We start from the raw sequence: 122,014 nt of genomic DNA on the forward strand, positions 1-122,014 counted from the left end.
GTGATCAGTAAATTTCATTGCAATTTGCCCATCAGATTTGGATGTTTCTAGTGTACAAAAACATTTTTTTTCCTGGTGGCGGTAGAGCTCAGAACAGAGGGTCACTAAATGGATTCCTCCTGTCAAGATCAAGAATATCCATTGCAACTTTACAAAGGTCTGGCAATTAGTACCAGCTGACAAAAACGCCAGATTAGGAGTCATCCACTGGGGACCATGAGGCAGCCTGGCCAGCAGTCACTGAGATAACTTGCTCTGGACCAGAGCCTTGGATGGACTAACATAACAGTCCTTTGGTCCTTGTAGTAGTGGAGTAAAAACAGACAAAAATAGAAACAGATATCCATACAAGAATATGGTATACAGTATATGATACATATTACAAAACTATAATATCTGTTTTGTATAGGCCTATTTGACTTCAATGTAATCATTACTCATATTAATGAATAATATATAGACATAGAAGATTGAGAATTGAGTACCGCGGGAACTGCGGAAGATTTAAATAATAGAAACTATCACATGGTGCCGCTATGTGATAAAATCACACCACAAAACACAAAAACATAGGAGAGGAATCTGAATGACACAGCACTTAAATTCTTCCAAATTTAACAAAAGAAATAATCACTGCACTGAAACTGCACTACAACTTTTCTATTCTCTCTGACAACTTTTCTACTATATTCCTTTTCTATTGTTTCTTCTAATATTTTTTCGGTGTATTTTAGTTTCATTTTGTTCTAGGCCTACTTTAATTGATATCACTTCCCTCTTTATTGAGTTTTCAAATGTTCTGATTAAATTGTTGCCACATGTACTTCAAACTGCCTCTGTGTTCGAAAAGTGTCCTTCCTTTCCCTTACTGTAAGATCAATTTAACCTCACTGCTCAGCACCACAGACACATTAGATCTTTAAGACTATGTCTGTAATGTCCGTCTAAACTCATCACTAAGTTCTTATTACAGTCATTTTTCCTTAGGGGATCTGTGCGTGAGGGGCAGAGCTCGTCCAGCTAGTGACACCTCTGCCGGCCAATCAGTGACGGGCTTCAGGACCGTGCTGGCCAATGGCAGCATCCTGTGGGCGTGTCTGTCCACTGCGAGGTGCGTTTTTTGGAGTTTGCTAAATGACTGCAGCAAGAAAATACAGTGTCGGAGCGCACCGAGGCTGGCCGTGCTGTTTATACTGGACCGCCGAGTGTGTGTGTGTGTGTGCGCGTGCGTGTGTGTGCGCCGGGCAGGGGCTAGTGTTGCTGCCGCTCTCCTGCCATAGAAGAGGGTCCACATCAGTCCGACACGCAGGTCTCTACGTTAGTATAACACTCTCACTTCTCCTGAGGGAATTGATTTTTTTTTTCTCCGACGGAAGCGGTGCCCGGATGGGAGCGGATGCGGAGCGCAGCAGCGGCTGCCGGTGCGTCTCCAACTTGACCACCACCAGACAATGGGAGTAGCTGAGCCGTGCTGCTTCAGCGCCAAGTACTACTACTACTACTACTCGCCCCTGGGAGACAACTACGAGAGAAAGAGGGAGAAGCAGCACCAGGAGGCGGAGGTAAAGAAGAAGGAGAGGGAGAAGAAGAAAAGAAGGCAGACTTGTTCTACCTGCAGACCTCCTTCTCTGAGCAGCAGCGGCAGCAGCAACGCCGGGACTCCCGCAACAGCCGATACGCACGGATCCGGAGCGACGCTCCGGCTGCCTCTGGGATGCATACATAAACCTGCAGACCTGAGAAGAGGACTCCCCTGTGTGGTTCTTTTCTGCGAGTGGAATTGGGGAATATAACACACATGCACAGTTTGCCAGACCTCTGGAGACAGTGAGACGCAGCTTCCCGCCGCCAAAACAGCCAGTGATTCTTTTTTCCACCGCTGAAGGAATATGTCTTACTTCCCTTTAACCGCTGTGGATCGCACAGACTGGACTTAAGAGTAATTGGGTGTAATTGTGTGTCAATTAACAGGAGCCTGTGAGCAGCTAACCTCTTCTCGAGACCCCCACCCCCTCCACCCCCACCCTCCCCTCTCTGTCCCCCACCCCCCCCCCTTCAGCCAAAACCTGGACCAGCGTCTTCCCCGCAGCCCCGCTGGTGTATCTGCCTGCCTCTGTCCGTGGTCCTGAACACAATTTCGGGGTGGATTTTGTGGATTTTCCCCGGCTCCACGGTGGCGGCGCTGGAGGCGTGAGAGCGGACACAAGCATGATTTCATGGCCGGTGAGGTCATGAGCATCCCGCGGCTCAGCACCGGCGACTCCGGGATCTGAAACACGCACAAACAAGCGGAACATTTTCGGCTCACCTTGGAGGTCATAAACCATAAACATAACCCCCCCTCCCCTCTCCTCCTCTTCCTCCTCCTTTTCCACCACTAAAGGAGTTTTTTTTTTTTTTTTTTCTGGAGGGGAATTCATCCTCTCAAGAGTGTGCCCCCCCTTCAGCAACACCTTCACTCCCCCTTCCCCCTCCAAACAAAATGAGACTGGCAAAAATGTGCCGACTAAACGCGCTGGGGATCTATTTGTGGGAAACGGTAGTGTTTATCAGGTAAGCAGAGGCATGACATGGACTTCATGAGTGAAAATAATGGTGTGTGTAATTTTTATGGGGTTTGAGAAATTTGCATTGGTGTTGCTTTGCTGCCATTTGGGACATACATGAAAATTCCCTTCCGAAGTCTTGAAGGGAATCCAGGTGAAATCTTGTGAAAGTTACCTTTGGGGTTGTGTGTGTAATTGCTCAGGTGCCCGTCAGCCTGCACTAGTTAGTTGAATTAAGTCACGTTGAATCTAGGCAGGATTGTATGGGGAGCAAACAGCGACCACTAGCGGGCGGTCTGCGTTCATGACGTGCTTCTCCAGAATGTCAACAGGCATGTGAAGAGAAAAGTAGACTCTCAGGGCACCACATGTTTTTGGCATTTACATGATGCTGTTATTTATGACTCCTAACGCTGTTAATAGCAATAAGAAATGCACACACACTGATGTCTACGCTTGTGGAGGTCATGTCAGTCAGTGTGTAGAGGGTAGATGGGTTTCTGTCGACTTGAAAGTGACTTTTTCATCAAAAAACAGTGAAATTGTGAATCATTTCAATAATTTATTTTACTTATTTGTTCCCTGGAAAACCTCAACTAATTTGTCTCACCAGTTCAATAAGACATTGTCAGTTGTTATGAGGTTTGGGTTGTAATTTCTTCTTTCATTACAAGCAATCCATTAATCGATTAACAGCAATTAATTCTGCTGCTGCTGCTGCTGCTGCGCTGGTTGTTCATCAAGCTAAATCCACAAAAACACCAAAGAGAAGGAAAAAAACAGAATAGTCAAACATACATTTCTTTACTTTCAGTTATGTGTTGTTTTTCTTTTGCCAGATACGTCATATTTTGAGCTAGTTCTTTTTCCAGCAGCTACAGCCAGCCATATTTTTCCATATTTTCTTTTTTTGATTTTGAGGTCATCTCCAGTCCCCCTCCCTGCTGGAAGCAACATTTACTCATCCCTGCTGCCTCCAAAGTTGCCTATTCATCAAGGCCCTCTTACATGCTGTATGCAGAACCCCATAGCAACCAAATCCTGTGTTAATGATGCAGCAGTAGGTGGGGCATATGGTAACGCTGCTGTGCCATTGGATGCTCAAGGGGGATGTTGCCTGAAACACGAAGTTGCAGCCATCGTTTTGTCGTTGACAAACGAGGAAAACGTGGCTGTTGGTGCTTTTGAAAGGACTCGCGTTGAGCAGATTTGGTAGTTGCTAGTTTTGTATTAATGGTGGAATTCCTGTAAACAGAATGAATAGACGAGTCCCATGGTTGTTGATTGTGGTGCTTGTTAACATTGTCATTGGTCTCATCCAGTATTCAAGCTCAACCAAAAGGGGCTGATGGGTACATTTTTTAACATCAACAACATGTTGAAATAAAGACACTACACTCATATCAGAATTGTCAATGACAAATGTGAAACTGTCGCAAGACCTGATCAAACCACAAAGAGAGGACGACAAAATGATTTCTCTAAGGTTGTTCTGAAGACATTTCTGCATCATTAGAGGACTGTGTGGTATGAGACGGACAGTAGAGGGGATGGACAGTAGACGGGAAGTTGGATTCAGGAGGTATTTGGCTTTAAGCCACTATGGGATGCCTAATGCATCATCAACAAGGTGAAAGCATTTAATAAACAGGGAAAAAGTATCAGATGTCACTGCCCTTCACAGGCTTTAAATTGCTCTCCTGGGACCATGAATAATAGCAGCAGGTTTGGGATTGTTGAGCTGACTGGGTTCAGGCAACAAGTGAATTATTCATTTATAAAGACCCTGGTTGCAACATGTGTGTCAACTTTTTTTTATACTAACTTCTATTTTTATGTGATGGTTGCCATGGAGTCAGAGAAATATTCAGAAGTGTTTAAGTAAAAGTTGCAAAAACACAATGTTAAGGTACTCAAACTAGTAAAAGTCCTAAAAGTACAAGTACTCGTGCAGAATGGCCCTTTCAGAGTGTTACATTAGAATATATATTTTATTACTGGATAATTATTACTGATGCATTAATACGTCAGAAGCATTTTAATGCTGTAGCTGGTTGAGGTGAAGCTCAAGGAGGGGCACCTGAGGTACCCTGATGATGTCATCAGGGTTTTTACAGAAATTCTGTGTTAAAAACTGGTGGTGCAGAATTAGAAAGACGTACGTGTTTACCAGGCAGGCCACATCGAATGAAAGACGCTATTGTAGGATCCGGAGTACTTGGAGTTTAACAAAGTTGCTTTAAAATACTCAGGTTCACATTGGTTTCACAGACAGTACCCAAATTAATAACTACAGAAAATAAAGCAATAAATACAATGAAAACAAATTACACTTTGTTTAAAAAGTTAATAGTTGATGGGAATGATTGAAAGATCTTTTATACTGTACTTGTACAGTACACCAGGTAGAGCCTACCCTGATGATGAAAATAGGGTGCTGGAGTCCAATGAAATAACCAGTAGACTATTATAAGTTGATCATATGTTTTGTATGGAAAAAATGTATATACAAAGTAACCACGAACTATAGCCCTACATGTAGTGGAGTAAAAAGTACAATATTTCCATGTAGTGGAGGAATAAAGAAGCCTGAAAACAGAAATACTTATGGAAAAGTACTTTAAACTTATACTTGCTGTTCACCACTGTTAATAAGAAGAAAATAAAACAAATAAGTCATTTTTTATATATAGGATTTAACTTTATAACCATTGTTGGTGAAAAGTTGCACTGCCACAAATCCTCCAGATTTTCGAAAAACTAAATTATTATTTTTTGCTTGTTTTCCATATTGGGAACAAACTGCGAGCTGGGAATGAGTCTACTTACTTTTAGCCACTGTTTCTCTCAGTTTACACTGAATGCATATTGTATGCAAATATCTTACAATATAATTTGGTAATGTGTTTGGGTCCAGCTTTGCAATTCCAACCCTGCACATTTCCCTTTATTGCATCACGTGTGGATATCGTTTCCCTGCACGGCCTCCGAGATATTTCATTATGAGAGCTATCAAAAGGCATTGTTCTACCTGCTGCAGCCACTCCCTCGTTTCCATTGAATAAGGCAGCCATTTACTGTCGGGATGGGTGGGTTGGGTTGTGGTGCTGGAGGTGGGTGGCTCAGGAGTTTTGCATTCAGCACACACTGTTTAGTTAATGAACCAGAGTCGGGATATTGCCGTCTCAGCTCCTCAGGCCTGGACTCAGGCAGTTCCCTGCTTAATTGATATCTCTTTCCCCTCCGTCCCGACCCAGACCCCCCACACCTCATTCCACATTCAGCCTTATTACTAAACATTGATTAGCCTGTCAATGGCCAGGGCCAGACGTGATGAATACACATTTAATGCTCGCACATATCTCTCCCCTCTCACTCTCTGTCCCGCTCCTATTATTCATCAAAGAAGCAGGAGAGGAGAGCTGAGAATTTAGATTGAAATTGGACCTGCAGGAAATGTTCATCTCAACAAAACCTTTAATCTTGTATTCAGGTTTAAATCTCTGAATTCTGTCAAGAAAGGTGAAAGAAAGTGCCAAGAAGGTGAGATAATTTTCCCTTGTTGCCAGCACATCTCAACTTCTATTTACTAAAGTTTTCTGAATCAAGTGCTCGACATTTTTGAACAAAAGAACCATATTTTAAAACACTGGCAGTAATTTGAAGAACACCAGTGGAACAAGTGAAACTGACCCTTGACCTCTTTACTATAGTGGTCGCTTTGTATGAGCTGAGAAACAATCTTATGAGAGCACCAGCTACTTCAGATGTGTACAATATAAATGAAAATACAAGATAAAATGGAAATCACCCACCAAGAACAACAGAGAGAGACACTCCTAAAGGATTGTCATGCTGCGAGAGTGTGTTCACACTGCAAAATAAACACATCCATTATGAGCAGTGGTTAAACAGGGCCGGGGTTGAGCCTACGCTCTTCTGTGTCATCAGGCCGAGTGCGCAAAATTACGCAAGGGCCGCGCCTCCCCCTCGCGTCAAAGCAGGTGTCACTGTTTACAACTTCAACGAGTGAAGCGGAACTATCCGAAAAGATAAGCACCATGAGAGTGAATTGCGGGAACAGCAATCAGGTAAACTTGTGTCCTCTGCTCTCCAAGTTTGATGTCAGCAAATAACACTTTAAGTTGATGATCTAACGTTAGCTCGCAGTGCATCTCTTGGTCTGTCTGTGTCTTGCTCGCTTGGCAGCCACTTCCAGGCCTGTGTTCTGTGACTTTGCGCCTGACAAAAGTGAGAGTGAAATACAACTATTTATTACGTTTGATAAACGCCAACGGAAAAGATAACCGCATCGAGCACAAAGTGAAACTTGAGCAGCAGCCACTGCAGGGACCAGTCCAGACAATATATGGGCGTGATGACACTCCAGGCGCACATCATTTTAAAACAAGACATTGATTATCTAGTCTCTCAGTCAAGGTTTGGTTACAACTCTGGAGTAATAGATAATAATAAAGATGGATTGACATTGACTATTGATTACAGTAAATATTGAATTTAAATGTTGATTAGCTGCATACTGGGCAAGATGGATGCACATCTCTCAGTACAATACAACCATCAAGTATTCAGCCATGACATAGTATAAATAGTAATTTATATTTGAAAATGTATAAAAAGGGAATCTGGGGGAGCCACACAGCTGTATAGGTATTATTTTACTATTTTGAGACATGAAGCTGCAGCCATAGCCCTCAGGCCTATGTTTACACTGCATGGCCGAAGCTAATTGTATAATATGGCGAGGACTGGACTAATTGCCAGGCAGCAGAGCCAGAAGCTCAGTGATATATTTTATTATTTTCTACGTTTTATATTTTCTACCCTTACTCTTATTTATGTTAATGTTAATATTCACTTATCTTAAGATTCTATAGAACATTTTCTATTCAATAAATGTTGTTTGTTTATACCTCATTCTGTTCTGTATAGATTTACTTATTCTTAGACCGACAGATGGAGCAAACTGTTTAAAAGGAGGTTCATAGTGGGAGCACTGGGGTGTCAGGTGGGACTGTGTGGCAATGGCAAATGGTTTACATGGCTCACGGGTCAGGTAGGAGGGCCCCTTAGCAGGATTTTGCTTAGGGCGGATGGCAAGGTAGGGAGAAAAATAGGTCAAAAACTGTTTGTTTAATAACAAAATGTAAATTGCTCTGATATTCTGCTTAGACAATGTTTTGATAGTTTCAATATTTGATACAGATACACAGGAGCGTGCACTCACAGAAAGGTTTTATTGTCATCCGCTGTAGTTTTGCGCACTGCCAACAGTATCTAGAATGACTTTGATTAGCGTTTTAGTGTTCAGAGCAGAGGGTTGTCTTTCCTTGTTATATTTTATTTACAGTTTGTCAAATGATATCAATCAGATTTTGTAGTCTATTCGCACACACATGTGCACCCGTGGCACCCCTGAAACCACAGAGCACCCCACACCCCCCTCCCCACATAACAAGTCCCAATTTAACCCCTAATTATGAGTCATTTAGTGTCAAATTCAGCCTTTGAATCTAATCAGACAGAGAAATGGCAGTCAAGCTGGCGAAGTGATTCCCTGTTGTGTGTGTTTTGGGAAGTTTTTAGAAATGAGCTGTCAACATCTAAGACAGAATTGTGCACCAACATGCTTGATTATACAAAGTTAGTTTCAGTTTAGCAGGTTTGTTGTATCAGTGTTAGGAAAATTGTGATTTAAGATTAATGACTGGCTCATTTATTTATTTATTGCAGTACAGTAATGATTTATGTAAAGTAAATAATCTGAATGGATAATGTCTTCAGTGTCTACACCAATAGTCTGAGTTGGAGCTTGAGGATATTCATTTCTGTTAACCTGAACTGTCAGCACACCAGCTAGCCAGCTCATTTAGCAAAAACACTTGGAAAAGGTTGGTGACCACTGGTCCATAGCTTGTGTGCTACTTTTTGCTAACAATCGTATATACTTAATGCATGCTTTGCCTTTGATAGATGTGTAAATTACAGTACACTAAACTGCACCTTTAAAGGACAGCGAACAAGGAAGTTATTTTGGACACAGCACTAGACAGTGATGGTAACCTAAACAGGTACTGCAGCTAGATGGCTAACAAGCTGACTAAACACAAAACAAGTCAGTGATGATACAGTCAGCTTTTGCTGCTGATGAGCTCAGAACCTCCAGTATGGATGACTTAGGCAATGCTACTGTATATGACCATAATTCTCGACTATTTCAGAGTCCATATCTGAGCCAGAATCACAGCAGAGGAACAGACTTGTGTGAAGGTGAGCACAAGTCCTCCGCAGGCCTCCAGCACGTCGTCCGCTTATATCGACCACTCAGGCAGTAATGACTGATCAAACCAGTCAGCGTTGCATTTAGAGAATGCCAACGCACAAACCATGACCATCAGGGAATACCAATCAGTCAGTCACAATGATTGACAGGCCTTTGAGCAGCCATTGACATCTCTGCCTTATTGCTTTTCCACCAGGCAGGAGGTTGTTGTTGGAACAGCAGAATTTTTGAGGTTAGCGCAGGAAGCTTTGGGGAAGGCTCTCCTAAGCAACGTGATGTTTGTGCGTGTTTGCCTGAATATTTCTAGATGCTTGTGTTCATGTATGCATGTATTTGAGCCTTCAGCTTTGTGTGTGTTTCAGTTTCAGGAAAAGAGGTTTATGCTAAAAGTGGAGCATATGTTCAGTTTGCCACAAATTCCTCTCGAGGGAAATTTGTATTCACTGATTTAGATACAATTACGGATGGAATTTATTATCTCACGGTTGTGCAGGAGTGGAAAAAGACAAGTAGAAGGCTTTTCTGTTCACACTTTGTTTTTTTCGTTTTTAAATCAGGTGTTGCAGGTGATTTGTGGTGAGGCTCTGTGTTTGTTCGCAGTGCAACCGCAACAAATAAAGCATCTCCAGGTTTCGAGAACTCAGCTTCTCCGGAGAAACAAACAGCGGTCCTCTTTTGATCAGGTGCTTCGCTCATTTCACATCAGACTCCCTGTGATTACGCAGATTGCTCGCCTCTCTCATTTCTTGCACAGATCGTTACTATGCACACAAGCAACAGCCCTCAGCATGCAAACTATTCATCTTCACCTGAACGAAATGTGCAGAGTGACCTTTTCCTCTGTGGATTTCTATATTCAATAAAACTCTTTAATCTCTCAAGTGGAAACAGTGAGCAGTCCATATAAACACGTAATCTAAACATTTCACCTCTGGGCTGAAATATGGGCGCTGCTTTCACCGTCAAGTAGCTGTTCAAGGGGAAAACGTATGTAGAATCTATAAGGATAATGAAATCTATAATTTCTATTAGCAGGGCCAATATTCAGTTGTGCCTGCAGCCATTTACCTGCTGCTGGAAGGTAACCTTGAACTGGCCTTGAAAACGCAGCTGCATGTGGAGATCTCCACACACCGCCATTCAGGAGACACACACATGGATACACCTTCATCACATCACAGGGTAAATTAAATCCGACTCTACCAGTTCATGAAATAAATTGATGTTGAAATTTGGCGATTTAGAGAAGGTCATTCGTCTGCTTTCCTGAATTATTTTAAGTAAAGAAGCCCTGGATGTCAGACGCTGTTGAGTGTTGATATTAAATAAAAGTCCTTATCCTGAACTGGCAGGATTGAAATTGGGACAGACCTGACTTTTTACAGAGAACAGAGTGACTAAGAGAAGACTGAATGTCCTGGCGGTGTGTTCATTAAATAAAAGGTTAGCCTCCACGTAGACAGTCAGAAAAAACAGAGCTGTGACAGAATGACTTAATGGAATGTCATGTTACCTTGAGTGATATTTCACTTCGGTGCAACATTTCTAGTTGTGGCATTCATTAGCTGTACAAGTGTTGTGACTCAGTGTTGGCTGTCATCAGTATTTACAGTCACGTCGCAGGCTTGCCTCTGTTTTCCTACAATCAAAATGTAAGTTCGACCTAGAACTTAGAACACAGGGAACAGAAAAGAGTCTCTTTCCTGGGTTGTTTTTGTGAAGTGCAAGGTCAAACTTGAAAAAAAGCTTTTTTCACTGGGGAAAATAGAGCACTGTTGCTTTTGTATCATATCAGAGTTATTGTAAATACTAAAGCTGCACACTTGAGACTTGAGTCACAAAACTGAGACCTGACCTGAGACTTGACCTAAACCTTACTGTTGTGATATTTTTTTCTTTTTGTGATCAAAAGTTTTTTTTTTATTAAACAGTAAAAACACATATAACAACACAAACAGAAGGGCAACAGACAATCCAACAGTCCATGCTACTCAGTTCCTCTGCGATATAAAACTTGAAATGTTCCTCAATAAGGAATGCAAAGCCACAACTGTAGAGAGTTCTTCAGTCTTGCTGTTGTACAGTCTGCTGTTGAATATTATTTACCCAGAATGATTGCATACTGATATCAAGTTTAAGTTTTGAACAGGTAAATTCAAGTCACCATACAAATATGAGAGTGACAGGCAGGCTTAGCCACACACCTGGAGTTTTATATTACACTTCTGCATTGAAGGGACTCAGTTTCAGCTGTGTAAAAAACCAACACACTGACCTCCACTTCCTTACTTACATTCTGCAGTGTTTGACCAGGTGAGCACAGGTGTGTGTGTGTGTGTGTGTGTGTGTGTGTGTGTGTGTGTGTGTGTGTGTGTGTGTGTGTGTGTGTGTGTGTGTGTGTGTGTGAAGGTGGACGGAGCTCCAAGTATGCAGCAAACTTTGTTGTACATGTTCAATATTCCTGCTTCCTTCACTGCCCATGTTCACTGCAGAAACACAGCAATGGATCATACTAAATGAGATATGGTAGAAATCCACATCCTGATGGAAGAATATATATATTTACAATATCAATATATTATATATATATATAGCAAATATATGCAAAATCGCATATAAAATTGTGAAATTACTGTATACTGTGATGCATCACACCATACATTACAGACAAAACTCTTCACATGTGTACAACAAAAAAGTAATGTTTAATTAAAAAATGATCCTGAAAACAGGATTTTGTACAATATACCACAATAATTAAATATGTTGGTATCATCATGATATGGTTTAAACATTTTAGTACAGTCAGCAGCCCCTAATAGACCAGAATGCAATGCAACGCAAGACATGCAACATGTTGAGTGGCATGCGTGACAACATGTTGCTGAATTTAATGCCTCAAATTCTCTGTTGTTGTTAAATGGCATTCTGGGAAACTTAAAAAATAATGAATGTAAGTAGAAGCCGATGTGGCAAAGTGAGGGAAAGTCGGTCAAACAAAACAGTAACTTCTAATGTTTCAGTAGATAATAACTTTTAGAGTGTATTGAGCATCACAGATTGATGATAACAGGATCATAAAAAGGATCTGAGAGGGGGTTTTACTTTGTGGGCAGTGAACAAAAAGCATTAGAAGACTTTAAATTGTTGCACTTAATTCAAACTTCAGTAATCCTCTTTTGATCCCCCCGAGGGACAAATCTGTCTTTTTTCTTGCTGTGGTAAACATAAACGTCAAGGGTCAGAGTTCAGAGATTATGGTCAGCAATGGAACAGAACCTCTGGAGCTGGCAGGGATTTATTGTGTTGCTCAAGGACACTATAGAAAGATGGAGAGCTCAGCACACACCCCTGCCAGATGCCCCTCTCAGAAATCATCCGGTGTCAGTAAGCATACACTCCTGGTTCAGCCAAATTAAAGCGACTGTGTTATTTATGAACCTGCCCTCAGGCTGTTTCATTTATTCTGCAGGTAGCTGGCTGATATTTATCACGCACATCTCCCATCATAACAAATCATAACACATATATATATTTTCTTTGATCAATTTCCCAAGTCCTCTAATGAAAAACAATCGACTGCTCTGGTGGAGTTCGCTACCATCTCTACAATAATTAACTTCTGGGCAGGTTCATTTCCAAAGCTTGATGTATGATAATACATTATTGATTAGCAGACAGAGACAGATTTGCACCATAAATAACAGAGTATATTATCAATGCCCTCTCAGCACTGTAACTCAGTTATAGTGAAGGTGAATTCCTGGAAATGTTTGGAGCCACAGTACATTTCTGTAGTTAAAGTGGAGTTGGACAGCAACAGAAGACAGATGTGTGAATTTTGTTTTGTTGTGTAACAGAAGCTGTTTAGAAAGAGAGCGGGAAGCGTTTTCAAGTTGTTTTCTAACTACAGTTAAAGTGTTTTCTTACAGACCACCCAGCTTTGTTCACGTCATCCAGCAAGATTTTAGCATTGTTAAAATTTTTATTTGTATTGAGTGAAGCTTAATTTGGGACATTTCCTTTTCTTGTCGACTTTGCATTTGGTAGCAAGTATATGAAAATCATGTTTTCATAGTTTAATCTTGATACCTGTCACATCTTAAATTTACTTTTTAATTGTTTAAAACCTATACAATAAATGTATCAAATATATTTCAGCACAGAAATGGCTTTAATTCTTCATTTAATGTCATTATTCACAGTTTAGGATGAAAGAATATCAATTTTAATAATAAAGAGTTCAGTATAACTTTAAAGATACAAAACCAGTGATCTGATCTTTTGAGGGAGTAGTACAAGGGTTACAGGAAGTAGCAGTTTCACCTGCCTTAGTCACTGCTTTGTGGTGTACTTCAAATAAAAGAAAAGAAAAACAGTATAATATTATAAAAGAAAAACAGTGTAATATTATTGGTTAAGATGCAAAAAGTCTTTGAATTTAAAAATAATCAAACTCTGAAAAAGGAAACGTAACATGCAGTAAACACAAAATGTTAAATCAAATAAACAATTCATAGTCATAACAAGAAGTAATAAAGAGAATATGGGAAAGAAATAATTTCCTGACATTATGTATATGTGTTGTTTGCAGATATTATTAAATGGTTTAATTAGCTTAAAATATGGAAAACTAAATATTAAACATGCTGAGGAATCATCTCTGTGTGAGCTGCAGCCCTCTGGGACTGAAACTGTGCAAATTTCTGCTGTTTGGGAATTTAAATATAGACTTCAAGTTTCATTTCCAACTTGCCCTCAAAGCCTTTTAATTTTAGAAGCTTTAATATCACATAAAACTTGGTGGACTCAAAAGTATCCAGAGTGCCTCACAGCACCATGACTACATACATTTTTAACACAGCAGGTCCCAATGGGAATCCATCCCCAAACCCCTGCAGTGTTTTTGTGCCTTGTGCTTTGCTTAACCCGGACTACACCTACCTGCACAGCAGCTCACATATGTGTATGAAGTGTATGTTGATTGATTAACATAATTTCAAAGTTATTATTCAGCCGCCATTGTCTACTTGTGTACTTGTGTAACTGATTCTTAATGTATGCATCTTTTATCAAAGTGTGTATCAGTGTAGTCACACAAAGGTTATTATCGGGCTCAGAGATTTTGCCAAATGCCAAAAAGGTTTCAATAGTATAAAAGAGGAAAAAGATTGTTTAACCATTGGAGATAACCACAGGGCTCAGTGATTTAATAAACTGGAAGGTCCCTTGTTCAGTTCCTGCAACAAGAACTAATACTGCATCCATCAACAGCTGTGCTCTGTCAAGTGATACATGTCCTCCCATTCTCACTGTAATTCAAATGTGCTATAACTATTTCTTGGCGAACAACCGGATGCAGTGACTTCCTGAAGATTTGTTGTAAGCAGTTTCTGTTATGCTGAACGATCTTAGGACCCAAAAGCAGCACACAGAGTAGGTTTACAGTTTTCAACACAGGGAGATTTTTAGTGAATAGTTCAAAGCAAAAAACAGAAATCCAGATCCAGGTGTCCAGGTGAGTGAAGCAGGCTCCTCTCAGGCTGAGAGGATCCGAGCGTGTTTTTCGAGGGCTGGCAGAGTTTTCTGGAATGGTGGAGGGTGCAGACTGTGTGGGCACAACGTAGTCGGCTTGGCAAGGGAAGCCGGAGACTGAAGACCAATAGTAAACCGGTGCAAGAAGCTGTCTGAGATCACAGGCGAGTGATAATCTGTAAAACATGGAAACAGTACACACGAAGCACAGAATAAGAACTAGAGACTCTTTTGGCTGTAGCTTAGCACTGCTGAAGAGCACTGAACAATCTGGCATAGAGTGGAGAGGAGAGCCTGGTTGATATACTGTGTGTCTTGATTGCAGATTCGTAGCAGGTGTGCCGTGATCTCAGCAGCACCACAATCTCAAAGCCACATTATATTGAAAAAAATGCAGACATCTCTACGGCCGATATCTCCAAAACTCAGTAACTCACACCAAAACAATCCAGACGGATAAATAGCACTACAGGTAAGAGGAAAAATATGTATTTTTAATTTTGGGGTGAACTGTCCCTTTTAAGTCCCCCACAGGACACTGTGATTCATGTGAGTGTATATGAACATTTTCCCAGTGCATTCTGGGTGAGAAAGCAAATTTTGAACAGCATGGGACACCAACAAGTGAGTTGGCAGCATGTAGGAAATGTTGGCACCATACAGCCAGCAGGAGCAGAAAATACAGGCCAACACGAACCTCTGCAGCAACCGCAAACATAAAGCCGAAGTGGTGTTTACCTGATAATCTGCTCTGCACATAGTTCAGTAAAATCACTACTGAATGGACCAAACGGAGTTTGACTTTTTGCCCCTGTGAATCTGAAAACGTGACCTTTTTGCTGTGGTTCCTGGTGTCATTGGAGCTGTGGAGTGTGTGACGCAGCTCAGCCATCCGAGTATCAGGCCTTCATTTGTATTGATGAGCGAGTGTTTGCTGGGCGAGCTAGGCAGCCTATCTGTTAGTGCCAGGGAAGTGAGCAGTCCTTTGCTTTCCTGAGTGTTACTAAATGCCAGGATGAGATCAATTAGGGATTCAGGTCTTCAGAGGCTTTAGGAACATAATGAGGAACACTTAGGGCTAATGATTGGAGCCTTGCATTAGCCCACACCTCGCTCTCGCTTTTCCTTCTCTCGCTGTGTGCATATTAGACACTGGCACAGGACGACTCAGCTGTTTTTTGTTCTTCTTTGCTGTCTCAGCATTGGACACAGGTCTCCAAAGTAGCCACGGCCAGCATTGATCTGAAATAATTAAAGCAAATCCGATCTTTGATCATGGAAACCCAGAGAACAGGATGCTCAGGGGGAAGATTATCAACAAAAGCAGATGGAAAGGCCTTGGACGGCTTTCGACCATGTCGACGGTTGTGTGCTGTCGATTGTGAAACACTTCAATCCACAGTGGCTCCTTTCCAGTCTAATAAAGTGTGTGTTTACATATTGAAAAGCAATGAAAGTACTGTGAATTTCACGAGTTGAAAAGCATGTTTGAGACTAACAATACAATACAGTGAGTACAGAAATGAAAATGTGCTTATATTGCAGGTACGTAATGTATTAGGGGAATTTTCCCTATGTAGTTTTATATAATAAGGTACAATAAAATAATAAACAAATTACTTGCAATAATAAAGGCCACATTATTACATGTTATTTTTATTACTTATTTTATTATTTATCTTACAAATAACGTAGTTCTTAATTGGGTTACTAACCAGTTTTTTGTAAATTACTTAAATGATTAATCAATAATCAAAATCATCGCAGACTAGTCATTGCAGCTCTAAAGTGTGGGTTTCTGGAACGTAACACAAACTAAGGACTACAAGTTCACATATCTCTGCTGCCATTTTCCCCAGTTTTATAGAAGTCTAAATCCCTAGCACACCCCTTTTAAGATGTCTGGAAGTCTTCCAAATTAAATTGCTCACTGTGGCATAGAAACATCTTATTGCTTTCACATTCTGTCTTCATCATCTCTTGCAAACTAAAACACAAACTAACTAAAACACACATATAAAAATGATAATGTCTTCTTGTATTTTCAGGCGTTGACAACAGCATATATTCCAAAAGCATCTTTTTTGTTTTATATATTATTTGCTTCTTCAGCAGACCTTTGACCTCATGACAGAGATTTCAGCTTGTCAAACACGAGTGCAACAAATAACAGGAATAGTGGCTTTATTGTATTTAGTTATAGAACCAGGATCCTACTGTTGTGCACGGTGGATCATAGGACAATACAAAGTGTGCCATAAAAAAGGTCTATTGGATCATTCCAGCTACTGTACCTTTGTTGACGGTAGCTGCTGGGGTGCTGAAGCTGTCACACTGTATTTGGACCTCTACAAGCCGCAGTCTCAGCATTATGACGATAATATTGGAAAAGACATTTCCTGGGGAGCCACAGCTGGAGAGATTTTCCCTTTAGGTGAGAAATCAAATGAAAGCGTCATGCTATCCAGTAGTTGTTTGTGGCCGGTGTGTTTTGGACTTAAAGCGTCCACAGATATTAGTACTTGCTGCACGAGCTTTTGTTTCTTTCTTTCTCCTGTATCAGAAATGATCTACAGTCAGTCGGAGTGGAAGGTGGAATATTCTCTTAACTGGTTAATTCATGGAAAATGAGTCAGCCACATTTACAGTGTGAACTGTTTGCAATAACGTTAAAGCAGGTGGGCTTTTGAAAGTACCAATCTGAATAAGCCAAGCATTTATGCAAATGGAATAGACACCTGGCACACGTTTGGCTCTGTGACCCAGTAAATATGTATTTTGTGGAGTAGCAGATAAAACAGAGGTGGGCTGATTAATAGACAGAGATTATTATCAGAGTTTTTCTGACCTGGGACCTGTGCCGAGAAGCAGAAAGAGTAAGTTATCCAGTCGTCCATGACCTCTCAGGCTGTGTACTGCCCTCAACAGGCTCTATAATCCGAATGAACTTTGACTTGTGAAACTGCTCCAGTTTTAGAGCGAGAGTGGTATTGACCTCTTGTTTGGGATGTATTGATTTCTTATATTCTTGTTGACATAACAGCGTCCCGAAAGAATACACATGGCAGGGAGGTATGCTGCATGGCTTTAGCTAGATCAAACACAGGAATAGAGGATAAGGTGCTTGATGAAAAGCTGCATCAGAGGGTTTCAGCTGTACAACGTCCGAATGTAACATGATGAATTTAATTTAACTTTGATAGATTAACATAGATTGTAGATGCTATTTTTAAGAATTATAAGTGCTCTCTGTTATTCATTTTGACACCTGAGTGACTGTGGTTGCACTGAGCAGCTTGAGAAAACCAGGTTTAGGTGGCTAGTTAAGGGGCTTGTCAACAGTAGTTCTACAAGGGAACGTTTTCTTGATTAGCTTTCAACACGCTGATTTTCAGCAGCATGGGATTCAAACTACCAACCTCCAGTTTTTTGTTTTGTTCAAAAAATGAAAAAAAGTCTTAGCTCTAGGTCCACTTACTAGCTTTTTCTGTAGCTTTCAATCATATTTCTCAGTGTTCAGTTTGCTGAGTTGTCATGGAGATGGCTCAGTTGTCATCTTGTAACCTCAATATGGAACTTCAGTCATGTGATGATTTTATAAGTTTAATAAGCTTTGTTTAATAAACTAATTGAGACAGAAAATCTGGGGCCAGGTATTTCTAGTGTGTTAATCGGTTAATTAGAAACTTTATCATCGACCTAAACCTTAAAAAAACCTAAAAAAGACATTATGAAAGATCATAGAATTGTTCCTGTGTCTGTGGGAGAAATATGATGAAGCTGTAATGTTTAGTCTGCTGAGTGCACTGTACTTGATGCAAACTTGGAGGCAACATGCACAAAACACAGAGGCCAAGGTCAGGGGGTCAAAAATGGGTTCAGCAGCAAGCCCCAGGTCCTGGAACAGTTAGAGGTTCAAAGGCTACAAGTAGGAGTCCAACACCCCCTTCTTAATTTCACAGTGTCAGTGTAATTCAGCCCGAAGTGTCCCATGCTACATGTCCGGGGGAAATTATCTTAACTATCTGGTGTAATCCCAGTCTGTGACTAATCTGATTGCACCGTCATCAACCGAGCAGTGTGTTTGTTCAATGCTAATTTGAAAGCCATTTCACATGGGTCTTATGCTTTATTGTATCATGTCGGTGGTGAGCGATGTGCTCAAACAACAGAAATTTGTTTTTTTTTGTGAGAGCTTGATCCTATCACACTCCCACTTGTCGTCGTAAAGAGGATTAAGCTCAGATTCGTCACGTCGCGGAGGGAATTATTGGTGCCGAGATAATCTCTGATTCACCTAATTTGCTTTCACAGAGTAGAGAATTGGATGAAGTGTGATGGGCCTCAATAACCTGATTTCTTCTCATTGATCGCCGACAACTCTGAGCGTGTGAGCCCTGCACTTTTGGGAGACGCCATCAGAGGTCCATTATCTGATTATTGATGGTTTAGAGATGCCGTGTTTCTCCAGGTTGTCTACACTGATTCTTCAGTGACACCTGAGGTTATTAGGCTCTGATAAGCTACTGACAACTATCGTCATCATCAATTGACATCCCGTCACTCGCTCTCATCAGTCACTCGTGTGACCTCTGGAGCACATCAACAAGAGAGCGGTTAGTGTGAAATGTTTAAACAGACGATAATCACAACAGTGTAATCACTTATGCAAATGTGCTTGAATCAATCTCAGTGGTCACAGTAATCTTAGATCATTTTCACAATTAACACAATCAGGCTCAGCATGATTTTAATAAATGTAATTTAGTTAAAGGGTAATTCAGAGCTGCTTTATGTTTCATACAAGGATAGATGGAATGATTAGTGTTTAAAATTTCAGGTGGTGCACAACATCGTACGTCTCTAGTCCCTGCGCATTTTAGATGTAAATATAATGTCTCAAAATACATCACAATGTTTTTTTTTCCCAGTATTGAGCATAAATAATATTGTGGAATCAAACCAGTGAGCACATTTGCCACTGGTGAAAAGACTTCAACACAAGCCTTCTCCAAACTGCTGCTCATATTTGAATTCAGAGTGTACATGTAATGGAGGGATGCCGAAAGTGGAGCCTGCTGGCCAATTTGGCCCCTAAATCCTTGAATTTGGCTCCAAAGATGGTAACAGAGCTTTCAGCAGTTTTTACATCTGTTATCAGTTTCCTGCATGTATGGGAAATATTGTCTATCCATGTAAGCAACCAATAACAGATAGATACACTTATTTTACAAAATACAAAGCTTCCCGGTCAGCACTGATTAGTTCCTTTGCATGTCAAAAGGTATCTAGACATTTTAAAACCAAGATAGCCTTTGGTTATTTATAACCACTGGCTGTTACTGTGTTGTTACTGTACAATCCAGTCATGTATAATACAGTAAATTGTGCTTATTGAGTGTAAATTCTGGTCACTCATGATGTAAAACATGGACAGTGATTACACCAGATTTTTACATACCTCCAGTGCATTTAATATACTGTATATGAGACGCTGTTGGAAAAAAGAACAGTTTTAGACTTTTTGTTAATAAAGCTATAGAGTTCAAAATCTGTGCAGATTTCGCATTTATTCAGAGTCTCAAAGATCAGATTGTGTCATATGTAGGGCAAAAAAAAAAAAATGTTAAGTTTTTATTTTAGAGGAGTGACAACATAAATGTGACATCTCAGGCACCTCTGGCATGGCTTGATAAAACGTTGAGGTGTGACAAATGTTGGCTCTGTGCACTGGCATTTACAGAATTACCCACTTCCCAAATGGGAGGTCTGCAACTAAAGGTCAAAATTTCAGACTTTGAAAGGCCACAAATGTTACAACACCTTGATGTATCTTGGTCCTGAAAGGCCTAAAGCTTGCCTCTATCAAATGTTTACTTGATCCAGATTTGTCCATTTTCAACTCATAACCCCTCATACACTACAAGACTATTTGTCATTTAGTCCCTCAAACTGTGTCTGTCTCTTCTCCATGACTTACTGCATGCCAAGCCTGGATTCAGATCTGGATTCATTCACTAGAGCTGATGAGTTATTTCAGTGTAGGAAACATGTTTAAAACATCTTGCACAGAAATAATGAGTTAAATGTTGTAAATACACACTATGATGGATGCATCTTTGTTCCTCCAAAGCTTTTCAGTGTTAAATAAAACAAAGAATAGGTGAATGCTTTTCTGTATAGCTGATTTTTTCTTACCCATTTATTAGCACCATTAGCATCTCGGTGATTACATAATGACCACAAACACACACAAAAAAACTTTTTCCTAAAGATGAGATGTTTCATGACTTTACAAAAAAGTCTTATTTCTTATTTACTTTTCAAGATAAGAAATAAGTTAGAAAAAAAGAGCAAAAAATGTATAAATAAATAAAAAGAAATTTAGCATTTAGCATGCTACAAGCAATCAAAAGTTAAAGGTTAACAAAACAACATGCAACCATCACTGAAACATGAATCTAAATCATAACCACTATGGCATTATGATCTGATTTATGAACTTATGCTCTATGATCAGTTCACTTAAATGTTTCAGTCTGATCATCAACATCATCAGTCATGATGGTTATAATATAATTATGTGTGTTATGATTTATGATCATTACGACCTCATCAGCATCACCATCATCATTTTACAACAGAGAGAGAGAGAGAGAGCAAGGCCTCATCTGTCACAGTGTGAGACATTTATTCTCAACACAAAATATAATAACATCAATTACAGACAGGAGTTTTAAACAGTGAGAAATTATTGCTCATTGGATTTATTCTTTTGTTTTTCTTTAATTGCAATAGCAAATTGGAAATGTTGATGTTTTTTTAATTTTTTCATTCCCCTTTTTGATTCAAAAAGACCCTTCAAATAATTGTCAATTTTACTTAAACAATAATTAAACACAAAACAGTTTTTTTGAGCTACTCACACATTGATGTATGTGTATATTGTATATCTATACTGTATACAGATAATTCTACTAATAGTATAAATGTCACCAATGTTGTTTAGGGATTAAAGCTGAACTTAGTTGCCCACTCCTGTAACCACTCCTGCAAAACTCATTCTACGTGTTTCATCACGTCTTATTAAAGATTTCGAGGTAGACTGACCTAAGTAAGTAAGTAAAACAATGAGCTAAAAGCAGCTGAAAAGCTCAGTAGAGAAGTAGAGTTGGTGATAATTATCTGCAGGTTTGCGTCCGCGAGTGACCTTTTTCACATCACATATGCATACATCATACATCATGTGATCCATTGTTAAAATACTGTAAAAATATCGATTAGTGCAGCTTTAACTTAAATTGTGTTTTATGCTATGAACTATGCTGCATCATCAGGTTAGGTGACTGTATTCTATCGTAGCCAAAAAAATGTTTTTTCAAGACGTTCTAAAGCATTTAGCTTGTTATTTTTCCTCATCATTATCATTCACGAGACATAGAACCACGAAGGCATTATTTATGTTATTTATGTAATGTTAACTTATTTTCAGCACTGTCATCAATATCCTCACTTATGATCATTATAATGTCATTATCAGTGTGATGATTTATGGTCGCTTATAACATCATCAGCTTCGTCACCGTTTAACGCCGCAGACAGATGGAGACTGCATGGCTGGGTCCGTCATTGTAGCTGCCCCCGGTGTGTGTGTGTGTGTGTGTGTGTGTGTGTTGAGGAAGTCATGTGACTCTGCAGGCAGCTTGGCCGGTGACCTGACAGGCAGGGTGACCCGAGCGGATGGTAGCAGCGTGGATGGAGACAGCAGCCAAACTTCATTTATTGCTCTCCTCCTCCTCTTCCTCGTCTTCTTCCCCCTCACACATACACAAACACACATAAACACACACAAACACACACACACACACACACACGCATACCCACATCATCCTCCTCCACCCTCCTTCCACTGTCTCCTTGGTGCCCTGCATGATTTGTTTTCCGATGTTTTTCACTGATGAGGGCGAGTTGCTTGGAAGGTCGGTGTGTATGTGTGTGTGTGTGTGTGTGTTTGTGTGCATATAGTATTCGCGCGTTGTCTTGTGTGTATGTGGAAGTTTTGCAGTTTTCTACACAAGTTTGTGTGTACCTACTCGTGTGTGTGCTTTTTCATTCAGTGTTGTGCTTGTGTACATGAATACATCATGAGACAAGAACTAACAAGGCATTTGTCCCGCTTTAGTTTGTTTTCCGATCACGGCCACGCCATAATTCCCATTTTCACCCAGCGGACTGTGATTCTGATCAGCAGTTTCCTGATAAAGCGACAGTGCTGACTGCATTACGTGTTTATGAATTGCTAATGGCGCTATTTATCATGCCGCACGTCACGATTTACCATATTGAAAGTCACGGTTAGCGGTTTTACATTTGGAAGGTGAAGATTTAAGTGCGATTGACTGTATCATCTGTCATTTTAATTTATGAGAGATTAATGCGGCGATGCTCTCCTCCCCCGCACTCATCAGGAGTTACAACTAATGGCTGAATAATTGTCATCCTCACTTTTACCACTTCAAACTCTTACAGGCGTTTATTGAAAAGGTTTTAGTCTTTAAGTGGGGGTCAAGAAAGGTCAGATGCTGGTTTTGGTCCCTCCACGGACTTTCTGAGGCTCAAAAAGTCTAAAAACTTCAGCAGACAAAAACAAAAAGTCAGATCCAGTTCATGTTGTTCCACTCTGATTCAACTTTCTCAGGAAATAATTTTGTCTGTTTTCAATCATTGATACCATGAGCTGAGAGCTGAGTCCTGATGGCTGAGGCTGACTGCTGCTTCACTGGACGTCTGAGTGCTGCAAAGTGAAAATGTTCCAGCACCAAAATGAATTATTCCTCATAAACACAGTCCATAACTTCTCTTCACTCTGTGAAAGTTTGGCTCAGGCAGAACCAAAATAAAACATGCATGTCAGGAAAAGTTCCCATTGGGCTTTGAATCAATTTTTCATACATATTTATACATTTTTACATGTTGGCATTAGGCTCAAATGTTCAAAGAGGATGTTCATCAGCAAAGTGAATGACTATCACTTCTTTGCCAGCCGAATTTAAAATAAGTAATACATTGTTTCCATCCTTTTAATATGATAATTTACTGTTATATGAATTGAATTTTTAATTTTCCTAAATTTCTTCTCAGGCTTCTTTACATTTGCACAAAAAAAAAAAATCAAAAAAACAATTTGCTAGTATCAAATTCTCTGGCTATATGCTCCAATGCTGAAGCTATGATATTTTAATTAAATAAAATATTCATACTGGAGATTATTGTGGCCGAGCCATCACATAAAACTGTATAAATTATGCACAAGACATCTTGAATATTTCAAATTTCCCAAAAATTCAGATATAGTTGGAAATTTGACATCAATCAAGTTGGTCCAGCAGAGTTTAAAGAAGTGGAACAAAGTGGAATTCTGCAGCATCTGATGCAGACAAGATGCTATAAATTGAAGAAACTGGTTTGTCTTTTAAAAATGTGCTTCAGTTTACACAATAATGGACTTTAAGTTGTTACAGCATGTTTCTGAAATGTGGTCAAACTTTGCAACTAGTTTGTTTTTAATGTAAATAATAATTAAATCAACTTAAAATCAACTTAAATCAACCCAACAGTTCTAATATAATGTTAATACAATTGATAACTCCACTACCGACCACCATAATTAATTCTAGACTAAAACTGACACTGTAAAAAGGCTAAAAAGTTCCTCCTGTGTCTGGTTGGTTAAAAAGCTCATTGCGAAGCTGTAGTCGAATGAAATGGGTCAGTACAGCAACTTATTTATAGCCCAGATCACACTGCTGTCCGTGCTCTTTCTCCAGGCACAGTGAGAAATGATGCAATCAAATACAAAATGCACTACAAGTGGCTGCTAATGCAGTTCCACTGTAAGGCCACGGGTCAGTTCAGTCCTCACTCAGACTGAAGTCACTGTCAGTTCACTTTCAATCTAACTCAAACAGCAAAGCGTTTCATTTCAAATCCCAAAACGTGTCTCTTTAAAATGTTCGTACAGCTTGTAACACAAGAACTAAAAGCTACATCAATAACTGATAATCACACTGTTTCACCTGAATGAATGGGTGAGTCATAGTGAGACATAACAATGGAACAAAAAGACATAAAACCTTTGAGTTTTGACTCACACAAACTGAATGTTATAAAAGAAGCTAAATTACATAAAAATGTATATTTTTTATCAAATAAAAATCCAGTGGGATGAATTTGAGGGGAAGTAAGCATGATAGTGAGAATGAAGACCCTTTTTTGAAAATCAGGAATCAATTAGTCTAATTAGCTAATTAGTGAGTTTTCATCTTTCTTTTATTCATTCTTATGTATGTATATGGTCTATTATTTAAAATAATAGTAGATAAAAATAAGTATTATTTGGCAATCATGTTCAGGTACACAGGCTGTTTGTTTGCTTTGGCTTGATTCATCATCTGTGTGTGTGTGTGTGTGTGTGTGTGTGTGTGTGTGTGTGTGGAGTTTTATTGACTGTTGGCACTGGGGTCATTGCATGTCTGTGGGCTAAAGGCCGTACTGGGGATTTGACATTATGCAGAGAGCATTTAATGAGCATGATGGGCTCAATAAGGTAAAGAAGTCAACTGTGCAAATACAACGACCTTATTGTAAAATCAATGTGGCACTCAGCAGGACACGGAGCCGGTTAAGTGAATTAGAGCATTAGTTTGAATAACTACTTTAAGGAAAGAAGTGTGTGTAATAACTAATAATGCATTAAACTCCAGTCAACATAAACTGTAAAAGTTGACTTTTAATTATTCACTTTTTAATTAAATTACATAAAACTAAATTAAATTAAATGATGATAATCTTATTTGAAGCCCTGGTGTGGACAGGTCCATGAATAACCTCCAGGAATAAAGAGATATAAACAATAAATGAATGGCATTTTAAGGATTGATACATATACAAAATACTAATCTCTCAGTTCTTCCATCTTAGTTAAGATTAATCGAAAAATTCCTATGATCAGCAGAACATACATAACGTTGACTTGCATTTAAATCTTTCATTTTATGACATACAACTTGTCTTTAGTATATAGCTGACATAAAACAAAACATTTCTAAAATCCATTCATTCAGAATTGTAAAAGTTTGAAAAACATCCTCTTTTTTTTTTTTACTACAGTCAGGTTTTAGACACAAAAAAATAAAACATATTTAGTCACCTTACTGGTTTGTTCTATGGCATAATATACACGTTTTCCACAACTATCCCCTGCATTTTTATGATCCTCCCAGTATAGTATGAATTCAATGTAAATTACATCAAATTAAGGCAGAAATACATTTAATTAATTCTGACTTCAGCACAAAGTAGATACTGGGAGTCGCAGACATAAAATTAGAAGTAAAGTAGACAGCATTTTACAGTGTCTTGGTAGTCCGACACTTTTCTCCTCCATGGGTGAAAAAAACAATCGTATTCAAGAGTGACCTAAAGGCTCACTCACTTTCTGGCTTCACCAGTTCCACTTAGTTTGCAACATCGATAGGATGTGCGTGCCATCGATAGTGGTACTTTTTTTGATTGTTACAGTTCATGTAACAATCAAAGATCATGTTTAGGTAAAAGTGCACTGACTCTTATAGACGATGGGACACAAACCTTCTCTCTGGTGTCAAAGTCTCGGTCCACCCTGACCTTTCTCTGTAACCTTTTCCTGTGTTACAAAAATGTCATTATTTTTGTTCTTCATCACTATGCTATTTAATGGGTCCCATAAAATAGTATCATTATTTTCATGATGTGATATATTTCTGTGATGTATTTCCATGTGGGGGTAGGACATTAAACATTAAGGGATCAGTGTTAAGTGTGAAGCAAGAGAAAGGCAGTTTGATTTTTAAAGATGGGTACTGTTGGAAGACAGGATTGTTGAAACAAACTGGGATGAATTTATTAGTTGGGCTTTTTAGTTACACCTAGTAGTGCAGCATCAGGTCACCAGTCGCCAGAAATGCTGGTTTCCTGGAGTTCAGGTGCACATTTCATGGTAAATCAAGGTTGTTTTCAGCCGTTTAAACAAAAGACCAATGCAGTAGTTTTGTCCTGTTTATATGATTAGTCTATTGTCAGGCTACTGTGACCTTTAACCCTTGGCCCTTTTTACTCTTGGGTGCTTGTAACACAGCCATGCTACTGTTGTAGATGACAAATTGCTTTGGATGTGAAACTCAACAACGCACACAAAGAATGTTGATGTATTATGACTACAAACCAAGCTCACGTTCATCTTTCCGCCTGTAAAAAGGTCTCTTTCTCATTACAATCCGACCACAGCATTGAATACTGTACATCACTCTCCCCTTTTCTATCTTTCTCTAACCAAATTTATTCTGTCTTTCAGCCTGGCAGCATCGAAAGAAGCTGCAGCGAGGAAAGCTGCCTCCCCGATGCCGCCCTCCGAGTTCCTGGACAAACTCATGGGCAAAGTATCGGGCTACGACGCCAGAATTCGACCGAATTTTAAAGGTAGGCGTTGCCACCAAGACTCAGTCGGATAAGACGGGAATGTAGCCAAACAATATTCTGAAAAGACCTGGTAATGTGTTGTTTCTGCATTTCATTACCTTCTCTAAAAGCCTTTTTAAAGGTTTAGCCAAGGTTATCACCAAGAAAGGTTTGTATTCATTTGTTTTATTAAAAGAAGAAGTTTATATATATATATATATAAATATATGTTACTAAAATTCTGTTGCTTTGTGTTTAATCATCTCACTGTTTTTGGTTGTCTCAATCTGTTGATCTCTTTTTATTTGCCCTTTGCAGTGATGAACAAAGGTAATTCTGCCCATTGTTGAACGTGCTAAAGACAGAATTAGGCTCTTTCAGCCCCCGAAACCCCATTTTCTCTTTTTATTTTACAAAACCCTGTCCCTGCACTTTTAGCCCCAATCAGACTGTAAAACAACATTCCCATTAAGATATTTTAGGATCTCTAGTTATCATGGTGCTAGTTGGCTACATTCCTTGGTATCCACACAGTATCCTGAGTGCTTGTTTTGGTGGTCAAGGTAATGTGCCTCTCTCCCACAAGCGTGCTGCTAAATATGATTTCATGATGATGATGATGATGTTGGTTGATGATGATGATAATATAATATTTAGTAACCTCTCCCTGAATGGAAGCCCCCATAAAGACACATGTCAGAGGTTTCTATATTAAACATTCTAACATTAGGAACACAGTCTGGACATTAATAAGTTTGCATGACATTAGAAAACTGGGGCGACCCTCCATATTCATTAATGTGTATGAATAATACAACAAGTTTTTGTTTGTTTTTTTTAAATCACACAGCATCTTACCAAATATGATTTTATAGTAATTGGAGCAGACAGAAATTTTGGTGCACAATCCCAAAAACAAAACTTGAATTGGCCTGAGTTTCACCTTGTGTTTTTCAACATGAACTGATATATGTGATTAATAGCGTAAAATGTTACATTTGAGCCTTGTTGCATGTTAAACACTGATATATATTAGTTTCCAGAATGGATGTGAGTAATTTCTATTTCCGTATATTTAGTTCGTCAGGTCATTTGTGTATTCTGAGTGTACAAAATATTAGTACCCTTGTGATATTCCACCTTCCTGTGTGTACAACTCAACTTTAATCCAGAGTATATGCTCTGTTCTTCAAGTATCAAAATCCCTTTTACCTTTTTTATTAGCTATCATATCATGTACCTGCATTTCTTTTTATACATAATGTCTTATAGGCAGGTATACTGTCAAGGCACTGTGAGCATTGACATCTTCCTTGACACCTTGCAATCGGGAGAGCAAAGCTTATTCTACTGTTGTAGTAATTTAAAATTTCTCTGGAACTGAACATCAGTTCATTCAGTAGGAAGAGGTACATTTTCCCTCCAAATGTTATTAAAATCAGAGCAGTGGTATCTGCGAGATAACATTTAAGAATAAATTTCGATCTTCAGTTGTTCAAGTATAGTTTTTAGGTAGAATTGTAGATGAGATTGGTGTTGGTTGGACATAATTAACAACACAGCATCTAATGAGTGCAAAATATGTTAGTTGCAGGATTCCTCAAAAAGCACATCAGAGATGTGGCAATTACAGAGTTTCACATGTTCAAATTGTGACCTTTGGTTTGGCTAATTTGATTTAGTGTTGATGATCCTCCATGCACTCTTTCTTGTGTTTACTTATTCAAACGTAATACTTTCATACACTGCTGATCTGATTTTGGCAAAACCAAATAGCCAACAGAGAGGGTTAGAAGTCAGAGGCCTGACAACATCCCTGTGAACCTCGACCATTGGAACTGCTAAAACCTGGAGGGATGATGTACTGTGTCTTGTTACTGATTGGCTGGCGCCATACTTGTCTGCATCTCCTCTTCATCTCTCCAGCAGATTTAACAGGTGAAATGAATAGGTGTCCTAATATTTTGTACACTGAACACACAGGGAAACAGACTGCTAGAATGTGCAGCAGTGAAATACAGCTTATGTTTATGAATGCTGCCATGGAGCTTTTTTCTTCTTTTTTTGCTGAGCCCATAATGGCATAACCCATTATATGGTGATCTTTGTAAGTGGGATATCTCAGCTCATGCGAGATAGAACTGGGAGGGGTGGAGGGGTTTTACCGTGACTAAGTGTGCATTATTGAACCTGCCGTGGCTGCAAAACAGCTGAAACTGCTCGTCCTTCCTGACCTGCCATGAATTTGTTCGGGTGTTTTGTGAGGCATCATTGTGAGTCAGTTTTGGAGACCATTTCTATTTTTTTAATTTGATTTCTCCTCAGCTCTCGTTGGCAGCGATCCAGTGTGATTTATTGCGACTGGTGCTATATTGACCTTTACAAATCAGGATTTAAACAGGCCGAAGTGACAGTTATTTGAATTTATGGCTTATATGTTTTTTTCCGTTCTTCTAATTTGATTTAATAAAAAAAAGTTATATGCAGATGAAAGTACTCCCTGGCAGTGTGTTAGACATGCAAATAATAATAACAATCCTCCAGATGACATCAGTGAGCTTTCAAAATTTCAACCCCAACACAAAAAAATGTACCTAAAAATTAGTGTTCTTAAAGGTATGATACTTTCTTTTACTTTTCTTCTTTGGCTTAATGTGTACCAAAGCAATCTGTGATGAATATGTACATACTCAGGAGGATGAGCACATCTTTTATGTAATCTGCTAAGCTAATTGTGTCAGGGGCCATTGTTAGCAGACAGAACCCGATGTGAATTTCCAGACTCTGTCATGGCTGTCAGGTCGACAGAGTGGCATAGCGTGAGCTCTCCGACTTGCTCATTCATGCAGTTTCTCTTTTTTTTGTGTGTGTGTGTGTGTGTGTGTCCTACCAGCTAACTACACCACTGCATTATTCACATTCATGAAATAAACAGCTTGACAGCTCTGCTCCTTAATAAACTTTGGGGGGGAAAGGAACAACAAAGTGTACTTGCACAGCATGAGAGGTAGTCAGTGTGTGTGTGTGTGTGTGTGTGTGTGTAGGGGTTCTCAAGTGCAACAGTTCTCAAATGTTTCAACCACAATAATGATAATAATGCAATTAAAATTAATAATTTTATATGCTGTGTAAGATAACACAGTGAATGAAATCATACAATTAAATGAATCCTCATTTTGTGTTGGACCCACAAAGACACCTCTTAACCATGGGTGCCCTGGAACCCTAGTTTGAGAGACCTAGTTTAATAGTAATACAATCTGACAATAACACTGATGATAATAAATATTGGGATATTGGACAAGTGAAAATGGAATACTGTGCATGTTAGCACTGTTAGCACTGTTCTAGAACACTGAAATGCCTGGAAATGTGTCTGAACTGTGGGATTCTAGAACTCCTTCTGGAATGCAACGATAGGAGAGATTCACAAAGACAGTTTGATGTTACAGGTTTTGCTTAGAATCATCTTAATTCAGAGATTGACACATCAGAAATAATGGTGGTGCCTATGCTAGTTAGCTTGCAATCTAGCTAGCCAGTAAGCAAGCTAACTACGCAGCAGTTGAACTATCTCACAAACTAACTAGCTAATGAGCTGAACTTTACATCCTTCAAGCTAATTCACATGCATATAAGGCACAGCTTCGGTCACGAAAAGATGCTTGTTGACTATGACCAACTATGACCTGCTTTCTAGCAACTTTCTAGCAAAGTTGTGATGTAGGCTAGTCTGCCAAACGTAATGTACACAGTGAAAAAAGACGTCTCACTTTGAAAAACTGAAAACTGCTTGCCAGTTAGCTCCCCATTTTAAACACTAGACATTAAGCTTGCTTGCTAGTGAGCTCACTAACTAACTCAGTTAGTTCTCTAGCTATTTAGTTCACCAGCAAGTTATTAGCTTGATAGCAAATTTTTTTAGGTGCCACCAATCTTTCTGAATTTCCAAGAGAGGGAAATGATGTGTCCGTTAGGTACACTGCAGCACTTCAGAACAAATCATGTGACGTCAAACTGTCTTTATGAACCTCCACCATTACCTAACAGATAATAATAAGGAGCAAACGGAATGCCATGTCGGCTAGAACGCGTAAAACTTAATTCTATGCCTCCCTTTGGAATGTTGGAATGTTTAGACCTGTAGACAGCAAAGGGTACCGGAATATGGCCGAATGTTATAGCTACTAAATGGTAGGTCTAACAGCATAATAGTGCAGCTAGTTTTGCTAAATGCGAGATGATTGCTCTTCTCTTCCGCCTACACAGTATACACACACACCTCATCAAATCAGCACCACCACACTAATTTTGCCATGCAGCAACAGTGGATGGAGGGCGGGGAGGGAAGAGATGCCGGAAGCTACAAATGTGCCAGCATGAGAGGAAATTACACTGATCATGACCGGGGGTCCACTGTGTGTGCAAAAAGCATCCGATTGATTTAGCAGGTTCTTCCATCGGAGAGAGAGGAGAGCAAACACTCCTGACACATTCGGGACAAGCCATTTATAATCCATGAGTTCATCCATTCTTTCATTCTCTCTTCCTGCTTTCTCGTTCTTTTATTGCCATTTTTGCTCCCATTTTCTCTTTCCCTCTTTGACTCCTTTCTTCCATCCTTCATTCATTGACTCATTCATGTTTTATACCTTTCTTGATTCCTTCCCTGCTCCTTTTTTTAATTTTACTATTGTTTTTTTGTTCTTTATTCCTTTTTTCACACCTTTCTTCCCTTCTTCTTTATTCGTGTCTACATTGTTATGTAATCCATCTTTCATTCTCTTTCTGTGTGTGTACCTGCTTTTTACCTTCCTTTACTTTCCCACAAAACTCTCTTCCATAATTTACCAATTTATTCCTTTTATTTCTTGCTGGATTGTAATCTGTCATTTTTATTGTTTGTCCTTCACGTAAATGTAATCTATGTAGTCTTTCATTCTGTAATTATTTGTTCCTGCCTTCTGCCTTTATTTTCAATTTTCATTTACCACACACATTTCTTCTTTTTCCCCTGCATAAGTGTTTTTTATTGTCTAGTCTTTTCTTTAAACGTCTTTTTCCTCTTGCATGGATGAAAGAGTATGAAAGGTCATTAGTGAAGTCTTTGCATCTTCTCCCCTCCACTCTCCTTTGACCTCCCCCCCCTCCCCTCCTTGGGCCTTCTCTGTATTCAAGCCTTGTTTACCGATCCCACTGATTCGTGAAACAAATTGGACTCCTTTGACCCAGTTGATCAGCTAGGCAGGCAGCAGTCGAACTCACAGAGCAGGAAGAGGCTGTACAGTTCCTTAACAGTGAGGACAGGGAGATGTAGTAGAATGGCAACACCAAGCCTTTCTGTTCTACTAGCCCCTAGTAATGAATGGCCACATGGTGCTGTTCAGATAAATGAGTGTGTATGAGCGTGAGAGAGAGATAGGGACTTGCAGAGAGAACTAGCGAGGGAAAGGTGTGTTTGTGTGATTCCTCTTGTGTCTGAGTGTGTGTGTGTGTGTGTGCACTTGATGAATGGTACAAACTACAGCTGCGACTCCCCTCTCCCTCTCCGTCATAACCTTGTCCTTCTTCATCACTCAAGCCGAGCAGCAACAAGGACGACGACCGCTTCTGGTTTTAAACTCAACCAGAATGGGCTGCGAGTGAGCCGGCTATCTTAACCCCCTCCCTTTCTACCTCCATTCCCCCCCTGCAAGACAGGAATCAGTGCCTGAAAAGACCCTGAACGCGTCGGCAACCTTAAATTCAGTGTGCATCAGGGTTGTGCAGGTCTACTTCAGCAGGGTTTCATCATCAGCTCTCTTGAACAGCCACTGTAGCTGCCTTAGCTCGGGTTTGCTTCTTTGGATACAATCATTTTATTTCATGCTGCTCCCACGGTTGGCTTGGCAAAGCTCCCTCCTTCTCTCTGCTCTTTAATCCCAGTGATGATCAGTGTAAAAAAAAAACTCTGTTGAGAATCCACCACTGTGTCACTTTGCTTCTGAGCTGAACGACGCCCTCTTTCTCGTTTGAACAAGTGGACATGAGTAAATATACAAAGTACGGCAGTATATTTACATGTTTGGCTTCCTCCCCTCCTCCTCCTCTCTTTCCTCTTTCTCTACAGCTGGAGTACTTCTTACTACACAATGCTATACCACTCTATACTACACTTGTGTTGTACTACACCCTCCCTGTTCCTCTCTGCATCTCCTTTTCTCCTTGCCAGGGTTGAACGTGTCGAGGTGGGACTGTAGTTATTAGCTGTCGGAGCTTGACGTTCATTTGGTGTTATCAGCACTTGTTTAATGGCTACTTAATGGGATTAATGGGCATAAGGTAATGAGCGTGGGATGGAGCAATGGCTGCAGGGGGAAAAAACGGATGGGTCAGGGAGGGGGAGAGAGAGAAAGAGGTGAAGGAAGGTAGCATTGTAAATGGCTCACCAACTTGGAGGGATTTGCTTACGACAGGAGATTGGAAAGAACTGCAGATGGCAAAAGTGCAATCCAGCGTCTCACGCTGCAAACACAGAATATGTTTCCACTAGCTTAGCACCAGAATATTGATGCTAACACAGTTCCCAGTGGGCTTCAGTATTGCTCAGTTATGAATAACACTTGCAGCAGACATGAATAAGCAGCTCTGAGATACAAACTGTAATATCTACTCCCTGCTCTTCCTCTTATTTTAATTTTTTCCGAGAGCTACTTGCTACAAGGATGCAAACACAGAAATCTGCTGGAGTCAAGGGACATCCTTGCCCAGAGGAAGGTCTCGTGGTTCTTTTAGTATTCTAGGTAATGGCCCTATCCTTTCCAAGCCAGGAAATTTCGATGAGGACTATATTGCACTGAGCGAGGAATTTTAATGTCGTCGCAGAGGTGACTCTCCCCTGAGTTATGACAAAAATATTGATCACGCTTCAACGTCTAGCGGGAGGAGGCGGAACGGCAAGGGCAGCAAAGAGAGGAATATTGAATAGGGTAATGGGTAAAGGCAGCCAAACGTACGAGGGCACTCAAGACGGCCTGAAAGAGAGACTGACAGGAGGGTGGAGGAGAGGAGCAGGCAAATGAAAAGAAGCATGGATGTTTGCACTGATTGTGCTGCCAAAAGTAGATATCCAAACATCAAGAAGTATATCCTTGATAATTAGAGCACTGTCAAATGAGCCGTGTTGTCTATATGAATGAACTCCATATCTCTTCAGTCACACAGTTTGCTATAAATACCTCACATCGTTATTGTTTCTTCTTGATCTAAAGATAGTAAAAACGTGGAACCGCTTTAGCTCGAGGCAATGCAAAGCTAATCTGGGATGTGTAAGAACAGTTGACAGCTACATTACTCTGTCTTCCTCCCTCCGCAGTCCACTGGTCCATGGCTAATAAGTTTATAAGGAGGGGAATAATGCTTTATAAAAAGCCATTCAGCCCTCCTGTGGAATCCCATCACATCTCTAATTACCAGCTTGAGGAAAAAAGGTTTAAGCCCACCATATCAGTCTAAAAGGCTTGATGGAGAGGTTGGAGCATAATTGTTTACCGTTGTGACACAATCATGAAGGCGGTAAGCTGCTGTTTTCAGGCTCTACATGGCAGACGTGTCTAATCGTCCACTGATGCAGGCAGCCAGGGAGTACACAGAAGAGAGAATCATTTTTTAGGGAAAATCCCTGTACTCATTTAACAAAACATACCTTTGTTTTCCAACACAAAGGCAAGTTTTTCTGGTTTTTTTTAAACTCCCCCAACTCCCCCACCCCCCACCCCCCCAGTGATGCCAGGAGAATTGATTCTGCACAGCACTAGTAATTAGCTTGCATTATGAGATCCCTGTTGCCAGGAAAGCAAAGCTCAAAAACCAAAGCTGCTGTGGTTTTAATGCCAAGATCAGGTGCTCAGATGTTCGACAGGCTGCCTGGCCGTGGGGCTAAGCCCGGGCTTAGCCCTGACACAGAGAGATTGCCGTGCGCAGAGGAGGGAGGAAAAATTGCCTTTCATGGATTCAGGCAGATTATAGAGTTTAAGTCACCTGTCTACAACAGTTCATGGTCACGACGAATACTTTCCATCTATCTTAGGAGCCATTTCCCTTTTTTTGGAGGCTGACAATGACAGATTACAATATCGCTCCCAGACTTCTACTTGGCGTAGTCGCAATCCCTCACAATGGCAGTTGTCAAGTACAGCAAAGCAGGCCAGGCCCGGTTTACTCAGTTCAATGCGGTTCGGAGGCAAAATAGGACATCAATCAACAAATCTGAGCTATGAAAGGAAAAAAACCTCCTCTGTATGTAGTGGGAGGACATTGTTTGGCCTCTGTTCATAGAGTCATTGAAAGCGAATGAAGCTGTTCATTTTGATGAAAATCAAAGACTGTGTGGTGACATTTCTAACTTCTGTTGAAAAGTAACTGCAAAGAAATAAATTTGCTGTCAAACACACAGACATGATCATTATTTGCTCAAAAACCATTAAATGTTTGAAGGTCACAATGAGCTGTACACTGGTTCACCTTTACATAAGAATGTTTCTGGATTCTATAAAGGATTTTTAATTCAAAATCTATGAGACACTTGGGTATGTACAGTAATCATGTGAGTGTATTTTTCACAACCATAAAGGTGGAGGGGGAAATGTTGTGGGGTTGGTTGAGTATCTACTGATCAAAGGACAGTAAAACTTGTCTTTGTTTCTTCTACTTAGTTGAACTTTCTAGACAAACCTGAAAAAACACTGATCTTCAATGATACATCGGACACAGTCTTTTATAGAACAGACAGTAACTTTCCTAGAGTGAACAGGGGAAAAGGCCTTGTCACTGCAAAACAATTAATCATTTGGCTTTAACTTTCAGTTGCTTGACATTAGCAGGTCGGCACTTTTCCATTATATATCAACCTCTCTGGAGACCAAAAGTTCCCTTTCTGTGGTATGACTGAAATTATGTGGCCCATTTGGAAGAGGTTGAAGATTTACATATTTGGGGGTGGAAGTAGAACCCTTTGTCATTCCAATGGGCTCCATTTCAGCCAAATGACTTAAAATTAATGCCGCCCATTTGAAGAAAGAAGTAGAATTTTGTTTCAGATTTGGAGATCATTTATCCATCCCTGTGGGGCTACAGCTCCATTTCTGTAGCCAGAGTCAAATTATTACGAGGGACAAAGAATCCATTTTGAGAACTTTGTTACTAGACCGGTTCATTTCGTTTGGAAGTCAGTCAAGTCATTCTGGAATATGCGACTCACCACCAACCTGTTGCTATAAATAATAATAAAAAATAATAAAAACAAAAGTGTAATTTCCTCGAAGGCCGACTGTGGCAAAAATCTAAACGAAGCCAGTTTGACATGTAGTCTTTGCATTCTCCCTGCTCTCCTCCTCTTCCTCCTCTTTCTCTCTGGCCTCTTGCATCTCCTGTAGTGCATTTTGCTAGCCTTACTTCAGCTCCTCTTGACAGAACTGCATTGCAACCCTCCTCCTCCTTCATCTCAGTGCATCGCCTCTCCTCTCCTGCCCGCTGCAGTATGGCAGTAGACTGTTCCTCTACAGACTCGTGCATCCCCCTTTCCTGCTATTGCCTTCACAGTATGTTGCCCCTCCTCCTCCCTGCCCCTCCTAAGTCTCCCCCACTGCCATACACTCACCCCCGCTGAGTGTTGGCAGCAGTGCGACACCTTAGATAATTGAGCCTTGCTGTCTTGTTCGCTCCTTGATAGACAAAGCGGTTGTTTTCCTTAAGGAGGACAAACAACGCATAGTTGGTAACGTGTTGTTAGAATATGCTGTGTTTAATTCTGATCTTTTTTTTATTAGACCCCAAAGGCTCCAAAAATGAAGCTACTCACAAGAAAGGTACTTTCCTTTTCTTTTTTCCCTTTTTTCTTTTTTTTCTTCTTCTTTTCTTCCCTGACCATGGTTTTGTTGTTTGTCTCATGCGATGATGAGGCATTTTCCAAGTGTTGAGAAAACTGAGAGTGTTAAATAAATGCCTTCTTGGTTTAAATATGTAGAGATTGCCATGTATTGTTGTAGGTTTTGTCAATCAAAATTTTCCAAATTTTACTGTGTAGACATCACTGTAGAACATCTGGTGACAGGAACAATTAAGCAAAAAAGTATTTGTCAAACATCAGCAATATATTTCAAGCTTTATTCATTATGTTGCCACAGACACTTTTCTCCCTTAATGCCACGCATAATTGTTTCATTAGTGGCAAAACATGTTAGAAAAAATTGCTCAGTAGATAATAGTTAATTCCTCCACAACAGCAGATATTAAGCTTTTTATCCCAGGCTCAAGTGTGCCTGTTTCCTTACCATAAAACTGTCAGTTCCCTCATAAAGGCAAATCTAGACACACAGCTCTTTTTAACTTGGCTTGTGTGTAACCTCACCCCACCTCCAAATCATTCTGCTGGTCAGAAAACTTCCAAAACTGCTTTAATCTTTAGCTTAACAACAAGCCTGTTTGCACTTGATTATGGTTGTTATGAAAGTCTGTTGTACTGTAGATATACATATATGATACTGGTCAACTCCTGTACATCGTATAGCAGCTATAGCATAGGTCAACTCCCTTCATTGTCAAGTTGAACAAAACCCTTATGGGTGCCACATAACGGTGCACTGATAGTGAGTCACAGGTCAGAGTAACAACTGAAAAAAAAACTAGCAGAACAAAAAACTATAAATGGCAGAAGTATAAAAACATATATACATCTGCCTGAGACACGACCAGACTATCAGTGTCGATGAAATGCAAGCTGTTCTTTTGTACAGCTTTTGAATCACCATTATGTTTTAGAAGGAGTAAACATAGTGCTATAGTAGATATAGTTCTATTGATGTTGGAATTGCAACATAAAAAATGCCACAGAAGTTTCACACACAACACCTTCTGGGCATCTTTCCAAACTTTGCAAGCATCTTCAGAGCATGTCACACATAGGAGTGACTTAAGCCTTTGTTTTCATAAATTGTGATACATCTTATGGTATAGTATATAGTAGGATGGTATAGTATCGTATAGTGTAGTAGTAGTAGTAGTAGTAGTAGTAGTAATTGTGTAGTATAGTACAGTTCAGTATGTATAGAATAGTACAGTGAAGTATAGTACTGTATGTATAGTATAGTGTAGTTAATTATTGTAGTATATTGTGTAATATAGTATGGTATAGTATACTATGGCGTAGTATAGTGTAGAGTACAATAGTGCAAAACAGTGCAGTAAAGTGTAAAGTGTAAAGAGTAGTATGGAAGTATAGAATATTATAGTACAGAAGTGCTGTGCTGTATATAGTGTATTTATATCGCATATAGGATAGAATACTGCAGTGGTATAGTAGAAAACAAAAAAAAGTGAGAGAGAAAAAAGAGAAAGTGCAGTGCAGTGCAGAGTACTGTATAGTACAGAACAGTATAGTATAGTATAGTACAGTATAGTGCGGTAATGAATAAAAGTGCACTACAGTACAGTACAATACAGTACAGTACAGAATAGCTTTGTAACACTTCTCTCCATTTGTTCCGTGTTGAAGAATCTCTTTCAGCCCATTTGGCTTGTTAGCTTAACATGCTAACGCTTGTAGCACAGCAAGCCCTTTACACAGTGGCTCCTGTCAGTTTTAACTAATGTGTATGTGACCCTGATTTACATGCACAGAGAGGAAGCCATGGTAAAAAAAAAAAAACCCATACACACTCCACACACATGGATACACACAGTGGTCCATCCTGCATTCAGTGCTGCAGGACTTTCTAGACAATTACTGTTGGTGATGGAGCAAACAGCAGAGGTGATGCACTGGGCAATGTTTTTAGGCATTGCTGCCAGACACAGTTAATGCAGGTTAAGAGAGCTTATTTCAATGTTTCCTGGCAACTGAATATTCCTTAGTGATTATAGCAACAGTGCTGAGGAAACATTGGAGGTTCCAATGCTCAAAAAGTTGACTTGGGCCACGCCGTCCTAAGATGATTAAAACAAAAATTCAACTTCAGCAGCGTCTTTATCCGCAGTACTGCAGATATGATCCTTTTGTGTCTGATTACTTTGGGTGACTAATGCTATTGAGAGAGACTCTGTTGGTTTGCAGACTAAAGACCCCAATTACCTCCTGAGCTTATTCTGCTGGCCAATACTGTCAGCTTCACAGGAGACAATGTTTTATATTAGCAGGCAGCAGCCCGTCTGCCTCCAGGTTGCTGCGATGCATAACTTACCCAATTGCAGAGCTAATGAAAAATAATTTCTCATTTTAATGTTCAAATAGCAGGAGGAGAATTATAGCTTAAGAAGTTCAGCGGTGTTAGAGCGGAATGTCAATCTTCATCTCATAATACAATATTTGTAGCAGTGACTTGAGGCATTATCAGGAAATGGCAGCAAAAATACAAAAGTTTGTAATTACTACTAATCAATTTTTTATAGTGATATGTCTTGGTTAAAATAATAAATAAAAATAAATACTAAAAATAGTACTAAAAATACTAATACTAAAAAATAAATACTATGGCTGGATTTTGAAGTGATCTAACACCACTGTGTATTAACTAATGGAAAACTAGTCGACATGAACAACAATACTATAAAGTCTATTTAGGATGAGAATGTAAATGCCAATTTAGGGTTTGGCCTACAGTGATGATATATCCTGATAAAAATGTATCTTTTGTCATCATTTATAAGGAGATGGCTAGTCCTTTAATATTTGGGTTTACAGGTTAAATTACAGACATCTATCATTTTACATACCGACATTTTATAACTGACAAAACAGTCTGACCTCAAGGTCCATTTAAGGCGGGATTATTTTGTCAATAACTGTTTCATGACATAAAGAATGAACTTTGAACCTCCATCATATCTGCACATTGTATATTTGATGCTCCCCTCTATTTCTTCTTTAAAAAAATTAAAAAGTCTGCCATATAGTGATCTAAGCAATTCTCTAGTCTTAAAAGGATTTAAAACAGAGTCACAGGCCAGAAAAGGTTGATAAATTATTTTATAAAGAAATAGGCAGTGCTGGTTTTATGTAAAGGTTTTCCCTAACTGGTTGCTTAAACATTTGACATCTTTAAATTGTCTTCCATTGTCTTGCGCAGTTGCTTACACTCTTGAAAACAGAGTGCTCCAGATTTGGAGCAAAATGAGAATCATCTCAGCCAGCCTATTGACAACTGTAGGTAACAATTCAGGAGGCTAATTTAGCAAAGAGAGAAAACGGATATTAATGTTAACATGCTAGTGCTGGTTTACATCCTTTAGTGAGTATGCTAATCATATACTGAGTGATTTAAAAAAAATAGTTAAGTATGAATCTGACATTACAAATCAACTGGATGGACAGTGATAAAATGATACGCTCTTTATCAGAAACAAAAAATCAGTCAGATGCGGTGCTAACTCCTAACTGAAAGCACTCTATTGACAACTGACAACTTATCAGAAAGGATGTGGCATTCTGGAGATTAAAGCTCATTGATTTGTTCTGATCATGCCTCTCACTTTGCACAGCAAGCGATAACGAGTATTTTATTTCCTTTCTGTGCTTTGTCTTGATCTGCCTTAAGTATCCTCAGTGGGACCCTCGAACCTTTTACTTGTAATGATGGTTATTAACGTGCACACTCGCTCTTTATCATCGCATCTGGTGACGCAAATCTTTACTAGAAAGTAGCGTGCAGGCTCATCTCTGATCTACAGAGCCAGTCAGCTTTAGACATCTTTGGTGGAAATGTCAGTTTTAGGAGAGGGGAGGACAGCAGAGGAGACATGGCAGGAAAAATATTGTGTTAATGTTAAAGGAAGAGAGGAAAGATGCGAGAGGAGAAAAGGGGGATGGGAGACTACAAAAGCAAAGGAAAGGCAAATACGAGGAAAGGACAATCTACCAAAGAAAAGAGTAATGAAGAAAAAGAACAGAGAAATGAAAGAAAATGAAATTATCTAGGGTTGTTGTAAAACAAACTCAATTAAAGGACAGTGAAGGGGAGGAGAGGACATCAAAAGAAAGACAGTAAGAAAAGAAAGTAGTACACCAAAGGAATTAACAAGGTGAAGGAAAGGTAACAAGAACAAGGAAGGAACTGTAATACGAAAAAAGAAAAGGTAAAAATGAGAAAGGAAAGAAAGGAGAGAAAAAATGAAAACAGGAAACAAAACAAAGAGAGCCACAGCAGAGGAAAGAATGAATGAATGAGTCAAACAAACCAATGTAGAGACTGGAAGCAGAGCTGCTCGACAGGAAGAGAAAGCCATCATTGAAGAGGAGACGTAGGAGGAAGGGGAGAGGAGAGGAGAGAAAAAACAGGAACGAGGACACACGGGGGGGGGGATTTCTCTTCCAGCGTGTTCAGCAGAATCCAGTCAGCAGGTCAGGGCCCGATGCCTCGCCACGGCCGCCGTCGGCAGCAGCCGTTCTTCCTGATTAGAGGCTCTGCTCTGCTCCTTCTGTTGTGGGATGTTCAGCACATATTACACACAGCTCACCTCCTCGCACCGGCACTTTATGCAGATTAATGTTAGGCCAAGGGATATTTGTCTGCTAACAGATTCTGGGCTCTCCTTCCCCCTCGGTGCCATGCAAGAGGCCCGAGGATTCAATCTGTCTCTGTAGATTTATGCTTATCCGAGTGCCCGGTTTCATGGAGGACGGCTTTGTAATATGATTGCATAGAGCTTTTGAGAGGTGACACTTTAATGTGACGACTGCAGGTTGGAGCATATTGCGGTTATTTTACTTTTTTATTGAGAGCAAAAAAAAATCTGCTGCTATGTAGATTTATGCTTATCCAAGTGGCCTGTCTCATTGGGAACACCTTTATAATGTGATTGCACAGTGCTGCAGAAAGCCAGCACTGCAAAATGATTACTGCAGGCTGGAGCACATAGTGTGGTTTTAGTGAATGTAAAGTAGAATATACCCCTATACAGATTAATGCCCATCCAAGTGGCCTATTTTAAAAAGTATAATCTGGCTGCACAGTGCTTTAGAAAAGGAAACACTCGGGTGTGATTGCAGGGCTTCCCTCGACTGAAGAAATTCCATCAAATCCTCATTCCTACACGACAAAACAAGTCATTTGTCTGTGCCCTCCAGAAACGCATGTAAATGTTGTCTGATCTTTCACCTCTATAGTTAATGTGGTTAATTAATATCAAATAGTGAAAAGATGGCTTTGAATAATGTATGAATGGATGGATTTATTTTCATTAAAGAAAAAAAAAATCTCATTTCAAAGTGTAAATACCGCATGGACACAGGAAGTGCTTGTTAAAGAAGAAACTGCTCCCTGTGTCGATTTATCATTGTCTCGCTTTCCTATAATTTCCAGAATAAAAGAGCAGAGCAGAGACTCTAATTAAGTTTGCTGTATTGCAGGAAGTGCATGTTACACCTTTTAATCCCAATTTTGTTTCAATATAAAGATGTAGAACTATGTCAGTCCATATACTTTGTCAGATGTCGAATGCACTTAAAGAAAGTATTGACTAAAATAAAAAAAATGAAAATCCATTCATCCGTTTATTAAACCCTCTCATCCCAGGCAGAGTCGACACAACACACATAGTCTAAATGAAAATAAAAGATAAAATAAGAGTTTGGTATTCTGTGCGCTACAGTAGTAACATAGTAATTGAATTATACAACCTTTGATTTTTACTTGAATTATCTAAAACATGAAAAAGGGTATGATAATATGAATCAACGTTTTATCTGTGAGGTTGAGAGAAGGACTGCATGCGAGTGTTTGAGGGATAAGGTGAGGGGGCGGAATGTGTGTGTGTGTGTGTGTGTGTGTGTGTGTGTGTGTGTGTGTGTGTGTGTGTGTGTTTCTCCACTAATCTCACATGACTATCTACCTTCCTCTCAAGATGATTAAAAGCTTGAAACTAAGAGCGGAGCATCACGACACACTGTTAAATCACACACTGATTTATTGAGCAGATGACCATCTCACACACACACACACACACACGACAAACATTCCATCTGCACACACGGTCAGGCAAACAAACATGCAAACAACAAATAAGAACGATCAAGCATATGCTCATGTTCACACACGCAAGAACACACACACACACACATGCAATTAGTCGAACACACAATAACACACACATATACACACACACGTGTACAGTGCAAATACAAACACTACACTGCTCACATTTTTTGCTTTCTTGTTTTTTACTTTTTTCAAATCTCTCTCTCTCACACACACACACACACATTCTCACACACAAACACACACACTTTGCAGCATCACTGCCTTTCAGTAATCCAGTGGAATAAAGCTCCAGTCACCTCGTCTCCGTCGCAGTGTCGCCGCGTCGCTGTGTCGCCGCGTCGCTGTGTCGCCGCCCTAGACCTGCTATTGATTTCTGTCCCTCTGCAGTCAGGAAGCTGCCAGCCTGTCATGTCCGCCCGTCAGTCAAAGCCTGGCCTGGAAAGCCCTGGAAGGTCCTGGAACGCTGCTTACTAATTCACTTCAGGCTTAGTTCACTATTATGTATTTGAGACAGGCAATGTGTTTTCTTGAGTAAAGTGACCTGTTATATTTTTGGATGGCAGAAAATATTCTAGCGATCAAAAACATAAATGTCCAAATATCCAGTGGTCATGCCCGCTTCTTGGAGTGACTGGCCAGGTGTGCCAGGTGTGTGCCAGGTATAAAAGTTACTCCACTGTCCATGTTGACCGCTGGGTCCCATTGATCACCAGTGTTGATGTAATGCAGGCTTTCAGAGAAGAGACTACAGGAGTGTGACTAAAATTTGCATAAGCTTGTGAACAACAGCTGCAACAGATATGACCTGATACTCTGACTCTCCCTACACCTTCGCTCTCCATTTTTAAGTTAAAATCTCTCTCACCAAATGAGGCAACCTGTGTGCAAGCAAGATTCAAATCCGAGGTGCAATTTATTGGCTGCACCACTACGTAAAAAGGGGAAAATTCTAGATGTCCTCTGAATTATTTCATACAAACGTTCCCCACAGTTCAGCCCGACTTGGTATCTATGGAAACCTCGAGAATCCAATGGAATTTATTTCACTGGGTTTTAAAGGATGAGGCTGATAAGGAAGATATTTTTCTTATAGTCAACAAATCTGAAGAAAAGACCAAAACCAACAATGTGTTAGTCCTTCTCTCAGGTTTCCCTACCCTGTCTGTGACTCTCTGCCCCAAGATGTCAATCTTTAAAAGCAGCTCACAAATATATAGGTTTCAGTTTTTTAAAGGCTCAGTAACATTTGCCATGTGTTGCTCTAGTGAGTATTTGGGGCAGCAGGACGGTGTATGGGGGATTTAAGCAAAATAAACTACAGTGTGTGTGTTCATGGTAATGATCCGCCATTGTCACACGTCACCCAGTGCAGCAGTGTGGCTCATTGATGTCTTTTTAATAGTTTTGGGACAACAATGAAGCTCTATGGCAGAGAGGAATAAGATATATCAGGCCTAGATACACACACATTACTTGTTAATAGGATCAATTCATTGGTGGTTTTGGTGGTTTCATATTTATTTAATAAAACAAAAAATCATAATATTTATTATTTTTATATATTTGATGACATTAGAAACATCAAAAATAGGAATACCCTTATCCTTTATTTTTATAGATAGCTAGATATATAGATGTTTGTTTTTCAGGGCGCTCTGGCCCATGATTAATGCCTAGATGAGACTGTGTGTGTGTGTGTTAGAATAATATGAATAAACAAAGGGAATATGAGGGAGAGGAAGTGCACACATGCAAGCACATGCTGACAGGCAAACACTCACACACACACACACATTCTCACTGCAAACATACAGGGCACACACACACCGTCACATGGAGAAACTGAAAATGCTCGCAGGCATGAATGCCAATTTTGAGTAAATATGCATAGACAAACACACACACACAAACACACACACACACACACAGCCTCAGGTGATTTCTGACCAGGCTGCCATCCATCTCTCCATCCTCTCGTCTCTGCCTGCCTCCCACTTTGAATACATTTCATCTCATAATGACACTTGAACACCCTGTGGCTGAAAGAGAGAATATGAATGAGAGAGGAAGTAAGAGACAGAGTGACAATGAGACAGGGAAGAAAGGGGAAAAAGCAAAAGAGAAAGAAATAGATTCATGGAGAGAGAGGAGAGATGAGGGAAGAGGAGGATGAGGAGTAAAACATATTTCTCCTCCCTTGCTGGGAAGGAAAATTAAGTTTTTCCCTAAAGTTCACTCAATGGAAGAGGCGATGATGGATGGTTGAATATGTCGGCAGGAGAAACCATCATTCCTCATCTCGCCACTCCAATTAAAATGTGACAGGAAGTGTTTTTATTCCCCCGCTGCTGATCAACCGCACTATTTACTTCCTTGCTTAAAGCCAAAACAGTTTACTGTTCTATAGGAGAAGCCAGGTATACAATTTTATATGTGGGAGAATAATGAGAGCTGTCTGTGTAAATGAAGAGGGATGTGGCACGGAAGAAGAGCTTCGGCATCTGCATGGGAATAAAGGCAGAAATAAACAAGAATGCGATGCAGACAGGTTCTTTTTTCAGGTGTTGGATATGGCTTTAGAGAAAGCACAAGGAAGAGAAGAGGGGAAAAAACAAGTCTTGTTTCAATAGTGTTTCATTGTTGAGTCAGGAGACGGACGACACTTTAATGTTTCGCCGCCTTCGAGCATTTTCTTTTCTTTTCTCCCCGGCGTTTCACAGCCTTGATGTTTATCTCCTCCTCCGCTGTCGTGTCTGGATGTAATAGAGGAAAAAAATTTAATAAAACAGCAGCAGCAGTAGTACGACAAAGTTATTCTCCCTCTTTTTATAATTTTTTTCTGCCTCTAGTGCTGCTTGTAGGCGTGTACAGAAAGTCAGGGAAAATCCTTGAAAGGTTGTTCATTTTGAGAATAAAATAAGTCTGTAAAGTTGCTGTATTTTTTTAATCAACGTGCAGCAGCCAAATGAATCAGTATGGTATGGAAATTGTCCTATCCTAGATTTGACTAAGATTTACAGACTTAAAGGGGCTCTTCAGCAATTTAGGATTGCTCTTCCATAAAGTTTGGGGACTTGCAAGAGACAGATTTTACTAAATGAATGGTCAAAATGTATGCAACAGAGGGCAAGATATCCTGACTTTTAGTCCCTAATATGGGTCCTACATTTCCCATAATGCAACTCAGTAGCATTTTTGTTAGTCCCTACCAGCCTATCAGATATCTAATGTTCCAGTTCAAGTAGTAAAAACGTAAAGGTCTATATACCATGAAAAAAGTTGTCAAAATTTACCTGCAACACATACACTCTTCGGGCATCCTCTGCATTTGTGGCCAAAGAGCCTTTGAAGGCTTTTTTCTTCTGAGTACAGAATCTGTTTTATGGCTTTTAGAAAACTTTTTTATAAGTTGAGCTGAGTAACTTCCAGGAATATAAAGCTCTCAGCGTTTGATAAAATGTTCATTATTTCACTGTTTCACTATCGAGTCAGGAGATTTATGATGCTTTAAAGTTCCCAGGGACATGCTTTTTTCTTTTGCTGGCATTTCAGCTCTGATGTTTATGCATGGAGCATAAGAACAAAATGATCACCTCCTCAGCTGTCGTGTCTGGACATAATGGAGGAAAAACAGCAATAGGAAAAGAAAAACAACCCTCTACTTCCCGCTCTCTTTTCTTTCTTTCTCTGTCAGACTGTCTCACTCTCAGTCCTGCTTGTAAAATGAGCTGTGTTCCTCAACTCCCATGAGCATGTGTGGGGAATATATATTAGTTCAATAAAAAGCAAAACTCCTTTCGCCGGACCATATAGCCTACAGACGACGCCCTATAAATATTTAATGTCTCACAGCCATTGTAGTGTTTTTTGCTGAAGGCAGCTCAATTGCAAAAGAGGCAATCCTGCGTAATGCAGAGTATTATTCATATAATTTGTAGCCGGTGACTTTTCTTCTCCCTTTGCTTTGTTTAGCTCTATGCCATTTGTTGCTTTGAATAAATCCGGCCTCACCGCTGCAGCGCTGAGGTGTCACTTAGAGGAGTGTAAATTGGGCATCAGGAGAGGAGAGAGTTAACTAAAGCATAGGAGAGCAGGACCGAGACAATCCTCTAGATATCTGTGTTTTACAACCCTCCTAAGGCCTGACAATGGCACATAACCCTCTGTACCGCCTATTCCCTCTTATAAAAGCGCAAGCTGTGCGGGTGGGCTTTACCTGAAGCTCATTTTAGAATAGACCCGCTGTCTTGATGTTCTGCAACCAATCAATAGGGCAATGACAGCCATGTGTCCATGACAGTATCTCTTTTTGAGAAAGTCATGGACAATTTTATTCTGCAAAGTCAAGGACTCTGGCCTGTTTACAGATTATAAAACAAGACGGTAGAAAATATGTGCATCTTTACTGTTGTTCCAATGTGTGGTACGTTTGCTACATGCTTTGCTCAGCTGTTGCAACTGTTCATCACCGTTGACAAGACACGACGGTGGAGTGACCGTCCATATGGGCCACAAACAAGTAAAAAGTGGAAGCTCATTGTCTTTTACCCTCCCAGGAGAAAAAATGTCATCAAGGTGAACTTGAATGTTATTCTCTGCTCATCCAGATGCATACGTAAGGGGATTTATCTGCAAGCTGTCTCATAACTCCCCGTTTAGGTTCAGGATTCTTGGTCCGACTCTGGGTCCAGAAAACTACTGGATTTGAAATTGCAAGTGTGAAAACATAATTCTGCTGTGGGGTGACAATTGTATCTTCAAATTGTAAACATGTAAGCGCCATAGATAGATAACAATGAAGATGAACAGCCTTGGTTTTCGATTGCCCTCCATGTGTTTTATGATTTTTTAAAGGCATTTTAAAATTTCTTTCATTAGCCCAAAGTTTTATGATTTTTTCGTTGCCATTTCGCAACAAAACTTAATTCTTCAAAACATAAAATAAAATAAAATTGAGATACACTAATATTTGTTTGAAAGAATTAAGCAATGTGCTCATAAATCTTTATTCTTGTTCAAAACGTCAACGTATTCGGAGTTCAAATTCAAAGTTCAGCACTGCTGATTCTTTCTGAATGAGTCCAAAATACACTCGTCTGAAGGAATTTCAGGATTCAACTTCCCCTTCCGCCAACAACATGTGGCAGTTTGACTTCCTGAGGTCATCAAAACTTAAATCTGCTCCTCAGACACGCACAGCTCAGCCGCCTCTGTCCTCAACATGAAGTGAGCTGTGACTGCTTTCAGCGCTGCAGTGTTTCAGACTAGTTTTGTTTGTGAGGAAGTCCGGCTGTTGGCTGAGTCATTGTTGGCAGATGGGGATCAAGCCACCACCAGAGGCTTGAGGATGGCTGCAGTGAGTCCTGGATTAATGCTGATGAGACCTCTAAACCTCACTGGAGGTTGATGAAGAGGCAAGAAGAGTATGTTTGTAAGCCAACGTCTATTCTGCCATCTTGAAGCAAGTTGTGCTAAGTTGCAGGGACTAAATTGAAAACCAAACAGAAATGATGGCTCTTTTTGTTGCTTTGCATTCAAGTGACATGTTAAATAATATATGTAGTATCAAGTAAAACTCGAAAGTGAGGGCAAAGACAGAGGATGTTGACAGAAGCATTCAATTGTGCAACAAATCACATGCCTATATAACAAAATGTCGTTTGTCAGTCGATTCCAAAATGACACATGAGCTTTTCATGATCACATTAAGGTCTGGTTAAGTTTAGGCAACTAAAACGATATCAGTAACCTGATTGTCTTCATTGTTAAAAGGAAACAAACACTGACGTTAAAGCCCAAAGCTTTGTACAACAAGACATGATGTCCTCCCATAAACCTTGTGAAGCACAATAAGACCGGTCACACTGCCTCCTGCTAATGTGCTGTCTTTCTTTCTGAAGAACAGAGTCTTGGATGTTGCTTTGGTCAGTTGACATGAATGGGCAAGAATGATGCGTCATGTCTTGTTTTTACATTCGTTATAATGGAAACAGCGTGTTTGTTAGCAGAGATGTTGGCTGAATCCTACTTGTTGTTGTGACTGGTCTGTTACTTCCTTGTTTGTCCTAATGACAAATTGATACTGCAAACATTATAGCAAGCTTGTTGCCGAGCTAGTTCAAATAGATGGAAACATTAACAGATGTAGGTCATAATTTCATTATATAAAACTGTAAAGACGTTTCTCAGTTCTTACCTTTTATGAAAAGGAAACACATAGACTGCATCAATTCTTATTGGGTTAAAGATACTAGACATGGTGGCTGTAAGTATCAATTTGGCATTACTGGATTGCAGATTCTACACTACATTGACAACAGTAATGCTCCCTGCAGTCTTTATGCACCTGCTATATCATCCTAACATATGGCATTTGGTGTACGTGGCATAACCTGCTGATTAGTGGATGCTTTAATCCAAAACGCCTTCCAATGTCATGAGTGGACACATTTGTAATAAGAGTGGCTCCAGTGGGAATGGAAAGCTTTACCTTGAAACAGTGATGAGATACAGAACCAAAAATATGCCAAGTTGCCATGTTTTCAGTAATGATGAAACTCAATTCGAGGTAGTGTTGACACAAACACAGTAAAACAGTCCCACAGGCTCATGTCTGGAATTCACATCCTCAGTCGGCAGCTTGGCGCTGGTTCCAGTGTCAGTTTTAAAATCACAACAAGGACGAGATGTTAAGTTGACACTGAAAAAAGCTCTAAGTCTGTTGATGGAGGAGTACAAAACCCGGCAAACTATTAATCATTAAAAAAGCAATTACAGGCACTTCCCAGCAGGTTTATCAGGCTGTCATCTTGATACCATCTGTATTTAGACCTATCTACTTCCTGGATAACCACCAAACACTCTTTTCTCTTTGTCAGTTCTGCTCTGAGGTGAAAAATTAGTAGATGATGATGACCAGCAAACGTGACGCTAAAAACTAAAAGGTTCTACGAATAACCAATATTCCACCAAATATACTTCACTATATGTTGTACATCCACTACATGTTTTGTGCAAGTTAGACAGCAGTATGCACTCTCACATTCATTGTTTCTGTTTCATATTGCAGTGATGCATACAGTCAATGTCCCGTCTCATTCTTTTATTCTTTATTATTCCTGCAAGAAATGTCAGTCCTTTGTGATCTTGCTGATGGCTACAGTAGTAGTGGACTGCTAGTCTATAAGCAAAATGCCTTGTTGGATTTTGTTTTTTAAACTTTTTATTGTACTCACAAAGGGTGACATGAAACATAAAAGGTGCCTTTTACACAAATGAGGACACATTTTTTCTTTGCATTGATTTGCAAAATTGGCAAGAATATATTTTTGCAGAAAAAGTGTCGAGATCTGATGAAATTGCAAGATATTGCAAATATTACAGATATTGGCAGAATCTGCATCAGTCATTTTGATCATAAGATTGTGAATTCCTGGGCGGTCAGTGTACTCCTCCAAAATGGCAATCTGAAACCACTGGTGATCATCACTTTTTGAAGGTTATCTTTATTTCTCATAGTGTACAAAAGAGCTGTTGACAGGAAATGTGACACGGGGGTGGGGCGGGTGTTTACATGCTACCTAAAAAACTGAATGGAAAGTTTAATCATTTTAATTTTCTCTGTGATGAAATTCACAGAGAGTCCTCCCTGTTAAAACAAAGTTCAGATGTTTTCCAACAAGCTGATGAAACCTGGAAACTTCCAGAAGCTTAACAGAAAGGAAGTCTGATTTTGGAGACCAAATGCAGCCAGGAAGGCGCCCCCACAATGTTTTTTAATGGCACCGGTTTGTACAAATTGTTCTAGAGCTTTTGTTTTGTGCGTGGCATACAGAGAAATTATACACATAGAGCCAGAGAGCTCAGGGACTGTTTAGAGCATTTCTTCAGTAAGAGGCTGCAGTGGCTGCAGTTAGCAGAAGTGCTGAGAGGCCGAGCTGTTTGTTTCATCCTGCTTTATTGCTGTTGTCACTTCTTTTTAATGAAAGTGGAGTTCAGCTGAAGAAGGGAGGGATTTATTTGTGCCGACACACCTCAGCAGGACTACAGCACAGTCGCTGGCCTTGATTGGCCTCCTCAGCGTGTGTGTGTGTGTGTGTGTCTGATTATGTGTGTGTTATATTGAGTGAAATTAACTTTTTAGTTCACATGCCAAGGGCTGGTAGAGTGGAAATTTATCTCACAAAAACATTCACAGAATAGTGTAAATAATTCATATTCATATAATATTTGTTTTTCAAAACAAATATTAAACCCTCATCATTTTCAGTGCAGTTTTATGAAATATAGTCAATACTGTGTTAATAGTTTAGTGAGTTAAAAGTGAATTTACTCATTTAAGTTACTTAGTTATATAACTGTCCAATCTACATTTGAATACTTAATAATTCAATGGATTTGCTTTGTTGATTCGATGTTGATTCAATGAACGGTGGCCAGCAGGGACAAACTTCCAATACATGCAGAGGACAAGGACTGTGTGTAACATATTTAAAAGTTATCAGCTGCAAAAGATTAAAAACCAATGAGGCGTGTAGACAGTATGTATCCGTGCTAAACTGTATGTTAATGAGTGTTAATGTGTGTTTTGTGTGTGTGTGGTGCAGCCTTTAAGCTCCATGCATACTGTATATGTCCTTCAGTTTAACATGCGTGTGTGTCTGTGTGTTCCATATATGCCCAAATGCACCTGCATATGTGTTCATATGCATATTTCTGTTTATGTGTGTGCTTGTCTTTTGGTTCAGTGTCTATTTGTAATTGTGTGTATGTTTGTGTGTGTAAACATGTAATTTGGTGTGTTTGTTTATCGAGCATGTTTGCTCTTTTGCACATACTGTATATGTGTTTGTCCTTTGTACACTGTGTGTAGAATTAGTGCATGTACTGTTTGTGTGTGTTTGTCACTTTATCATTTGTGTAGATGTGTGTATACAGTACATGTATGTCTGTGCATTTAGGGTATATGTTCATCTGCGTGCATGTGTGTGTGCATGTGTACTATCTTTATGATGACCAGTTTAAGTTTCCAACCTTGTAGTGGTTTTAGGGTTCAGGTTAGAATTAGGTTTAGATCAAGGCCCCTGACACTGTCAACTGCTCTCATTAAAATTCCTATCTCAAAGAAAAGTTCCAACATTTCGTACCTAAATTGGCTCTTCATCAGGTGCACAGAAATCAAAAAGATTCAGGTGTGTATCGTTGGAAAAATAGTCTTAGTCCCACCCATACGTACAGTCACAGCACACGGGATAATACATCCAAGCCTGTATCAGGACACTAAGAACTACCATTTGCTACACCCTCCCACAGACAGAGATTGTCCAATCGTAGCTTAGCAACCATAACTAGGCATGGCAGGCCTGTCAAGATTTGGATTTCTCCACATCCCAAAGTGGTGTGCACTGGGCTCTATCAAGAACTATAATCTGTATCTAAAGAGTTCGGATGGTCGAGCCTTTTTCATTGCCTTTCCAAAACCAAAATGGATGGATTAAAGAGCGTGTTGAAATGTCAGCCAGAGACAGAGTTTCCAACTAACAAAGTGTTAATTACCAGGCTAGCTGATAAAATCTGACAGTGACAGTTCTCACTTCAGCCAGCAAAATCAACTGTTGCCTAAATGAGAAGCCTACTCTTGTCTTTTATCTGAAATCAAGGACCCATTGTTTTGAAAATGACTATGGATTTTGGTTGGTAAATCTGGCACAGTTATTAGACACTGCATACGTAGGAGTAGCAACAATAACCAAGGGGTGCGGGGTTAAGCGAAGGGTCAATATCACAACACAAATGAGTTTAACATTGTACACTCATGAGAAATTCTCAAACGTCAAAAAATAAAGGAATCAGGGGCGCCCCAGTAGCTCACCTGGTAGAGTCCTTACCGCAGCGGCCTGGGTTCGAATCCAGCCCGTGGCCCTTTGCTGCATGTCGCCCCTATCTCTCCCCCTTTCCTGTCGATATTCAACTGCACCATCAAAATAAAGGCAACCCCCTCTCTCCCCAAATAAATTATGAAGAATAAAGGAATCAAATACAGAAACAAACAAAATAAAATTTTCAGACAGCACAGGATAAGAATTTTGAATACATTTTGAATACTGATGCCGCCTGAACCTCCTTCATTATAAAAAGGGTTTAATTGAAAATTCTTCATTTCATACAAGAGGCTAGGGAATGCATTATGTCATCGAGGGTCCTTACAAGTACTGTAAAGAAGCACAGACATGTCTGAGTGTGTGTGTCAGGCCATTTGGCACATACACACTGAGGCGAATATAAGTGTGCAGCTACAGTAGCCTGTGAGTCACACTGCCAGCCTGTCCTCCATGACAGTTAATGAGCTGTCGCTTCTTTCTCGTTTTCTGCTGCACCCCCGTCTTCTGTCTTTATTGGAAAGCTATAAAGCAAACTGTCTCTCTCTCCTTCTCTCCTCCTCTGGATGGTTATTAAATGAACTGCTGTGGTAGAAAAGAGGGAGAGAAGCAGAAGGAGGAGGTTTTTCGGGGGGGGGGGGGATTAGCTTCTCCTCCCCCTCAGGTTTTTTGCGTCAGGCGCTGCGAGGGACGTCAAGAAAAGACAAATTATGATATCCCTCCGTTCGCCTCCCTCCTGCCACGGAGCGAGAGGACTTTGAAGGAGGGATTTTGAACAAAGCCAGGATGCAGAGGGAATGTGTCAGAGGACTTGAGTTAGGCCTGAAAAGCCATTCTGAGAAAAAACACAGTGATAATGTAATACCAGCTGGTTTACGGATAAACCCTCTGATGCACTCAGCCATATCAGAGCTTGTGCTCACTGGGTTTTGTAGTGCCTTTATACGTCAGACACATACAGTCAGGTGGTCTAGATGAGGTGATTACTTACCAAGAAGCTTCTAGAGTCCATTTATCTGCCAGTGCGTTTTACCCAGTTTGTTTGTCCTCTTGTTTCTTTCAACTCCTGTAGTGCTAAATACAGGGATCATTATAGTAATTCTTTTTTAGAAAATTAAGAAAATTAGTAAAATATATAATTCAAATCAGTAATTGATGTTATGCTACAATAGGTGTTTATGATGAATTCTAAATAACAGGTAAAAATTGGATAACATCCATAATACAAAAATCTAGATGGAAACTGGAATTTGTTATTACAAGTCTTTGGGGGACCCTAGTGAATGATAATTTGTTCCTCCCAGTTTTCTCATCAGTTTATATAACCAGATTTATGGTCATCTTGCAGCAGGGAACACAATAAATGTGGGTGCAAGTATAGCACAGTTTTATCTGCTTCTGTTAAAGGAATCTGGGTGTTTTTGTTCAAAATCTGTAGAACCTAAAAATAATGAACACTACAAATAGCAGCTGAACACCTGAAAATGGGATTCTTAGCTCTCAGAAGAGACACTGGTGCATGGCAGTGCGGTTTGCTAGGAGTGCAACAGTAATCCAAAAAACTACAGGAAACAAATACTGTATATTATGGGATAATAGGTAGAGACGGACGCAGTTCACACACATAACAAAATTAAGTCTGGACTGATGTTCTTGTAGCTATTTCTTGTGTTTTTAAAGTTTGTATATGTAATTTTGAATTGATACAGTATAAATTGAAGTATTGTAAAATATACAAACCTATTATGTACATGGTTGAAAACTTCTACATACTCTGCAGAAGAGAGAAGTTGATCAGCTTGTGCATGATGTGTGACCCACCATGTTTATAGTTTCATGCATCAAATTCAGTAAGAGAAGCCCAGCAGTGCCACACTTTACTGGCTGGCGCTTTTAGACTTTAGGGCTGATTGAAACAAACATTGCGCTTCCATAGTTCAAGCATCCGTTATCTATCACCTTTGAAGTAATTGAACCTCTAACTCTGCCACTTTAAGTGCCTTGCTCTCCTCATTCAGCTACAGTGTGCAGCTATTTCTCTTTAGCTACAGTGGAACAAACTAATTTCATCTGCAGACAGTTTCATTTGCTGCACTGGAAGCAAACCTGGTTGATTTAATATCTGAAAGGTTTTTTTTCCTTCCATCTTTATTACTTCATCCTCCTTTCCTCACGCAGTCCTGTGAGTAATCTATTGTTTGTTCTAATTAGATGCTGTACATGTAAGTCACGTAGGGAACGATTGCCTCCGGCTAGCTTTAATGATTTTTTTCCCTCATAACCGTGCATCTTCAACCCTTTGATTCTACTCTATAGCTTAACCACAGTTGCGTGCTTGTGTGTGTGTGTGTGTGTGTGTGTGTGTGTGTGTGTGTGTGTGTGTGTGTGTGTGTATGTGTGTGTGAATGACTCTCAGATGATATTCCTCCCCAGTGGCCTCCAGCAGTCCTCAGACTGTGACAGGGAGAGTAATTGGCCATCAAAATAATCCAGACCCCTTGCTTCATTCGCAGCTAGCCGCCGGCTAGTGGAATTAGACACTGAGTTTAGCCAGGGACATTAAACACAAACTCTGTGTCCATGTGTGTGTGTGTGTGTGTGTGTGTGTGTTTGACCTTAAGTCAAGAATATGACTGTGATGCAGCCTCTTGACTCATTAAAAAATACGTTTTGTAATCCAGCACAGTATTAAATACCATTTTCTAACACACAAGGTCTGATGAAGAGTGGATTAAATAGAATGGGATTACAGAAATCAGCTAAAATTTGTTGGCAGTGATCTCATTATTTCACAGACAAAGAGCAGATAATGGTCTACAGATTGTAATACATTTCTATACATGAAAAGTGCAGAGTTGCACTTTGGGACTGGCCTGCATTCATTTGTAACAGCCTAATGCCTCTTTTATGATGAACAGAAAAGTTCTGAATGTATACAATAATACTGTATGATCAAGATTTAATGTATTTTTATCCACAGAAGGTTTCAGAATCTTTGCAAACCGTGGATTATGTGGGCATTGGTTTACAAAGACAGATGAGTGTTGCTGGTTGCCGTTCCTTATGCTGTGCTTCCACTCGGCCTCTTTAACAGTCAGAAAAGTGCTGAGAGGTTTGCTTTGTTTCTGTTTAACCTTGCTTCCCGTCTTTGTGCTAAGCTAGGCTAATCACCTCCGGACTCGCGCTCCATAGTTACTAACGCTCAGACATGAGAGTAGTATGCATCTTCTTATGTAACTCTGAGAAAGAGTGAATAAGCATATTTCCCAAAATGTTGAACTACTCCTGCTGCTTCCTGGTCTCGGTGTAAAAGGTGATGCCCCCTCTCAGTAGCTCAGTTTTGTAATTGAATAAATACTGGGTAGATTGACTCTCTGTCATCATCAAACCAGCGACCACCCGACTCCGTGGATAAGAAGAGTTTAGAGGTGACTCACTGTGATTTAGCTCTTAAAGCCAATATCATGCCCGCTGCCTGAGAGAGATGAGAGCCCGACTGTCTGTTTGGCCATCCTCCACGCTCCTCACTGCAACTCCACTCCTGCCGCCAAGTAATCACATTTGTGTTTGTACAACCTGGTAATACACCGAATCTATGGAGCCGCAGCGCAAGGTCTGAATGCTATTTACTTTCACTTTGACTCTCTCATCTGAAAACAACCTTGTGACTCTGAGAGGATAGTGAGGGGGACTATTTTTGTCATTATGAATTCCTTTGAATTGACACTGTGTGTATTGATATCGCCTGACTTTGACCGACAGCACTTTTTAAGTCTCAAAACGGAAGTGACATTGATTTTCTCATATCTAGTTTTCTTAAGCTGTAATGAGATGTTTACACGTTGTCCTTCTCAGTGACTCCCGAACAAACTTGCTGTTGTTGTCAGACAGTCGGACACTATCGGAGTACTAGACTATTTATTCAGTATAGCCTCACAGTTTGTGCTAGAACCCACTTTACCAAACAGTTGCTTTCACTTTGTTTACTTCTCACTTCAGCTCTAGTCTTCTCTGCTGCTCTAATATCCGGTCGCACACAGAGACTCAAGCACACAATTCTGAACCTCAGTTCAGTTCAGATATTTATTGTCCTTCGAGAGGAAATTCCCATACACACAACATGGAATACAAAAAAAGGTCAAATAGATATTTTTTTAAATGCAACAAATTAGAATAAAACTAAAAGTGCAGAGAGGTCATTTATGGTATATTTGAATGATTTAATCTGTTGCATCACATTTTCAGAAGCCTGTTTCTCTGCCAAGAGAGGAGGCTTTTTTTCCAGCAATTCAGATAGATCCGGTGTTGTGCTCATTGACACTGACTCTTTTCAAGACGATCAGAGTTTTGTAGTCAGAATTAAGAAGGGGATGTTAATGTCTTGTGCCTGAGTCAGAGAAATGGTCACAAAAGGCAACAAGCATGGATGAGAGTGATGTAACTATTAAGGTTTTTGTAAGTCGACTAACAGAAATCTTAAACCTGCATTAATCACTATTTTTATATTAATAGTGGATCAAATGACTATGTGTTAAAGGGGGTGACATAAAAACAGAGAAATCACCAACTCTGCAGTTCGCCTCAGCTCTATGGAGTATGTTTGCATGTTTCAGCTCACTGTTTTGTTATTACAGCCTGCAATTTTGTTGTGGTTCATTCTCAGTGCTCTCATCAACCCCATTTTCAGCTACAGCAGGCAGGTGATTTCTGTGATAAATCCGCGGTACACTACCTGCCCAGCACCAAGCAGCAAACAGACAAAGTTAGAGACTAGCTGGGGAAGAATTTAGCTGCTTAGGAGCCAGCTATTTTTCTACGTAGTTGGTGGACACCAAACCAGAGCTAAAAGAAGAGACTTACATTCATCAGGTGGACACACTCCAATGAGATGTGTGGCTCACATGTGGCTCCATGTGAGTGGTGGTGTTTGCTAGAAACACAGAAAACATTAAACAAATGAGGTAGAAAACAAACATATAAAATACTCCACGTGAATAAAATAACCTCTTAGCCACCCATGCATCACACACACATACATAAAAATAACATCTGTCCTACTCCTACTGCAGCATTCACACATGGATTACAACATTTGCGCGCGCACACACACACACACACACACACACACACACACACTAACTACCAAGCCTGAAAAGCAATGTTTTAAGACTGTTTTTAAAAGAAGATACAGCCGCAGCAAATCTCAGGTCATCAGGCAGTTTGTACCGGAGAACAGCACCATAGTGACCAAATGCACCTTCACCTGATTTAGTTTTAATTCTAGGTACATTTAGGAGACACATGCCTGATGATCTGAGGGATCTGATTGGGCTATAGCCAGTGAGCAGGTCAGAAATATATTTAAGAGCCATACCATTTCGGGCCTTGTAAACGAGCAATAATACTTTGATATCAATTCTATACTGTAGATATATAGTGAAGTGTTTTCAGTACAGGTGTAATGTGTTGTATTTTTCTAGTCCCAGTTAGCACTCTGGCTGCAGCATTCTGAATGAGCTCGAGCCTACCTATTGTCTTTTTGCGAAGAAATTGGCATATTTCTTCGATCGACATGATCAACAACAAGTTAACTGCTCCTAGCAACTGCCAGAGCAAACTAACCCCCCTTCCCAACAGCAGACAGCCAACACAAACACAATGTCAGATTGATTAACGTAGTGAAGACAAAATGTCAGTTTAGCCTCATTATCAGGCTAGATGTCTAAATGCAAAATTTCTTTAACATAAGGGATGGTTCTGATTCGCAAAGAGTGATTTTGCTTTAAGCATGAGTTGTCAGCTACTGTAAAAATGTTTGACAACTTCAGGAATGACTCTGACAGATCTGGAAGAAAAACACAACTTCCTGTCAATGTTAAGACATCTAACCTCTGCACAAAATACAGTCTTTGCCTTTCTTACTCCAGCTATGTTTATTGGAGTTTCTGATTATCTTATCTTAAATTGTTTCATCTCTAGAGGTGTTTTATTTGTGTAAATACATTTTATGTCGTGCTGGTTGTTTTCTGAAGTCTCTGATGAAATCTAATTTCCCCGTCTCTTTCCCTCTCTCTTCGTTCTCCGCAGGTCCGCCTGTAAACGTAACCTGCAACATTTTTATCAACAGTTTTGGGTCCATCGCTGAAACAACAATGGTAAGCTCAATTATTCACTTTGTAATACAGCTCGGCGTGCAGATTTTAATATTATTTAATCGTCACTTGTGTGTGTGGCTGTGGATGGCTGGGCGGCTAATGGAAAATGTCACATCTCGTCGCAGCTCCATTTAGACTTGAGTAATTTTGCCCTGAAAAATGCGATTAATTGGATGCGCTGAATATCAGCATTGCCGTCGTTTCAAAGTTTAATTTTTATTTCCTTTCTCTTTGAAGAAGAGGGAGGAAGGAAGGAAGCACAAAAGGAGAAAAGAAAGGTGTCATAAGGAAATTCGGAAGAAGCAGAGGCAGGAAGGTGAAGAAAAAACAGAAGAAGAATGGAAGGGAGGGAGGAAGGAAAACAGTGAAAGAAAGGAGGAAGGAAGGAAGGCAAAAATGTTGAAAAAGAAAGCTGTGGAAATACAGGCACTTCTAGAGAGGAAGGGAGGATATCCCAAGCTGAACCTCCCCAGTACACACTAACACACACTCACACACATTGCTGCATTGAAACTGCTGGCCGCTGCAGATCCTCGTCATGCAGAACAAATTCCACATTTTCCCTCCTGCGGAAGCCGAATTGATCCTTGTCAAAACTGAGGAGAGAGGGATGAAGGAGGGAGTAAGACTGACAGATGGGAGATGAATGAGGGAAGGGCCAAATAATCCAAAAAATTGAGATAGAAGGAGAAAGTTAAGCAGAGACAGAAGTGGAAGACAAGAAGGAAGTGGAGGAGAGACAGAAAGAGGCAAAACCTTTCTCAGACCTGTTACACATTTAGATACAGAGAGCCAAAGTCCTACACCACATCCTGGTTAGCTTCTGCTACACCAGCTTTAAGGGATTTCTCATAGAAATTTAGTTGCATCCAGTTGTTTGCGCTATACCAACTGAAAAGTGCAAAATGGAAAATAAGTTGATTCCATCTCATTAAAAGCTTCTCAGTTGTCTACAACATGTATTTGTAATTTATCTGATAGGAATACGTAGACTATATCAAAGCCTGGAGATGCGATATGCCACACTGAGGTCTTTTTATTGAGGGGTTTTAGCCATGCCAGCAGCATGGCTTTAGAGATGTAGGTCTGTTGGTCCACCACTTTTGTCTAGATTAAAATATCTCAACAACTACTAGATGGGTTGGGACCCTGACATTTCCTTTAACACCACCACTAGGTCAAAGTTTTTACTTATCCTGTGACTAGATGGGTTGGCACCAAATGTTGTGACTTTACCATTAGTTCCACCATGAGGTTGACATTTTTGGCTTTTAGTGACCTGTCTTGACAGTTGAATGAATTCCCATGAAATTTCTTTCAGACATTCATGTCCTCCTCAGTTATGATTTGAAATAACTTCCGTAACCATCCACTCAAAATGTTAGCTTCAGTTCTACTTTGTGTTTAGTCCTGAACGTGGTTTACAATAACAATGGTGAACAATACGTTGTACCCACTAAACATCAGCATATTAGCATTGTCATTTTGAGCATGTTAGCATGCTGACATTGGAATTTAGCTCAAAGCAGGCCTGTAGACTCTTGGTGTGTGGTGGTTTTCTGTATTTAGTCCTTGCCCTGCTCACGATATTGACTATTTAAATTGAAGAAACATCATAGAAGGCAGTGAGTTTATGGCTGCAGCTGTTCTGAATTCTTAATATTTTGTAGCATTTGCTTTCTAGCTCTTGGGTATTTTATAATTCTGTTTTACCATATTATTATTCCACTGCACTGCTTCTGTCTACTCTGTACATGCTGCAACTATTAAATGTCTGTCCGTCCTGAATGAGGGATCCCTCCTCCGTGTCTCTTTCTGTGGTTTCTCCCATTTTTTTCTGATTTCCAGATTTTTCTTTGAAACATTTCCTTAGCCGAATCGATGATCTTAGAGGATGCTGTATGATGTACCAATCGTATACTCTTGTGAAAAAAAAATAGATTTTTGTCTGTGTAAATAAAATTGAATTGTAAGAGCTGAAATGTCATTGGAGCCTCTGATGCCGCTCACAGCCTGTCAGACAGAGCAACATGTCAATCAAGTGTTAAGCGCAGGGTAACTTCTGGATGCTGAGGCTGAGTTCGCCCACTGAAGACCACTGTCAGTGTTGTTGCTTCAATCTTTTTAAAGGGAAGCTTGGACTACAGTATCCCTCCATCTTTAACACACGCACACAGTGTGCTGGGGCCAGAGCACAGTGATAGATGGAGGTGGTAGAATGGCGCAGTGCGTGTTGAAGTCCCGGCGGTACACGGCTTTATTCCTGTTACAGCACTCTGCCCGCTCACTTGCTTGCTCACTCTTTCTCTCTCTCTCTCTCTCTCTCTCTCTCTCACACACACACACACACACACACAGACACACAACCCCTTCTCTCATTCTTCATCCTACTCTTTGACTCATTTTCTCCCACCCTTATTTCCTCTCCTTTTGTCTTTCTCGCTGTGAAACACACATACTTAAACCTCCAACACTCGATCACCCCATTCTATTTAACTCTCTAACACACACACACGTATCACATATGGATCGTGGTGACAGGACCAAGACATCCATATCGTCTGGACCGTTATTTATAAAGTATTTAAAAAATATTTATTGAATAAAGACATCAAATACCAAGAAAAAAGAAAGAGGATAAAAATGCAACAGGCATATTTATCCTACTTAAATCTTGAATAATTTCCAAACCAGATTGATGTAATGTATATATTTCTTATTATTGATAAACTGAAGACACTCATTATAATTTAATAATAAATATATTTTTAAAAAGGAGAGATTTAGAAAATTTGGACTTATCAATATACAGTTCACCTAATGTGTATATTGACAATACCCTGTGTTATCTGGTTCTTACGTTCATAGTAAAAAATAACATTCTTTGTGTCTTCTTTATCTTTAGGTCAAATATAAGGTATATAATGAAGAGGAGTTGGTAGTATATACACTATACTTTACTATATGTGACATTTTGTGCTATACCTCTCACCGCAGAGCTCTCAGGCTCTTTATCCCTTACACACGGAAACCTCAATCACTTTATTTCCTTTTACCACCCCTCTCTCCCTCCCTCTCTCTCTCCCTCTCCCTCTACCTCCCACACATACACACAGTTATCTCGCCGCTCATTCATTCCCTCTCCCGCCCTCCATACGAAGCTCTATGAGGAGGCTTTACACTGTGTTACTTAAAGTATTGTTGCCAGCTTTATTCCCCCCCCCCCTCTCTCACTGGCTTTCTCTTCCTGCATATCTCTCAGTCGTTTTCTCCATTCCATCTATAGCTCTACCGCGGCTGTAGTCGTCCTTAAAGGACAAACACCAGTAAAGTTGCTTTCAGATACTCTTTCCTAAAAACATTTAATTTCTCCTCTCTTAAAGGAACTGTCTGTATGATACAAATAAGAAAAGAAAAGTATTAATGTGTGAAGCCCGAATTTTGTTTCTGAGAAATAAAGGCAGACGTAGCGTGACAGTGTTGTAGTGCTGCGAACGCTGTTGGGGTTGATTTAAAGTGACTTTGACCCAGAGGACCATAGGTCAGTCAACTTAAGCTTCTTTTAACCATGATGACCTCAATCTTTCCCTAGCCTTATCCAAGTAGTTTTATTTTCCAAAACCTAGCCAGACATTAACCAGTGGAGCACCAGATCAGATGGGTCATTTTCCAAGGCACTGACACATGACAAATTTGGTTGTTTAGTTTGGTGGACTTGTTAAGCAATGTCCCAGACGTTCTAAAGAATGATGACTAAAACCACGACATTCATCTTCCCTCCTGTTTCTTCTTCTTCTTCAGTAGCAGTTTTAATGGTCAATTAAGTTACTTGGCACAATATTTCTGCCATGTGAGTGTCAATTATTGTATGTATTGGACCTTTATTTAAACGTAAGCTACTGTATGTGTCTGTAGACTGTGTTATATCTGCACTGTATCTCTACAGCTGTACACAGCTCAGCAGTCTTGATCTAGATCTAGCACTGTTTTAGTCTTGGTATCAACTTAGTCACTCTTGACTGCAATGCTGGTCTAAATATTGTCAGAATCACATTTTCGATATATAACTGCTGGAAAATGATGTCGTTTGATGTACAGTAGATTGGGGCCTCTTTTTTTGCTTTTATTTCCCAGATGTCAACAAAACGATCATCCTCCAGTTTTGATTCATCACTTCATGTTCTTGGATAATAGTAACCGTGTCGACACAAAAATGTCATTTCGTCAAATAGGCTGAATCTGTGACGTGCAGCTCCAGTGTGTGATTTAGTTTGAAGAAACAGGTGATTTTTACATAAAACTGTTGCATATTGCAGCTTTGACCAACCAGGTTGAATTGCATCAGTGCTTGCTGAACGGTCAAACCTGTCATTTATCAAAATCACCTCAAGATCCAGAGATAAGTTTGCTGTTGATTGATTTGACATCCCACGGTGCAGCAGGTGGTGGTGTTGCTTATTTTGAGGCCACGCAGTGAAAACAGCATCGTTCTTTCTCTCAGTGCAGTGTTGTCGGTGCAGAGCAGATGTGCTGCCATAATGTGTGAGCCTCCGTAACCTCCTACCTTCTCTTCCTACCTGAGCAGCATCCAAGGAGGATGTTATGACAGGCGTGGAATTAGAATATGGCTGCTGCTGTTTCTGTAGTTTTTTTCATTTTTTGTTGTTGTTGTTGGAGGGAGGAGAAGAAGAAGAAGAAGGAGGAAGATTGCAGTCTTTCATGCGTGGTTTACTGCCTGAGTTTAATACATGTTGAAATGAGTTCGGTATTGTGTAAGTACAGCATTTCCTCTGCTAATGGTTTCATAGCAGCGTGGCGGTGGTGGATGGTAATTTCGGGGTAGCACTTAACAGTCCAACAGCCTTATGTCAGGATATTAAACCATGAGTATGAACCTACAGACATGCAGAGTCCCACTTTTTAATGCACATATGCCGACATCCTGCAGCTCTTTTCCTCCGTCTTTAGGAGGAGGAAGTGTTCAGTACGGAGCCATCTCAGTGTGAACAACATTTTTTAATAAACCTCGAAGTAGTCATGCATTCAGTCCAATTCTAAATAATTCCCTGCAATCATTAACTTGCTCCCTCAAATTACTCTCCCCTCATTTGAATCTTGAATGTAGCACCGTCCGTCCCCCCTCTGTGTTTAATGCACTTGATGTGCATCCATCTGCAGCCATGAGGAGCCTCTGACCCATGAAGCTGAGGTGTTATGGACAAGCTGATGGTTTTTTCATAAATTGCTTTGAACAGTTGTAAAACACAAAATTCAGACACAATAAAAATAGATACATGACTCAAACTCTTGAGTTATTTTTGCGGATGTGCCTTAAAAAAATTAGTGCCTTTTTAATTTCCTTTAAAAAGGTTTATATTCTTTTAATTTGCATGTTAATGTTTTATGCAGTTTTTCTTTCTGTAAAGCACTATGAATTGCCTTTGTGTATGAAATGTGCTACACAAATAAACTTGCCTTGGCTTAAATATATACGATCAAATATTAACTGTTGGGCCTTTGGGAAAAAACATTGGACGATTCTGCAAAGGCCTGTATTATGTTCTATGACAACATTTTTGAAATTCTCACTTTCTACAACGTCTGCACATGGCAACTACGGCAGCATAGTTATGGTTAGGAAAGATTGTGGTTATGGCAAATAAGCTATAGTTAAAGTATGGTTAAGGTGAAGCAACTACAACAGTTGGTTAAGGTTAGGAAAAGATCACGGTTAGGGTCAATGAAAAGGCAAAAGTTAATTGCCGACCCGCCTCCCTGGGAGTGGAGGCAGAACTGTCCAACATAGAACTATGTAGGATTATGGGCTGACAAACATTTATAGTTTGAGAGAACGAAATTGTATTTTGATGGAATTAATGGAAAACCTTTAGACCGTGATTTAGTTATTTGAGGGAATGAATTATAAAATTTGCAGGCATGAATTATTTGAAAGAAAATATCAATATTTTAAGGAAATGAACAAATAAAATTCCATTTCCCTACCGGAGTTAAAGAAATCCCTAATGCTCTTGCTTGCACGCAATTTCAAAAGAAACTGCTAGCTCATTAGCTGATTGATAAACACTACAGTTTTGTTTACACTGATGCATTAACATGTTTAATTAGAGTTGCACTATGAGATATGAATAGTACTAATGTAGGACAGATGAATCATAAATGCTTCAAGTCGTATTTTTAAAACCGTTATGAATGTTGCAGCACAGATATGTACAGCTGCAGCTGCAGGGTGGAGGAGTTTCTTACATGGAGAAATAAAGAACAGGTGCTGAAGAGTTCAGCAAGATCACAGCTATTAGCTTTGGAGAAAGACAGACATGTGTAATCACTGCACCTTAGTGACACCATCAAGGCCATCCTCTCGACTTTTGCCCTTTCCACGCTGGTGTCAAACCACAGGCGGGTTTATGACTGATGATCCTGGCTCGGGCTCATACCTCTCGTCTGCATCCCCTCGTTCCCTCTCTCCATCAACAGACACTCCTCATCTCTGCGCCATTTTATGTTATTTATCACATTCTCGAGCAAAAGAAAATTCTTGACTCATTCATGAAAGGTCAGGCTCATTTGTTTCATGTGAGATATTCAGTCTAATACTAATAAACAGTGATAAACGGCAAAGGGGTCTCACTGAGGCTGATTGCTATGTGACTGTATTTCACACACACACACACACACACACGCAGCACCGTGGCTGATTGCTCCTTTAAATGCCACCTGCTGCGGTTGCTGGCATGGCCGTACATCGTCCCTGCAATGCATTTCTGCTACGCCACACAGCTTAATGATGACTCCAGCCTGGCCGAAGTGGCCGGGCTCCATATTCTCAAAATAATTGACAATTAGGGGAATGGAGGGGCGAGCTAAATGCCACCCCACGATGAATAAAGACACCCCATCTGATTGTAAAACAGGGAATGGAGAACGGGCGGTGGAGGTTGTACAATAAAGCACTGAGAGAACAGCTAATATCTTTTTGTATTGATTCTTCATTCCAACCCTAACTTTAACCCAATTCTAGTTCCTCAACCCTCAAAACAACCCTTTGAAGAGGTGACAGAGGACCAGTCAAAATGTCTGTTCTCACCAGAAAAATGACACCGTTGGTCCTTTGTTTAAATGCTTGTCGGGGTGGACGGATGGGTCAACAAAACGTGGGACCGTAACATGGGAGATTGCTGTTCGTTTCCCGTTTCCTCCCGTCAGTCAGCGTTGGTTTCTTTTAACCGACCGTGATCGTTCCCTAACCTTAAGCAAGTTGTTATTGTTGTAACCATGACAACAAAGGTCCCTAACCTTAACAAAGTACTTATTTTAACCCAAACCATGATCTTTCCCTAACCCTAAGCAAAATACTGTTAACCCAGACAAGTTGCTTTATTACTGATTGCCTTACAAGATTTAAGTAATTGATAATGGTGAAACTAAATTGTTTGTAACAATTTAAGTTCAATACACTAAAACACAAAATATTTGTAATTAAAGTCTGCAGTAAAAAAAGCTTTTTGCCAAATTATTCAACTCAGTACTTTAAGTTATAATGACTAGATTTTCTTTATCTTTATCATTCATTCAAGTCAAATATTTAGGTCAAGAAAACTCAAAATGTGTCTTATCCACTAATAAACAAACAATGCAGTACATTCATTAAACATGTATTTAAAATAACATAACAGCAATAGAACACATTGTTTGTTGTTGATATACATACAAACCATTTGATATACCATTTCCAGCTTAAAAAAAATATGTTCTATGTTTTGTCAGCCCTACATAACCATAGTGTTGGCAGATCAAAAAAATCCGATACGAGTCATTTTGTTTTGGAATACAATAACAAGTGGCCTATTTAGTCGTTATGTATGACGACTGAAATATTTCCATTTTCATTAAAATCTCCTCACTCGCAAATTGGTCCTCAAGGATAGACGTGCAGGACTACACACACACACACAGTCAGACCTGTAGGAGATGTATTGATCTTTCAGTTGAACAGCGGAGGCTGAAGGTCTTACAGCCGCATGGTGGAGGTCCTGCAGTCTGGATTTAACCTCCAGTCGGCTCAGATTCCAGCTGGATGAAATCTTTTAAAATCAAAACTGAACATCTGAACCTCTGAATCTTTGATTCAGATCAGTAAAGCAAAGAACAACTTTGATGATACTGTGTCTGCAGGGTCTGTTCCACTAGATTTCAGTGCTCAGCATCTCCAAGAATTCTGTATGCACTGTGTTTTAGAATTATCTCCTGCTCCGCTGCTGACCGTCAAACTACGTCTTGCAGATGCTTTTTGTTTCTAATTTTAAATCCCCAACTCTTCACTCTGATATTTAGTTTCAGTGCTGGCAGGAGTCTTTTCAGTTACTCTTAAGATGGTCTGTAGATGGCATTGCTAACGGCACCGAGGATTGCTGCCCTCATACAAGATGATTTATTTTAACGGCAGATTGTTTAGAACACAAATCCAGTTTAAGAACGGTCTTCACACATTTGATGAATCAGGTTTTCTTATTTTGTGTTATTTTATCTTTACGAACAAATTTAAGAGAGAAAATAAGACAGCATTCGTCAATGAGGAAGGACATGAAACAAACCACGGCCACGGTCTTGTACTGTAGTTGCAGTTTGGATATGTTATTTTTCCATCCTCCTTATTGCAACAACAACCCCAAAAACCCAACAGAAGCACTTATTATATCTTTGAATGTATACACTCAGCCAACAGGCCTTATCTTTGAGAAAAGCTCTACAGCCTTCTGTCTTCTGTTCATCTATCCCTCTGACTGTCTTCCCACTGTATCTCTCCATCTCCCCGTGTAAGACTAAAGAGGGAGCAGCAGCTCCATGACCTTCAGCTGCCTTCCAGCTTTGTTCCAGCTCAACTATCCATCTGCCTGTCTGTATATCCATCCTTTTTTGTGTGGTTTTACGCTTTTTGTTTATTTAAATAACCGCAGCACTTTAAAACCAAACCTTAAAAATATCAATCAATCAAACAGCAGCAAATGCAAGCCTCCAAGAATAGAGAGTAAAAAAGCTAAAAGCCGGGTCGACTGCAGTCTTAGAGGCTGAGGAGGATCTGAGGCTGCACATCGGCTCACGGGCAGGAAAAGAATCTCAGATATGGCTCGAGGCCACAACTCTCCATGATCAGTAAAATCTCTTACATTCACAAAAATGAGAAAATGACATATGGATGAAGACCCATAACCACCTGCTCATCCAACCGCGAAATCCTGTCCATCACTCCATCTCTACATCTGCCGGTATCTGACGATCTATTCCTCCGTATGGAGTTACAGCAGCTTGAGTCAGCAGTGCAGTGACCCTTGACAAGCCTTTTTTTCCTCCCTTTCTTTCATCTTTTTTTTTAAAGGGAACATCTCCCTGTGGATACATTTTACATCCTTCTATTCAAGGTCTTTCTGGGATTTATGCTTTATAACTTTTGCTGTTTTGTTGTAATTTAATTTCTCTGCCGAATCAATTTCCCTCCAACCTGCCTCGTCTGCTTCAGAGAGACTTTGGACCTCCAGAGAATGCAGCTGCAGTAGTCGTATGTGGTGAGAGCAAAACAGATGGTAGTTATAGTTTAATATGAGCTAAAAGATGAGAGATTTTGCAAGTCAAAAAAAGCTAAACTTGTGTGTAATTTGTCTGGCTGCTGCATTGCATTCTGGTCTGTTTTTCTGCTCCTGTGCGTGTAGAAGTTGTTCTCCATGTTCTTCTTCTCTGATAAATATCTTTTTATGTGATTGTTGAATGTTTAAAGAAATACAATAAGCTCTTGCACCTTTGATTTTGAGGGACTGACTCCAAAATCTGGCACTGAAATGTTAATGTTTGAAAAGACATTTTTGGATATAAGGCTTTAAAACCCACGACTAAACAGCTGAATGAGTCGATGTGAAACAAGACACTTATCACCAGAGAAACAACAGCATTGGATGCACGAATAGACCTACACTATGGTTATGTTCATGACCGTGAGAATAAGATTGAAGTAGCTTGATATTGTTGTCGATACACAAATGGTCTTAAGTGCAACACACATCGGCGGCGTCCCAAAGGTCGTGTCATTTGAAACACGCCAATTGACGCCAATGGTACACATCGGACAGCACATGAGGACAAAAGAATTAGTCAAGGTGCAGCAGCCGGGCTGTGCCGATCTGTGAGGCGCTTGATGCGCTTCAATGCCGGGAAATAGGACAGTGGAATCTTCCAGCTGATTACGTCAACCCGCAATGATGCACGTCTAGACATCGTCAGTTTGTGGCCTTGCATAGAAAACAATAGGTGCTGGTGTTTTGACATGCGTCCTATGCCGCCACTGTGTGTTGTCCTTGAGAGACAAGGTCAGGGTGGATAGATGTGTGCGCTAAATGTGTGACTTTGACAACAGAGCGCTGTTTGCGGTTGAAGCAGATCCTTGTTTCATAATAGATATATCTTTGTTTCGTTGGCATGTAATTGTTCTACGTGCTGAACTGAAGCAGTAGGAAGCTGGATGCTGCAAAAATGTATTCATGCACAATACAAGTTACTGAAAATAAAAAAAAAATACTTTTAGAGCACAGGGTGTTGCTTTCAGTTTTATTCTCAGTGATGTCGCTTATCGTTATCACTAAATGTGTATATATGGATGCATATCCCTCTCTCTAACATCTCCATATCGTCTGTCCTTTCTGTCTCCTCTCAGGACTACAGAGTGAACATCTTCTTGAGACAACAGTGGAACGACCCTCGGCTGGCCTACAGTGAGTACCCAGACGACTCGCTGGACCTCGACCCCTCCATGTTGGACTCCATCTGGAAACCTGACTTGTTCTTTGCCAACGAGAAGGGGGCCAATTTCCACGAGGTCACCACCGACAACAAGCTGCTGCGCATCTCTAAAAACGGCAATGTGCTCTACAGCATACGGTTAGTGGAGGAAGTGTGAGGTTTTAGATTCCAACTGTGAAAAACCCTGTGTATTAAATTGATTAATGCAGCATCTTACAGTTACCATTTCATTTGGTTTATTAAGTATTAAGCTGACATTAGCAGTTAGCTGGCTGACTTCTCTTCTTGATGTTTTTGTGTCCTCAAGCACAGTCGTTCATCTTTTGTACTGATGATTCAACTAGTAGAATTTCATGAAGTTGTTTCCTGAAGTTTTCCAACTTTCAGTCACCTGAAATTGTCTATGAGAAGAATAACGGCACTTTACTTCTGTAACCCTGGATGCCTAAAATTACTCCTCCAACTTTACTACTCTATTCATTTTAAATGCATAACAATTAACCACCAAAATCTGTTTTTTTCCCTAAAAAATAATTTTACTACTGAGAGATTTTAGAGGTTGATGATACCATATGTGCAGCAAATTCTGTGATAACAATGTTACATGTGTTGGATATGTATTCAATTGTCAGTGTCTCCTGCTCATATCCAGACTAATTGATTAACAGTGCAACAATAGAATGAACTTTTTACAAGCAGCAAAAAACACAGTGCCTCGATATTGGTGGAGTATAACTGTACAATGATCATTGAAAAGAGATATAACGGTAATAGAAAAAGTTTTGAGTCATAGCAGAAGAGGAAGGAGAAAGGTTATGAGTTTGGAGGTTATATTCAGACAATCAGTTATAAAACTATGATGGCTCTGACTTCCTGTTTATTGCATTCCAGAGGCCTTTATCCTCGGCTTTAGAGTGCACTTGCATCAAAGTTGGAGGTTTTTATTTCCTCCAGAGCTCTACGTCCTCCCTTTTTTTCCCTTGTATCTCCAAGACATCCCATTCAAGGCTTTCAGAGTTATAGCCGCCTTCCGCTGACAAACCTCTTAGCCTGCTGGTGTCTCCTCCTCCTCCTCTCCTCGCTTTTATTGCCTCTGCTCAGGGCGAATGAGAAAGCGCTGCAGCAGCCATGGTAATCTACTCAGCCTGTTAGTATTCCAGCAGCGAGTCTGATCCGTTATCAACCTCAATTTTCACCTTCATGTCCAGCAGGAGGAGTGGGATTGGTCCTTTATAATATCGTCAGAAAAGGGATGAACCCTGTTTTCCCCCTCTGTCGCTTTCATTTTTTAACTTGACACCATCAGAATGAACCCTCCGTTGATCAGCTTGATCTCGGAGGCGACGAGGCGGCTCGGGATATTAAACCGTCCTGGGAGAAGGGGGAGAAAGTGGGTCTTGTAAATGTTGTTTACTCTGTCATGACCGATGGCCGCATCTCCGCCAAGATGAAAGTGAACTTTTTGAGATTGGATGACCAGATTCACATGTAGTCCAATCTCCTGCTGTACTTCAAAAGTAAATGCAGGGCTTGCTCTGCACTGATATGTGGTCCCATTTGTGCATGTGGGGTGCTATATCAAAAGGAAAATCTATGATACTTTAATTTCAAGAATTCATTTACAAAATCCATCATGTATTAAAAATGCCAAATGTTTTTCTCTAAAATAAAGAGGAAATACTGAAAAAAGGGCAAATCAAGAAAACCACGATACCTTATTTTAGGATTATTCAATCTGAGAAATTCTCTTTTGTTCAAATGCCTAAAATGACCTGTGTTTACATTCACAGGATAAAGACTCTAATTGATCATGTGATTTATGACTCCTGTCCTTCAAGAGCAAAGGCAGAAGTAGCGTGATATGGTCATGGAGCCACAATGTATGGAGGAGGTAGTGGTGGACAAACTGGTCAACCGAACGTGTGACTTTGAGAGAACTCTTGGTGGTGGGAGCTGCAGCAGAGGCTGCGACACACAGCTCATGAAAGCTATTAAAGTACTTTAAAACCCTTAGTACCCGATTGCCACAATTAGCATCAAAATGATCACATTTTCTGAGTCATAACTTATCACAAATAAACATCTGCTTAGAAATCATAGAAAAAAGACTTAGAACTCCAGAACTTGCCTGATCATCAGTCATCACGTTTTTAAGTTTTCTTTAGTATAAAAGTAATCCAGTGATAGTTGTCTGCACATCCATGGGTGCGCTGCAAACAGGAACTGCTACTAGCTAAGTTGGCATACTTTTAATGCTAATAATTTGCCAAAATGTAAACCTACTGTATATGGTCTAACAAAACGGGGCTCCAGGTGTCGTCCACATCTAACTCACTGACTCCTTTAAAACATTATACTTCCTGCTTGCAGCTCTCAAAACATTATGAGAACTGTGCTCCCAAAACATTATCATTATCATTATCATCCAAGTAGAAGTAATAAGAAATCAAATAATTTTTGTTTACGCCGCAGGCAGAGTTTTAGTCGATTGTATGCTGGCAGATTATAGGATATTTCACTTGTTTGTAGACGATAACTGTTCTTTGAAAATAATTTTATTATTGTGTCGTCTTTGCCAAACTTTGCATATTTTATTTTCCGATAAAACTCAGCAAACACAATTTGAGCTCAGAATTTATTTGTTACCATTCAGTAAAAGTACATAGTGTAGTCAGATATCTTTAATGTCAGTAATTGTTGGGGTCATTAAATTCACCATCTGTCCTGCATTAGTAATGCATGATTTTTCCATGTAATCCCACTTGTACTGGAACAAAAGCACCAGCAGGGTTGGAGGTTCACCTCCATCTAAAGCTCTAGGAGTATAAAGCAAGGCACTAACTTTGTCAGCATTTGGCATTTAGGTGTCACGATGCAGCAGACAGAAAACCACAGAGCTGAATCTTCTTTCTGAGAAGGTGGGCCATCTGTGGAGGCTACCTCATGTGTGTAATACATATTCAGCATCCTGTCAGGGACTTTTAACAATGTGCAGACGTGGCGAAGTTTATTTGGTACATCAGGCCGACTGGACGTGCGTGTTGTAGCAGCGGGTGTCCTGTTAGAGCAGAACAGAAAGACTGAGTGTGTGCAGTGAAATCACCTCCCGCACATCACGACAACCTGCTGACAGCTCAAACTCTGCAGAAATGAAACTGGAGCAGGGGTTGGGGTTTTTTTAGGTTTTCTCAGTGAAATCAACACTGTTGACCATAGCATTTAGTGATTTAGAGATCACGAGGACGGTGGTGATGGATGGTGGTTTTCGCCAGCAGTTATTAACTTGTACTATCTGAGAATAACCTTCACAGTCATATGACAGATAACAAGCTCCCTGATTACCACAACATATCACAAAGCAACCAATACAGCACTGCAAGTAGTGCATTATGGGAATTAGTAAGAAGGTCTTTCACCAATCAGATTGTCTGGCTGAAGTTACCTGACAATCAATGATATTTGGTGATCTTAACCTTGGAAGTTAAGTCAAACCACAAGATCCATTTAGTATCTGTTCTGCAGAATTGCATCACATGGTCTTCATCAGCAGACAGAGTTTTTAGATGTTTAAATTTTTAGCTCTTGAAGGACTTCTCATTCATGTTGGCTTAAACACTGAGTTTCATATTTCATTCTGCAACTGAGCAAATTCAAGATTATGTGATTTGATCGAAAGCTCCAGAACAGCTACTGAGCTTGTGCTGAGATTTTTTTTTCAAATTTAGTGACATTTTATGGGAAATCAAAGTTTTTGCATGGGTATTAGTTCTGAATTGCTGAATTTATTATTATATTATTGATTGTTTTACTCAATTATAAAGTGGAACTACCAAGAATTTTCAGTTGAAAGCTAAAAAAATTCAGAAATGAGCAGAGCTAAGCTTTGCTGTTTATTTCTCCTTACAATTATTTACATTTTACAGACTACACATGAATTGACTTATTGAAAAATAATTAAATTGATTGATATTGAAAATATTCATTGGTTGCATCTAATTTATTTTGAAAGCACAGATGATTACATCTTCTGCAGTGTCCCTAGTTTTAAATAAACAGCTCCAAAAAGGCAACTAATTTTATAATCTTTAAAATATTGAGGTCTAATGGGTAGAGTGGAGCATTAATAATGTCTGAGAATGTGTTTTATTTTTCAAATGGTAGATATCTCATTTTAAAATGAAAGTCCTGAATTTCATATCAGTTATAAATTATTTTTTCCATTCATTTCTGGGAAAAGTTGATTTTCGCAGAGACACATTCCCTCCAAGTGACAGCTGTAATTAATTTTGGTGCCTGAGACTCAGAAACCTAATGTGTCACCACGACGCGGGACCAGCTGCCCTGAACGTTTTAATTTTCTGAGCTTCACGGATCGGCCTTGCATGAAACAAGATTCATTCCCATGTTGCAGTACGCCTGCTCAGCTACAGGTTTTCATCCTGTTAGTCCTCTAGCAGAGGACCTCTAACGTCACATTCCTGTTGGTATTTTCTTCAGGTTTTCCTATTATGATAATCAATATTTGGGAAGTTGAAAATTCATCTCAATCTCCATTTTGGGCTGCAACCAACACCTATCAAATATCTTCTAGATTAAATGAGGAAAAGATAAGGCCGGCAATGTTCTGTATCTTTGTTATTGTCAACAAATCCCATGAAATGACCAAAACCAATAATATGTTAATCTGTTTCTCAATATTTTACGACTTCCCCAGCCTCAAGCCCATTGGTTTCTACTGAATTTGTAAATCTTTAAAAACAGCTTAGAATATACTGTACTGAAAAATAAGGCTAAAATTCAAATTTCAATCAATATTTAATCTACAGTTTATCACACAGAGACAAGCAGCAAATCCTCACATTTGAGGAGTTTACACCAGCAAATCTGTTGCTTTTATTCCTGATAAATGACTTTTAAAAAATACATTTTGAAAATTGTTGCAACTAATCATTTAATTGACTGTTGTTAGTTTGAGTTTTGTTTTTGTTTCAGTGCTGATCCACTCAAATATGTTTTACTCAAATCATGTCTTCATGAAAGCAGGTATAAATCAGTTAAATGATTATTTTATCAATGTTGTGTTTATTATTTAATTAGTTTGACTTTCACCCCTCAAATCTGGGACTTGCAGTGAATTTTGCAAATTTTTTCTCAAGCAAAGTATTTCAGCTCCTTTATCTTCTATAATGCTTTTTTATGTGAGCATACAATTAAATATTTATATAATGTAAATGGCAGCTAGTAATGACAGTAATTGATTAATTGAAGCTATTGTTGCACCTATTACAAGTCAGTCTGGATAACAGCAGTGGCTTAAAAATCCCCCCCAAAAATTAAGTATTCATTTTTAGCAATTTCAAACACGTCCTGATCTGTCGCTGTGTGGTGGCCTGGCGCTGGCTCGTGTAAAGCTCCGGATAATCCTCTCAATACTAAGTGATGTCGCATGCGTGTGTTTCTCTGTGTGTTTGTGTTTGCAGAATAACACTGATCCTGGCCTGTCCCATGGATCTGAAGAACTTTCCAATGGACGTCCAGACCTGCATCATGCAGCTGGAGAGCTGTGAGTAATTACACACACACACACACACACACACACACGTACAGTCAGGGGTAGCTGGCAGGGTGAGAGATATGATATAGATTTCTCTGTGGCATTTTCATTCTTTGAACAGACGTGAAAGGAATCACAGAAACAGGAGCTGAGATTCAAAGAGCTCTGCACTCCTACAAAGGATCAGTGATCATAAAAGAAAGAAATAACAATACAACGCTCACTGGTACTTTACTAATATTTGGTGTCAGTTCTGATTTTAAGGTACCATTGAAATTTGTGCAACCACCAAATTAAAGCATTTAAGTAATAATAATAAATCAACTTTATTTGTATAGCACTTTCCAAAACACAGTTACAAAGTGCTTTATAGAAAAAAGTACACGCAGTCAGTCAAGATAAAAACGACAAAGACAACATAAAATATAAAACCCGATAAAACAACAGAGTGTGCAATAAAACAGGTCAAATGCAAGTGATAAAAGAGGCACCGAAACTAGACAGACCATAGATTTACTATAAAACAGCTTCCTATAAAAGTAAGTTTTGAGGAATGATTTAAAAGAACGCACTGAGTTAGCTAACCTTAGTTCTTCAGGTGGGGAGTTCCAGAGGTAAAACAAGGAGCATCACTTCAACAATGACACAACAGAGATTGTTGCTGATGTTGAAATAATTTTATCACCCAAAACTAAAAGTAACAGCTATTGTTGCAGACAGATGAAGAACATCGTGTCCAGTGGTGGAATTATATACCCATATAATTATTGACCGACGGTTGGCGACCCGACGCGCTTATTGAACTTTCTTCAACTTGTGGAATGTTGTTTTCCCTATCAACAATCTCTGCGTAGCTCCCACAGAGCCGATGTTTAGTTACGGGTTTGAGGAGTCGTACATCAGCTACGGTTTAGCCTACACTATCACCCCTTAATGCACAACTATCCCCTTAACTGTCAAGTAATTTAGGTGTTGTACTTATTTATAATTTTGAGGTTGAACTACATTTCAGGGGAAAACTTAATTAAATTCATCCACAATCAGAATCAGAATCAGAAATACTTTATTGATCCCCGAGGGGAAACTCTTTCGTTACAGCAGCTCACTATCACATCAATGCACATTTGAGAATAGAAGGAATAGAAGTACAAAGCAAATCAACTTGAGATAAATAATCAATAATAATAGTTTTCTTTCCTTTTTCTTTCCTCTTTTCTTTGTTGTTTTCCTGCTATCCTGCTATTTTTCTTTTCTTATTTTCCCAGTTTCCGTTCTTTTTCTTCCCTTCTGCCTTTACTTCCCATTTTCTTTCCTCCTTTCTACATGATTCTTTCTATCCTTCATTCTTTTCTTCATTTCCTCTATCCTAATTTCCTTCTTTGCTTCTTTTGTTTCTTCCTCCTGTATTTCATTTTGTCTTTATTTCTCTTTCTTTCCTTTGTCATTCTTTTTGTCTCTGTCTATCTTATTTTTTCTCGCTTTCTTTCATCCTTTCTTACTTCCTTCATTCTCTATTTCTTACCTTTGGTCCTTCGTATTTTCCTACTTTCCTTCTGTCTTTCCACCATTTCTTCCTTGCTTATTTCCTTATTCCCTCCTTTTGCTGCACCAACTGAAATGCATCCAAACTGGAGTTATGAGATGACACTTAACTAAATTGTAGTCTTTTTTATAATGAGTACTTCTGCATAAATACATTTCACTGCTGATTATATAAATGATCACATTCACTGGAAGAGTTAGAGAGCTGTGGACGCTGCTGACACGCTGGTAGGCAGATAACAGAATTTTCAGTTTGTATTGAATTGGTCCTTTAACCCCAAAAACCCTCCTGCGGGGGGTGGACCTGTCACTGGGTGACCCTGCACCCCGACCAGAGACAGAAAGATCATCTTCCTCCTCAGGGGAAGAAGAATAAAAGAAATGACCCACACAGTGATGAACACAGTCTAACCTCCTGCTCCCTGCTCTCTCCTCCAGTCGGCTACACCATGAATGACCTCATATTCGAGTGGGATGAGAAAGGAGCCGTGCAGGTGGCTGACGGCCTGACGCTACCTCAGTTCATACTCAAAGAGGAGAAGGACCTGCGCTACTGCACCAAGCACTACAACACAGGTGAGGACGTCAAAGATGAAAAGTGGCCTCTGACAGTTTGTTTGATTTTTTCCTTCCTTTTCTCTCCTCTGTTTGTTGGCTATTGCTGTTTGGTTGACACACTAATAAAATGTTTTCAAATTCAAGACATTTCGGCTCCCATCCGGAAGTCATTCTCAATTGTGAAAATGGTCTGAGAACTCAGAAATTTAAGCTACTCTGTGTTGCTTAAGCCCTGCCCTCAGGGAGGAGTCTTCCTGAGTGTCTGTTGTTTACCCTGACTAGTTTCACCTGAAACTGACCACAGAGTAGCTTAAATTTCTGAGTTCTCAGACCATTTTCACGATTGAGAATGACTTCCAGATGGGAGCCGAAACGTCTTGAATTTGAAAACAGTGTCCAGATGACTACGACTGAAACCTTTTCTACGATGGAACACTCCTGGACGAATGAGGGACTACACCGTCACACTAATAAAATCTACATCTTATCAAGTTAATTTTGTCTCTTATGGAGACGTAAAAGTCTTATTTTCCCAAAACAAGTGAAAAAAATCTGCCACTGCAGTGACAATACAAATCAACTTGTTTCAAGAATTTTCATTCATGAAGTGTCATTTTTGATGACTTCTTTCCATGATTTCCATCAGAAACAGGATAAAAAAATTACTGGCAGATTTGTTGGAGGTCTGAGACCGTTATTTGAGTTTAGTTGTTGATATCCAGAGGGGTTTTCTTGAAAGAACTGCTCAATCTAAACCCAAGTAAATATTTATTTATTATTCATTTGGAAACTTTATTTTCCATGTGTATTGAATTGTATGCTTGCCTGGAGACAAATTTATTTACAACTTTATGACTAAAGGACTATACTAACAAATAACTGGAATTAATCAATACTAATCAATCACTGTCTCAATTTTCCCTATAACTAGTACCAAATCCTGAGTAAAATGTTATCATTACTGACAGAAATGATGAACAAAGATACAAATGATCCAAGTTATAATAAAACAGGATGATTCTTCTTGAGCGATGACTTTTAGGCCACAATAATAGACAAAATTTACTTGATCAGATAGAAAGTTTCTGCAGTGCACCACAATAACATTTCAGCTAGCCACTTCACTTGTATAGATTATCATCTGCATGCAGAATATGCTCGGCTCAGCGGGGAGTGACATCACTAACGTCCTCCACAGCGTAACATATGCTGGAGGGTTTGAAATGCTATATGAACAGCAGCACTGACAGCACAAGTACACCACCATAATCAAAAGGGTGTGTTTGATATATGTAGCAGTGAGAGGAGTATGCCATGTGAGTGTCGTGGCAGACTTGAGTTGACTCCCTGAATCTGTTTGCAGACTTCGTATCATTTATATGTTAAACCTAGACAACTGTACATGTTGTTGACATGAGAAATGTGAAGAGTGTTTGTCTACAATGAAAAAAACAATAAAACAAACCCATCTCTTCCTCCATCTTTCTTTTTGTCTGCCCTTTACACTTCCTTTATCGTTCCCATTCCTCCACCCTTGTCATTCTCTTCTTAGTCATCACTTTCCTCTTTTGCTTTCCATCAAGCAGCCACCCTGTTTCTCCCTCATTTTTATTTTCTGTTTTATTGTGTTTCTCTCCAATATTTGCATTGTAACAGGAAAGATGAGAGAAATAGAGAAAAGGGCTTGAGACAACAGATACAGTAGAGAAGGTTAAAGGAGACCAAAAAATGAAGCAGGACTCGAGGCAAAGAGAAGAAAGAGGGATGTATCTTTCTAATGAATATATCTAAATTCAGACTTGGCACATATTCTTTGAAATTAAGAGAGAGATACATTAAAAATGTCTGCCTCGAGACTCTGCTGAAAAGCTGCATGACTCAGACACAGAATTTCATTTTTATTTGAATGTGTCAAATGTGGAAGTAACAGAGGAATACTACACTGAAATGGAAATACATATTCCCAAAATATTTTTTCTTTTCCTTTCAATGTCATGAAACCTTCAGTGTGGCTCGGTGACGAGGAAAACGCTGTTGGCTGCAAAGTTATTTTCAGGCACAAACTCAGAAATAACTGTTGATTTATTCAATTTTTTTCCAGATTGTGATTATGTACAAATACAACAACTTTCAAACATTGTAAAAATGTAAGAAAATTGAAGACTTCCGTGTACATGATAGGACTTCCTTAGACAGAAAAAATAATGAATAGCAGAGGATAAAAGAAGAGAAGAACTGACAAAAGAGGATGAGAGTGGAGAAAAAGTAGGAGAAAAGCACAAGAAAAGGCAGAGGAAAAGGAAGAAAAGGAGTACAGAGGAGAAAAAAAGAGAAAACTTCAAAAGAGAAGAGGTGAGGAAAAACACAATAAAGAAGAGAATGAGAAAGAAACAACTGCATCAGTCACGTGAGACGAAAGTGAGAGCAGCAGAAATCAGAAAAAGTCCAGCAAGGAGAATCTAGCAGAGGATGTGTGTGTTTTATATATATATATATATGTATATGTATGTGTGTGTGTGTGTGTGTGTGTGTGTGTGTGTGTGTGTGTGTGTGTGTGTGAATATATATATATATTGTTGTAACATAATGCTTTTATTCTGAAATACAATACTTTTCTCAAAATTCTTATAACACAAACCCTCACACGCCTTCATAAGGTGTTGACGCTCCACCCCTTGTTGTTAGTTTCTTAGCGTCCCATCCAACATCCCCTTTAACATCATAAGCAGTTCTAATTTGACTGTTAGTCTATTATTAGTATTTTGTTGTAGACTCTGTGATGCTGCCGTGAATTTGATTTCTTATCAATAAACCACAACAAAAGCAAAGCAAAACAAACTTCCAAGGAAACCTTCAACAAAAATACAGAAACGACAGGTCGCAATAAAATCCATCTCCAAAACACCAAGCCACTGGTCAAGGCCAATGTGTGTGTGTGCTGTGTGTGTGTCTGTGTGTGCTGTGTGTGTGTGTGTGTGTGTGCAGCTGGCTGATTAGTTCAGATTCAGATCCATCACTCACACAGAGGTTGACGTCTGCTGTCGCTGCTGAGGAGATGAACGATCCACCTCCAGACGAAAAGCCTTGACACGACTCAGCACCGCCACTCTCTCTCTCACACACACACACACACACACACACACACACAAATACACACATAAATCCACATGCTCATGCACACACACGTATGAATATACACACACAGTCAGATGCATGCAGAGTAGAGACAATGAAGTGATAATCCACAGCTTTGCTATACAAATACAGTCCATGCAAGTTTTCTCTCTATCACTGAGTCCCACTCAGAGTCAGTCTCACATCATGTATGATTCCTTTTATGGGTTTTCCTGTTTGAACAATTGAAACTGTCTTATCACAAAATTGACAAATAATAAATGATTGTTTACATCTTAAAACAAAAATTTAAAAAATTTACATTATCCGGCCATTTTGGCGAAAAACTGATTTTGATTTTGAGAAAAACCATCCTGGCTAAAAAAGACAAAGAAAAGTCAAATGGTTAGATTAAAGGTTTAAGCTGCATTAATCAATTTTGGCCACTAGCAGGTGAATGAAATCCACAACAAGCTGACATACGTAGCCCAGGTTCACTCCATGTAAAGTGGTGGTGGTTATTTGATTAAATGCAAATGTATTAGTTAATATTGTACCTTAGTGGTGCAAATCCCCTAAAGCGGGTCCTGTATTACTAGCTAATGTCGTGGCCGTGTCTTTTGTTTGTTTGGGTGGTTGTTTTTCCCAACCTTTATTCAAGTTATATTGGCAAACAATTGCAACTCATTTTCCATGTAAGAAAACAAATAACAACTTAATAATTTGTCCTCGTAATAACCAATGCAGAACATGAAGGAAAATAAAATACATAAAAACAAAGCGGGTCTGTTCATTTGTGACCCCGTCTTGTAGAGGGACTCTTTGTTCAAATCTAGTTTTAAAAGCTTTTATATTTTCATTTATATTGTGCTCACATGGTTCATATTCCTAATTAAACTGTATTCAACAAACTAACACTAATTAAGTATTATTCCAGCAAAGGTGGTTGCTATGCACTTAATGGGAGCTTGGTAGAGACAGTACATTCACACTGCACAGATGGTTGTAGGTGGGGGGTCAATAGGGGCCCAACCGCACAGTTTTCTGCTGTTGAGAGTGCTGAGACTGAACCAAAACTATGGGCTAAAAAAGGCTAAACGCTCTCTACTGATTCTGTCCGACTAAGTTTAAACCTGTGCCGTCTTCTTCTTTTCTTTCTTTTCTTCAGTAGAGGGCATGAATCCCCCCTTGTCCCTTCTCTCCTTTTCCTATATTTCTCTTTTTGCCGGCATCTCATCTCTGGCCTATTACTCTCCAGCCGTGCTGCTCCTCTGTGACTGTGCGTACGTACGTTTGTGGGCTTGTGTGCTATTGTGTGTGTGTGTGTGTGTGTGTGTGTGTGTGTGTGTGTGTGTGTTAGCGTGCGTGGTTGAGCGTGCACATGCCTCGCTGCTTACCAATCAAGCATTAAGAGGGAATTAAGGTGTCGTTTTTCCTCAGATTTATTAGCTGCAGTCTATTGTGACTCCAAGAGGGAAGGAGCATTTCCCTGTATCTCTCTCTCTCTCTCTCTCTCTCTCTCTCTCTCTCTCTCTCTCTCTCTCTCCCACTGACTTATCTTTTTCATTTCTTTCCATCCCTCCATCCACCTCAACACACACACACACACACATACACACACAAAAAAAAAGAAAAATACTAATTATGGTTTCTGCTGCATTGCAGGGCGCTTTTTTTCTCTGGCTGGTGATATGTTTGTGGTGCGTTTGGGTACAAGAGGTGTTTACACCCAAACACATACAGGACATAATGCATTTCCTAGCTCCTCACCCAAACCTTAACCAACACCAACATGCTTAATTCCAACCTTTACCCTGACGTTAACCCAGACCTAATTCTAAAAGCAAGTCACCCACCCAAAGGTGAACGAGGCTCAACTTTTGCTGCAACACAATGTGATGTCATCCGACAATGTGCTGAGTTGGCATTCCTGGTAGATGATTTTGTAATGTGAACATTTTATTTCCACCGTTTACCTCGCGATCGTTGTGATGAAAGATCAAATGATTGTTGCCATGATAACTTTCCAGAGTTGTAAAATCCTGTGTCCAGTGTTATAAACCGCTGTGCCCTGTTGGTGTCTGAGAAGCCTTCAGACTCATGGATCTGTTACTCAAACTCGACTTCCTGGATCTCGCCGGTACCTGAAACAACATTATGACACCAATGCATCCACTTGTGTTTTTTTTAATGCTTTACTGTGGTCTGAATGTTCTGTTAACCATCAAAATGTCCTTGGTTTTTAAAAAAACATCTTCACATTCCACTTTCAAACAAGACAAGTCAACAAACAAGTCTACAGCCATGCTAGCAGCTCTATGAGGCTGTATTTATGTGCAGCGGTGCTTTGAGCTAAATGCTATATCGTGCTGATGGTTAGCAGGTATAATGTTTGTCACGTTCAGCATGTCGAGATCAAAGTGGTGGACCAACTGACCCACCAACTTCAACTCAAATTGAACATAAAAGATCATACATATGCACATGCACCACACATGGCGTATGAATGAAAGTACAGTATGGACTTAAAGGACACTGCATTACAGTACAGTACACACACACACACACACACGACTGTCAATCACTCGGTACATGCCAGAAAGAGGCACAAGTGTGTGCAGTGTTAAATACAGGACACACACACACACACACACACACACACACACACACACACACACACACACACTACAGTGTTAGGTACAGCACACACACACACAGACTCAGCCCCCACAGTGAGATAGGGGCCGACTGAATAATTTCAATCTCCTTATCAGATGGAAAATATGGACAGCACTTAAAAGCTCTGAAGTGTATCACAGCTATAAATCAAGTCCATCTTCATCGACTATCCTCCTTCTCTTCCTCTCTTCCTCCTCCTCCTGCTGCTGTCATTTTCTCTTTCTCTTTCTTCCTGTCCTCTCATATCTTTCTCTCCTTCTCAACCTTCTCTCCTCTCGCTCTAACATCACATTTCCTCCACTCTTTCCTGTCCTCTTCCTCCTCTCTTCCTCTCTTTTCCTGTCCCCACTCTTTTCTCCTCTCCTCTTCTCTTCTCTCCACTCTTTTAGGGTTAACTCTAATTGATGAGGCTGCCTTCCATTGATCTACTTTGATTAAATGGATCGTCGGCCATCTTGCTCTTTGGCTCTCTTGCGGTTTATTATGAGACCCGGCGCACTCATTACATTACAGACAGAGAAGAAGAGACATTTATTACTGTTGCTACTGTACTGCAATATAAATAAGACCACTGCAGTGTGTTAATTGAATCATTGTTGCAGATTTTATTTACAGCCATTGTTTTTGTGCAGAAAATGCTTTTTGTGTTTGTGTTCTGTAGAACATATACATTGATTACTTTTTTAACCTCTGATTTTCATCCAAACCCGTTCAGTATAAATGTCAGATATTAAGTGAATAATCTATTCAACCGAAATAAAGCATTGGTTGCCATTAGCAGTGAGAGACACCATGGTTAAAAAGATAATGAAAAGAGCGCCACCTACAGAAACTCAAACTGTAACAGCAGAAAATCTAAGAGCGTAAACATCACAGTCCCACCCAGAAGACCCACAGAAAAGCCTAAATAAATTAGATTTGAGCACCAAAAATAGAGACTGAAATACATTTTAAAAACGGGGCTCTTAAGTAAAACAGGAGCAGAGAGATTAGGAGACGGAGGTGAAGACTCCATCCCTCCTAATCTCTCTGCTCCCCTTTTACAGCAACATGCTGCGAGCGTAAACATCCACTGTTACTTCCCCTTCACGGCCACACAAGGACTAACAGTGCTTCTGGCAGACTACAACAGGCAGCTGCAGATCACCAGACTTTCAACAGCAACAACACAGTCTGTGGAGTGTACTGGCATAAGAAAGCAATAAATTCAAGTTAAGATGCCAAGTTAAAGCAGGAAGGTTGAAACGATCAAATTCATGTTGATTTATTTGCCACAAGAGTCTTCTGAAAAAGAAAAAAACAGCTGACTAATTTATCAACAAACACACAATGAGGTGAAACAGCACGATGAAGATGCTCATTTAAGAGGCTTTTGACGGGCTCTGATAAACAATCTGTGTTTTTGTTCAGGTGCAGTATGAGGACTTAACCCCCCCACCAGTCTGCAAAACTGATAAAGCTTCTGGTATGAGTGGAGAAATCTCATCCACAAAAACCTGGATTTTGCCCTTTTTGTGAAGAGTAGCGCGAGAGACTAATGTCACTATCTGGTTAGGCTGTTGCAGAGCTGGCAGAGAGTTGCTCCCTTTGAGATGTACTTTTCAAAATGACTGCACTCTACGATTGTTTGCACAATTTAAACACAGCAAATTCTTGAGCTTGAAGGTTCCTTCTTGACCTTGGAAACAGCATCTTGACAAAAAGCTAATCCTGAGACCCAGACTGAGGCAAACAAAACACTGAGGGAACATTTCCAGTTAAACACTCCAGTGTTTGGCTGTGTTTGCAGAGTTGCCATCTTTTAAGGATTAAATGAAGGATGTTGAAGGTTAGTGCTGGAAAGACTACAAGATGTCATGGCCGAGTATAATCCTGATTCCGGCATGATGACGATTTTTAAAAACGTGGTCACTGTACTAGTCTGTAAAACGTAGGTCAGGTCAGCACATTATCTTGTATGTCGTGGTTGTACGGTTTGAATCTTGCAACTTAATGATTATATCAAACATGCTTCATGTTTCATGCTTTTAGGACATGAATCTTGACAAATCTGAATGTGCAACAGTTTGACCACGTTAGTGACGAAAACATGAACCTAGACACCAATAGAGAGGCGGCTGTCGCTCAGGAGGTCGATCAGGGTTGTCCACGAATCGTAGGGTTGGTTAACCCCAGCTCCTCCTGTTTACATGTCAAAATGTACTTGAACCCCAAATTGCTCCCAATGGTCAGGCCAGCACCTTGCATGGTAGCTTGGTGCCATGAATGTGAATGAGAGGCAAATTGTAAAGTGCTTTGCATAAAAGCGCTATATAAATGCAGACATTTACCATTTATAATCTGTGACAGTTTTTTTTTTTTTTGTCTTATTTTAAGTCTAGTGTGCTGCTGACATGATATACCTCAGCTACATTTAACCACAGTTAGAATCTATGTGTAGACTAACACCTAATTTCTATGCAGTGGGATGCATCAATTTCTACAGAATTAAAAACAGAAACTTATGCCAGCAGTATAATTTTAAAGATACAAATAAAAATGTTGCTAACAGTGGCTGTGATAATATAACACCACCACACAGAAGTATTCTCCGTTTTATGAGGGAGGAAGAGGCAATAACTTTGCCATTTTCTGTTGTGTCATGCTACAGTGCTACATGCTCCTCTGAACCACCTTTCAGACACTCTGCGACAGGCTGTTATTGCAACAAGTAACTGGCAGTATAAAGCCCAAAACACCTCCTGTGTTTGTTTTCAAATATTTAACATGTTTGGTTTCATTTGATATTCAGTAAAGCCGAGCATTTGTGTCTCTCTGATTTTCCGCTCATGATTTACACTTTGGCTTAGTGCGAGTGCTGAAGGAAGATGACATTTTGTCTCAAAGCTGTCAACTTTGTCTTCAGTCCCTCTATGTTTCTCTCTCCGGCTTATCCTCCTTTTCACCGCCAGTCAAACAACTCTTCCCTTCTCTGATCCCTCTTTCTCACTTTATTCCTCCCTCTGTCCTCGTCTCTCTGGATCAGTCTTTTAATTTAGCCCCGTCTCATCATTTCCACCTGTTTTTCCAGGGGACAGGAGTATGTCAGTGTTTAGATAATGTGCCCGTTCAGATGAAGATAATAAGGAATTCAGAAGCACTCGTCACTGCTAATGGAACTGCACCGCCTCAGGGAAACTGATGAAAGAACATTTTGCTTTTAAGTAGAGTTTAAACATCGACCAGCATTATTATTTCTTTTTTCTGAAATCAACCTCTTGTGCTTGATGTACTGAAAATTCTGTCATTTCCAAATGAGATATCCATGTTGAAAAACAGGACACCCACTGAGACAAAATGATTGGCTCCATGAATATATAACTGAGTAGTGAATATCTTTGAAGCTGTAAGTATCATGAGCCATCTCATTACAAAATAATAATCCTTTTTGGAGGGTGCAACTCTTTCTGTTCCTTTTAAAATTCGGAACATCAGAATAGATTACATTTTTTTTCTTTCACTGTAAATCCTGATTTGCTTTTAACTTTTTTAGACGTAAATCTTTAAGGCTCAGAATTTATAGTTAAGACAACAGCTCCTCTTCCATTACAGTTTCTGGCTTTGTTATTCTTTATTTCGTGAGACAGATGTGACTGATCTTTCTAAAGTTGACTGACTGACTCTTGAAGGAACTTCCAGCATTTCTACACATATTTGAAGCTGATTTTTGTTTTCTCAAGTATTCTTTGTAAAATCAGCGACATTATCATTATATTGATTTGTATCCATCATTTATATAGAGAGACAGGATCCCACTTCGTGGTTAGCTTCTGTTTCATTAGCTTACAGTTCTTAATGTATTTTCCTGCAGAGGGTTTTTTGGGACTCTTTCCAAAAAACAGAACATAATACTGGAGTTTTCTGTCCATACGCTGAGATAAATGACGATCTACTGTCGTACTGGATTGCACAATTTAAGCTGCTCATCAGCTGATCCAGGATGAAACAAGCGATTCTCTTAGTACAACTACAATGACTGCCATGTTATCGGAACCACATGGGAGCTGAAGTTGTTGAATGCAAACAAAATAATCATTGTTATATTAGTTTGCATTTATCATCACAGAAACCTGCGTTTGATTCTTGGTAGCAGTACATTGATGATTTATGTTTCTTTTAGGCCTATTTGCCCCTGTCATTTTTGTTTGCTTTGTCTTGTTGTCTGATGTTTATGATTACGCTTTTTCATATAGGGGAGAATCTTTTTGTAAGCCTGTTGGCTTCCTTCCTCCTGCACATATCCACTGAGCTCTATTATTGTCTATAAATATCTTGTCTTATTATTATTGTCTTTTATCATTATGTTTTAATTGTGCAAACAAATAGAGACTAAAATAAAGAAAAAATAAAGACTAATCACAGTTGGCCGTGGCTGCTGGTGGGAAGCCAGTTAGGGATCACATTCTAGTCGCTGCAATAGAGATTTCTGTTGGTCCGGGCGGTGGGTGGACCTGGGTATGGTGGCCGTGTAAGGCTCCCGCATGTTACACGTCCCAGTGAAGCTCAACACTGGAAGGTGAAAAGGAGCTAGAGACACTAGAACTGTGTCCCAATTCAAAATACTGTAAATACTAGTTGTATACAGTACTTTATTTAGTACTTTAATAGTATACTGTTTTGCACTTAGAATACAAGAAAATCAACATATTTCTTTCTGACAGGAAATAATACAAAATGCGCGCCAACAGACATCAATCAAACTGCAACTATCAAATCATTCTCTTATTAAGCTTCACAGAGAGAACACAGAATACTTTTCTAAAGATGTCATACTTATTATTTTGTTTTCTAAGATCTTTCCACAGCTATCTCACCACTACCTGCAATTAATTACTACTTTGTGCAATGCATTGTGGGACAATGGTGGACATCGATAGCGCACTGAAAAAAATCTAATGTTTTTTTAGTATGAATACTGGCTTTTACTTAATTTAGAGTATACTTAATGTTGTCACTTTACTAGCTTGAACACACTACATTTTCAAAACCTGGGAAATGGGAAAAATCGAATTGTAGATGCTCAGCCTATGTGATACTGTATGTTCAGTACAGTAGTAGATACTAATGTACCTTAGAATATGGGCAGAAAATCGCAGAATAAGTTTCAGCTTTTAGAAAGACAAAAGAACCCTCTTTGACAATCTATTTGCCAGAGGCTTGTGAAGTCTTGCTCTGCGACACTCTGGTGTTCATCAGGTCAATTTCCAAACAGAGAGGAATCAGGCTGTAATGGTTTCCAGCAACAATGTGTTAACCCAAGGTTAGACTACCAAAATCTCATCACAATAACAATTGTTTTCTATTTTCTTTTTCTAATGTCTTTTTCTCTCTTTCCCCTTACACCCAGATTCCTTCTTTCCATTCCTTCATATCGGCTCACTCTCAGCTCTTTTTGCTTTCCATCTATCTTACCTCTTCTCGTCTTTAACCAACTCCTTCCTGATTGTGAACTCACTTTTAATAAAAAATCTTCTTTCTTCCTCCCCCTCTTTCTTATTTCCCTCCCCTTCCCCTTACATTGCCCCCCAGGTAAATTCACCTGTATTGAGGCTCGTTTCCACCTGGAGCGTCAGATGGGCTACTACCTGATCCAGATGTACATCCCCTCGCTGCTCATTGTCATCCTGTCCTGGGTTTCCTTCTGGATCAACATGGACGCTGCACCCGCTCGGGTGGGTCTGGGCATCACCACCGTGCTGACCATGACCACACAGAGCTCTGGTTCCAGAGCCTCCCTGCCCAAGGTAAGGCCAAATCAAACGCACCTTTCAGTACCAGATTTTGTAATGAACAAAGCATTACATCAACTGCTGTTCCAACTTTGTATAAAGTTAGACTTTTTAAAGTTAGCAAAAAGTAATATTTTATTATTGATTTGGGAAAACAGGAAACAAAATCACAATTTGTGGTTGTACAGGGAGTTTCATGGCGTAACTATTTCTTGAAGAACAACAGTTTATCCAGTTCCCCAGTACTTCTGTGTAGTGTCTCCACTGGTTGCCTCGCAAACTCACTGTGATGACAAGACTCTAAAGCCCAGTTCGGACGAAAGATTCACGCTGAGACAAAACCGTTTTAGAACGTTGCAGAATGTAAACTGGCCCGTCTCAGCTCAGCCTGCATCTCAGCTTGTCAAGTCGCCAGTGGCTGGTTTTAGAACGTAGAACTCACTATCACTATCCAAATCTTTGGTCTGAGGTGGGCTTAAGAAGCAAATTGACGTTTTTACATTACTGCTTGTGTCCAGTTTAAACAAAAAGTACAACATGTTAATTAGTGAGCTATAAAAGTGTTGGTAGATGTGACAGATGTGGACAGAGCCAAGCTGGCCCCTGCTTCCAGTCTTTATGCTAATCTAGGCTAATCGTCTCCCAGCTCCAGCTCTATACTTAACGCTGAGACATGATAGTGGTTTCGATCTACTCATCAGCTAGAAAATATATAGGCGTATTTCCCAAAATGTCAAACCATTGCTCTAGATATAACACCATAAAGATATAAAATAACAGTGATTAAATAAGTAATCAAACAAAAAACATTTGGTCCATGCAGTATCACATATACAATACAATCCAATCAGTATTTGAATACATTTACTAAAACAACACATCACGTTCCAAGAGTTTCGGGCTTCATCTTCCTACCATTTTGTCCCTTTTTCTATTCAAATGTCAACAAAATTTTAAGATAGTACAGCAAAATAAAAATGTATATATGTATGGAAGGAAAAACATAAGTATGACATGAAGTTTGAGGGTGGTTGATGTTTTCCACACCTTTCTTCACACCGATAATTTCAAACAAACAAATGCAGCGAGAGACTGGCAGAATGCATGAATATAGGTGAAAAATAATTAGAGGTAGACAGAGAGCTTCATTTTCTGCTGAAAAATGTATGTTTAAAACAAGGAAATGAAGGAAAGGAAAACATAGAGAGGAATTAATAGAAGAGGGGAAAGATGGAACAGAGGGAAAAGAGGAAGAGAGAATGAAAAGAAAGGGAGAGAGATAGAAAATGTCCTTTTCATTGACAAATTTATGCTAGAGTACGAAAAAGGTAGAAAAGAGGCAGACAGATAGAGGGATGACAGAGAAAAATGGAGGGGAGGAGAAGAATGAAAAAGAGACATGTAGCAGAGGAAGTTCAAGGAAACAAAGATGAGAAAAATAACTTTCAAAAACCGAGAGAAATCTTTTCCTGTGAGGGATTTTCAGATTAAGGGGGAAAAAACGGTCAGACTTTGCGTGAGCCAGTAGGATTGTATAATTATGTCCAGGGAAGCTGTAATCCCCAACACACACACACACACACACACACACACACACACACACACACACACACACTCACTCACTCACTCACTCACTCTGTGTTTGTTGACATTAGGTGCTTCATGCGCTCTAAAAATTGAACAAGTGAACCGTGATTTCTCTGCAGTTCAGCTGTCACAATAATGATCACACAGCACAGCTGAGCTTAGGTGGGCATACTGCTCACACGCACACACACACACACACACTCGCACACACACATACATCTGAGTGTGTATGTGTGTGATTGATAGCAAACACACATACCTAAACACACGGCTCTTTTCTCATGCCACAGAGGGCTGCGCCATGTCAGGCGAGGCAAGAAAGGAGATGAGGAAAGGAGACAAGGAAGAAGGAGAAAGGATGAGGAACGAGAGGAGAGGAAATGTTGGATTTTTGTCCTGTGAAGCCTGAGTTCAGTAACGTCGCCTAAGCTGCAGTTCAGCGGGCCGCCGCTGGTCAGTTGGTCTGTCAAAAGCTCAGGCAGGGAAGAGCCTGGCCCGGCCTGCTGTAGCTCGGTTTGTAGCTTAGCCTGCCTGGTGCTAGTCCTAAAGCTGAAAGTATATGTTTTGGTTCAGGGCAGATACACAACCATTATGTCACAAAAAGAAATCAAGTGCCATTTGCCATTACTGACTGTGTTAATATGACTTATAACATTATCCATAATTTTTAGATAAACCCAAACTCACAAATCAAGGATCTATCGGTTGCTTTAACTGCAAAATCAACTCGGCAGGCTCCAAACATCAACATTGTAGTATCCAAACATAGTGCGATTGTAGTTTGAGGCTTTTCATTTTTGACTTTTAAGATCTTGTAACATGGGAGCAATTTAACCACCAAAATGAAGAAAGTCTTATTGCAGCTTATTTCTGATTGTAAACTTGTACTTAATTTATCTTACCTGTATTATAGCGTATTATATTTTGATTTGCTTAGTATTTCTATTCCTTCTATTCCTGTGTGCATTAGCGTGACAGTGAGCAGCTGTAACAAAAGAGTTTCCCCTCAGGGATCAATAAAGTATTTCTGATTCTGATTCTGTGAACAGTTCTACAGAAAGTTATAAAGCTACAGACTGGCAGTAAAACAAAAAGGACACCAGGAAATAAACTGTTGAGAAACATTATGTCCAACAATTTAGTGTCCCCACTGGTTTACTTTCCCAGAATGCCTTTCAACCACCTCTCGGAATAGTACGTATTTTGTGCTAGCCTCAGTTAATGTTTCCAGGCAGGAAAAGGGCCATTTACAAGCTTGTTTCACGTATTTAAAATTGCTTCCTGGAGTTCCATGCTTCTTATAATGTGTTTGCCTCATTTTCTGAATCTGCTTTTGATTCCAGTACATTGTGCTAATTTTATAATTCCATCCAAGCAGCTCTAAAATAACATACTAAAACAACACGTACAGCATCCAAACCTAATTATTACTTGGTGAAAAAAGGTAGGAGATCTAAAAACTGCAGTTCGAGAGCAGACATCGGCCTGCATCCCTGCTTTGTGTGTCTCTAAAACCTTTTTCTGTTTGTATAAAAATGTTTTAATTTGAAGGTAAATGATAGAAGGGGGGGAAAAAGAAGATATGGCCCCTTTTCTGTGCGCAAAAACTTTTAAAAAGACATTTTGTTTTTGAGGCTGATCATTATCAACCATGTCATACATATCTCTAAATTGGGGTAATGTAAGAATCCTCTTTCTGTTCTTCTTCTGTTTCTGTTTCTCTCTCCCTCTTTCTCCCTCTCTCTGCCTGGATGACCATCAAACCAAGTGAACCAGTTGACCGTTTAGGCCTCAGCGGATCTCAGCAGCTCTGGGGGGGAATCAGTCGGACATTCGAAGATAAATGTTTTCATAAGCATCAGACTCTGCGCAAACAAGCACGAATCACAACAAGGCAGAGGGGCGATGATAAGCATTGTGTGTTTGTAAAAGTGATCTAAAATCATAGTTTAACTGGATTTTAAATGGCTGATTGTGGGTTTTCTCTCTCTGAGACGGAACAGGGATCTCCCTCTCAGGCTGCACGGTGTAGGCCTAATTGCATGCGGAGATGGAGAGTTGTAATGACAGGCCAGGGTGAATGCACTTGAATAATGGTACTTGGAGGGCAGATAGTAATCAGACAATGATCCAACCAGACTTAATTTAGCCCTTATTATCAGGACAGTCCTTACCCTGTCCATCTTGCATCACACCGCCCTTTGTATGTAAAAGCTGCAGACATTTGACTGGTTTTGTGTGCTACTGTATCTTGGGCTTTTTGTCCATCTGGCTGTCCGTTTAGTCTGTACAGTCTACTAATATATACAGAGCATCACCTTTAGGATTTAGGATTTATTTTAGAATACCTTTGTATGTTCAGGGAAAGTTATATGTGTTTGTGCACTGGTCACGTAGTAACTTCACACCAGTTTCCCACTACAGCAGTGGCTTAACGTCTGACCCTGTGTGTGTCATGGTCAAGAGCACTTAAGCAGAAGAGTTTTAGAGAGTGTTTTAATTTACTTTTCCCTCTCAGAATTTCTCTTCAGACACGGATTAACCTACAACTGACCAGTCGTGTATCTGCCTCACCATGTAGGCTGGTGATTCTCAGTCAAAAGCTGAGAATCTGCAGGTTTTTCACTGCAGTCAGTCAGTGGTGTAGATGTTCACACACCTCAGTGAGACTTTTTCTATCCAGGTTGCTACATATTTAGCCACTTTTTGCACATATGTAATTCTTCAATCAACATATTTGTTCTGTACTGTGCATAACTGTTTGTTCTTTCCCCCGTTCTATAGGCACTTTGTTTTTGTTTTTTATTTAAAAGGCATAAAAATGTGAATTATAGTGAGTGGAATCTCTTAAAAGTTTTGGGATAATGAGGTTTAGGTTTCTGTTTTGATGATTTTAATCCAGGACTAAGATACACTATTATTGTGTTATCGTGATATTTTATATACACATTTCTCATGATCAAGTGCACAAATTATTAATTTGAGGATTTGAGTTCCCTTAATCAGGGGAACAAAATATGCATAGGTACAGTGTATTGAGTGCACAAAATCCTTAATGAAAAAAGCTGAGGACATGATGAGAAATTTTAGGGCTTTACTACGTGAATTTATCAAGACAGTCGGATGGCTGCGCAAGAAACTTTTTTTCATTTTCATCAATACTTACGTTGTTAGAGTTGCTTTGTTCAGCATCAAGTCATGATGATTGTACTTGAAGACCAAACAAATTATCAAGTAATACATCATGGCTGGTGGGAGATTCATGATACAACAACAACGCCTCTAAACAGCTCAACCCAGATGCCTCTAACAGTTTCTTACCCCTCTACAGGTGTCCTATGTAAAAGCCATCGATATCTGGATGGCCGTATGTCTGCTGTTTGTGTTCTCGGCCCTGCTGGAGTACGCTGCAGTCAACTTCATCGCCCGCCAACACAAGGAGCTGCTGCGCTTCAGACGGAGGCGACGACACATGAAGGTGAATACTCGTACTCATGCGCATCTGTGATACAGTCAAACATTTACATTCACATTGTGTTTTTTTATCTTTCCACCAGTTCAGTTTTTTGTCCAGTGTGTCAACAGAGACATCAGCTGAACTGAAGAGTTGTATTCAAAAAAAGAGACGCTACTGATCCACAGTCTTCCATATCTGCTCTTTACATTCTGTCCTTCAGCTGTTTAAAAAGAAAGGACCTTTGAGAACAAGAGTAACCAGACAAGCTCTGTTTTCCAATGGTCAAACACAAGCAGTTCAACAGTTGTTTTGTCCACACACAAGCTTCGTCCAGACTTGTGTTATTGTCTCCAACCACCCAAACAGAAGAGGAACAAATAGTTGAAAACCACAGAGTTGTTTTTAAGGGATGAGAAGTGGTACCACTGTTGTGGAAATCCTGTGCTGCTGGGCAGCCTCATGTTTTTAACAGAATAAAACATTTTAGCTTTTTCGGCGGTTGTTGAGGCGACGTTTGGCCCTGTAAACACCAGAATGCAGTTTAGATAGAAGTCCCTGATCTCGCCTGTCCTCAGGCCCTCTGAAAAATTCACTCCGTGTTTAATATTATCTTTGTGCGGTGCTCATCACCAGGCAGAAACACAGAGCATCAATGTTTCATGGGCGGAGCATAGAGCATGATTAAAAGCTGAGCCGTGGAGCAAACAGAGACGAGGCTCATAATGCATTCACATTGTAGAAGAGGAGATAAAACAAAAAAGCTTTTGTTTGTGGAAATGCATAATTTACAAGAAACAGTGATGAGAGTGTGTCTTTTTTAGGGGGGGGTGTAGTTGTGACTGTGCTTCTCAGTGAGAGTGTGTGTCTATGTAAGACTGAAACCTGCTTTTTAGTCCCCATAACACGATCAATGTGCTGCATGTCTCTTATTTTTATTTTAGTTTTGACATAACAATATTCCAAAGTCAACATCCTGTCAAAAACACACTTCAACAAAATGTTTACTGTTTTCCTTTAAAGCTGAAGTTCAAATTCATTTCTGACCATGGAAACATCAGCTGAGAAACCACTCTCACCACGAGGTCCATTTAGTAGATGTTCTGGAGCTTTTGATAATACCACATGATCCTCATCAGCAGATGGAAGTCCTTAAAATGCTCAGAAAAATGGAAATATGAACATCTACAAGTCCATGACAACTGGGTAAACTCCATCTGCTGATGAAGATCACGTAATATGATCGAAAGCTCTAGAACAACTACCAAATGGACCTTGTGGTGAGATCACTGGTGAAACTAGGGTGAACCAAATTCCTCAAAATGTCTAATAACCCTTTTTTAATAACTGTAAGTGACATTTTAGCAAACAACAAGGTGTTTTGTGTTTGTCAGGGTCACATGTATGGATGGATGTGTTTGTGAATATGTTTGTGTCTTTGCGCTGTATTGAAAATAATGTTTAAACCTGTTTATTTGGCCACTATTGACGAAAAACAGCAGCATTTAAACACATCAGCAACCTTTGTCTTTCTTTGTTTTGACATCACTGTGAAGCCAAAAACAAATATATCTGCATCAAAACACCTTAAATATTTGATTAACTGTCTCCAAGCCTAAAAAGACTACTTCTGATGAAATGAACATAAAGTGGAGAACTAAAAATATGTCAGTTTATTTAATTTCTCAAACGGCTTTGGATATATTTAGTAAAAATGACAAAGCATAATGTCAGTTTTTCCCTGGAGGACTGTTGAGATGTATCAGGGTTTTTCTTCATTCTTTCGTTGGTTTTGTCTTTGAAACATTTAATCAATCAAATCTATCTGCCCGGTTGGATTTATCAGTCCCGGGCTGCTGTATTGAATAAGGAGTAAAGCTGTCAGGCCTGCAGGGAATATTGAAGTGCTGGTTGATTGTGAAACTAGTGGTTTGTGTGTTTGTGTGGGTGGAGGGCAAGAAAACACAAACACCCACAAGAAATGCAACAATGAGCCTGCAGTAAACAATCTATACAGTTCTGGATTTGTGTCTGTATGTGTGTGCGTGTGTGTGTGTGTGTGTGTGTGTGTCAGAGAGAGATTGTATCTATACAGCCGGTGAACATGCATGAGTGCATTCACGAGTGCCGTCGTGCATTTTGGTGTTGTAGGGCATGTGCTCGTGCCTGCCGTGACTGGAGCTGCTTGATTGAGTTTGACACGTTTTTGTGTGTGTGAGCATGTTCGTGTGTTTCCGTATTTATGAGGACCTCGTGCCCGTGCAAGGCTGGTAAGGTTACATTGGTGCTGTGAAGTGAGGACACTGTGCCAGAAAGTCCAGTTCAGGACTGTTTTAGTTTAGGGTGACGGATGGAGTCAGGATCAGGTTTAGGCTGGATTTAGGGCTAAAGGTCATCTTTTTTTTTTTTGCAGTTATTATTATTAGGGACTATAAGAATACAATTCCAAAACAACTTGGCAAACTCTGTCTTTGTTTTTTTCTTTTCACCTTTATTCATTCATGAGCAATGCTCTCTTTTTCAGAAACACCCTGAACACACTCACACTGTTACACATTCACACCTGGAAGCTGTCCAGTACAACCACAGTCTGATCTGCTGGCCACTGAGCAGCTCCACTGGAGCAGTTGGGGTTAAGCCCCTTGCTCAAGGGCACCTCAGTGTCCTTCCGGTCACAAGCTCGCTTCTGAAGATCATGACATATGATCAAAAGCTCCAGAACAGCTACTAAACAGACCTTGGGGTGAGATTGTTTTCTCAAAACAAAGATTTGAGAAAAAATAAATAATAATGATTTCATGTGTCAGAAATATGTTTTTTCTTTTCTTTCATAACAACTGAGATGTGATTGTAGTATTTTTTGCCACCAAATAAGATTTCAAATAGCATCATTCACACTCGGACAAACCCAAATTAATGGAGGAAAATGTAGATTTTTACATGAATAAATCACAACCTGCTGTTTGTGAAGTTTAGGTGAGTTTAACATCCGTCCACATCAGCATCAGTTAATAAAAGCGTAGAAGGGAAAAGGAGTCAGGGAGTTGAGTGGGGTTTGTGGGGGAAAGATATGTAAAAATAAAAAACTATAAATCCTAAATCCTATTGTTGTAATCCCCAATCCCCTGAGCTGTGATGGTAGGTGAAGAGGTAGATTAGCGGTCCGGCTGCCCCTGCACTTTCAGGTGAATCAGACACTAACCGCCTTGCTCGCTCGCTTTGTTTGTATACCTCTCTCTTTGTCTCTTGACCCTCTCTCTCCCCCCAACAGCAGGAGGAGAGAGCGAGAGGACCGCGGGCGCAGGATTGACCCACATCTGGCACACCAAACCTTTTGCATAGTTTTTTTTCTGTTACACAGTTTATTTCTGCTCATATGACGAAAGCAGGGGGTGAATTTAGGGCTTCGGCCTGTTATGCAATTTGAGTTTTGTTAATGTAGGAGCTTGTTTGTTCAGTTGAGGTCAACATCTTACAGACTTCACAGCTGACATCATTTTTGTTATTGAGGAATCCTTATCAATGTTTTTTTCAGCTCACATCACAAAATAGGGGAATTGGGGTGCTCAGGTTCTGACATAACATGGACAGAGAGGTTTTTTATGTCGTGTTACATGTGTCTGATGGGTTTTTTCTGTCTTGAGGTGAATTTAGGTGACTGTACATCCTATGTTTCACACTTTATTTATTTATTGATTTATTTATTAGGGATTTTCTATCCACAACATGTAGCATGTAAATGTATGTGAATATACACTTAACCAGTTACTTCTGCCTTTTCACACCGGAGCCACACGTGTTAAAAAATAAATGTACTTGAAGCTCTGTCAGGCAATACGCTCCACAGCAGGAGAATAAGATGCAGATAAGAATAGGACAAATGGAGTGTTGTGAAATGAATCAAATAGATAATTATTGTCAGCATATAGAAAATGTATAATAAATCTTCTGTTCATCACTAGTAATTCCCATAAAACTGTACCTGCAGGAAGCGCAGATCAAGCACCACACTGTTTGTTCTTGTCAAACTAAGATTTTAAAAAAAGTAGTGTGAAAGTAGTATTTTTAAGTGTCAGACATTTTACGGTTTTATCTAATAAAAAAAGGTCCTGCTCGGATCCAACGCACTCCAAAGATGTGTTTAAAACCTTTATTTTATTTGGAAAGGCAGGCGTTAAAGGAATAGTTTGACATTTTGGGGAAATGCGCTTATTAGCGTTCTGGTAGAGAGTTAGATGAGGAGATCGACACCACTCCCACATCTGTCTGGTGAGTATAAGGCTACAGCCAGCAGCCGGCTAGCTTAGCTTAGCATAAAGAAAGAACTGTTGCTTTAAATGCACAAAAAGTCATTTAGAAGATATTTACTTATGTTTTCAGATATTTAGATATTTAATTTGATTTATGGTTATCAATCACAAGAGGTAAAGAGGTACAAAAATACAATAACTAGAAAAGTGCTATTAGTCCTATTATCAGGAAAATGTACTTGAAGTATCAAAAGTATTAAAAGTAACAGTACTCACTATCTAAGATGATTTTATTATCTGTGAGTATATTAGTGGATTATTATCACTGATGCATTAACATGTAAGCAGGATTTTAATGTTGTAGCTTGTCAAGGTGGAGATGATTTAATTACTCTATGGACCGTTGCGTAGTCTATAATAATACATAATATTTTATAATGTCATCTGATTTTGATCTGAAAAATAACTAGCAACTACATCCATCAAATAAATGACTTTAAGTAAAAAGCACAATATTTACCTCTGAAAAGTAGTGGATTAGAATTACAAATTAGCATAAAGTGGAGGTACTCTAGCAAAGTACAAGTTCAAAACTGTACTTAAATATATAATATTTCCACCACCGTTGCACAGACTACCTTGTCTCATCCCAAACCATGACAGCTACAAAACATTAAGGAGCTTTTCTTTTTTCCAGTAGAAACCTCTGCCAAACTAAAAGGACTTCTAAGGACACTAAAAAAAAACACACAGAGAGGAATTTGAGGTATTTGCATTTGAAACAGGATTTTGCCGAGAGGGTTGCATTATGCGGTCCAAATGTAGGAATCATTCAAAAGTCTAAAGCAGTTTTAAAGTCAGCTCTTCAGGTCTTTTTACTTTATTTCAAGCACAATAAAAAACAGAAGAATAAAATCCATTATTAAAAGTATGAGTACCCTCAATACGATCATCACCATTAATCCCAACTGCTCTGCTGTGAAATAAATCCAGCAATGGTGAGAGAGAGAGAGGCAGTCTTTGGGCTACACACAGTGTTAATTAACCTCTCTGGCCAGTCCTTCTAATGTGAGTCTAATGTGATCCACATCCCTCTATTACGGCTCTGAGAGGGCTATCAGTCAGGTTTCAGCTCGCGGCAGAGGAAACTGTCACTGCTGGCCTGCAGCACATGTAAACTACTCTACAGAGGCAGCCGTGGTGCCGCTGCTCACTGCCTACTCGCCTCTCTTTTTCCAAAACAAAGGAACCGGTGGAGGCAGCACGACTGTGGAACACGAGAAACTGTAACAGGACATGTTTTATTGTCCAGTAAAACAAACATTCCCAATTTAATTATTACTGACATTGTATAGAACCAGGCCCCTATCCCTAGGAATTACAGTCCTATTTGATGAATCTGCAGTGCACAATTTACATCCAATGCCAACGTTCAGTGTCAATGCAAGAAGTAGTGTGCGGAGGTCGTGGCGGTGGAGGGTGTAATACATCCGGAGTTCGTGTCGCTTTTGGTTTTTTTCTAAATGTAACCATAATCTTTGCTTAACCGTAACCAAGTGTTTTAGTTGCCTAACCCTATTCACATCTTTTACATTTATTCATTTGGCAGATGCGAGTGACTTATACACGAGGTACAATCAAAGCCACAGTAGATCAAGGAGTGCCTCAGTATTCAGTTCCGTGTTCCACCTGACACAAGTGCCACAAAGCTGTGAGCAAATCGAGTCTTAACCAAACTTTATTATTTTTTATTGATATATTATTTATATATTGAATGTGTAGTGTAATAGATTCTTCCCTGGTGAAAGGGTTGATAGAACAGAGGCACTCAGAAGTGTTTTTTTTGTTTGTTTTTTTTAAGGTCCACATAGTTCACATAAGGTCAAAGGTCCAGAATACCAGCAAAACACACCAACAACAGTGATCCATAATGTAACGAAAACTTAAAATTAAAACAGCACATCATATAACTTTACTTAAACTACACACTTCAAAAAGAGAGCACGGTGGCTTGACTTACCGTGCATTCAGACCGCCGCCGGCGACAGCGTCAAAGTGACCGGAAGTCATTAATTTTCTATGTGAGCCAGCGGCGAGCAGCAGCACATCTTGGACAGTGTGACCGTCGAGGGAAGTTGAAGTCCGGGCAACTTTATGGTAATGAGCTATGACGCGGTTTGGCGGCAACAAATCGGAATTTAGAAGTCCTGCGCTTGTATTTTGTTACCAAGCATTCGAAACAAACTTTGCCTCCTATTTCATCTATGTCAGAGCGTCCACGAATCTTTCTACAGCGTTGTTGGCAGAACAGCCAGAGCAAATTTTGAAGCTCTCGGCGGCGGCGGTCTGAACACAGCAAGCAGTGTGCTTAACCTTGGCACTAAAGGTGTGACTTCCAGACAATGGCACTTATCCAGGTGCTCCTTTTCTGTTTTGTTGATCAGCTTTGTTTTTCTTGAACAGACACTCTTAGAACAACATCTTGCTGCCAGCATTAGCGAGAACATTAGCACATCATTGCGTGATAGTGACAGCTCATTATGTAATGGGAAAGACTTTACAATTCTTGAGATTTGACTGGGGAGAACACACACACACACACACACACACACACACACACACACAGAAACTGACAATGGGAATGCACACACATACACATAGGTGACTCTGTGTAGTCTCACACTCAAATATGTGTACTTATATGTGGCTATTATCAATGCTCAATGCCCCCTGAATAAGATATAATAAGTCAAGTTAATCAAGACACATGGTCTGGTCCATATTCATTTGCATTTCGGTCAGGATCCGGACCAGGGTCCAGCACTGTTGACTATGTAAAAAGTGTGTAAAGAATGTATTTTATTACAGCAATAATATGCTGAACGCCTGCTTACTGTCATGACAAATGCAGCAGAGACACTTCTCAAGGGGATTATGTCTTATTATGGAACGATTACCAATGCATGTGTGTCAAAAGTGTTCATCAGAAGGAAAGGAACATACAAACAGGAGAAACCCAACGATCTGTGCTGGCATTAGCAAGGACATACTGTACAGCACAGCTAGTCATGTTTGATGGGAATTACCAGAATGGTTAGCACACATCTTCAATTTCGTATGGTAATTGTGTCAGGATGGTAGGATGTATTGGATTAGAGCAATACGTCCCCGGAGGGATTTGTTTACTGTGATTATGGCTACAACAGTAATGAATAGCTATGAGGTGCAGCTGAGTACAGTTGGAAGTCTCTGTAATCTGAGTGAAGAATGTCCTCAAGGGTTTTATGGCTTTTATGCAACGATGTATGTGCGCTGCTTTAAATGTGTTTTTTTGAAACAGCGAGAGCGCATATAGAAGACTGAAAGGAAACTAGAAGGATGGCCAACTATTTATGGAAGCAATAGTCAAGCTTTTCGGGGAACTGTCATCATATTTGCAAAGCGTCTGATCGATCTGATCGCTTGGCTGAAAGTTGCTGATATGGAATTCAGAATTAAAGCTGTACTACAGTACTGCCGTCCCTCCTTTGACATGACTTTGGCTCGTCTTTTTGTGTTGGAGTTGAAGCTGACATTGCAGTGCAGGTAGCTGCAGCAGTTGTAGTAGTCCCAGTTGTGCTGATTTCTGTGGTTTCTACCCTGATGCTTTATTGATTCGTTAGTGACACTGATAGTCCAGAAAGAAGGAGACAGAGAGAGAAAGAGCGGCAGCAATCGGACTGAGGCTACCTGCTACAGAAGGCTGTCTAATTAGAAAGACAGAGCGAGAGGGCATCAAATAGATACCGCAGCCCTGTGAGAGGGAAGAGAGGCAGAGCAGGCTCCTACTAGCGGAAAGGCAGAGTGACATCCCCCCCTGCTGGGGGAGTGAAACAACTGCAGAGGGATCAGATCAATAGCGCCACTCATCCTTGAAGGATAGGCCCGCCTGGCAGCAGCTCGCTTGTTTAACACAGACAAGCTCTCCAGACTGAAAAAGAGAGAGCCCCTTTAGAAATCAAAGGGAAGTCGAACATTACCGCCTCTCGCCTCCATTTCAATCAGGACTGTCTTCAGTGTGTCTTCAGTGCCGTTTCTGAAGTTCAGGGCTTAGAATGCAAATTACTATTTTTGGATCAAAAAAAGCTTTCATTAAAATAAATCATTTGTGAGGAATTATCCGTTCTGGACTGCAATCACTCCTGCCGGATGCATCAAAAATAACTGGCCTACATTAGAAATCCCATCCAGCATCGCAGTTTATACATATACATACAAAAAGTACATTAAACCATGTTTCATTTAGCCTTGAGGTAGAAAGCTACTAAAGCCGGACGACTGTCCTCTTCCACTTCTCTTTCACCTCAACAACACGAGGAAAGAAATAAGAGCGGCCGTGGAGCTTTGAGATGCTTCCTCTCCTGCAGCTGGCTCTGTATTTGGCACACTCGGCCTTCCGGGAAAAGAGATGTACATTTGGAGAAGTGGCCCGAGGGATGTGACCCCCCCCCCACCCGCGACTGCAGACGCCATCCGACTGTTTAACAATGACAGCGCCTTATTAGGGAAACCGACTTCCTGATCGGCTATAATCAGCTTGTTAGCTGTGATTAGGCGTTTTTCGGCGGGGGGGAGCTCTACATGCTGGTTTGCTCTAAATGCCTTGATCTCACAGGCTGTTTGACAGCTTTGAGAACAAAGGCAGATAAGAGAGCGTGGGGATTACGAGGCCTGAAGAAGCGCAGGAAGAGCGATCAGTGATCTCCACGGGCTGAACTCAACCTTCTGATTGACAGGTCTGCTGTGAAGTGGCAGGCATACACTGTTTCTTTTAGAAGCAGAAGAAGAGGAGTTTAATTGACAGAGTGGAGGCCCTCACTGTTTTCATACACCATTTATTCTGCATTTGTACTGATGACACTTACATCTTGAGTATAACTCACTGTATATATAACTTCATGTTAATATCCATATGTGTGTGGTTAGCTGTTGGCAGAGGAAATGCTTTCACCCATTGCTCTTATTATGCTCTTAAAAGCCATTAGATTAGTTAAAACATGAATTCTTATCAGGCCCGCCATGATTTTATAAGATTAAAGGATTGACCATTTGGATTGAAGGATTTAGTGATACTGTAACTTCAGTTCTTTTCCACTTGATTTTAAAGGTGCAACATCATGTTATGAAGCATATGTTGTGAAACTATCACTAAATACAAAACAGAACTGTACTAAACTGTAAAAGCTTTAATTAAGAATGATTCAGAAGGTGAAAACTGTTTTCATAAAACTGAAGAGGTGCGTGTGTAAGATGATATGATATGTAACACTAGAGCACTGAATATCTCCACATTAAAACATGTTAGTATAAATAAAGTATAAAGTAGTATAAAAGTATAAATTATTAGCGCAGTTTTACTCAGCAAAAATATATCAAATATGATTCATTTTGTCAGATGTTATATTACATGCAATGTTTCATGCAAAAATGCAATCAGACCGCACACGTCTCATAACAGTTGCATAAATATTGTATCTGTAATACATGCAAGTGAAACTTTATGTAAGTCTAACTTACTTTTAGTACATTTCTTGTCCATTTTGAGATTTACATATCATGACAGACAAACATTAAAGGATAAGTCTGATGATATTCTATATACATACATATGTATATATTTTTTTGGAGGTGTTTTTTGGGTCAACAAATCCCATGAAAGGATTAATCCGCCACTGAAAATAGTCCCCAACAAAAGCACTATTTCCTCCTGTTCTTCAGTGACCAGCTGTTTTAGGAAATTACTAAGCCTTTTTTTTTATGAAACTATATATTTATGAGATGTTTTAAAGATGAAAAGACCAAAGACCAAAAGATTTGAACAATGTGGTTTAAACAAAAATATAGAATATAACCAGGCTTATCCTTTAAATTGAATTTAGTATTATTTTAATCAACGTGTACAAACTATTTAACTAAAGCTCTGGTTTTGAGTGTTTCTGTGGAAGTTCAGAATGAAAACTTTGTTTTCATTATGCCCATCTAAAATCAAAGGCTAAATTTAACCCTACATTAAGCTGAAGTGAACCCTAATTGACATTTACATGTCCGATTTAATGCATGAAGCTAAAGGTGCCGTGGCTTCCCTGAAATGTTATTCAGATCAAATGCTGAAAGAGAAAGAGGAGAGAGAGCTAAAGGAACAGTGCAGCAGATCATGTGGATAATCATTCCAGGTCAGCGGCTTGATGAGCGAGAGACATTAACACACCATGCTTTAATGCAAACAGGGACTCCAGTGGAAACAAATGGAGGAGAGAGACAAAAGCAGGGATGGATGGGTGGATCGCTGGATGGAGAAGACTTATTGTGATATTAGGTTTTTCAGCCAACATCACCAAAAGCCAATGATCCACATTTCTACATTTCTACCCAACTGTACACTGCTATGTCAAAGCATTGTATTCAAATGGCACAAAAATGATCAACAAATAGACCCAAACAGGTCTTTCCTCCAACAAATATGTTCATCTGTTCATCACATTTTTCTGTAGAATATATTCTGTAGAATCGCTGCTGGGCATCACTGCAACCCTGAAAGCAACGTTGGTATGCTGCCCCTTTTTTTCACGCTTTTATGTACTTTTGTTACAGTAACTGACCTTTGACTTGGCACTAAAATGACTCATCATTACAAATGCTACACAGGCTAATTAGCAAGGTAGTTGACTTGCCTGGTCAAGCAGAAGTATAGGGCTTGCCCTGCCATATTTCCAAGCTAGTCTTTTTTCTACTAGCCTCAGCCAGGCAATACATTTACCAGAGGGTGTTTTACAGCAATGTGTCTGAGAAGCTGAAACATGATACTACTACTGTAAAATTTGTAAGCACCTTTTAACTTTGATGAGGTTTTGGCTCAGACTTTGGCTCACTATATCAAATGCTACCCAGACTAACTGGCAAGGTAGATGATTCATCTGACCTTTGAGCCAAACAAACGCTTGGGAAATGTTTGAAAAAAAGGCAAAGTTAGGTCGTATGTTGACATGTGTCAATCACAAGACGAGTGAGCTACATGGATGGTGACATGGGTGACTTTTCAGACAGAGGCAACTAAGCTACGGCTTCACACAATAAAATGTGTTTGATCCAAGAAAGTGGTCAGATAAATACAACTGTCAGGCCACACTTTAAGGGGTGAAACACACTGTCCACGTCTAACGTCGTGTCATTTGACGCAGTCCAGAAATTGACTATTTATAGCTAATTGTTAGATTTGGTGGTAAAGGCTCTGCTCTTTAAAGGGGGACAACTGATGCCATTCAGCTCATGTGAGCGTCACTTCAGTCTGAGCTAATGTAATGTATCATTCAAGGTGTTGATCCAGGGAACATATGTGATCGAATTTCTGCAACAATGGGAAATAGTACAGTGGATAACCTGACACCAGACTGTGTGTCAATCTGCTCATTTTGACGCAGTCATTGTGTGTTGCCCTTAAGGTTGTCAGGGATACAAGTGACCACATACAGTACAATGTAGTGTGAACACAAATGTCTTTCTAACCACACTAAGAACTTTTTTATGTGCACAGCATTATAAGCCCTAGATACAGGTGGTTTGTTTGTGCCATATAGGGTTTTAAACTTGTACACAATGTGATGGACCACATAGCCTCCTCTGTCCTCCTCACTGGATGACTGGGCACACATGTTTTTCTTCTCAACGGCGGTCACAGATAAAATCAAATGCAAACTCGGATGCAAAATCCAATCACAAGTGGTCACTCGGGATAGATCGTAGACATATTCTCGGGTGTGAAGTATAGTCCATCCCAGCTGATATCAATCTAAACTTTAAATCACAAATTAAAAGAAAATTAATGTCAACACATAATACTAGGAGCAGCTATTTTAGCAACTAAAATATTAGTGTCTGCTTTTAAATATCTTCATAAGTAGAGCTGCAGACCAAAAAAGAAAAAAAGATTTAAACTCACATCTACTCAGACATTCCTCTCAGCTCCACAGAATCCACTCACGCTAACATATTGATACTGAAACATCCTAAAAAGCCTCAGTGGCTTTAATCGAGGAAAGAGACAGAGGGGAGAACAGGGGGAAAGGGTGGAGGGCGGTTTGAGATGAATCCACCAGAAAATGGATCAGCAAAGGCAAATTTATAATATATTTCCTTCCCCACTGCTCGCCTGGAATTGCTTCTGGGGAGAAATCATGAAGCGAAACGCAAGCCGAGGAATTCCTCCTCCGGCCTCTTTCAGGAGAGACTGATGCCGGCGTTAGTTGGGGCTGACACCTTTCCGAATCGTGTTTTATGTAAATGCAGGTCTCTAAAACAAGTATCCAAGGGTAATATTTGCAGAGGAGATGGCGGAGGATAGCAGGCCTGACGCAGTTTGCTTTCTGCTTCCTGCTAATCTGCTCGATTAATCACATCAGCAGAGGCAGAGATATAAATGCTTCAATCAGGAGCGGAAAGCATGATGGATGAGTGAACTAAGAGGTCCTCTTGCTCTCTTTTTCTCGTCCTTTTTTCGTCTCTTCTCTCCCTTCCATTTCTTTTCCTCCCTCCATCGTTTTGGCTCCTTTTTTCAGATGATTTTTCAACACCTCTCCATATTTTTTCAGTCTTCTTCTCTCCCTTTTTTCCATTTCTTTTTTCAATTTGTTGCTTTCTATCTCTTTTCCATTCTCTGTTTCTCCGCTTCTTACTTTCTCTTTCTATCTGAATTTCCAGCTTTCTTTTCCTTCTGTCTCTCTACTTGACTTCCTGTCTCTTTCATACAATTTCCTTCCATCTGTTTTGCTCTTTCGCCTCCTTTCCCCTCGGCCTTTTACATAAAGCGTCATAAATAAACAGCACGAAAACAGCAGAAAATTTGCTGGTGCAATTGTTGCTTCAAAAGTATTTATGTATTTATTTAAGACAATTTCCTCAGTTATTTTGATAAATCTTTGTGTGACAAAAGGACATGATGATAATGAGCCAGTCTGAATTCGTCTTGGAAGTACGAGTCCTGCATTTGAGACAAACTACTCTGATTCTAGCTGTGCTGGTAGATGAACTATGTGTGACATTTGAGAGACCACCCGTGACCCGCTGTCACAAAGCTCTGTAGCCTTGGCCAAGGCTGAAGCCAGGATGTTAGAAACACTGAGGTCATAAGCCTAAGCAGCTCCACCAACCCCAGATCATTTTCGAGAAACATGAAAAATCTGTAAAAGTTTCTATTAATTTGTATATTTTCCATGTTTATGTTGTATGTAAGTTGTTTTTTAAGAGTGCTCTGTATTCTGCCAGGAATAATTCTTGATGGAAAAATTGTTGTATTATTTATTTAAATTGTCTATTTTAAGGACATGGAGTAAAAAATATTAGTATTATTTTTTTAAACTCAATAACTTTAAATTATAAAGTATAAAATGTGCTTCAGGCCTTCATATAAAAAAAAAGAAATAAAACTAAGAAGATATGACCTCATTCGTAGCAAGAGCCTTGGCTTTGGCCTGCTGTGGCAAAGCGTTGTTCTCGAGGTTTTATCATGCATAGGCTTAGTATTTGCCGTCACAGGTTGTAGGCTACATGCCGACTGATGCATCACCTGTGCATCTTTGTGAACTTCTGAGTATCTATCTATATGAAATATTCTCATTTGAACTGTATCTGAAGTACCAATATAATGAGTGAGGTTTTGATTGGGCTTTGCACCGGCTACTGCGAGACATAAACTGTAAGGTGATTCACTATTGTTGTTAGGTTGCCATGTAGCTGTTGTCATGTGTGACATCACTTGTTGTGACTGGCTGAACCTTCTGAATCTTAACACAGGCGAAAACACAAGAGTGTGCGTGTTGTTTCATTCAGTGTTTGGTTTTTTTAAATGGCAAGCGAGTTAATCACTGCAGAAAGGGCCATAAGGTTTGTGAATGCCGGAGGAGGGCAGGAGGAGAATGATAGAGAGAGGATGGAGGAAAGAAGAACAACAGGGAAAGAGGAGTGAGCTGCATCCTAAAGCAAGGCCATAAATTGCCTCCCTTGTCCAAACCAAAGGGCAAAGCTTAATTCCTCCAACTGTTTATCTCCTCTGTCCTTCCCTCCACCCATCCATCCATCCATGGACCATACAACCCAAGTCCTCATTTCTAATTAGGCATGAATGTAATGAATCACCTGGGCAATCCAAGGGCGTAGGTTTGGTTTCAGTCAGGGCTCTTCATAAAAAACAGTGGGAGTGCTTTTTGCCCTGAACAGTGTCTGTGAGGCTGCAGGGCTTCCTCCTTCTTCCCTTATTGTTCTCCTCCTCTATTTCTTTTCCTCATCATGCCTCCTCCTCCCTCCATTGTGCTCCTCATTGCGCCTCCTCCTCACGTCCCTCCGCCCTCCGCCCTCCACATTAATCACATGGCAGGGAGAATAAAGCAGAGCATCTGTAATAGTTTAGCAGCGTCACTGAAGGACGGGCAGAGGTCGGCTAGCATCGTGGCTAATGTGTAGACACTCAGTGTGTGTGTGTGTGTGTGTGTGTGTGTGTGTACATGTATTAACAGTAATAGATTGGTGGTGTGGACACAAGGACAGAACGGGGACATCGGGTGCTAAAAATGGATCACTACCTGGTGGTCTAACACACACACACACATATCTGTAGATACACACATTGACATACATTCATACACATATATGCAATGCTGTATAGATACCAGCACATACACAAAGGTAAGAAATTTCCATCCTGTGCCCACATTTGCCCCATTTACTCAGATTTTTAGGGGCATTTTCATCCTCTTTTCTGCCATTTTATTGATGGATATTGGCGATTATTGGTTTATTGACTATTTTGCCTTTTTCCTTCTGCTGGAAACTAGAGGCTGATCTAGCAGAAGAGAGTCGAGCCGCCTTTTTTTACTGGCTGGTTGATTTGTTGTTGCTGCAGAGCTTTTGCGTCAGTCGTTAAGTTCTTCTGCTGCCAACAGTTCCTACTGCTTCAGGCTGCGTTTCTGTTTGTTTTCTGATCACAAAATGCTCCTTTTCTTGTACCCAGAATGCACTGGAAAGATTTCCTGCTGATAGGCTGCCCGACAGTTTCTCACAGTGGCCCACTGGGAACACAAGTCGCATTCATGCATGTATTTACATCGTCTTTTATCAAAAATGTGAATCCAAACAAAGATGACTCCTAATCATCGGAGGGCTTTTTGTCTACTAATTTTTAATTTCATGGGTGTTGTTTGAACTTTGAAGGGCACTTTGGAGCGCCTGTTATTTTCCTAGTTTAGTTTCCACACACACACACACTCCGTGTCTCTCAGCCCATCGCAGTGTTTGTGTTGGAGTCTCTGAACCAGATAAGGAAGTCATTGTGTCTCCTGTAATGAAAAGGCAGGGTGACGGTGCAGATAGGATTTTCAATATCTCACCGTGCTCGGGTGAAAACGCCCACGCACACGCCATAACCTTGAGTACAGCGCATGTCAATCAATCCAATCCATTCAGCCACCCCACCTCACCCCCTCACTCTCGTTGACAGGTGAGATAAACAGGCTCGGTGTTCAGCTTCAGCTCGTATTGATGACTTTTACAAAGGGGAGATAACAGCTTGGTCTCAGTGCTGGATGTCGTGTGATCAATGTTCAGCTCATAATTTATGAATCCACCGTTTGGGATCTTTCTGTGTCTGCAGGGTGCTCCTGGTGCCCCACCGTGCAAATACATGCACGTTAGGTTCATTGGCGACTCTAAATTGCCTGTAGATGTAAATGAATGGTTGTCTGTCGGCCCCCGCGACCATGAACAGGATAAGCAGGTATAGATAAAGAATGAATGGATGGAATATCCTTCTTTTCCATTCCTCTTCTGAATGCTATAGCTCTAGTGAAAGGATGACTAACTATGAAGAAAGCAAATCAGCTCAGTGCTCTTTCTTTACACGTGGACAAATCCAATGAACTGCTACTAATCCACAACTGACCATTGGAAAACAGTGCTCTCTGTTTGAACAGCAGTACTGTAAATGTCATGATATCAGTGTTTATGTACTGGTCTTCTGAATGAAGAGAAATGAACACAGAAGAACACAAATATTTAAATGTCTTTAATGCTTTTATATTCATTAAATACTACTTTAATGAATACTACTGCTGTTTTTTCTCTCCTTTTCTAGTGAAATGAACAAGTTATCCACTTTTCTGACACTATATTGTTTTTATCACTGATGTTTCCCATGTGTTTTCTCCAGTATTCAAACTGTGGTTTGTTTGTAAAAGAAAAAAAAGGGCTTTTGATGCAGACAGTAGTTCAGTCACAGTCACCTCTATTTAGAGATCCGTGATCTTCTCAGCCCAAATAACTGCTGCAGTGTGTGGCTGTTGCAGTTTAGCTTTTAGAAGTGAAATAGATCCAAGTTTTAGTTCAGCAGTAAAATAATCTGTTGCAATTTACATTTATTTGTATTAAATATCAACAGATCTAGCTTAGATCCATCCAAACTGCTTTCCCACTGCTCAAAATGTGTCTTATTTACAATTGTGTATTTAACACTTGCAGAAACAGAATATTTTAAGACATTTTAAATTAATGACCAACCTTATAAACAAAACCCAGGTGATTCTTGAACATGGTGGTAAGTAGCTATAAAGATTCATCATGTGGACAATTTTGAAACTGCTGGATCTTTCCTTTTGGTGGAGACTAGGTTCCAGACTTTGTGCTAAGCTAGGCTAAATATCTCCTGGACCAATCTCCTTGCTGAATGTACAGAAATGAAAATGATATTGCACTTCTCATCTAACTCCCAGTATTACTTGAAATGTAGAATAAAGGAATTAGGTGACACTTGTGTTATATTGGTTTTACGGTCTTATTATTTTATGTCATGCCACCTATGGCATCATCAGCTAGTGATGTTTAATTTATGCGAATCCAAAGTAATCAGAGACAACAAAGCTAAATTTAATTTATTTTATGGTAATTCACGATGCAGTGAGAGAAATGATACGGACTAGAAAACAGGGAATATGAACACAAATTCAACCTAAAAATTCTAGTAATGAAATGTCTTGCTTTCTCACTTTTCATCTTCACTTCATGTCATCTGGAACATTTGGTTTCCATGTCTGAATCTCTTTGTAATTAACTGAACTGAAATTGAACTTACCTCTGATACACACACCTCACACACACACACACACACACACACACACCTCTAACAGCTGCGTGTACTTAACCTCCAACACCCTCACATTTGTATTCACACACACACACACACACACACACATTCACAAACACACACACCTCCAACAGTAATGTCTTTCTCTGGTTCCTAACAGCCTGAGTCTTGGCCTGTGTTGCAGGAGGATGAGACAGGCGAGGGGCGCTTCAGCTTCCCCGGCTACGGCATGGGCCCCGCCTGCCTGCAGGCCAAAGACGGCATGGCCATCAAGGGCAACAACAACAACGCCCCGGCCTCAGCCGCGCCCGAGAAGAGCATCGAGGAGATGAAGAAGCTGTTCATCGGCCGGGCCAAGCGCATCGACACGGTGTCCCGCGTGGCCTTTCCGCTCGTCTTCCTCATTTTTAACATTTTCTACTGGATCACTTACAAGATCATCCGCAGCGAGGACGTCCACAAGCAGTAGTCGAGAGGCTGAGGAGGAGAGGCGAGAACAGTGCAAAGAGGAGAATGCAGAGAAACAAAAAGAGAGAAGGAAACAGAGAGAGAGATGACTTCAGTAGGAGATATCATTGCCCCTTTTTTCATGCCAACCACTCCTCCTTTCCTTGTCCTCTTCCTTCATCCTCTTTCTCTCTTGGTCGAGGATAAGTTGCTTTTTGCGGCAGTTGCCCCCCTCAACCCTACACCTACTAGACATTATTTGAGATTATTATTATTGCTTATTTTCCCTTTATTCTCCTCTCTTGCCCAAAATCCCACCCCCATCCCGTCTCTTTACACGTCCTGAATAATCCAGACCAGTGCAATAGCAATGCAGTAAAATGCATGATATATGAATGTGGCAATATATTAATAAAAAGATGAAAAATGAAAAAGTAAACAGACTTTTGCAGGCACACCCAACAAACTGTGTGGGAGTGGACGGACTGGAAAGAAAGAAGATGATGAGAGAGTCTTGTAAAGGGTCTTGTATTTGATTTTAGGGGATTTTTTTGTGTGAAGACAGATATATAATTCTATATGAAAAAGTGATGTCGGGACGGGGTGGGGGATGTGCGAGAAGCACACAGCAGTGTAATATACTCATATATCTATCATAAATGGGGAAAAAAGAACTTTATTTCCAAAGGCGGGCATCTGAAAATGAGGGATTTTTCATCAAAAAAAAGGAAGGAAGGCGGATCGGTGCTTCCATTAAATAAAGCGATGCAAGGATCACGCATTCTATATATCTAGATTTGCTTCAAACGTGTATTGCAAGCACTCCTCAAGCTTTCCTCCCCCCCACCACCCACCCCCACCCCCACCCCCCAGCCGCCAACACCACGAAACCTTGAACTGCAGAGACACTTGAGGTTTGCTGCTGCCGCTGTCAATCATATGACTGGACAAAAAGAAAAAAAATAACAAAACACTGGACGAGCAGTGCTGAAAATTATGAGACAAAATATCTCATTTATCTGTGGTCAACGTGTTCCTCTACCTGTCCTTAATTTATTTCATATTGCATTTGTTGTTTTTTTGGTTTGTTTCTTAATTTATGTGCCAAGTAAACATGTTGCTTGTGGCTGTGCAGCGCTCTGCAGCTCCGACGCTTTTGTCTAGAGGAAGGGGGATAGTTTGACGTCAGTCTCTGTATCGCTTGACGTCTCCTCACGGGCTTCTTCTGGGTTTTTAATCCCTGAGATATTAGTTTGTTTTCATCGACTGGAAAAAGAGTGAATCGATCCTGGACAGAGTAAAATGCAGATCCTCGTTTGCTTTCCTTGTTGTGATCATTGGGACTGAACCACAGATATGTTTACATCTTATTAGTGCTTCCTTGCTTTGACCCCACCTTAATGTGACGCCCCACCCTTCCCCAGCTGAGAGGACATATGTAGTAAATTATACAGATTATAGCACCTGTTATACCTTAATTAACTATATTTCCATCTCATTCACATGCACCAACTGTAGCTGCAAACTTCATCATTTGTGAAAAGCTACATCATCATGCACATGGAGTGTAACAACAGGATTTATTTTGCCATAGCCAAGGTGGACTGGATTTGATCTTTTAACAGGTCAGATGGTTTGATTGATGATTTATCAGATTACTTTTTTCTCTTTTACTTTGCGCCAGGCTTCTCTATGCAATGATCAGTATATGCAATTATTTTTATTTCCTTTTAGCAACTCCATCTCAAAAACGCCTCCTTTCTGTGAGTTGTTTCATCCCACTGCTAACTGCTAAACAGTCTTTGAAGCTCATTGGTAAATATGGAAGAAATGGAGAAGATAAAGTGATAAAACACAGTGATGAAGTGGCAACCTGTCCAGGGACTTTCGCCCCCCCATGCATGCTGCATGGAAAAAAAAAATGAACTTGAAACTTGGACAGCCACTTAACTGCAACTGTTTCACCATCTTGTCTGTGAAGAATCACCTTAGTCATACAGAATCAAGAATTTAAAATAAAACAATCGACTGGACTTTTATTGTGAAGTTGAAAATGTTTAAGGCAAATCCTTCTTCAGTTGTAATACAAACGACAAAGTTTATCGTGTGGAGTTACTGTGCCTCCTGGATGAGGACATAGGCTAATTAAAACTTATTTAACTTCACAATAAAAGTACAGTGGAGTGTTTTATTTAAAAAAAAAATGGTTCAGCACCAGTCTAAATCAACTGTTGATCGCGATGAAAATACCATTTCAAAGAAACTTTCTCCTTGTCAAAATGTTTAAGCCTCAGTCCAACTTGGTTTTGAAGCAAAACCAAAGATATGTTTTTTGTTTCTCATGTTTGACGTAGTCATTGCCTTTTGCTGCTGTTGTGGGCCAAGTGTTCAAGACTTGTTGCAGGATGTGATATCATATTCAGTTTGTCTTTTTAATATGATTGCCAGATGCAATATTTGGTTTGCCAGATTACGTTCCGATATATAAATATATATACTAATATATATATATATATATATATATATATATATATAAATATATATATATATCTTAGTAAAGTATTTTTATTTGATAAATCACCTACCTATACCTTAATCTTTATCCCCTTTATACGTACACAAGTTACTCTTGTTTCAATGAAAAGAGATCAACATGTGCATGTAGGAGATATTTTCCATTTGTTTCATCATAAATTTAATACTACTTTTCATGAATTCAATTATTTCAAAATGTGTGTAAGACTGATCCGAAGGGCTATGCCACACACATACTTTCTTCTGTTCACATTCCAACATGTTTTAACTTTAAAGTGGAAGTGCCATAGAATACACCTCATCCCAAAAACTATGCATTTAATTCAGTAAATCAATCCCAGATACAGTGATGTAAAACTTTTCAAGGCTATGATCACCTGGGATGCTTTATGTTTATTTTTTAATGATTTGGTTGCAGCAGATACACGTCTATTGCTAAATTTACAGCTGGTATTTAAGATGCGAACCATCAGTTTTACACAAAGGAAAAATTAGCAAAGCCTGGAGTGACATAAGATGTGTATTTCAGCTTTATGGTGAACAGTATTAGCTTTTACAGCATCTGACCTTTTAGTGATGGACTCATCCTCTTTTTCACAAGCACTCAGAGGAATCTCTAACTTCTTGTGGTACATTTATTTTATCATTATCTCTTCTGAGACTGAAGGCTAGCCAACTAATTAGGTAGCTGCATACCGACTTGCCCAAAAGCAACTCTAGATGGCATTGTTTCTGATGTAGCTCAGTCCAAACAAGAACTATTCAATTTACTTACAACTACTAAGAATTTTGAATCCGACTTCCAGATGGCATTTCTGTGTTGGCCAAATTACACCCTTTCTTTAAGGGCTTTTTCTTGGAAATGTATCTGTGATGCTTGCACACAGTTTTTGCAAAACACAGCACAGAGCTATTGTTAAAATTAGCTTTCTAGTAACGTCAACTCTTTAGCATACATACATAGAAACAATGGAGCAAAACGTAGGGGGAGTAGGCATGGTACTTAGCTAGTCAAAAAGTTAGCAAACACGCTCTTTAGCTTGCTTGATATTGAAATTTGTGTGCAACTTCCAGATAGCATTTCTTTGTTGGGCCAAATTACACCCTTCCTGCGTGGTCTTTCTTTCATTCTAGCACCACAAGTAAATCTCCAACCAAAAGCCCGTAGTTTTTCCAAAAAGCAGCTCAGAGCTAATGCTAAAATTATCTTGCTAGTAACATCAACTCTTACGATTACGTAAGTAGAAACAATGCAGCAAAACGTGAGAAGAGTCGGCACGCTACGGCAGTTAAAAAGCAAACAAACATGCTATTCAGCTTAGCCTTTATTTTTTTGCCTGCTTTGTTGAAGGCAAGGCAGTTTAATTTACTGTATGTAGCACATGTCATTACAAGTAAACAAAATGTTTTTTCATTCTGAATTCATGATACATGACCCTACAAAGCCCACAAAGTCCCAAAAGATGAAAAAAATTTAACAAAAATATTTATCTTGTGCGTACAAGTAATAGATCTTGTGGCCCTTAATTTTACCAAGAGGCAGCTTTTGGGATGCTAAGGAGCTGGGGATGGAGGCAGTCTCTTACAATTTCATTGCAAATACCAAAATCAATGGTTGCTGAACAAGAAATTAATATAGATTTTGTTGACTTTGGAATTGCAAATATAAAACAGCGCCATCTAGAGTCCCTTCAGGGCTACAGAGTAAGTGTAGCCACTCCTCTCTGATTACCTAAACCCGACTGGGAAACGTCAGCAGGCTTTTGTCCTTCCGTGCCATAGACACTGCATCTGGAATAAGTCGGAAGCACTTCTGTCCATCAGCATCTTTGCCAACAGCAGTCATCCATTTTTTAGAGCGTACATACATATCTTCTCGTGCCATATGGGGGTTGAATATGCAACTAAAAAACGAGGACCTACAAGCATATCATGCAGACATTCAACTACCATTTTACATAATTCATACCCTTTCCTCAGGCGTGGGTGTTGTGTGTATCATAGTCATTTTAGGGCTTTGTCATAGGCCTCACATCATTGTATTAATCATTGTTATACTGTATGGGTTGGGGGAGGGAGGGGTTCATTACATGAGATAGATACTGGGTTTATATTGCATTACGGTGCGATGTGATGCATACGGATTGAACAATGAAGGATGTGTTTTTGGAAGTTTATAAATCCTTAGGTTCTAAACTGGATTTTAAAGTAGCATGGTTTCATTAATGATTCTATTGGTTTTGGGGGGTTTGTTTGATTCTCTTGTATTTTATTGTATGTATTGTATAATCTGATGCCCTGAGGGGAGAAGGAAAAATACAGTGACTCCTGAACTGCTGTGAACTAAAGGAAACTTTATTATTATGATTATTATATTTATTTATTTATTTTCTTTGCACAAGTTGGAATGGCCTTAATTTTGCTTTACTTGCTTCTATTGTGTATTGGCACAAAGTGCACCCGATTGATTTGCAAAAACTACAATGCTCATTATGATGCTTATAATCCGAGAGTGTACATCAAAGCAGGATGGGAAAAAATGAAAAGTTCAGCAAATCCTTTTTATTTTTCATTAATCTGAGAAACAATATTTTGCATGAATATAAATACAATGGCAGATATTTTGGCTTGTACAAAAAATGTGAAGCAATTTGAAGAGAAAAAAAGAATGTACCGTTTCTGCTGTATCTGTATATATCTAAATATTTATTGAAATATGTCATACTACTAATTCTATTAACGATTAAAGGTTTTCTGAACAAAAATCTCTTTACCTGTTTTTGAACATTGTCAAGGTTGTTGGAGTTGGATCTTCTGCTTTCTGTTACTCGACTCAAGGATCTGTGTAATCATTCAAGAAAAAGTATTAAAAATTGCAAATAAGTCCTTGCTGTAGGGTGTGTTTATTGTCTGACATCCCTGTGATGGATAGACATGCATCTCGAGCTGTATTAATCAATGTTATACTGTATGGGTTGGGGGAGGGAGAGGTTCATAAAATGAGACAGATACTGGGTTTATATTGCATTATGATGCAGTCTTGATTTGTTAATCTTTGTTTAAGTCTTTTGATCTTCTCTGAGATCATACATGTCATGCCTTCCTTGCATCTTGCCTGAATTATTTCCTTTACTCAGCCATCGTTAGAAAGTCTTTGTCCCGCCTTCATTTTGTCCAAAAGTGCAGCCTCCACTGATACAAAAAAGGGAGCACATTACTCCTGTCCTTGCATCATTTCACTGGTTCAATGTTCATTTTACTTAATGTTCGCTTGAGTCATTTCAAAGCACAGATGGGTCTGGCTAATGTGCTAGTTTGCTATCTGAGATTCTCATTTTCAGCTATTTTTCCAAAGTCTAGACCACAGACCAAATTCATTTAAAGAAAAGGAAACATTAATACATTGTTGGCCACTTGGGGGCATAAAAACTACCAAACAAACTGTGAACACACAGCCCTGGCTTTTTTTGTCCTTAAATTGCTTAGCTAACATGTTAGCAAACACTTGCCTATTTACACATCCAGCATCATCTCATTGGAGTCGTGTTTGTCCACCTGATAAATCCAATATTCACTCTCCTTTTGGTCGCCACCAACTCCTGAGGGAAATATCTGGCTCTTTAGCTGCTAGATATTCCACTTTCTTCACCAGCTAGTTGCTAACTTTATCTTTCTGCCGTTCAGTAGAGTACAGTCAGTGTTCATCAGAGTTTGTATGTTACCTGTGACCTGCTGCTGCTGGAAATAAGGTTGAAGACTGAATAATAATTTGGTTTAATATTAAGAATATTGATGAATTACTTACAAATAACATAAGGAACCACATAATTAGTCTGGTGCAAATAGCCCATTAGCATGTTTCGAGACTCTGGCTCAAGACAAAATAGTTTTAATTTAAAATCAAATCTGTGTTCGCTCTGAGAACACAGTTAGCCTTTACAGCTGTCTCTTTGCTTGGAGCCTGATCACAGCTCTGGTTACTGAGAGAACGATAAACCCGCTCCAGATCGAAGGTCTCATTTATCCCACATACTGTAAACTTGCTTACGTGCAACTAAACAGACTTTCCAGCCAGCCATACACACTCTCTTGGTCTCTACGGCTTTACATTGCTGTGGATGGTCTTCCAACTTTTACCACATACTGAGATATTTGTCTTTTTTTAGATATGTTTTCCTTTATGAATCTATTTAAATAAATGTGTGTAAATATGATATCTTACTCTTACAAATGACTATTTAAAATTTTCAATCAGAAATACTTTATTGATCCCCGAGGGGAAACTCTTTTGCTACAGCATACAACATTAAGCCACATTCTGGCAGTGCCGTTGGCCTTCTTCTGGCCACTGATTGAAAGCTCCAGAAAAAGCTTGGAGGCGAATTTTACATTTTAAACATTTTGCCACAATCAATCTTTTGTTTTACTTCATCTGGTTACAACTTGTTTCCCCATTATCAAACTTTTTTTGGCTTTGACAACCCAACAGTGACATACAGTATAGACTGACTGTTTTCAGCAAGTCTACAATGCATAAGAAATAAAACAAGATGATCCATGAGGTGTTAAAGCAGTTTTAATCATTGTATGCATGTTGAAACAGTATCAGAGACTGGCCTTTAACCGGTCCCATCTATATCCCGTGTTTATTCTATGTGCTGTAGTTCTAGATCCACCAGCTCAGACTCCAGCAGTGGATCATTATCTGATAGGAATCACCTGTGTGGAAGTCTTTAAGGCCCCTGAGGCGATCGAAGTCTCTGCTCACTCTTTAGTGTCACTCTTACCTGCTCCTGCAAACCTTTGCACCTGCTTTTGTTGTTTTGCCAAGCTTCATTAGTTTTTCCTTGTTTTGCCATTCATCATGCATGCACACACATAATAATCATCCTTAGTCATGCAGCAATACACATTTAGACTGATCTTGTGCATATTTAATGGGTTAGAGTCAATATGGTTTCTTTTGATTAACCAACTTCGATGTGTTTGATCCACTTTTTTTGTTGTGGTGATGAGGCAGGACAAAAATACAGAGAAAAATGGGAACAAAAATCATCAGAAACAAACAAATGTCTTTGGAGATGAGATTAGTTAGTTAGTGAACATAATTTACTTGCATAGCACCTTGATACAACAGAGCTAACAAGATGTTTAATAGGACTGAAAGTGTCAAATTCCACAGTGTGCAAGAAGCAATACAGAAGCATGAAATAATTATGACAAAAATAAAACAAATTTTAACATTGTATTGTCCTCATAAGGATGCTGGGTGTGTTTTCTATGTCACATTAAATCACATTCTGGGGACAAGCCAAGTGGGGACTAGGGACAAATATCTGGTCACACAAAGGTTAAACATTTATTTTAAAGTTAAATCAAGCAAGTCAATACAATGTACTCACAAGTGTAGTAGTGTAATGTGAGGAATCATTTGTGTTTATGCCTATAAAATAAGGATATTTTGTCCATCCTCACTTTAGGTTAAAGGGACAGTTCACCCCAAAATCCAAAATACATTTGTTCCCTCTTACCTGCAGAGCTGTTTATCCACCTAGATTGTTTTGGTGTGAGTTGCCGAGTTTTGGGTATATCGGCGGGGATGTGAGCAGTTTCATGTAGGAACTATCAGTAGAAAAAAAATAGTTCCTACATGAAACTGCTCACAACAAATCTGTGGATTATCTTGAGTAACCAGGTCATGATTTCTGGAAAGAGACATTGCTGTTTAGTTTTTCAAATGTATTTTCTTGGCGCTTTCAGCCCCACAAGCCAAGTGCCATATAGTCCCATTATATTCAAAAAATGCAGACATCCCTTTGGCCGATATCTCCAAAACTCGGCAACACACACCAAAACAATCTAGGTGGATAAACAGCTCTGCAGGTAAGAGTAAAAATATGTTGTTTTGATTTTGGGGTGAACTGTCCATTAAGGGATTGGGTTGGACATGTAGTTGTGCTTAGGTTAGCGACTAGGGAATTGCATATTTAATTAGGCTCCTCACAAGTAGAGTAGGGTACAGTACAAAAGTGTGTGTGTGTGTACACTATGTGTGTGTATGCTCGGGGTCTTGCTGCCAGCTGGACCAGAACATGCTGGAAGCCATGTTGGTCCACGGATACTAATAATGTGTCTGTTCACAGAAAGAGGGCTGCACTCACACTGAATACTGATACATACAAGCTAGCCATTTGTGCACACAGGCTGTACTGTAAGTAGTAGATCACAAGTTCAAACCCTGCAACATTAATGAATTCATTAAGTGCCACATGTCCTTGAGCAAGACACTGAACCTCCTTACCTGTCTGCTAATAGGTTCCAAGAGTCACAACCCCAAAGATTATAACATTGTTTAAATTGGAAGGTATACATTAACCTTTACTGATTACCATTATTATTAGATGTGGTGACTTTGCAATAATACATTAAAAAGAGCTGGTTCATTGTTTTATTTCAGTAGCCAAAGTACAAATCAAATAGTGTTAGTAGTATAATTATCAGATACAGTATGTATGTACATACTCACATGAACTGTACTTAGCACACACCAACACCTACAGCAAGCTCCAGGCTCTGTTCTCTACACACTCTTCAGTTCATCCTGAGCTCATGTGACGTCAGTGGAGTCAATACACACACACACACACCTGAATTCACCTGGGTCACTCACTTTGTGAAAGCCCTGGTTGCTTCACCCACAACAACAAACTTAAAATGGAGTTCAGTTAAGAAGAAATGAAAAGGCAGGTAACTTCAAGTTTGAGTAATTAGTTTTTATATATATATATATATATATATATATATATATATATATATATATATATATATATATATATATATATATATATATATATATATATATATATATATATATATATATATATATATATATGTGTATATATATATATATATATATATATGTGTGTATATATATATATATGTGTGTATATTAAACCCACTGTACACTAACTGTGCAGAACCAAACAGAAGACAAAGTAAGAGACTAGGTGGTGAAGAAAATGGAACATTTATCAGCTGATGAACAAATGTTGCTCTGTCTCTTAAGTACAGTAAATAGGCAATCGTTTGCTAACATGTTAGCCATAACAACTTGGGCCAAAAAATTCACTTAATTCAGCTTTAAGGCCCCAAGGTGGGAATATAGCATCTTTCAATATTTTTATGTGAAACTGTTGATTGTAGAAAAATGAGAAAATGAGTGCAGTCTACTTTATGTGTTGCTTTCAGCTCAATCATTCTCAGTGACCGCACCACCTGCTGCCTTAAGTTTGCGTCAGTGTATTTTTAACCATGCTAGCAGCATGACTCTATGGCGCTGTCAGTCTGTGGGTCCACCACATCTCGATACCCGATTGGATGGATTGCCATGAAATTTTTGTACACACATTCATGGTCCCGAAAGGATGAATCCCACCAACTGTGGTGATCCCCTGACTTTTCCTCTTGCGCCACCATGAGGTTGACATTTTTGGTTTTCGATTAAATATCTCAACAACTATTAGATTGATTGCTATCAAATTTAGTACGCACATTCATGCCCCCCACAGGATGAATTGTAATAGTTTTTCCATTACCTCTAGCGACATTATCAGCTCAAAATTTTTATTCGCCCAA

At 39.7% G+C, this 122,014-nt stretch overlaps 1 protein-coding gene across 6 annotated transcripts; it reads left to right on the forward strand.

The window, feature by feature from the left end:
• Window positions 1-2,442: 2,442 nt before the first annotated feature.
• Window positions 2,443-117,263, forward strand: glra1 (glycine receptor, alpha 1). Of its 6 annotated transcripts, none has more exons than XM_044206197.1 (11): window positions 2,443-2,553; window positions 26,777-26,901; window positions 27,199-27,210; window positions 36,687-36,725; window positions 58,856-58,923; window positions 69,644-69,867; window positions 75,210-75,292; window positions 77,264-77,401; window positions 88,745-88,959; window positions 93,863-94,009; window positions 111,558-117,263. In XM_044206197.1, the coding sequence occupies exons 1-11, from the start codon at window positions 2,483-2,485 to the stop codon at window positions 111,864-111,866; spliced, it is 1,431 nt and encodes a 476-aa protein (XP_044062132.1). In that variant the 5' UTR covers window positions 2,443-2,482; the 3' UTR covers window positions 111,867-117,263. The 6 variants fall into 6 exon arrangements, with proteins under 6 accessions (XP_044062132.1, XP_044062134.1, XP_044062133.1 ...); XM_044206199.1 differs by having other exon boundaries at window positions 2,459-2,553; window positions 111,582-117,263; XM_044206198.1 differs by lacking the exon at window positions 27,199-27,210 and having other exon boundaries at window positions 2,459-2,553.
• Window positions 117,264-122,014: the final 4,751 nt, after the last annotated feature.

The sequence above is a fragment of the Siniperca chuatsi genome, linkage group LG8, assembly GCF_020085105.1.
Source record: "Siniperca chuatsi isolate FFG_IHB_CAS linkage group LG8, ASM2008510v1, whole genome shotgun sequence".
NCBI classification, from domain to species: domain Eukaryota; kingdom Metazoa; phylum Chordata; class Actinopteri; order Centrarchiformes; family Sinipercidae; genus Siniperca; species Siniperca chuatsi.

Bases quoted from the DNA above. Each gene is read 5' to 3' on its own strand.
- glra1 (XM_044206197.1), top strand. From the start codon at position 2,483: ATGAGACTGGCAAAAATGTGCCGACTAAACGCGCTGGGGATCTATTTG. The intron at 69,868-75,209 runs GTTAGTGGAGGA...TTGTGTTTGCAG, and splicing joins AATGTGCTCTACAGCATACG to AATAACACTGATCCTGGCCT. The intron at 77,402-88,744 runs GTGAGGACGTCA...ATTGCCCCCCAG, and splicing joins CACCAAGCACTACAACACAG to GTAAATTCACCTGTATTGAG.